This window comes from Schistocerca serialis, chromosome 6 (assembly GCF_023864345.2).
Source record: "Schistocerca serialis cubense isolate TAMUIC-IGC-003099 chromosome 6, iqSchSeri2.2, whole genome shotgun sequence".
Classification (NCBI taxonomy): Eukaryota; Metazoa; Arthropoda; class Insecta; order Orthoptera; family Acrididae; genus Schistocerca; species Schistocerca serialis.
In genome coordinates, this window is record NC_064643.1 from 338589017 (window position 1) to 338733195 (window position 144179).

The 144179-nt window shown below is 41.9% G+C and overlaps 1 protein-coding gene across 1 annotated transcript; it reads left to right on the forward strand.

The window, feature by feature from the left end:
* Window positions 1-17957: 17957 nt before the first annotated feature.
* Window positions 17958-116971, forward strand: LOC126484861 (ureidoglycolate dehydrogenase (NAD(+))-like). Its single transcript, XM_050108456.1, has 8 exons — window positions 17958-18204; window positions 29243-29431; window positions 38588-38649; window positions 38741-38794; window positions 60829-60927; window positions 82831-83020; window positions 104347-104633; window positions 116921-116971. The coding sequence occupies exons 1-8, from the start codon at window positions 17958-17960 to the stop codon at window positions 116969-116971; spliced, it is 1179 nt and encodes a 392-aa protein (XP_049964413.1).
* The last annotated feature ends 27208 nt before the right edge of the window (window positions 116972-144179 follow it).

Genomic DNA, 144179 nt, shown 5'->3' on the forward strand with positions numbered 1-144179 from the left:
TTTTCCTGACAGATGGTCACTATTCCAAGACGCCGACTTTTCCAGATGGATGGCCACTATTCCTGACAGTTCATTTTATCCCAATGAGATTTAGGTAATTCCATATGTTATGCATAGTAGAACAACTGAAATTAAAACATTACAAATTGATTTATACAAAAAAATATTATCCATTATTCTACTCTTCTGCAAGGGTTTGCAAGAGCTTCAAGATGCCAGGAAAATACACCTGGAAAACAGGGCAACAAACATGAGACCCTGTTGCGATACGAATGGCAATTGCAGCAATAACATATGGTAACATGCCTTTTTCAGCAGCAGCAAAATAATTCAATATTCCACATATCATACTAAAACAGAGAGTTCTAGTTGGAAAAAGAAAGAAAGTCCAATCACCTCTGTTTAGAGAAAACTAAAAATAACTTCTTAACACTTACAGCATTGTTCCTACAGTTTTGTGATCCATTACAAACTTGTAGGACTAGATTATCTGTACTCAGTGATGAGTCATTCCAGTGCATTCGATAAATATTTTTGAAGCTATCCTCTTTGGAAGTAAGTGGACATTCGTCCCTCTCCCAATAATAGATTCTCTTATGGGGAGTTTGGAAAGAATGTCACAGTAATATAGGTTTACACAGCTATTTATTTTTATTTATTTTACTAACCATTTGAAAACATTGATATTTATTAAGTAAAACATCATAAGAACAACAATATAGTGATACAATATAAAAATTAAGCCTGTATGTTTTGTGAAGCAAAAATACATTCCAAACAAACAATATATCCTGGATTCTGATGCTTATAGGTCAAATGCCGAAATTTAGAGAGTGAAAATCTTTCCTTGGCTTGACAATTTATGGCAGATGAAGATTTTTAAAGTGGTGTAGCCACCATTCCTTAAAGTCAATAATATCTTTATGTTCAATAATCTTGAATAGAAATAAATTCAGTGTTTTTCTTGAATTAACTATCATTTCAATGTACTGTTTGACGAAGTAGATTCTATCTTGTTGTCATACGACTCTCTTAACTATGGCAAAATTCCTGTCACGTTGGAGTAAGGAGTGACCTCAAACAGGAAAATAATGCTGAATTATTTGAAATTTCCCAGTCATTGCAAGATGCATCAGGTACCTGACAACAGTGTTGTTTTTATTTTGCCCACCACAAGAATCACTGAACACATGTAGTTCTTTCACTGAGCCACGTAGTCCACTTGTGTAGTCACTGAGAAATGTGCTCACTTTATTGGGACCTCGATTGCCTTGTCCTTTTGTCGTTCATGATAGCAGTAAAACTGTGCTGTATTGTCTTCCAGGTTATGGATTCCAAATACAAAAAGCCTCAGATTTCATAAGTAGAATATGTCCTGTACAGGAAGACAAGGAAGGGCAACATTTTGCATACAATCAAGCACTAGGCCGACTCCATCATTTCCTTTCAGCATACAGTTTTATTACCTCTTGTTGTTTTTTATAAAACTTAGATGCTCATAGCTTGTGAATCATCAATTCCGCGACAGCCACTCGTTTTGCAACTTCATTCAGGAACGGAGATTTAATTTTAGCTAGAAGCTCCTCACAGGCAGAACATACATCTACTTGTGGGCGACTGAATCTATAATGAAAATTTTAAGTGATGTATTTGAGATAATAGTCATACTTCACTGTTAATTGTGGGTTTTTATCGCAAAACATCTTTTTCACATTTAATTTAGAATCCAAATATACAATACTTTTGCCACTGTAGTGAGGCTGGTGGGTTGGGAAAGGTCGAATATGAGCATCAATCTTAGCAATGACATCAGATCCAACCGTATTCCCCCTGTTAATTTGCTTTCCTCTAGAGTCATTTGGGGACTCGCCACTAAGAGTGAGTGATGTTAAGCATACAACAGCGTTATCACTCACAGCAGTGAAACTGCAAAATGCTTCGTGACATACCTGCATCCTTTCGATCTGTTTCATAACAAAGAATCTGTATGTGCCTTTCTTCACAATTGTCAGATTTTCTTTTCTGCTCCTTCTCCTTTGTACTGGTGAACGCTCTATCAGTCCCATTAATTACAAATCTTTCTCCCTCTTAGTTTTACTATCGTACAATCCCCAAATTATTTCCATTTGAACCTCATCATGAAATGTTCAAAACACATTTTTGAACAACTGCAACAAAACAGAATGTTGGAGCATGATACATTATCCCTCACTTAAATATTTAGCAGTAAAGTGAATCAAATATCACATGAAAACATTTATATAGAACTTACTTGCATGGTGGACCAGACTGTTTTGCTCGAAAAATTAATCCTTTAGAGGTTATGTATTCCTGTCCTAGTGATGTAGCTCTCTTGAATCTTTCTTTGACATAGTCATCTACATTTCTTACAACTTTTCTTCTCCCATGCACTTTTTCAATTTCAGGGTCACTTCCACCCATTATGCTACGAGACTACAAAAAGCAACTTATGTAAACACATTGACAGTAATGTGGGACAGTAAAACTGAAACAATGTGTATAAATTCCACTTAGTAGCACTGTTGTTACATTCTTTACCTGACATCTGGTGATGCTGCCTACACTAGTGAGTGGAAAACAGAAGAATATCCGGACATTCTTCTCTATTCCACTAATTATAAACTTTAAAAGGCTGTACTTCCCGTATTATTTCTGATTTTTCTTCCCGTTTCCACTCATTGATTAGTGGACAGCTCCAAAATTAAAACTATATCTCAGCTAATTTCGAAAAAGATGGACTTTCTTCCTTTTTCCATCAGTGATTCAATAAGAACATGCCTTTTTCAGCAGCAACAAACCAATTCAATATTCCACATAATATACTAAAACGAAGAGTTCTAGGGGAAAATAGAGATGCAGTTGGCAGTAAAAAAGTTATGGCCAAGTTAAGGGCAGTGTTCAGTAAGGAACAAGAGCAAGAAATCCTTAATTACATTTTTGAAATGGGAAAGTAATATTATGGAATTACAGTGAATCCTGTGGCGTTCAGCATCCCCTTTGGCAGAGCGTAACAAAGCACCACATTGTTTCAACAAAGAATCTGAAATGGAAGGTAAAGACTGGATGGCGTGTTTTAGAGAATGGCATCTTAGTTACACTTAAGGTAGATTCAACTTGTTGGAACGTCACTGTCACGTAACCGTCACGTTTTTGAGCATCAATGGTCAGAGGAATTCCTGACAAGGGAACCTCCCCATCGCACCCCCTCAGATTTTGTTATAAGTTGGCACAGTGGATAGGCCTTGACCGCACCGCAAAATCGTGCGATAAGTAGACGAAAGGACGTGCCTCTTTAATGAGAACCAAAAAATTTGATCGCAAGATCATAGGTCAACCGATTTCTCTACAGGAAAACACGTCTGATATATCCTATACGGCACTGGTGACGGCATGTGAGTCACATGTCAGGAATATGTTGTCGACCCACCTAACTTGTACACTTGGCGAATGGGTAAAAAGATTCTTCCGCCTTGCCCGATTTAGGTTTTCTTGTGGATGTGCTAATCACTCCCAAAAAAGTGATGAAAACATAAGAGTTTGTCACGTAAACTGCAGCAAAAGAATGCAACAGTTTCACAGTCGCACAGTTTTCCCTGTGCTCTGTCAAAAGATATGTTTTTAATGTTTTCAAATTTTTACGTGTGTAGACCGTCAAATCCTGCATATGTCCAAGCAGATCTGAACATGTCCTGGAATTTTGGAGAGCGAAGTTGATTATGTGTGAGTGCCTGAACTTTTATAATTGACACACGATCACGAAAACAATACTGCTCTGTGTACCTTGCATGGGGGCTTAATTAAATATTATGCAAATATTTTCAAGTTTAGTAGCTGACTGTTCGGTTACGCTGTCTCGTAACCGGTTGGCCCTGACTAGTATTAGTACGCAATCTGACTGCATAGAATAACAACAAAGAATGAAAGGAAAATTTCCGTTACCACAATTAATTAATTAAGTCGCCAGCAACTATAAAAGCTATGAAACAAAAACTACGAACAACAAAGCACAAGTGTAACTGTTCTGTGTGTGGAAGTGTGATCCAACGTACACATCTGGCTCGTCCCACGCATCCCCCGATCGGACTACGACTGTGGTTGCCCGGGATACTGCCCGCATTGAGGCTGATCCCTCACCTGTGGTAGAGTGGGAGGTCGTCTCAAGGTGTGGCAGGGGGCGAAAGACATTCCGGAGGGCTGAACGGAAGGCCTCTCCAGTTTGTCTGGCGAACCGGTTTCAGGCTCTGTCTCAGGCTGATACTGATCTTCGGCCTGACATGGCTGCTTGTCCTGTTCCAGAGGTTGCCCCTCAGTCTGCAAGATCCGGGCGGTCGCAGAGGGCTGGTAGTTGGGACCTCCAACGTCAGGCGCGTAATGGGGCCCCTTAGGGAAATGGCAACAAGAGAGGGGAAGCACATCCTGAAAGGGGAAAAAAATGGTTCAAATGGCTCTGAGCACTATGCGACTTAACTTCTGAGGTCATCAGTCGCCTAGAACTTAGAACTAATTAAACCTAACTAACCTAAGGACATCACACACATCCATGCCCGAGGCAGTATTCGAACCTGCGACAATAGCGGTCGCTCTGCTCCAGACTGTAGCGCCTAGAACCGCACGGCCACTCCGGCCGGCCCCTCTGACAGGAAACCACGAATCCAATCACATAACTGAGACGATATTTCGCAAGCACGCAATTTCACTACAAGCCGCTTATGTGGTACAGTGTCAAATGCCTTCCAGAAGTCCAGAAATACTGAATCAATCTGAAATCACTCAACACTTCAAGCGAGCAAAGAGCTAGTTATGTGTCACAAGAACGATGCTTTCTAAATCCACAGTGGCGGATTAAAAAATTTTGCGTCCCTGGGCACGCCATATTACATCCGTCCCCCCTCCCCAAAAAACATGTTTTAAATAATAACTATTACACGATCACTTCACAATTGCCGTTTTAGGTGGGGGCGCTGTGAGCTGTTTCCGTACTCTGCTATTCGTTGTTCTGAAGGACGCATCAGCAGAGTCTAGTCGCGCCCAATCAAAATGTAATACAGTTCCTGAACTGTACCTGGTGTCCAGCAGAGGATAAAACAAACTTAAAACTGCATTGTGTTAACACAGTCTTCTGTCGAAATACAACAGAAACGAATACAAGGAAAATAACTTTTCTTTTATGACCTAAAAATTCAGCAGAACAACGGATATTTGTTATACATTCACGTTTAATATGTTCTTTTACACGAAACCGTTAAAAATGAAAATAAAGTTGTGTTACGTTCTAAAATTTAAGCGAACGTGTCATACATTAGAAATTAATACGTAATTTTACAGATATACGTTCAAAATTAAAATTAAACTGTCGTTTTACGATCTAACAACTTGAATGTGTAACAGAGAAAAAAACACGTTCGGTAATGATACGTGAATCTATAGGAAAGCATAAGAAATGAAAATGCAGTAGAGATTTCGGTGCACTAACTGGTAACTCCTCCCCCCATGAACCATGGACCTTGCAGTTGGTGGGGAGGCTTGCGTGCCTCTGCGATACAGATAGCCGTACCGTAGTTGCAACCACAACCGAGGGGTTTCTGTTGAGAGACCAGACAAACGTGTGGTTCCTGAAGAGGGGCAGCAGCCTTTTCAGTAGTTGCAGGGGCAACAGTCTGGATGATTGAATGAACTGGCCTTGTAACACTAACCAAAACGGCATTGCTGTGCTGGTACTGCGAACGGCTGAAAGCAAGGGGAAACTACGGCCGTAGTTTTTCCCGAGGGCATGCAGCTTTACTGTATGGTTAAATGATGATGGTATCCTCTTGGGTAAAATATTCCGGAGGTAAAATATTCCCCCATTCGGATCTCCGGGTGGGGACTACTCAGGAGGACGTTGTTATCAGGAAAAAGAAAACTGGCGTTTTACGGGTCGGAGCGTGGAGTGTCAGATCCCTTAATCGGGCATGTGGGTTAGAAAATTTAAAGAGGGAAATGGATAGGTTAAAGTTAGATATAGTGGGAATTAGTGAAGTTCGGTGGCAGGAGGAACAAGACTTCTGTTCAGGTGAATACAGGGTTGTAAATACAAAATCAAATAGGGGTAACGCAGGAGTAGGTTTAATAATGAATAGGAAAATTAGAATGCGGGTAAGCTACTACAAACAGCATAGTGAACGCATTATTGTCGCCAAGATAGATACGACGCCCACGCCTACCACAGTAGTACAAGTTTATATGCCAACTAGCTCCGTAAATGACGAAGAGATTGATGAAATGTATGATGAGGTAAAAGAAATTATTCAGGCAGTGAAGGGAGACGAAAATTTAATAGTCGTGGGTGACTGGAACTCGATAGTAGGAAAAGGAAGAGAAGGAAATGTAGTAGGTGAATATGGAATGGGAGTAAGAAATGAATGAGGAAGCCGCCTGGTAGAATTTTGCACAGAGCACAACTTAATCATAGCTAACACTTGGTCCAAGAATCATGAAAGGAGGTTGTATACATGGAAGAAGCCTGGAGATACTGGAAGGTCTCAGATAGATTATATAATGGTAAGACAGAGATTCAGGAACCAGGTTTTAAATTGTAAGACATTTCCAGTGGCAGATGTGGACTCTGATCACAATCTATTGGTTATGAACTATAGATTAAAACTGAAGAAACTGCAGAAAGGCGGGAATTTGAGGAGGTGGGACCTGGATAAACTGAAAGAACCAGAGGTTGTAGAGAGCTTCAGGGAAAGCATTAGAGAACGATTGACAAGAATGGAGGAAGAAATACAGTAGAAGAAGAATGGGTAGCTTTGAGAGATGAAATAATGAAGGTTGCAGAGGATCAAGTAGGTAAAAAGACGAGGGCTAATAGAAATCCTTGGGTAACAGAAGAGATATTGAATTTAATTGATGAAAGGAGAAAATATAAAATTGAAGTAAATGAAGCAGGCGAAAAGGATTACAAACGTCTCAAAAATGAGATCGACAGGAAGTGCAAAATGGCTAAGCGGGGATGGCTAGAGAGGACAAATGTAAGGACGTAGAGGCGCATATCACTAAGGGAAACATAGATATTGCCTACAGGAAAATTAAAGAGACCTTTGGAGAAAAGAGTACCACTTGCATGAATATCAAGAGCTCAGATGGAAACCCTGATCTAAGCAAAGAAGGCAAAGCAAAAAGATGGAAGGAATATATGAGGGTCTATACAAGGTCGATGTTCTTGAGAACAATACTATAGAAATGGAAGAGAATGTAGATGAAGATGAAATAGGAGATATGATACTGCGTGAAGAGATTGACAGAGCACTGAAAGACCTAAATCGCAACAAGGCCCCGGGAGTAGACAACATTCCATTAGAACTACTGATAGCCTTGGGAGAGCCAGGCCTAACAAAACTCTATCATCTAGTGAACAAGATGTGTGAGACAGGCGACATACCTTCAGACTTCAAGAAGAATATAATAATTCCAATCTCAAAGAAAACAGGTGTTGACAGATGTGAAAATTACCGAACTATCAGTTTAATAAGTCACAGCTGCAAAATGCTAACACGAATTCATTACAGACGAATGGAAAAACTGGTAGAAAGCGTTCTTGGGGAAGATCAGTTTGGACTCCGTAGAAATGTTGCAACACGTGAGGCAATACTGACCATACGAATTATCTTAGAAGACAGATTAAGGAAAGACGAACCTACGTTTGTAACATTTGCAGACTCGAAAGCTTTTGACAATGTTGACTGGAATATCCTCTTTCAAATTCTGATGGTGGCAGCGGTCAAATACAGGGAACATAAGGCTGTTTACAATTTGTACAGAAACGAGATGGGGCATGAAAGGGAAGCAGTGGCTGGGAAGGGAGTGAAACAATCCATGGAGAAGAAATTAAAAGTTTGAGGTTTGTCGATGATATTGTAATTCTGTCAGAGACAGCAAAGGACCTGGAAGAGCAATTGAACGGAATGGACAGTGTCTTGAAAGGCGTTTTTGAAGAAGAGAAATTTGTTAACATCGAGTATAGATTTTAGTGTCAAGAAGTCTTTTCTCAAAGTGTTTGTATGGAGTGTAGCCATGTATGGATGTGAAACGTGAACGATAAATAGTTTAGACAAGAAGAGTATAGAAGCTTTCGAAATGTGGTGCTACAGAATAATGCTGAAGATTAGATTGGTAGACCACATAACTAACGAGGAGGTACTGAACAGAACTGGGGAGAAGAGGAATTTGTGATACAACTTGTCTAGAAGAAGGGATCTGTTGGTAGGACATGTTCTGAGGCATGACGGGATCGCCAATTTAATACTGGAGAGCTGCGTGGAGGGTAAAAATCGCAGAGGGAGACCAAGAGATGAATACACTGAGCAGATTCAGAAGGATGTAGGGTACAGTAGTTATTTGGAAATGAAGAAGCTTGCACAGGATAGAGTACCATGGAGAGCTGCATCAGACCAGTCTCTGGACTAAAGACTACAACAACAACATTGTTACATTTAATAAAATATTCCCAACTATTATGCCTTTGTCGAAGGGATTTTACTGTAAGGCCTGACGTTTCGTCCTCATCAGCGGAGGACATTTTCAAGGGGGATCGTAGCTTTGTTGAATGTCCGAATCGCTACTGACTACAGCAAAATTCTGCTTCCACGAGCTTCCACGCAGTGACGTGACGTCGCATGTTTTGAATACACGAGCGCAATTGGCCACTATCGACTGCCGTCGTCCGCTGTTACTATTATCATATGGTGGAAGACAGGTACACGTCTTCTTCAGCATCGGAATCTAAATTTCATTCAATTTCACGCCCTTCTCCTTCCTATTGAAATTCCTGGCGTGTTTCACAATCTCTATAGCTTCTCTGTATGGCCTTTCGTGGCATCCGCTTGTGGCTGCCAGTACTTGAGTCATATCAACATTAATGTGGTGATCTCCTGGTTGTAAAGCATGTGCGTGCCAACAGCTTATGTGTCAATCTCCCCTCTCCTGCAGTTGCCCTCGTGCTCCTCGAGTCGTTTTTTGGCAGTTCTTTTTGTAGTACCCACTTACACCTCCACACAACTGCACGGAATCCTATAAATTCGTCCAAGGATGCTAGCCAACCGCTGGAAAATGCTGGAATTTATAGGCTTCCATGTAGTTGTGAGGAGGTGTACGTGAGTACGACAAAAAGAACTGTCAAAAAACGACTCGAGGAGCACAAGGGCAAATGCAGCGCTCTGACGCTAGTGGGCTCCGAATTATATCGTGTAACATGGCGGTGTGTAACGAAACTACGGTGGTGCGTGAGAAGCAGCGTGCTATGATCGAGTTTCGAATTCGAAGAGTTCATCCACAACATGGAGCACCCACTCCTTCGGTGTGGCTGAAATACAGGGTGATTCAAAAAGAATACCACAACTTTAAAAATGTGTATTTAATGAAAGACACATATGTGTTATACATCATTACAAAGAGTATTTAAAAAGGTTTTTTTTTTCACTCAAAAACAAGTTCAGAGATGTTCAATATGGCCCCCTCCAGACACTCGAGCAATATCAACCCGATACTCCAACTCGTTCCACACTCTCTGTAGCATATCAGGCGTAACAGTTTGGATAGCTGCTGTTATTTCTCGTTTCAAATCATCAATGGTGGCTGGGAGAGGTGGCCGAAACACCATATCCTTAACATACCCCCATAATAAAAAATCGCAGCTGGTAAGATCAGGGCTTCTTGGAGGCCAGTGATGAAGTGCGATGTCATGGGCTGCCTGGCGGCCGATCCATCGCCTCGGGTAGTTGACGTTTCATAACTAACTTTTTCGTAGGACTCTCCATACAGTTGATTGTGGAATTTGCCGCTCTCTGCTAGCACTGCGAGTCGATTTTCCTGGGCTGCGAACAAATGGATGCTGGATGCGTGCTACATTTTCATCACTCGTTCTCCGCCGTCCAGAACTTTTCCCTTTGCACAAACACCCATTCCCTGTAAACTGTTTATACCAACGTTTAATACACCACCTATCAGGAGGTTTAACACCATACTTCGTTCGAAATGCACGCTGAACAACTGTCGTCGATTCACTTTTGCCGTACTCAATAACACAAAAAGCTTTCTGTTAAGCGGTCGCCATCTTAGCATCAACTGACGCTGACGCCTAGTCAACAGCGCCTCAAGCGAACAAATGTACAACTAAATGAAACTTTATAGCTCCCTTAATTCGCCGACAGATAGTGCTTAGCTCTGCCTTTTGTCGTTGCAGAGTTTTAAATTCCTAAAGTTGTGGTATTCTTTTTGAATCACCCTGTACACTACTGGCCATTAAAATTGCTACTCCAAGAAAAAATTCAGATGATAAACGGGTATTCATTCGACAAATATATCATACTAGAACTGACATGTGATTACATTTTCACGCAATTTCGGTGCATAGATCCTGAGAAATCAGTACCCAGAGCAACCACCTCTGGCCGTAATAACGCCCTTGATACGCCTGTGCATTGAGTCAAACAGAGCTTGGATGACGTGTACAGGTACAGCTGTCCATGCAGCTACAACACAATACCACAGTTCATCAAGAGTAGTGACTGGTGTATTGTAACGAGCCAGTTGCTCGGCCTCCATTGACCAGACGTTTCCAATTGGTGAGAGATCTGGAAAATGTGCTGGCCAGGGCAGCAGTCGAACATTTTCTGTATCCAGAAAGGGCCGTACAGGACCTGCAACATGCGGTCGTGCATTATCCTGCTGGGATCGAATGAAGGGCAGAGCCACGGGTCGTAACACAACTGAAATGTAACGTCCACTGTTCAAAGTGCCGTTAATGCGAACAAGAGGTGACCGAGACGTGTAACCAATGGCACCCCATACCATCACGCCGGGTGACACGCCAGTATGGCGATGACGAATACATGCTTCTAATGTACGTTCACCGCGATGTCGCCAAACATGGATGCGACCATCGTGATGCTGTACACAGAACCTGGATTCATCCGAAAAACTGACGTTTTGCCATTCGTGCACCCAGGTTCGTCGTTGAGTACACCATCGCAGGCGCTCCTGTCTGTGATGCAGCGTCAAGGGTAACCGCAGCCAAGGTCTCCGAGCTGATAGTCCATGCTGCTGCAAACGTCGTCCAACTGTTCGTGCAGATGGTTGTTGTCTTGCAAACGTCCCCATCTGTTGACTCAGGGATGGAGACGTGGCTGCACGATCCTTTACAGCCATACGGATGAGATGCCTGTCATCCCGACTGCTAGTGATACGAGGCCGTTGGGATGCAGCGCGGCGTTCCGTATTACCCTTCTGAACGCACCGATTTCATATTCTGCTAACAGTCATTGGATCTCGACCAACGCGAGCAGCAATGTCGCGATACGATAAACCGCAATCGCGATAGGCTACAATCTGACCTTTATCAATGTCGGAAACGTGATGGCACGCATTTCTTCTCCTTATTTGAAGCATCACAACAACGTTTCACCAGGCAACGCCGGTCAACTGCTGTTGGTGTTTGAGAAATCGGTTGGAAACTTTTATCATGTCAGCACGTTGTAGGTGTCGCCACCGGCGCCAACCTTGTGTGAATGTTCTGAAAAGCTAATCATTTGCATATCACAGCACCTTCTTCCTGTCTGTTAAATTTCGCATCTGTAGCACGTCATCTTCGTGGTGTAGCAATTTTAATGGCCGGTAGTGTATGTAGATATGAAGAATAAAGATGTAGAATGCTAATAACGTTGTTTTATTTAAAAACCCTTAAGAATTTTCACATAAAAATTCGGAGGCAAAGGTTCTCAGCACGCCTCTGTACTTGTAGAGCCCAAAGGACTTGTTGATGACCACCACCTGTTAACTCTCCTTGTCGAGATGTAGTTGCAGATACACATCTATCACATAGACGCGGGTGAAGAATCGTCCGTGACTCAATTTGGACACGATTTCTTCCGCCCTCAGAATGGGATACGTATCTACGACGGATTAGGTGTTAACTGTCGACTTGATATCCTCGCATAGACGAAGATTCGGGATTGTTTTTCCCGACGATGATCAATGCTGTGACCCACAGGCTGTTCGGGACATACTCGATGATGCCCCTGGTCCTGTCTGACCTTGTCCCACAAAGCATTAGAAAAAAATTACAAAATTTGATGATTATGCGAAAGGTGATGTGCACTTCACTGTTCGTGATGCTACCATTGGAACATGAAAAAAGCTTTTTGTATTTCTTACTGAGTTGCCCACATGCAATCCCTTCATCTTGACAAGCATGTGATTTGCTGAATCCCGTGGCATGAAACCAAGCTGTTGAAGCAGATCGCGTCCCCATATGTTGGCCGCTATACATGACTGTTTCACTATAAGCGGAACCTGCATCTGTTTGTTTCTATACTTGACATTCACTCTATAAAGACCTCTGATTGAGCTTTCTAATCACCAAGCCTCGTTAGAGTCTCGTGAAATTTGAAAAAAAAAAAGGGTGGAGTCCCGATGTGCATATGTAGCGCTGTGTATGATAATTTTCGAGAAATCAGTACCAAGATGAAATTGAATTATTAGTCCATTGAACTCGACAGCCACTAACAAAGTTTTATCACTTTGTGAAAGAATACAGTACACACTATTTTCAAAATCGTCAACTTTAGAATCAAATCCATTCACCATGTTGTTGGCGTTTACCGGTGCACTTAGATTATTTGACGGAGCGATGTTTTTGTAAACAAATTTCTGCCTTATGACACTGTTTCCGACAGTGTAAGCACTTCAAGTGTTCGTAAGAACATGACTGTCTGTCATCAGGTACGAAGCACTAAATACAAGATATGATTTCAGAAGACTGACCAGTGAGATTTTATTTGTTCCTTTTCCGGGGTTTGGCATTATTCCTAGACGCCTGGAGACTTTTACCGCCCTGCTTACTCTTGTGAACATCACTACCCTGAACAACCGCAACAATCTCGGTCCGAACTGGCTATGAAGGCCCAATCGGTACCGACCGGCCGCCGTGTCATCTTCAGCCCACAGGCGTCACTGGATGCGGATATGAAGGGGCAGGTGGTCAGCACACCGCTCTTCCGACCGTATGTCAGTTTCCGACACCGGAGCCGCCACTTCTCAATCAAGTAGCTCCTCAGTTTGCCTCAGAAGGACTGAGTAAACCCCGCTTGCCAACAGCGCTCGGCAGACCGGATGGTCCACCCATCCATGTGCTAGCCCTGCATGAGAGCGCTTAACTTCGGTGATCTAACGGGAACTGGTGTTACCACTGCGGCAAGGCCGTTGGCCACCACTCTGAAAGTCTGTCTTAAAACTTCGGTTCCACTGGATTCGAGCGATTGCCCTGTTTGCTTTGAATAACCATAAACACTGGTCCAAAGCGTGATTATTCAAAACGGACAACGACATTACGCAGCCATGCGTCTGGAGCATGAACAATATGCATGTCTCTGACCGTTGCACAGCATAGGGAAAGCACAATCTTGATTTTCATACGCGAAACGACAATCGTGAGTGAGATCTCGTAATGTGTCAACCCATTATTTAAATGACTGACCAGGATTCTTATAAGCCCGATAAAGTTTATGGCGTGTCGCCGCAACTGGAATTTTACTCTGAAAATATTCAACTAACTTGTTCTTAACATCTGTGTACCCTCACATATAAGCTCCAGCGTTTGACAATAAGAAAGCACGTTTGGTTACATCATCTAAGGTTCCTTATGCTATAAACTGTTGTTCTAATCTGTGCATGTAGCTGGCCCACTTTTCCTGTGCCAGATAAAATGGGTGTAGAGCTGGCGGCGTTCCTTGGATGTCTGTATGTTGCTGTTCCCGGTCCTCCAGCCGGTGTAACAACCGGTCCCGAGTAACACTTAACGTTTCCCTAGAAGCATTAAAGGCCTGCAAAAGGTTCAAATCGGAAATGTAAGATCAGTTTGTTGCACCATTGCAATTACAAACAGGTTAGTGTTCTCAGTCGACGTGAAACGTAATGAGAACATGATCCAAGTTTCAACAAGAAATCTCCACTACACCAAATGTTAACCAAGAAAAATCTGAGCAATGCTCGAAATGAAGTGCATACAACAGAGATCGGAAGGAGAATGACCACTATGTCAACTCCGACCACTGAAGTGAGCACTGCAAACCAGCACAAACGTGGAAAGTGCACTGTACTTTATAGCCTCACAACTTCAGAATACGTTGTCAGCGTGATCCATCCATATGACTATCCTCTTGAAGACAGCCGTCATCATTACTAGTCACACATTAACAATTATGCCCCTGAAGGAGAGCTTCTGTAAAGTTTGGAAGGTAGGAGACGAGATACTGGGAGAAGTAAAGCTGTGAGTACCGGGCGTGAGTCGTGCTTCGGTAGCTCAGATGGTAGAGCACTTGCCCGCGAAAGGCAAAGGTCTCGAGTTCGAGTCTCGGTCGGCCACACAGTTTTAATCTGCGAGGAAGTTTCAATTACGCCCCTGCTGTACCAGACACGTTATTGGTCGCACCGTTGATGTGGTTGCGTTCCCAACGACTGCGCCATTGGAAGAGTTCTGTAACTGCTACACAAAATAACTTAGCCGAGGTACAAGAATACTTATTTACATAAACACACAAATACCTTAACATCCAACTCTGGGTGGTCGTTTATTCCGTAGAGACTGAGAACTTAGTTCCGTAACTGATAGTTTTTTCCAGTAGTAAATATCTGTCCAAAGACAAAGTCCGTACCCATGTTGCTGCTTTATCACCATGGTGGTTCCAGCATGGCAGGCTACTTCTGATAGCCGGAGTATTCCAGTACGGCAGTTGCTAAATCCATGCCTTGTTACACATCTTATCTCAAATCCGTAGGATGACAAATCAAAACTTTTGAAGTACTTCGCTGTTAGAAAAAATATAGTCAACAGAAAGCATGACATACACAACAACAAAGTTAACTGGTTGCAACCTCGTCCAATAAGAATAACCAAGGAGAAACCTTATTCATTGTTCATGAAACAGCATTATTGATACATTTATGGCCAAATGATAAAACAGTATCACTGCCAAAACTGTACGACATAAAATCGATAGTGCATCTCATTCCTATGGACGCCAGGCAGTTTTATGAAAACTTAACTTCGGACCCTGACATTGTGGATGATGTTGATGATATTGAAGGCACACTTGATTTCACTCCGAAGTAGTTTTCAAGTATGTCAGCGTGTAAAAGAACCATATGCGTATAATTCATGTATATATTTAACAGTAATAATAAGTGTTAAAAGTATCTGCTTTCATAAAATTGTATAAAAACAATAAAATGGTAGTGAATTTTATATAATGTTTCAACCATTTTTGTATTTACTTCTTCATTTTGGTAGTCTTACATCGACATTGTGAATAAAAAATTGTTGAAACGTGTCTTCTGGAATGTGCTTATTTCAGTTGCGTAAGTGTTAAATGCTGAGACCTACGGTACTAATCTGAAAGAGCATTAGAAAATGTTTTAGATGCGAGAATTGCTTTTGGCATAACGTCAAACTTGAATTTTATTTGTAAAGTTGTGCTGAAACAGTTCTAGCTCAAAATGTGGGTTTTGGAGCTGGTTCCATATTGCATAGCCAATTTTGACCTTACACGGCGATATCTTAGCAACCGATGTAGATTTTTCCTGCCTCAGGTGACTACTGATCTAGTATACGATTTTATGTCTTTCGAACCATATTGCTTATACGGTGGCGACGGATAAAGCATTCACAAAACAACAGGATAACAATTAATTACACGTATTTGTCTCCGTTCTTACAAAATTTGAGCCGTTTCGCACAGGTCTGAAACATGTAGGTGGCGTGCGTAAAAATATGCACTAAAAACGTGTTATTTGCACGTAATATCCCAATAAAGCTAGATTTTTGTCGTAACAATGCATTTTTTGTTTATTTGAATCACTTTAACCCGTTTCCGCGCATTCGGTTCGTATAAGAATTATTTTTACGTCCTATATTTACCTCGACATTAAACCGCCGTATCTCGGCAACGGATAAGTATTACTGGATGAAAAAATTTCGTTTCACTTTATCCATTTTTTTTTACTTCATGTTTGTAGCTCAAATAGGAACCAAGCACCAAGACCCTCTCCTCTCCCCCCCCCCCCCCTCCCGAACCATAATTCTGCACGCAGCCTTCTCAAACATATTTGTTAGTGAAAAGATCGAACCGATTCGCACAAGTTTAAAGTATGGAAGTGGCACGCTATTAAAAAAAAAAAAAAAAAAAAAAAAAAAAAAAAAAAAAAAAAAAAAAAAAACTGAAAAAAACGTGGTTTTGCACGTAAAACGCGAACGGTTTACACACAAATGGTACTCTTCACTAAACATTAATTTCAGCCCAATTAACACCTTTTGCAAAAGAATTAAGCGATTCACAATAGTTTACCTCCGCGCCAGCTCCGGTTCATCGTTGAAACCTTGCTTAATATACTACAACAATATACTACAACATGGCTACAGTAACACACATGTTCGGTTGACTACATAAATGACAACCGGTCCGAACTAAACCAAAAACTTTTTACTCAGTGTTCCTGGCTCAAATTGGAACCAGGTATCAAGGAAGACTCTGCACCTTCCCCCCCCCCCCCCCCCCCCCCCCGCGCCAAACACGATTCTGCACGCGTTCTAACTATAATGAGAACACTTAGCGACTTCCAAGAAACTTTAATTTGAAACCTTTTATAAACTAAGCAAGGGCAGGTGTTGTCTATAAGGGAAGCGACTGTTAAAACTAAGTTTTTGAAAACAGCCATTTAGTACTTATTATTTATCAGTTTCCTTCTTCAAATGAACAAGAGCGTCGTCAGAATATACACAGTACAAGAAACAAATTGAGACAATACTTACATTGACAGAAAATTTGCAGTGGCGTTACGTAAAGTGCATTTTCTATTTACGGTATGGTGACTTACGTTTAAATCTCGCTGACTGCACTAAAATTGCGTTTAATGTCTGCTGACTGTGCTGAAGATTACACCGGCTGTGCTGTAGTCTTAAACTTACGTTTAAGGTACGGTAGTAAATGACAACAGTGATAGCGCTGAAGATTAAACTAAATGTACAACAGTACTTGTAACGTCCGTGTTTAATCTTCACTGCTGTCAGCCAATTTTAAACGTAATCTTTAGTGCTTTCAACCAACTTCAAACGCAAGTCACCATGCTGGATATAGAAAATGTACTTTATGTAACGTCACTGAAATTTTAAGTCAAAATTATCTCAATGTGCATCTTTTACTATGTATATTCCGACGATGCTCTTGTTTATTTGAAGAGCGAAAATGGTAAATAAAAAATACTCAGAGCGACTGGTGCTTGTTTTTAAAATCTTGCTTCTAGAATTTTTTCTCGCTTACATGCTTAATGTCAAATATGTAAAACATTAATTCATTTGTAAACTAATTTCATTTATGAAACAGTTTTATACGTGGGAGTTCGATTCGTTAAATAAGTAGGGACTTACTGGTGATATATAATCGCTAACATTTTAGTATCTGGTTAGCTGGAACGCTGGTGTAACAACAGTCTAGTAATTTACTTAAGCTGGCACATTTTCATTATCTCTTTCATAAATTGCTATAAATAGCTTAGATAATAGGGGATAACTAATGTTTCATCTCTATTATTCTAATTGTAAATTTGAGGATGGCCTAATTCACCCGAACCCTCTCGGAAGAGTTACATAAAACATCATCTAGACTTCTTTGTATATAAACAAACATCATCTAGACTTCTTTGTGTATAAACAATTTAAAAAATTTCACTGGATTTTCGTGCGACAAAATGCCGCCTTTCTGTAAATCTGCAGAGGTAACTTCTCTGACATCGTTGTCGTAATATCGTTGACAACAGCAACACACTAGAGCGGGCGTAACCACGCAACACGTCACTGCTCTTTCTAAATTCATAGTGTTCGGGCGTCGTCCCAAGGTGCGGCCATCATGTGGCGTCTGGCGAAGCATCTCTCACGCCGGCCCACAGTGCTGCTGCCCGGATGGACGCCTCAGCGGACGATGGCGAAGAAGGGCAAAGGCGAGGAGTTCGTGGTGACTCCGTGCGAAGTTGTTCGCTTCTGCGAGGAGGTGCTGGTTAGTGCAGGCGCCTGCCAGAGCAATGCGAAGGAGGCGGCGCACGTCATAGCCGCAGCAGACTACTTTGGCCGCAGCACGCACGGCATCTTACGGCTGGGTAAGTAACTAAACCAGCGTACGCGCCATAATTTTTAAATTACAGTACGACATTTCGTGTGTATATTGTCGTAGTATATAACGGGCAAGTATCACGGCAAGTTGAGCAATGCAGACGTGAAGATAGGCTTCCAAACCACTAACAATTTAAATTCTCCTCTTCGAGGCGAAAGTGGGGTAATGATTGCCTATCGAGCACGCGGGGTCCAACGACATATTGAACGTGCGTCTCAGTGTCAACCTCTACGACCTGATTCCTTTCCCCCATCTGCTCCTATTCCTTAAACATATCCACATAATCTACACCTCCCACCGCCTTGATCCCCCTCATCCCCTGGCTGCTCCTCTCCTCTCCAACCACCGCCCTTTGCCATGCCTTCACCGTTGTGTTCCCCCCTATCCTCCACCTCTACACCCTTCATCTCCTTTCCCAACTCCCAACGTGGCTTCCGTCGACTCCCCCTCCCGGATGATGCCCTCCATTTATCCTTCCTATCAACTCTGATCTCTGATCCTCACCTCCCCCTTCCTTCCTCTGTCCTTTTCCTGGGCTCCCTCTCCCCCCCTTCCATCCTGTTTTTTTCCCACCTACCCTCTCGCTGCCTCCCTTCTCTCCTCCCCCTCCCCCCCAAGTCCTTTTGCATTTCCCTCCTCTACTGCCTTTCCCCATTCCCTCTCACGTCTGCCCTGCCCCCTCTCATGAGTCCTCTCCCTCCGTCGTTCCCCCCCCCCCTTTCCCTCGTTTTTCCTCTCCTCCCCCCTTTTTTTCCTCATCTGTCCAGGTCCCCCCCTCCGCAATCTGCCCTTGGATGAGGTGTGTCATCTTTGTGCCGACTTTTTAGTGCAGTGTTTCCAGTGAGTGTTAAGTCTTGTGCGTCTTTTCAAAAGTGTTGCGAACGGAAATCATACTGTCACTGGGTGTGATTTTTATATCTCTTGCGAACAGAAACCATACTGTCGCCATGTTTTTTCATTGTCTGTCTACTGTTTTACCTGTCTGCTTCCTGTGTATTTTATTAGCATCGCCAACCATTGTATGTTTTAACTTACCACAGTTTTCCGCCGTTTTACAATTTAAGTCACCTTTTTATCACTTGCTTTTATTGTTTCTTCTCTTCTTCTTATGTTTTAAAAAGCCTGTAGGCTGAAGAGCAGCGTATTAAGCAGCCCACCCCATTCTGGGGGAATCGAAATTCAATAAAGGAAAAAAAGCAGTGTCGACCACACGACCGTTGTGGTGTGAATTATGGTAGTAATGGTACATGTGAAGTGCATTTCAGATTTATTTTTTATTTTCACGTCACGTTCTGTAGGATCAAATTGAGGAGCCAATCTCCAAGGTCATGGAACATGTCAGTATATGAACTTACAACATAAAAGTAATAACAGGTAAAAATAAAATGTTTATGAACCAGAAAAAAGACAATCCATAAGTTTTAGTAAACGCAATCAACAATACAACAAGAAGCAGCTTAATTTTTAAAGGAAATCCTCGACAGAATAGAAGGAGTGACCCATGAGGAAACTCTTCAGTTTCGATTTGAAAGCGCTTGGATTATTGCTAAGATTTTTCAATTCGAGCGGTAACTTATTGAAAATCGACGCAGCAGTATACTGCACACCTTTCTGCACAAGAGTTAAGCAAGTCCGACCCCAAATCCGGGTCTGATTTCTGCTGAGTATTAACTGAGTGAAAGCTGCTTATTCTTGGGGATAAGCTAATACTGTTAACAATAAATGACAGTAAGGAATGTATATATTGAGAGGCCAGTGTCAAAATACCCAGATTCGTAAACATGGGTCGACAAGAGGTTCGTGAACCTATACCACTTATTGCCCGAACCGCCCGTTTCTGAGCAAAGAATATCCTTTTAGAAAAGGAAGAGTTACCCCAAAATATAATACCACATGGCATAAGCGAATGAAAATAAGAAAAAAGTAGACTAATTTTCGTGTCGAATGATCACTCACGTCAGATACCGTTCGGATAGTAAAAATGGCAGCATTAAGTCTTTGAATAAGATCCTGAACGTGAGCTTTCCACGACAGTTTACTATCTACCTGAACACCTAGAAATTTGAACTGTTCAGTTTCACAACTCATATGCTCATTCTGTGAAATTAAAACGTCAGGTTTTCTAGAACTGCGTGTTAGAAACTGCGAAAACTGAGTCTTACTGCGATTTAACGTTAGTTTATTTTCTAAAAGCCATGAACTTAGGTCATGAACTGCACTATTTGAAACCAGACCAATGTTGCACTACATCCTTTTCTACCAAGACAGTGTCATCAGCAAATAGAAATATTTTTAGAGTTACCTATAATACTACATCATTTATATAAATAAGGAACAGGAGTGCCCCAACACTGATCCCTCGGGCACCTCCCACTTGACTGTACCCCACTAAGACCCCACATCACAGCCATTATCAACATTGTGAGTAATGACATTTTTCTGTTTGTTGCTAAAGTAAGAGATGAACCAATTGTGAGCTATTCCCCGTATTCCATAATGGTCCAACTTCTGGAGCAATATTTTGTGATCAACACGATAAACGCCTTAGTGAAATCAAAAAAATATGCCTAGCGTTCGAAACCTTTTGTTTAACCCATCCAATACCTCACAGAGAAAAGAGAATATACCATTTTCAGTTGTTAAACGACTTCTAAAGCCGAGCTGTACATTTGATAACAAATCGTGTAATATAAAATGATCAATTATCCTTACATACACTGCCTTTTCAATAACTTTAGCAAGCACTGATGGCATAGGAATAGGTCCAAAATTGTCTACATTATCCTTTTCTCCTTTTTTGTAAAGCGGCTTTACTACTGAGTACTTTAATCGTTCAGGAAACTGACCAGTCCTAAAGGAAAAATTACAAATATCCATGAGAGTCCTTAATCTTCAATGATTTAATTATTGACTCAATCTCCCCCTTGTCTGTATCACAGAGGAGTGTTTCAGACATAAATCTCGGAAAGGCAGTTGCCAAGAAAGTTATAAGATACCCTGTAGAAACCAAATTTTTATTTAATTCACCAGCAATGCTCAGAAAATGATTGTTAAATACTGTACATATACCTGATTTATCAGTAACAGAAATATTTTTACTACGAACTGAGTATATATCGTCTACCTTGTGCTGCTGGCCAAACACTTCCTTCACAACTGACCATATTGTTTTAATTTTATCCTGTGAATTGGGTATTCTATTTGCATACCACACACTCTTAGGCTTCCTAATAACACCCTTACAATTCTGTTTGCAATGGGCTACTGTAGCTTGATAATTCCTACTTTGTTCTACATGGTATCCTTATCCCACTATTCAGCCACCCAGGCTGCCTATTACTGCTAGTGCTTCTTGTAGAACTTTCTAATGGAAAGCAACTCTCAAAGAGCATGAGAAATGTGTTAAGGAAAGCATTATATTTATCATCTACGTTACCAGCACTATAAACATTCTACCAATCTTGTTCCTTGACAAGGTTTAAAAAACTCTCTATTGCTGTTGGATTAGCTTTCCTCCATAGTTTGTAATTATATGTGACATCTGTTTGAGTACAAAAGCCTTTTAATGTTAAAATTTGTGCATCATGATCTGAAAGGCGAATTCACCCTTGTAATAACAGAATGCCCATCTAGTAGTGAAAAATGATTAAAAATATTGTCTATGGCCGTGCTACTGTTCCCCTGCACCCTAGTGGGAAAAAGCACAGTCTGCACGAGATCATATGAATTTAGAAGATCTACAAACATCCTTTTTCTTGCACCATCATATACAAAATTTATATTGAAGTCACCACATATAACTAATTTCTGGTACTTCCTACAAAGTGAATCAAGAACCCTCTCTAGTTTGAGCAGAAATGCTCTGAAGTCAGAGTAAGGAGACCTATAAACAACAACAATTAGAAGTTTAGTTTCACTAAATTTAACTTCCCCTGCACAACATTCAAATATCTGTTCAGTGCAGTCCCGTGCTACGTCTATTAATTCAAATGGAATACTGCTTTTTACTTACATAGCCACTCCCCCACCTGGCAAGGAACTCCTTGAAAAACAGGCAGCTGGTAAAGGAAGCCTCTGAATTGTCAAATTATTTAAGTGGTGCTCCGATATACCAATAATTTCAGAGTCAACATCTATAAGCATTTAACTAACTTAATCTCTAATACCTCTTATATTTTGAAGAAATATTCTAATTCCTTCTCTACTTGGAAACATGTCCTCTGATGGTGAGCCCTTAGATAGAGGGACTTCCTTTAAGCAACTATACCTATCAGCTGACTTCAATCTAAAAAATTTGCAGCTCTAACACCAACTACTACAGGAATTTTTCCATGGGTGATCCCACCACCACCCACTACACTGTCATCTATAAGCTTTGCCAGCCTCCCCTTCCAATACCTATTGAGATTCAGGCCATGACTAGTGAAACTAGATCTAGTGATAGACCCAACTGGCACCACTGAAATGTGATCGATGCCCTCTGCCATCAGCGTCCTCTACAGCCCCACGTTGACGCGCCTAACAGCCGCATTAAGATGAGTCCGATCATGACGAAATGCACATTAGTGCCACCAGATTGAGTAGATATCTTAACCAGGTTACCACCTACATCATATTACCCGTTCCTGCCAAGACTATTCCCTGCTCCACCAACTATCAGTACCTAATCCTCCTTTGTAAAATTCCTACATAACTCCCCTATGCTGTCAGTCACCTGAGCCAACCCTGCACTAGGCTTCGCAATGCTGGTGATCTGGTACTCACTCCCCAACGCTTCCTGAAACTGGTGGCCCACACCTCTACCATGCGAACTACCAACCAGCAGAACCTTCTTCTTTCCGTTAGACTTTGCAACTGACCTAGGCCTCCTAACTGCTGAGGACTGCTGCATGTTCCCTACATCTACAGCTACAAGAGGCTCCTCTGCACTCAACTCTGACAGTTGGTCAAATCTATTTCATATACACAAAGTATAACTGTCTGAATACCTCCTTCTCCCAGCTGTCTTCTTGCCAACTGCCAGTTCCCATTCCCCGCCACCAAACACCCTTCTAACTAGTTCCTCCTTTGCGCGTTGTATCTGCACCTGTAGGGCACAGATCATACGTTCCTGCTTCTCTATCAACTTATTTCTACTACAGATTCAGTATTCCCAGGAGAGGGCGACGGTTCAAACCCGCGTCCGTCCATCCTGATTTAGGTTTTCCGTGATTTCCCTAAATCGCTCCAGGCAAATGCCGGGAGGGTTCCTTTGAAAGGGCACTTTGAACAAATATCACACCGTAACCTACTACTCACAAACCTACGACAGAGCCTACACTTCTCACTCATGGTAAAATTGTACAGTTATTGAAAAAAAAACTATACGTCTACGTTACCTAAGTTCAGTTACACCAGTAGAACTAATTGTAGAACTAATAATAGCGGTCTCGAAATTCCCTGTCTACTAAGAAAGCAACTACCTGTATTAATATTACTACACCACAGGTAATACCAATAGCAACAAAACGTAACAATATTATTAACTCAAACCAAAAATTCAAGTGGCCCCTGGAACACTTAACGATGTTGAAACACTGAATGAAAATTTTACTGAAATAGTTCAGTAGAAACAATAAGAAACGACCGCTGAAAACTTAAGCACGAAATTTACTAAACGACTTCGACGCACATAAAACTCTAAAAAACACAGTGATCGAACGTTTCCAAAAGTTTATTAAATCGTTATTTCGCCACAAACAGCACGATACATCGCTGAAAACTATTAAATTTAGTAACTGTATAACAGTGGACAAATAACTTTGTCAATACTTAGCTTTATAACCGCTACAGCTGCAACTGCACGCCGCAAAATGTGAAAACACTACTCAATGTCAGTAGTAGTGAGTAATGACTGCAATTTCGAGTGCCGATGGTCTCACATAGCGAAATCTAATTCCTCAGTTACGTAGTGTGAAGAGATGATTGATATTATGTTGGGACTTCGGATTGCTTCCAATTGAGAATAAGCAGGAAATGGGTAGAATGTAATGGATTCATCTCTGTGAAACTTCGCAATAAAAGAGTGAATGCTGATTTTCTTTTGCAACTATATTGCACCCATTGTCACTGGAGAACATTTATAAGAAACAACACATGGTCTGATAGCTCCAAGTTATCCACCGAGAAGAACGTAGTTTTAGTTTCTTGTTGGATAGGAGATTAAATGCTACAAGCGACAATTTATGAAACACAGTTGTCCAAGAACACCGTGAGCGACGACTACGGTTACTGCCGAGAACTCGCTTATGTTACGAGAGTCTTCCAATTAGTGGACAAAGTTAGGTTGTCGAAATATACGTATTGCATATAGCTACTAGGAAATACCAGAATGTAGGAACGAACTCTAACTCTTCCAGTATCTATAGCCTACGTAAAGATAAACGTGACAAATTTCTTAGTTCTGGCGTATACGAAGTTAGCTACAATGACTGTGAACAGTTATTACACTGGACAGACGGACGCTCTTTTTAAACACGATTTAGGGAGAACACCTACTTCCATAATAAGACAGGTTTCTGTGCTCATATCAGTAAAGAAAAGCGTTCTGTTCAAGGTATTAACGATAGCATTTGCAAATATTAAATACGGGTTCAGCTGCGGGCAGGCGCCGCGAGACAGCTCAAAACATTTTTTTCTCGACTTAAACTGTCAACATAAAAATATCCAGTTCACAATGGAGTTTGACAGAAAACCCTTAAATATTACCATTACCATTACCATCAATACACAAACACATTGTTTCAAAACTTATAGAACAACTATAACCTTCTTGCTCACGACGTCCACTTACAGTCAAAAATGCAGCTTTCCACTCAGTGATGGCCCGTCTCATATCTGTTCCCATGCCCGAAGAAAAATTCAAAGGAGAGTTGGACTTACAAATAACATCCTCAACCAATAGGTGCAACTCTGTCCTGATTGACCACATATGGCAAAGGAAACAAAAATTGCAAATTATGCTCCTCCCCTATGCTCATTTGTTGCTTCTTCCAATGTCTGCACGAAATGGTGTGTAATCCTCTACTTAGGACAGGTATCACAGAGTGTAGCAAAAGCATTGAGATCCTGCAGCTATAGGTTCCCAGAGTGAAAATTTCACTCTGCAGCGGTGTGTGTGCTGATATGAAACTTCCTGGCAGATTAAAACTGTGTGCCGGACGATGACTCGAACTCGGGCCCTTTGGCTTTCTCAGGCAAGTGCTCTACCAACTGAGCTACCCAAGCTAGGTAGCACAGTTATTAGCCTACAGTGACGTATGCAAAATTACTTGTTTTGATTGTGAGCAGTTTACATTGTTTAGTCAGGCAGAGACACAGCAACTTTGTCGGCTGACAATGAATGCAGATGCAGGTGGCAGAATTATTACTCCGCGTCTGAGCCAACGAGATGTAAGGACCCTGTGACACAGGTCAATGCACGTGACACTACAGGTCTTGCGACTTGAAGCGACTATCACTAGCGGAGGGTGAGATCCTACTTGAGGCCGTTTTAACATATGATAAAGTTCAGGACTTTATTGGGTATCTTTTCGTTTACATAATGATTTCCTGCCGAGCGTTCGCGATATATGTCTGGCAATGCAACTAGTGTGACGTCAAAAGTTCGTTGCCGAGGCCCACGAGAAAGACAGGCCGTCGCGCGGTCGTCACAATACGTGACGCTGCAGGTCTTACGAGTTCTAGCAGTCGTTTTCGACGGGGAGCAAGTAATATTCCAGACGAGTTTAATCATTCTTGAGTGCGTGTTTTAACTGCATGCAAGTTGTCTGTAGCACACGCCTAAATTAAGGTCTCCAGTGGGTACTTTTTCAATTAAATATTGTTGTACTGTGAGCTTTGGAAGTAGCCGAGATTTCAAGAGGTGTGGCAGACATGCCGACAAGTGTGACGTCACAAGTTCGTTGCAGAGCCCATGTATCTCGTTGTTCCGTTCGTTGCAGTGCCCGTAATTCTTGTGGGAACAGCTCCACTTATGCTGAGCATGTACTGAGTGAAAGCCACAGCTACTAGCCAGTCCCATGTCCTCTACTTAGCAAACAAAGATCAAAAACTCACCTTGTTGGAAGGCCTGAAAACCAACAACATCTGGTCCACAGACCTGATTTAATATTAAAGGATCAAACACAGTTCAGTACTTCACATAATCTATACTTAACTTGATCTTCACAGTTTTCCAATGCTACCCAAACCGTCATTTCCTTTCTATTCGTCAACTACCCTGTATTTATTTGTTTTATTGTGACTGCCTAAGTCCTCCATATATTCTGTTGTTACGATTGCCAATTCTGTTACTGTGATTCTGTATCACTTTGAGCATATAATGCTTCTGTGAAACATTCTTTATAGTATTCTTCTCAAGTATTGATTTTATTTTACTGGGATTGTTAATTTCATGTAAATGCTATGTATGCATTTGTTTTCGAGTTTAGCACTAATATCTTTCCTGGTTTACTCCCTTCTTATTTATTTATTCTTCATCTTTTTACGCTGAAGAGCCAAAGAAACTGAAACACCCGCCTAATATCGTGTAGGGCCCCGCGAGCACACGAAGTACCACAACACGACGTGGCATGGACTCGACTAATGTCCGAAGTAGTACTGAACGGAACTGGCACCATGAATCCTGCAGGGCTGTCCATAAATCTGTAAGAGTACGAGGAGATGAAGATCTCGTCTGAACAGCACGTTGCAAGGCATCCCAGATATAATCAATAACGTTCATGCCTGAGGAGTTTGGTGGCCAGCGGAAGTGTTTAAACTCTGTAGAAATTCTGGACGTGTGGGGTGTAGCATTGTCCTGCTGGAATTGCCCAAGTCCGTCGGAATGCAAAAAGGACATGAATGGATACAGGTGGTCAGACAGGATGCTTGCGTGTGTGTCACCTGTCAGAGTCGTATCTACACGTTTCATGGGTCCCATCTCATTCCAACTGCACACGCCCACATCACTGCAGAGACTCCACCCGTTTGAACAGTCCCCTACTGACATGCAGGGTCCATGGATTCATGAGGTTGTCTCGATACCCGTACACGTCCATCCGCTCGATACGATTTGGAACGAGGCTCGTCCGACCAGACAACACATTTCCAGTCATCACCATTCCATTGTCGGTGTTGACGGGCACAGGAGAGACGTAAAGCTTTGTGTCGTGCAGTCATCAAGAGTTCACGACTGGCCCTTCGGTTCCGAAAGCCCATATCGATGATGTTTCGTTGAATGGTTCGAACGCTGGCCCAGCATTGAAATCTGCAGCAGTTTACTTAAATCTTGGTAACTTGCCATTGTAGCAGCAGTAGCCGATCTAACAACTGCGCCAGCCACTTGATGCCTTATTTAAGGCGTTGCCGACCGCAGCGCCATATTCTGCCTGTTTACGTATCTCTGTATTTGAATGCACATGCCTATACTAGTTTCTCTGGCGCTTCAGCGTATTTACGAGAATATTATTATATTTTCTTTTTCGGCAGAAAATTCTAAAACAGTTTTGTGGCTATCATCGCAAAGAGATTAATTTGCATCGCCATAGATGTTAAGACTTTCAGAATGTATAGCAAGTGCCAGACAGTTTGGTTAAACACTTTTGTTCTTTCCCCTGAGTAATACTGGTAAAATTTATGTTGCGATAATTTTTGATTCAAGAGTTTTAGTCTTCCTCCAAGCACAGTTGAACGGAATTTGGAGGCAAACCAACAGAGCTATGAGCATTGCACAACAGAGGATATGTGCTTTATAGCAGTGAAGGTGAACAAGTGCTCATAGCTGCTCAGGCATGCATTTTACGCCCTTGTTTATGGACATTTTTTTCTTATTTTCGTCCATAATACAGACTCTGAAGGGTGCCTACCACATAATCGTAATATCAGTGTCGGTACGTTTATTGCACTGTCAGAGGTATCACAACGATTTTAGTTTATAACTTTCGAATTGTTCGCTTCCGGACCAGGGTCCCTTACCCCAAACTGATACATTTATCTTTTTCCGTCATCCCTGAAAGGTTGACATTTATGTTTTTCCGTCATCCCTGAAAGGTTGTAACATTATCATGGAATCACCCTGTGTATACATACATTTACAGGCGCTAGCACCTATTACTTTGACACACTGTAGCGTCATTCCATGAAGTTTCTGGACTTGGGTTTCTATCCTCATTTTGTTTCTCAAGGCAGCTTCTACATCCCGTCGAAGTTTGTAGGTATATAATTTTGAAACGTCCTGCGCACACCATTTAATATAACAAATAATGTCAAACATCAATTAAAATTAATAAAGGAAATGAAACGTATTATTCCCTTTAAAGAATCAGGAACAGCAAAAGTATATGTAGCAAAATCTAACATCAAAACAAGAATGCAGATTAAAATGATTAAGTGGATTGATCACAAAATTACATCAAAAGAAGTCAGATTCATGTCTACTGCCGAGAAGCGAAGAGACTACGAGGATGACCGAGAACGAGATCTGTAGACGATCTGAAAAGGGACCTAAAATCTTTAAAGATTTCTAATTGAAGTTTGGTAAAATAGTGACAGATCATCAGCAATAGTCTGACATACTCTGTTTTGCTTAATATCATTATATTATTATTATTATTATTACTGATTTCATTGTCGTGGTGATTTTGTAGCTTTACCGCACTTCCCTAGGACTCAACAACTTGAGTAGTTTATCTGCTTGGTTCCATTCTTTTAATGCCTCAAAGAGTTTTAGCCCGCATTTTTTTCTTTATGTACGAATAAGTCCGCATAATCCTTCTTCTGTTTTATTTGGGTCCAATAAGTCTCGATTGCTTACCATTCAGTGACTTTAATTTCAACTATCTGTTTCCATTTGTTACTATTCTTGCTCAAAGACTCAAATAATACTCAGCATCTGTGATAAAGATTTCTTATCTCCATGGTGGACTCACCTGAATCTGGATCACAGTACAGAGCAGTCTACCGAGTCCTGAGTGCTCTAAGGGAGGGGTGTGTTTGTGTTACAGGCTTTTATGTGGACGAGCTGTGCAGCGGCAGAGTGAATGGGCAAGCTCGCCCGTGCCTCATACAGGAGACATCTGCCACAGCCAACGTGGATGGCTGCAACGCAATGGGCGCGGTCGTCGGCAACTTCTGCAACAACCTCGCCTTGAAGAAAGCCAGGGACTGCGGCGTTGGATACGTCTGCGCCAGGCGTAAGACGCACAGTGAATTACTTCATACAAAGCTCACTGCTAGCCATTAAAATTGCAACACTAGGAAGAACAGTACTGAACGAAACTTTATTGTGTGTAGAGTGTTGTAGGAAGATATAGCGCGTGGCGGATCCAAACTCAAACAATAGCTCGGGACTTCTCTTGATCATGGCAGCCATCTATGTCACATGTACAGACACACACATACAGAAAACAGAGCAAACCCACTGCAACTGTAGAATATGTGGTTGCAGGCGACTGGATACATTCGAGTACAGTGCTATACTATGCTGTCCGACCAGGAAAATAGTGCATCTACGTTGGTTGTTCACAACTGTACTACATGTACAAGCAATTTTAGAATACGTGGCGAGAAGTGATGTCATGATCGCATGGGCAGAAGTGACATAAAATCGATAAAATTACAAAAAATGACTGAAAATACGTATAAATTGGGGGGAAAATACGTCAAAATGTGGGAGAAATTGAGGCGAATGAGGGACTACTTGCATGTCATTTGCTTGATGCAGGAAAATTCTTGTTCATGGGAAAGAATATGCGACACTAAGAGGAATACAGGAAGAAGTAGACATGGAAGCACCAGGAAACAGGGAAACAAGTCATTTTTTGTCGAGAGCGATAAAACGGTTGGAACAGAATGTTTAACGTGGATACCACCGAATGTAGACTAATAAATTTTTGTGTGTCGGATCACAAGCCCCGGGGGACCCCAAAGATATCGGCAACCGCCTTATAAATTTTTATAAAGTATTCGTAGCTAAAGAGCGATGTATTACCAGCTGGGGTAACTGCAATATACATCTACAGAATGGACCGCGTGTTTGACCCTGCACAGGACTGTTTTAAACCCTAACAATCAGTATTTACAATGTGCCTCTCTGTACTCTCCACTAATCACAACCATGCGGCGTCAGCTAACAAATACCTCAAACAGCTTCTGTACGGTTTTTTAACAACATTCTACTATATGTATATTGAGGTAATAGTCATACATGCAAGTTGACTGCCATCTTTGATGCTTTCCTGGAAAAGAGAGCCATATGCCTATTAACTGAAATAGATCTGCGTTAAAGGGTAGTAGAAATTATGTGGAATGATTAGTTGAGAGGGATTATAATGAGGTATGATTTAATGTTGGATTGATGATACATTCTAGAGAGAAGGAGATGTTGTTGAAGGTCATTTATCACACATTTAACCATTCATTTTTGCCCGCATCTCGTGGTCGTGCGGTAGCGTTCTCGCTTCCCACGCCCGGGTTCCCGGGTTCGATTCCCGGCGGGGTCAGGGATTTTCTCTGCCTCGTGATGGCTGGGTGTTGTGTGCTGTCCTTAGGTTAGTTAGGTTTAAGTAGTTCTAAGTTCTAGGGGACTGATGACCTAAGATGTTAAGTCCCATAGTGCTCAGAGCCATTTGAACCATTTTTTGAACCATTCATTTTTTTCCATTGTTCTCTTGGGGTGTATCAGTTGTGTGGTATAACTTGCGGTCGACTCGTCGTATACAATTGTGTGTCCTGTGTGTGACTTAGAGCACTGTCTACCTGCGATCGTAACAGCAAACGTCTCCATACCACAGTCATCAGCGGACTTCCAACTCATGTGTGCTGAAACATGTCCATCGATGGAAAACCTGGTTTTTGTACCCTCCTCTAGACAAACGAAGATGAATGCAAAGTACTCCATTTCTCTGTCGCATCTTGGAGATAATTCGAGTCTTCAGTTTCGTATAGCTACGAAGCCACTGTTACTACACTTTTCATTTTCGTCCTACCCAAAATGCATGCATGTGGATCATTGGGGATAGGGCAGGTCTTAGGATTTTTTTAGTAGGTTGATGTATAAGATACGCTAATATTCTCGCAGACAATCAAACAGTACAAGGGGATTGTCAGCAATATGACCAAATACATATGGAAAACGGTGAAAAAATGAGAAAAATGACGTAAAATCGTTAAAATTCGAGGAAAAATTGACACAATTGCGAAGAATCGATGTGAGATAGATAAAAATATAGGGAGATTTTATGAAATGTCTACAATCGCGAAAACATAGTAAAAATACGGAAACTGACTGAGAATACATAAAATTGGAGAAAAATACCGTGAAATAAGAACTGAGCAAAATCAATAAAACTGTGTGTTTCGGAGAAGGAGAGTAGACTGAGGCTACATACACACAACTTAATAGCGGAGAGAGGAGGCTTTCTAGAGACTATTCGTCAGTGGGAATGACAATATTATCCTGCGCATAAGTAATACGACCTAACATCGGACCATGACTTCTGTGTGCAAGAGGAAGGTTACCAGGGGCGGTAGTAAACTGCGATAAGACTGTTACATCTCCTCTGGCTACTGATCGTGGTTTTTATTTCCTTGTAAGATGTCACCGTTTCTTCTTAGGCATTTATGTCTGCCGACGATCATTTTATATGACTGTTGTGATTGTATCATAATTTCTTAACCATAATCGGGCTTGTACTTCGTAAACAGTAGGCGTATTACATCTCTGGAAACATATGTAGTGTTTGTGTTACAAAGAATCGATTTTTTATTTGGTGTGCAAGGTAGTAGTTTTATCAATTCATAGTTTGTTACCATAGTTTACTATGGAGAAAGATCAGGGAGAACGTATGTCATGCCTTGGAAACGTATTTCTTACACTGGAATATTAACAGCGTTGCATTCAACAAGACCAATAGGTCAGACACCAGACAACTCTAGCACTATAGCGTGTTTAAATGCAGGACCCATAAATTGGCAATCGTCCAGTCTAGCCATTGGTCAGCGTTCAAATTACGGAAAAACTGGTAAATGTGATAAACCTAATCATGCTATCCACTGTGGTGTTTATTACAGTACACCGCCTCATATTGACGGTGTCCTTTCCATCTCATCTGTTCACTGGTAACGCTGATGATTACCACAAAATGGTTGACTGACATCCACTGTGGTGTTTATTACAGTACACCGCCTCATATTGACGGTGTCCTTTCCATCTCATCTGTTCACTGGTAACGCTGATGATTACCACAAAATGGTTGACTGACATCCACTGTGGTGTTTATTACAGTACACCGCCTCATATTGACGGTGTCCTTTCCATCTCATCTGTTCACTGGTAACGCTGATGATTACCACAAAATGGTTGACTGACATCCACTGTGGTGTTTATTACAGTACACCGCCTCATATTGACGGTGTCCTTTCCATCTCATCTGTTCACTGGTAACGCTGATGATTACCACAAAATGGTTGACTGACATCCACTGTGGTGTTTATTACAGTACACCGCCTCATATTGACGGTGTCCTTTCCATCTCATCTGTTCACTGGTAACGCTGATGATTACCACAAAATGGTTGACTGACATCCACTGTGGTGTTTATTACAGTACACCGCCTCATATTGACGGTGTCCTTTCCATCTCATCTGTTCACTGGTAACGCTGATGATTACCACAAAATGGTTGACTGACATCCACTGTGGTGTTTATTACAGTACACCGCCTCATATTGACGGTGTCCTTTCCATCTCATCTGTTCACTGGTAACGCTGATGATTACCACAAAATGGTTGACTGACATCCACTGTGGTGTTTATTACAGTACACCGCCTCATATTGACGGTGTCCTTTCCATCTCATCTGTTCACTGGTAACGCTGATGATTACCACAAAATGGTTGACTGACATCCACTGTGGTGTTTATTACAGTACACCGCCTCATATTGACGGTGTCCTTTCCATCTCATCTGTTCACTGGTAACGCTGATGATTACCACAAAATGGTTGACTGACATCCACTGTGGTGTTTATTACAGTACACCGCCTCATATTGACGGTGTCCTTTCCATCTCATCTGTTCACTGGTAACGCTGATGATTACCACAAAATGGTTGACTGACATCCACTGTGGTGTTTATTACAGTACACCGCCTCATATTGACGGTGTCCTTTCCATCTCATCTGTTCACTGGTAACGCTGATGATTACCACAAAATGGTTGACTGACATCCACTGTGGTGTTTATTACAGTACACCGCCTCATATTGACGGTGTCCTTTCCATCTCATCTGTTCACTGGTAACGCTGATGATTACCACAAAATGGTTGACTGACATCCACTGTGGTGTTTATTACAGTACACCGCCTCATATTGACGGTGTCCTTTCCATCTCATCTGTTCACTGGTAACGCTGATGATTACCACAAAATGGTTGACTGACATCCACTGTGGTGTTTATTACAGTACACCGCCTCATATTGACGGTGTCCTTTCCATCTCATCTGTTCACTGGTAACGCTGATGATTACCACAAAATGGTTGACTGACATCCACTGTGGTGTTTATTACAGTACACCGCCTCATATTGACGGTGTCCTTTCCATCTCATCTGTTCACTGGTAACGCTGATGATTACCACAAAATGGTTGACTGACATCCACTGTGGTGTTTATTACAGTACACCGCCTCATATTGACGGTGTCCTTTCCATCTCATCTGTTCACTGGTAACGCTGATGATTACCACAAAATGGTTGACTGACATCCACTGTGGTGTTTATTACAGTACACCGCCTCATATTGACGGTGTCCTTTCCATCTCATCTGTTCACTGGTAACGCTGATGATTACCACAAAATGGTTGACTGACATCCACTGTGGTGTTTATTACAGTACACCGCCTCATATTGACGGTGTCCTTTCCATCTCATCTGTTCACTGGTAACGCTGATGATTACCACAAAATGGTTGACTGACATCTCTTGTTTGAGATGGACAGAGAGTCTTGATGGGAACAGCACCTTCTGGAGATGCCCTGCACCCAAACAGTGATTGCAACATGAGGAATCAATTGAAAGGGAACACCTAGATATCTGATACCACGTCACTGTGGAAGATGAATTTATGTAGAGGTCATCAATCACGTTCGGACAGCTATTTGGAAACGCCGCACAATGCCGCAAACTTTTGCAGTTTCCATGTGTTGTGATGCCTCCCACAATTTTTTTGTCAATAAGAACCGACATCTCCCTATTTCATTCCAATAATCCTGTGTTGTGGGTGTAGCAGCATAGTTTACAAAGAACGATGTCCAGTTTTCTTTGAGAGCCAATGGATCGAGACGTGTTAATTATTTTAGCACCTCTTACAGACCTCGAAGTCATGGTGGAAAAACAAAATGTATGGCGGTATACAAAATCATAGACATATACCTGCTTCGATGTGCTACAGCAAAAAAAAAAAAAAAAAAAAAAAAAAAAAAAAAAAAAAAAAAAAAAAAAAAAAAAAAATCAATGCATCAGACTGCTAATGAAAGAACAACACAGGGGCCCTCTCTTGAAATTGATAGCCTGTGGTATATGATCCTCCTACAGTACAGATGACGAAACTTTACACTGGTCTGTGGAAGCGACTTCGATCACTGTCCACCTGACGTCAGTGGACCAGTACATGTATATTTAGTGGTATCACCACATATGGTCAATCCCAGCTCCCAGATGGTATTTATTTCCAGATATATCAGAAGACGTGTTGCGGTAATGTCTTATCGAGTTCTCAACCGGGTGACGTTAGCAGAGCTTTTATAGTTCGTAGTTTTTCTCTGTTGTATGGTACAAAATAACAAGGAGGGTGAGAGTGTTTGGGGCACAGTCATGTATGTACCCTGAGATACGCGTATCTCCATCAGACTGCAGAAGCTGTATGTAGTTTGGAGACACACCTCAATGCAGTAGCAAAATCCTCATTCTCTTTCCAGCTCCTGTATGATGTGGCGTCTTCCTAATTTTCCTGATAAGAAACACCATCGTAACTGCTCTTACTGTCTTTTCTACTACCTCATGTTACAGGAGAAAGCTTCGTTTGGCGCAGGCGTTACATACTGTACACGATTGGCTGAGCTATGACAACACATTCAGGATTTCCACCGAGTAGTCAACACACAGCCTTGTCACATTAACTCAGCTCACCTTGTTTCTCTATGGTATGCAGAATGTCTTAGATATGGTTCTCACTGAATCCACCTTAAATTGGAATGATCACATGGACAAAACTGCAGGAATGGCGGGGTAGAGAATGAGCAACAGTTACAAGATGCATAGGGACTGTCAAAAAAACCACACTGGAATTTTTCTGTATGGGATCCTTAGCATAATAAGTTCGAGAAAGGTGACTCGTTTTGAGACATGAGAGTGGCACTAATATGGTTCACCATTGGTTGTAATCATTAAAAGACGTCTCGATAGGATCCAAAGCAAGTGTGTGGCTGAATGAGTAGACTTCATTCCAGATCACAGACAGCATTTCTACCAGAAAGCGTAACCCCTTTCAGCGACTCTTGTGTGTGCCTGTAGAACCAAGACTGCTCTCGTGCAGATTGACATTAACACATTGGTTGTAATCATGTTTTAATAGCATGGTCCTTATGCGAAATGCCAGAGATAGAATTCTTCTGCACTCACCTTCAAGTGTCAGTTGTCAAAAGTGGATCTTGAAAGGAACATCATCTTACCTCCAGTTATTCCCATTTGAACTAATTGGTGAGGGTAATCTGACTGCTGAAAAAGAAAATCACTCATCATGCAAAGTGACTCTTATCATCAATTTAATTAATGAGCCTATCAATTCGATATTAATGGCGTGCCGCCTGACGGATGGAAGCGGTGGCTAGGTTACCATGGATATGATTCTTGACTTGGTGCGGCAATGAGGCGTTTGTTTTCGTCGTGGCAGTATGTTTTAACGAAATTTCAATCTCCCACCTACACATGGAGAGACGACCATAGTAATAAAATCAGTTGCTTTACCGAATTTATAAAGTGATACATAGCATTAACCTGATATTCATAACATCTCTGTGCTGTTACCTTAAGAGACTTAGTATATGGCAGGCATTTGGTTACTTTAAGGGAGTCCGAAAGTGAGGAGGCATCGCGTGACAGAGGTAGCGCTTAGCAATCCGTCCTGAGCCAAAAATGAGTTTAATATTCCAGTCCTGCGGCGCATGATGTAACAGATAATAAGCTGATTATAACAGACTTTGTTATACCTGATGAGAAAATATTTTGTAATTTTTCACAACAGATAATGATACTTTAGCCACGTGAAAAAGCATGTCTGCCCTGATTTCTTCTGTCTTCGAACATAACTCGTATAAAACGAAGAAATCTAGATTTCGTTTGAGAATTTCAGGGTGTATGGTTAACAAAATCGGTGACTCGGATAGGGTAAAATGGTTTTTTTAAACAGGGGTGTCTATGTCATGGTGGAAGTGATTAGCAGTACATTATACATCCAGGCAACAGCTGTTTGTTTCACAGTGCACCGTGGCTGGCTGCAAGGGTGGTCACGAGGAGTTGGCAACCAGAAGTAATGGATTAAGTCAACCTTAGATGGGTGGAGAGATACAAAGAATGCGCCAGCCTGTCTACTCTTGTGTGCAGTACCAGGTGATAGAGAATTGACCAGTGTGCTGGGTAGGCAGGGATGGAAATGAAAGCGTGTGCAGTGTGAGAGTAGATTCAAAATGACAGGTGTTTGCACTGGTCGTATTGATAACATCTGAATTCCTACCACTCCAATCATTACTTGATGCCCTCCATGGCTGGGGGTGGTCCACTCTGGCATACATGTGCATCCACGACTCTGGCTGTGGTCACAGCAGTAATTTTCACTATGGCACACGACAGGATATGACCACTTGAGAAAGAGAAAGAGAGAGAGAGAGAGCATGTGTTTCAACAGCACTTTCTCAGGTATCAATATCTGGCACTTTTATTCAGGGATTAGCACGACATCCACTCTGTCAGTCGCAGGATCCAAGTGGAAGTAGTGTGGTCTCTTGGACATTGGCGTGTGGTGCGGCCCAGCGAAGCGATCGGTTCAGTGCCGTGCAGTCGGTGCAAAAGATTTTTAACAGTGTAATTACATGCAGTGAATTTAGTTGATGGTATTCCTTGCATGATTAGGATTTAAAAAAGCACCACAATCGTTTAAATATTCCATACTGCCTTGTCCCCCTCAAAACATTTAAATAAACAATATACTACCCACTGCAACAGATTTCCCACCAAGTTTCTTAAATAAATAAATAAATAAACTATATTCCAAACACTACCTTGTGCCCTACAAATTGTTAAATAACCAATATTCCACACATTGCCTTGTCTACCAGAAATCAGTTGTGTCTTTTCCTCTCCAGTTCCCAGGTGGGGGAGCAGAGGAGGAGAGTTAGGGGTTTCCCAAAGGGGGAGGGATTAATTACTTGATCGATTTAATTAATTAGTTAATCAAGTTGATATCAAATGTGACTTGAATCAGCGAGGGTAGTTCCCAGAGGAGAGGGGGAAGAGGAGGGGAAGTGGGAGGAGGAGTGGAAAGTGGAGGGATGGGGGTTTCTCGGACAGATAGATTATCCCCAGGGGATCATTATCCTCTTAGCAGAACAATACTGGTAGTTTAAGGATGGATTATCTCCAGGGTGTCATAATCATTTTTGCAGAGCAATAGATTAAGGACCTGTCAGTCAAAAGAGAACAATAGGTTTGCCCCTGAATGTACACTTGTCCATGATGCAGGGGACCCACACTAACAAATGGTCCCCTTACCCCCTTTGCTCTACTACTGTCAACAGCAGCAGTCAACCTCGCTGGTGTAGTAATGGAAAGCCCTACAACAAGAAGGGAGCATGTTGCAGAGCAGACATTCCCCTCTGTCGTGATCATACAGACTATTAAGTACTATGCCCCGCCGTTTGTAATGTCCAGGGGAATATCACGAATCGCGGTGAGTTCAATGCAATTATTGTCTTTGAATAAAAGTGTCATTTCTGTTCGTCTCGCTGCATATTTCTCTCAATTACCTACTGCCCTATACTGTAGCAGTTCTTTCTATATATGCTCCAACTTTGATGGAGTTATGTTACTTGACAGTGACACATCATGTAGAAGTTACTTACGTCCTTCAGTTTTGCACACTAATATATGTTGGCAGCAACCAAAAACAAAATGAATACCGGCTGAAGACTTCTGAATTCTTCTGATACAGGTCTTGGGAGTTGATCAGCCAGCTTACAGTTGATGCATTGTATGGATTCTTGAACAACCTGCACACCTGACTCTTTTCTTGTTTCCAGATGCAAACCATTTTGGGATAGCATCGTACTACACCAGATTCATCGCGGACTGCGGTATGATTGTAAGTGATCCAATTCCAGGCTGCTGTATGGCAGAAGCGCCACCTGGTGGCCACATGTGAGCCCTCACTTTGTTCTGATCACCATTTGCAGGGAGTCGCGATGTCCGTGGCCGCCCCCTCAGTTGTTGCAGCAGGCTCGAAGCAGGTGAGACGAACTGATAAACGTAACACAAAACGTAACTTAACGCTGGGCTTGGGATGTTTCAAAATTAATATCGAGATATTAAGGCTTTGTGGTATTTATTACATTCAACTTACGATTATAAACAATACATCAAATGAAAGAGCAACTCAGATAGCTTTGTTTATACAGGGTGTTACAAAAAGGTACGGCCAAACTTTCAGGAAACATTCCTCACACACAAAGAAAGAAAATATGTTATGTGGGCCGGCCGCAGTGGTCTAGCGGTTCTGGCGCTGCAGTCCGGAACCGCGTGACTGCTACGGTCGCAGGTTCGAATCCTGCCTCGGGCATGGGTGTGTGTGATGTCCTTAGGTTATTTAGGTTTAAGTAGTTCTAAGTTCTAGGGGACTTATGACCTAAGATGCTGAGTCCCATAGTGCTCAGAGCCATTTTTTTATGTTATGTGGACATGTGTCCGGAAACGCTTACTTTCCATGTTAGAGCTCATTTTATTACTTCTCTTCAAATCACATTAATCATGAAATTGAAACACACGGCAACAGAACGTACCAGCGTAACTTCAAACACTTTGTTACAGAAAATGTTGAAAATGTCCTCCGTTAGCGAGGATACATGCATCCACCCTCCGTCGTATGGAATCCCTGATGCGCTGATGCAGCCCTGGAGAATGGCGTATTGTACCGCAGCCGTCCACAATACAAGCACGAAAAGTCTCTACATTTGGTACCGGGGTTGCGTAGACAAGAGCTTTCAAATTCCCCCATAAATGAAAGTCAAGAGGGTTGAGGTCAGGAGAGCGTGGAGGCCATGGAATTGGTCCGCCTCTACCAATCCATCGGTCACCGAATCTGTTGTTGAGAAGCGTACGAACACTTCGACTGAAATGTGCAGGAGCTCCATCGTGCATGAACCACATGTTGTGTTGTACTTGTAAAGGCACATGTTCTAGCAGCACAGGGAGAGTATCACGTATGAAATCATGATAACGTGCTCCATTGAGCGCAGGTGGAAGAACATGGGGCCCAAGCAAGACATCGCCAACAATGCCTGCCCAAACGTTCACAGAAAATCTGTGTTTATGACGTGATTGCACAATTGCGTGCGGATTTTCGTCAGCCCACACATGTTGATTGTGAAAATTTACAATTCGATCACTTTGGAATGAAGCCTCATCCGTAAAGAGAATATTTGCACTGAAACGAGGATTGACACATTATTGGATGAACCATTCGCAGTAGTGTACCCGTGGAGGCCACAGCTGCTGATAGTGCCTCCACACGCTGTACATGGTACGGAAACAACTGGTTCTCCCGTAGCACTCTCCATACAGTGAAGTGGTCAACGTTACCTTGTACAGCAGCAACTTCTCTGACGCTGACATCAGGGTTATCGTCAACTGCACGAAGAATTGCCCCGTCCATTGCAGGTGTCCTCGTCGTTCTAGGTCTTCCCCAGTCGCGAGTCATAGGCTGGAATGTTCCGTGCTCCCTAAGACACCGATCAATTGCTTCGAACATCTTCCCGTCGGGACACCTTCGTTCTGGAAATCCATCTCGATACAAACGTACCGCGCCACGGCTATTGCCCCGTGCTAATCCATACATCAAATGGGCATCTGCCAATTCTGCATTTGTAAACATTGCACTGACTGCAAAACCACGTTCGTGATGAACACTAACTTGTTGATGCTACGTACTGATGTGCTTGATAACAGTATTGTAGAGCAATGAGTCGCATATCAACACAAGCACCGAAGTCAACAATACCTTCCTTCAATTGGGCCAACTGGCGGTGAATCGAGGAAGTACAGTACATACTGACGAAACTAAAATGAGCTCTAACACGGAAATAAAGCGTTTCCGGACACATGTCCACATAACATCTTTTCTTTATTTGTGTGTTAGGAATGTTTCCTGAAAGTTTGGCCGTACCTTTTTGTAACACCCTGTATACCTGTGTGCATGTGCATGCACCATTTCCTGTGTTTGCCGATAGAAAGCGCTAGTAGCAAAGGTGGTGACTGGTGAGCAGAAAGCTTTTTGTGTTTTACCATTTGCAAGGACTGAGTCTGTTGTTACACTGCAACATGCGTTCCGTTTTTTTATTTATTTTGTTTATTTATTTATTTTACCTGATGTGATTAGGGCCATCAGGCCATCTGTTACATCAGAAGGAGGTTCCACACGTGGAGTACCTTTTGTACATCATAGTTACCTAAGAAATAACAATTTTAATATGACAAATAGTATTAAAATTATATGAGTGTCTACAGTGACGTTGTGAGTAAATAAAACTGACTATGAACTAATAATGTTAATACTGGCAGTACTTGTAGTACTGATGCTGCTCCCACTAATAGTGATAGTAGTAGTAGTAGTAATTACAATAATAACAATGATGATAGTAGCAGATATAAAAAAAATTATTGCTTCACGAAATAGGTGTTTTCTGATATAGCGAGTTCTAGGGAAGGAAATTTAAGGAGACTGCACCAATTAAGAATATTGGGAAATGAGAGACGTCTGGATGGAATGAAGGATGTGTAAGTGTAACAAGTCCACACAGGCAAAATGATAGTCATTACTCTTGCATTAGTAGAAAAGTCATTAACTGCCTTCTGAAGCTAAGGATGTTATTCAGTTCTCTAATATAATGCGGGAGGTTATTCCAGAACAGTGTTTGTACTATTGAGAAGGACTAAAGTGGCTGAACAATGGAGTGGGACAGAAAGGATTTTACTCTGACGTGAACAGATGTTTTTGTCTTGTTGTTCAAACAAGAGCGTAAAGGCCGAGGACAGATATGACGACTGTGTATGTTGCTAAGACGGTATAGAAGATGGAGGGTATGAAAATCTCTGTACTTGTATGCAAATACCCAGGATAGCTGTAGATACGATGGTGAACATCACAGACACAACGAACACAGGCACTCATAACCTGTTCCAAGGTAGTGTGATGCTTTATGAGAAAGATTTTGCATATTAATATTGCTGCAATGAATAACTGCAAGTATAAATGTTTGTAGAAGTTTCTTTTTCAGATCAAGAAGGAATAGCTTTTTATAGTTAGTTTTGTAGGGCATAGAGAGATGCTGATGCCTTCTTACACACTGCGGTTAAATGCTTCGTCAAATTTAAATTTTCACCTGTTATTACACCTAGAATCTCTGCTGGAGGACGAAGTTGATATTTGTTCCATTTATGATTAAATATGTTAGGGATTCCCAGTATTTCGGGCTAATGAGCCTGGAATGACCAACCGGTACCGACTGGATTTAGGATAGATCGAGCTATAACCTTATATTCTTCGCCCATTTTTATAGTACATACATGTCGGTATTGAGGTTCTCGGTAGCAGTCTTCATGTTTAGATACGACTAGAAGTCATCAGCGTACATGTGGCATTTGCAGTAGGACAAAACTGCTAACACATCACTGATATGCAATGAGGCTTATATTACGTGCCTCCAATTACGATTTTTTTTTTTTTTTTTTTTTTTTTTTTTTTTTTTTTTTTTTTTTTTTTTTTTTGTCATCAGTCTACTGACTGGTTTGATGCGGCCCGCCACGAATTCCTTTCCTGTGCTAACCTCTTCATCTCAGAGTAGCACTTGCAACCTACGTCCTCAATTATTTGCTTGACGTATTCCAATCTCTGTCTTCCTCTACAGTTTTTGCCCTCTACAGCTCCCTCTAGTACCATGGAAGTCATTCCCTCATGTCTTAGCAGATGTCCTATCATCCTGTCCCTTCTCCTTATCAGTGTTTTCCACATATTCCTTTCCTCTCCGATTCTGCGTAGAACCTCCTCATTCCTTACCTTATCAGTCCACCTAATTTTCAACATTCGCCTGTAGCACCACATCTCAAATGCTTCGATTCTCTTCTGTTCCGGTTTTTCCACAGTCCATGTTTCACTACCATACAATGCTGTACTCCAGACGTACATCCTCAGAAATTTCTTCCTCAAATTAAGGCCGGTATTTGATGTTAGTAGACTTCTCTTGGTCAGAAATGCCTTTTTTGCCATAGCGAGTCTGCTTTTAATGTCCTCCTTGCTCCGTCCGTCATTGGTTATTTTACTGCCTAGGTAGCAGAATTCCTTAACTTCATTGACTTCGTGACCATCAATCCTGATGTTAAGTTTCTCGCTGTTCTCATTTCTACTACTTCTCATTACCTTCGTCTTTCTCCGATTTACTCTCAAACCATACTGTGTACTCATTAGACTGTTCATTCCGTTCAGCAGATCATTTAATTCTTCTTCACTTCCACTCAGGATAGCAATGTCATCAGCTAATCGTATCATTGATATCTTTTCACCTTGTATTTTAATTCCACTCCTGAACCTTTCTTTTATTTCCATCATTGCTTCCTCGATGTACAGGTTGAAGAGTAGGGGTGAAAGGCTACAGCCTTGTCTTACACCCTTCTTAATACGAGCACTTCGTTCTTGATCGTCCACTCTTATTATTCCCTCTTGGTTGTTGTACATATTGTATATGACCCGTCTCTCCCTATAGCTTACCCCTACTTTTTTCAGAATCTCGAACAGCTTGCACCATTTTATATTGTCGAACGCTTTTTCCAGGTCGACAAATCCTATGAAAGTGTCTTGATTTTTCTTTAGCCTTGCTTCCATTATTAGCCGTAACGTCAGAATTGCCTCTCTCGTCCCTTTACTTTTCCTAAAGCCAAACTGATCGTCACCTAGCGCATTCTCAATTTTCTTTTCCATTCTTCTGAATATTATCCTTGTAAGCAGCTTCGATGGATGAGCTGTTAAGCTGATTGTGCGATAATTCTCGCACTTGTCAGCTCTTGCCGTCTTCGGAATTGTGTGGATGATGCTTTTCCGAAAGTCAGATGGTATGTCGCCAGACTCATATATTCTACACACCAACGTGAATAGTCGTTTTGTTGCCACTTCCCCCAATGATTTTAGAAATTCTGATGGAATGTTATCTATCCCTTCTGCCTTATTTGACCGTAAGTCCTCCAAAGCTCTTTTAAATTCCGATTCTAATACTGGATTCCCTATCTCTTCTAAATCGACTCCTGTTTCTTCTTCTATCACATCAGACAAATCTTCACCCTCATAGAGGCTTTCAATGTATTCTTTCCACCTATCTGCTCTCTCCTCTGCATTTAACAGTGGAATTCCCGTTGCACTCTTAATGTTATCACCGTTGCTTTTAATGTCACCAAAGGTTGTTTTGACTTTCCTGTATGCTGAGTCTGTCCTTCCGACAATCATATCTTTTTCGATGTCTTCACATTTTTCCTGCAGCCATTTCGTCTTAGCTTCCCTGCACTTCCTATTTATTTCATTCCTCAGCGACTTGTATTTCTGTATTCCTGATTTTCCCGGAACATGTTTGTACTTCCTCCTTTCATCAATCAACTGAAGTATTTCTTCTGTTACCCATGGCTTCTTCGCAGCTACCTTCTTTGTACCTATGTTTTCCTTCCCAACTTCTGTGATGGCCCTTTTTAGAGATGTCCATTCCTCTTCAACTGTACTGCCTACTGCGCTATTCCATATTGCTGTATCTATAGCGTTAGAGAATTTCAAACGTATCTCGTCATTCCTTAGTACTTACGACTTTATGGTACTGGAAATGACGCACTACTGGCGAGACATTAGATATAAGCGAAAGCATTGAACTGCACTTTTCGAGAAATTTAGACTGGTAAGTCTGGCAAGCAAAATGTCGAAGTCGACAGTGTCAAAGGCTTTACTGATGTCTAAAAAGCACATGATAGTCGCCTCTTATGCATCCACGGCAAGTTTCCGGTCATCTGTAACCTTTGTTAATGCAGATGTCATGTTGCAGTGTTTACGGAAACCTGATTGGTATTCGTCTAGTAGGTTATTTGTTGTTAGGTAGTTTGTTATCTGGTCATGGAATAAATGTTCTAAGAACTTGGACAATGTAGGAAGAATGCAGATATGTCGGTAATCAGAGGGTCCTGTGGCAACGTGCTTTCTTGATAGTGGCTTAAGTGGCCCCTGTCCGCAGCTCGTGGTCGTGCAGTAGCGTTCTCGCTTCCCACGCCCGGGTTCCCGGGCTCGATTCCCGGCGGGGTCAGGGATTTTCTCTGCCTCGTGATGACTGGGTGTTGTGTGATGTCCTTAGGTTAGTTAGGTTTAAGTAGTTCTAAGTTCTAGGGGACTGATGACCATAGCTGTTAAGTCCCATAGTGCTCAGAGCCATTTGAACCATTTAACTGGCCCCTGTTTCCAGGCCTCAGGGAAAACACTTTTCGTTAAGGAGTGGTTAAAGATATCTATTATAATGGGCAGTAGTGGTTCAATAATAAGCTTAGCATTTGAATTGTGATGCCATTACGTCCAGTAGATGCAGATCTGATTCGCATGATGGCTGTTTTAATGGTATTTGCAAGTAACATGCTTTAGACTGAATCTTTCATGGCTACAGTCGTTTTCTCCCTTGAAGTAATCAATGAGTCTCTGTTCCGTTTCTGTTTCAGTTGTGGCTGTAGATAACATGAAGTTCCAGTTCAGATCTTTGGCTGGGCAATGGCGTCAGCTGCAGCTTTTACATTGCCTATACCAAAACCAGGCAGATTTCCCACAGGAGAGATGGCCTATTTCTGTTGTCGGTTGATGTATGGGCATGTCTGAGCTTTGCAGTTCTCACAGCTTGTAAGCAAAATGATTTTCAAACATGGGGCACAGTTTGTATGCCTGATGTGCAGTGTCTCTGAGATTCATGAGCTGTTTTAGTTCTTCGTTTAGCCAAGGTGCAGGTTTACTTCTTACTTTTCTGACTTTAGGGAAGCATATTTGTTAGTGTCACCAGTTGTAATTATATGCTCATGTATTGACTCGGGACTTAAAGAACAGTTTACAAGCAGATAAATCCTCCTATTTTCGGCGGTTTGGAGAGGACTCACATCAGGTACTTTCTGTTAAAGGATTTGATCACTGTGAACATATACTTGCTCCATTAAGTTTTTGTCATGCAGTCTCATAAATTCCAAGTCGTCTTCTGATATTTCGGCAGTGTATCGTTCGGCCACCTTCAAAGTGAGCTGAATGACTGATGCTCCAATTCTTTTCTCTTTATTGTTATTTCATTCCCCAGCGCCCCATATGGACTGCGATGTGGGTTGTCAGCGGTACAGGCAACCCGCTCTTCACAATGAGATATACAGTGGATGACTTTTTTCACGATGACTTTTTGCACTGTTAGTTAAAACAGTAATAATGAAAGGTAAAATGAAACACAATAAGCGCACATTTAAAACATATTGCCGAAACACTTATGTGTAAATGTAGCACTTGCCTGTCACTAGAAATTGGAAAAACCTTCCAGGGGTAGGCGGTCAGTTGTTGAAGGACGAAAGGGTGGTGGGTGAAGAGGGTAGGAATAAGTGAGTATAAAGATGGAGGACTGCAGCAATGGGGTAGTAGGCTGTTGGGACAGAAGAAGGTATCTGTTGGGAAAAGTGGGTGCGGAAAGAAAGGCAGGAGGGAAGAAAAGCGGATTGAGGATATGGGGGAGAGAGAAGAAGCCCTGTAAAATGAATGGGTGGGGTGGACCTATAGCCGGTAGGAAGGGTAAGTGCCAAGGCAGAGCTCCTGATCAGGGAGGTGGATATGCTTGGAGTTCCTTTGGGAGAGCATGTGGAGGGTGTGAAAGTGGAGGGTTTGTGGAATGTGTTGGTAAAGGCACAGCAGCGTAAGATGACTGGTAAATAGAGGAGAAACGATAGGATTATTGTTTATGGATGGAATTCAGATGGCTTAAAAATCCTTGTAATTCGTCTTCACCATAGGGGGATACAATAAATGTGTCATCAACATACCTCTAAAATACTGTGGACCTCATGCTATCAGATTCCAGCGGCTTCTCCTCGAAGCCCTCCAAAAACAAGTTGGCCATCAATGGCGATAAGGGACTACTAATGGCGACACTGTCAGTCTGTTCAAAAAATTTGTTGTTAAATAAAAGATATGTCGATGTCATGACATGTTTAAAGAAAGATTAAATCTCTGTATCAAAGGTTTCGTTAATTAGAGATAATGATCCTGAACGACGCTAAGTGTTTGGTACAGCCATAGGGTGGAGAGCCAATGTCACTCACTATCGAACACACAGGAATATCTTTCTTATGGATCTTTGGAAGTCCATAAAGAAACAATACACTTATATGTATTATATGTAACATCAAAAGTGGCAGGTGACACGAGCTCTGTGGTCCACAGGTGGCCCAAACGAGTTAAGAAAACACTTGTGTGTGGTCAATTTGGTATCAAACAGGTTGATCATAGTAAAGTACTTAAGAGTGGCATTATGTGTACTGGCTGTTGTAATGTAATTAAAGCACATCCCAGTTGATTTCATTTCCAGACAGCTAAACTGATGGCAGTTACCCTTTAAAAAATACTTAATAACTTATTATGGGGTCTCTAAAGGGAACAGAGCTAATATTTTACCACCACTCTCTATCATTTGTAATAATATGCTCATTATACACTCCTGGAAATTGAAATAAGAACACCGTGAATTCATTGTCCCAGGAAGGGGAAACTTTATTGACACATTCCTGGGGTCAGATACATCACATGATCACACTGACAGAACCACAGGCACATAGACACAGGCAACAGAGCATGCACAATGTCGGCACTAGTACAGTGTATATCCACCTTTCGCAGCAATGCAGGCTGCTATTCTCCCATGGAGACGATCATAGAGATGCTGGATGTAGTCCTGTGGAACGGCTTGCCATGCCATTTCCACCTGGCGCCTCAGTTGGACCAGCGTTCGTGCTGGACGTGCAGACCGCGTGAGACGATGCTTCATCCAGTCCCAAACATGCTCAATGGGGGACAGATCCGGAGATCTTGCTGGCCAGGGTAGTTGACTTACACCTTCTAGAGCACGTTGGGTGGCACGGGATACGTGCGGACGTGCATTGTCCTGTTGGAACAGCAAGTTCCCTTGCCGGTCTAGGAATGGTAGAACGATGGGTTCGATGACGGTTTGGATGTACCGTGCACTATTCAGTGTCCCCTCGACGATCATCAGTGGTGTACGGCCAGTGTAGGAGATCGCTCCCCACACCATGATGCCGGGTGTTGGCCCTGTGTGCCTCGGTCGTATGCAGTCCTGATTGTGGCGCTCACCTGCACGGCGCCAAACACGCATACGACCATCATTGGCACCAAGGCAGAAGCGACTCTCATCGCTGAAGACGACACGTCTCCATTCGTCCCTCCATTCACGCCTGTCGCGACACCACTGGAGGCGGGCTGCACGATGTTGGGGCGTGAGCGGAAGACGGCCTAACGGTGTGCGCGACCATAGCCCAGCTTCATGGAGACGGTTGCGAATGGTCCTCGCCGATACTCCAGGAGCAACAGTGTCCCTAATTTGCTGGGAAGTGGCGGTGCGGTCCCCTACGGCACTGCATAGGATCCTACGGTCTTGGCGTGCATCCGTGTGTCGCTGCGGTCCGGTCCCAGGTCGACGGGCACGTGCACCTTCCGCCGACCACTGGCGACAACATCGATGTACTGTGGAGACCTCACGCCCCACGTGTTGAGCAATTCGGCGGTACGTCCACCCGGCCTCCCGCATGCCCACTATACGCCCTCGCTCAAAGTCCGTCAACAGCACATACGGTTCACGTCCACGCTGTCGCGGCATGCTACCAGTGTTAAAGACTGTGATGGAGCTCCGTACGCCACGGCAAACTGGCTGACACTGACGGCGGCGGTGCACAAATGCTGCGCAGCTAGCGCCATTCGACGGCCAACACCGCGGTTCCTGGTGTGTCCGCTGTGCCGTGCGTGTGATCATTGCTTGTACAGCCCTCTCGCAGTGTCCGGAGCAAGTATGGTGGGTCTGACACACCGGTGTCAATGTGTTCTTTTTTCCATTTCCAGGAGTGTATTAATGATAATCTTAAGGTTGTTTTCCTGAGTATTAGCTATTAATGAATGGATTGCTGGTGGGATGCTTCAGTTAACAGGTGATGTGTGACCAGCCTGTTGTGTCGAGCAACCAATGACGGAAGACAATATCTGCTGTGTGCAAAGCCACAGCCTGGCCAGACTCATCCAGGTACTTCGCAGCAATGGCTCTGATCGTCATCACTTACACTCATGTTCAATGTTTTTTGAGTGACCTTCTAGCAGCTCACGAAGTGTCTCATATTGGCTGTAACAAGCGACCTCGGGTAGTTGTTAGCACATTAGACTCGCATTCCCGAGACTGCCAGTTAAAATCCGCGTTGGGCCATCCAGATTTTGGTTTTCTGTGATTTCCCTAAATGTCTTCAGGCAAATACCATGATGATTCATTAGAAGAGAGCATGACCGATTTCCTTTCCCATCGTTGAAACAATCAGAGTTTGTACTCCGCATCTAATGACCTCGATTTCGGCGGGATGTTAAACTCTAATCTTCCTTCATTTTCCGTTTCAAATGGTTCAAATGGCTCTGAGCATATGGGACTTAACAATTATGGTCATCAGTCCCCTAGAACTTAGAACTACTTAAACCTAACTAACCTAAGGACATCACGCAACACCCAGCCATCACGAGGCAGAGAAAATCCCTGACCCCGCCGGGAATCGAACCCGGGAAGCCGGGCGTTGGAAGCGAGAACGCTACCGCACGACCACGAGATGCGGGCTTTTCCGTTTCATTTCACATGTAGCAGCAAAGGTTCCAAAGTGCGAATTGACGAGGGCATCCCAGCTCTTTTCTTCAAGCGTTATTTTGAAAATGGTTTGTCTGGTACTTCGTCCAGTCAAATTACTTAACAGTAAGGACACACTTTTATCGGAAATGTTACCACTAAAAGGATTCCAGAGGAACACTTAGTTTGCCAACAAAATCCATATTCAAGTAGGTCGTTAGTTTACTGTTCTTTAGGCAGAGCTCAGACTTATCAGTTACGAACTATCGGTGACCGTGCAGACGAAACAAATGAGAGGCGCACCCCCCCCCCCCCCCTTCTCGCTCCGAACTCCAACGGCGTGCAGACATTCTCCTCTGGATCGTCATTGCCTTCTAAGATGAATTCTCTCTTGTGTATTCAGTCCTGCCCAATTATGGAGACACTATAATATGGGGACAGAAGCTGTCAACAGCATTAAATTATTGGGGTTACAGTTTGATAATAAACACAAATGGGCAGTATATGACAGGATAACTAACAATTTATTTTCAGTATGAATGTTGTCGTTGGTGGAATGATGATCTAGCATACTGTAATTGCATTCATTCCATAAAATTAAGCACATTGGACAAACAAATCGCCATCCCCAGAAGGAATCATGGTAATACCATGCAAAACCGCCTCAAATCTTGAGAAGCGACTTAATTCGGTAAGGAAAAGACCCCTCGATAGTCGACTAAAACCACTCACCGATGATTAGATTTCGTCGAGTTACGAATTGCAGGGCTCTTATTGCTGTATTTCACGCACTGTTCTAAATAGGTTTAGACGTTTTGTATGAAAGCATTAGATTGGTGTAGTAGTTCGTAGCGTTTCTATTTTGCATGTTGGTACTCCGGTTGCGTTGCGTTTATTTATCGATTGTCATTTTTTTTATTTCTAGTTCACTGTTGCTATTTGAGTCTACATATTGCCATTTTCTCATTTGGACATTGTGAATGGAGCTGTGGACGGTAGAAAATGGAGAACCAAGGGGAGAAATCCGATGATTTCTGACATATTCTTCTATTTGAGTTCAATGGAGGGGTGACAACAGTGGAGATAGCCAGAAACATATGCGCCGTGTAGTGGATAATGTCGTTGGACAGAACACAGCAAGAAGATGGTTTCCCGTTTTAAGGAAGATCGTTTTGACATTGGTTACCGTCCACGTTCAGGAATACCTTCCGGTATTTATGAAGATGACTTAAACTCATTAATCCACAACGATCCACGTCAGTGTGCTCGCGAGCTGCCAAACGTTGTGAACTGTGATTATTTCACCATCGTGTGACTTTGCATGCACTGGAGAATGTTCAAAAATCGGGTGTGTGGTTATCATTGGCTCTTAGCCAAAATCACAAAAATCAGCCCTATGTCCATCTCTATTTGTTCGTCATCCATGGCTCGTGAACAGCAGCACCAACCATTCCTATCGTGTGCCGTTACTGGTGACGAGAAATGGTGTCTTTATGCTGACATAAGGAAAAAAGCAGCAACACCCAGTACAAAAGACTGTGTGCCTGCACAAAAGATAACATGATGCATCGGTTCCACGCCCACACCAACGTGATGGTCAATACACAAAAGGTCAAAGGTCTACTGTCATCTCTGCATATTTGTTAGTTTTCACTAAGTGAGGTCTCTCAGGATGCGATGTTTGCGTACGTCTGGTTACGATTAACCATTAATATATATATATATATATATATATATATATATATATATATATATATATATATATATGCGTTCATCGTGAGATGGATTTGGTCGAAAGTTGAACGAAGGTTATAAGGAAAAACGTGCCAAGGCAAGAGCCAAGGGGAAAAATTTGCGATAGTTAGGTCTGGTTGTAAGAGCCGTAGCGGTTTTCTTGCTGACTGCAACATATCATGCAAGGGTAGATTTTGTTAGTAGTGTGTGTCATGCAGGCGGATACTTTTGACGTTGCGGAGCGATGTTTCTCGGCGGATGAAGTTGGGTACCGGTGTTCGCTTCTCGGTCAACACCAGCATATCTGTAGCAGTTGGGTTCATCATCGGGTAGTGTTCGATAGGTCATATAGCGGATCACAGCGTAGGCTCTGAGCACTATGGGACTCAACTTCTGAGGTCATCAGTCACCTAGAACTTAGAACTACTTAAACCTAACTAACCTAAGGACATCACACACATCCATGCCCGAGGCAGGATTCGAACCTGCGACCGTAGCGGTCGCGCGGTTCCAGACTGTAGCGCCTAGAACCGCTCGGCCACACCGGCCGGCCACAGTGTAGGGTAGCGTTGGCGGATTGTTTGTGCGTTATTGTGCGAGCTTGTCGGCTTCCCTGCTGTAGCAAGTTGGCCGACTGTGATAGTAGCTGGAATATCCAGTCAGTGTTGCTGATGTGGATGGGCTTATCGACGTTGTCGCTTGTGAATGTATGTTATCTCGCCATAGGTGGTTACGCCCCAGCTATCAGTGTCTTTGGCCGCTTATGCTTCCACCTATGGTTGTGATCATAGCTTCCCAGAGTAGGGATGAAAGGATTGATCGGGTGTCTAGAGTTCCTGTGCAGTCGTGTGGCGAGTTTTTTGAACGCTTCCTTGAGGGTTTCAAGGCGGTATTCATTGCGAAGATACACGGTCCAGGTGTAGCGTGGAGCGTTGCTGATGATGCGTAGCACTTTGTTCTGTATGATCTGCAGGCGGCGCAGGCGTGTAGTCGCTGTATTTCCCTAGACGGGAGCTGCTTACATCATAAGAGGTCAATGACTGGTGGAACAGCGACGGTGTGATGTACTACGAATTGTTTGCTCAAGGTGTAACCATCATTAGTCCGGCGCCTCGTGGCTTCTACGGTCGCAGGTTCGAATCCTTCCTCGGGCACGGACGTATGTGATGTGCTTAGGTTAGTTAGGTTTAAGTAGTTCTAAGTCTAGGGGACTGATGACCTCAGATGTTAAGTCCCATAACCATCACTGCTGGCATTTGTCGTCAACAACTGAGACGTCTTATAGACGCAGTCCTAGAACATCGACCAGGAAGACTGCGTGAAGCTATACTACTCCACGATAACGCCCACACGCAGCCTGCTAGATTGAAAAAAAAGAGCGTTGTACAGGTGTTTTGGGAAGTCATTCCACGCCCACTTTATTAACCTGACCTTGAACCCTCGGATTTTCATGTTTTCCTGCCTCTTTCGTACAACAATGAAGTTGCTTTCCGGATGAAAATGCGCTCCGAACTTGGTTCGAAGACGTCTTCACCTCAAAACTATGTGATTTGTACAGTCACGAATGGAAAAGTTGCCCCAGCGTTAGCAGGCTGTTGTAAGTAGTGAAAGAGAATATATTATAGATGACTAAACCCTCTGTTGTGTGTATGTGTTGTGTTTATTGAATTTACGGAAAAACGCTACGAACTCATGCACCAACTCAATAAGATCGGGTGATTTAGCCGGTCAGTCTCGGTGAAAACCAGGAACATACGCGTTCAGCCCTGGGAACACGGCTGTTGTCATTTTGATGGATGGCAGTGTTCACACCATACTCATCGTCGAGGTGCAGAGGAAAGGACAATACTTGATCACTCAGAATGTTGTAGAGTTCACGGCTGAATGGGTGCGCACAAGTCACTGTACAAAAAACTCCACCACAACATCACAGAATCACCTCCGGACTCAACCACAACCTACACACACTGCGGATTAAACGCCTCATTGGCTGTATGTACACTTAGAGACTTTGCAGCATTAGGAAAGAGAAAAAATCGCGACTGGTCGAGCCACACAGCGCGCTACTGCTTCGTTTCTGTGTTGTTTGCCGTTCTGTGAAATGAGCTTTCGCTAAGTACCCTACTTCCAAATGTCCCTTGCATGCAGATCCTGCAGGCGCCACGAGCAGCGCTTTGAAAATCTCCACCAATGAAGAACCTCCAGGCCGCCGACTTACGAAGATCGCCAGGATGATGCTAAGAGCGGCGGGCACCTGGGCACCAATCTTCAAGATAACTTCTAGTCGTTAGTTGGTGCCAAACATTTCGCTGAATTGTTGATAGTTAGCTCTACCGGCAAACATTCAGTGTAAAGTCCGTGCATAATACAGTGAGCGGCGATCAGTGACCAATGTTCTGCCAAAGCGCTGGGCGAGATCGTTCGTTTGTTCGGAAGGGGAAACCAACATCGTTTGTTCGCTTTCGGTAGGTTGGCGACACACTGCGATGACACAATCGAGGAGCACGCCCAGTGATCTTTCTCAAACGATTTTACAGAAACCACTCGGAAAAAAATCATGTTTGAATTACTTATAGCTTCATATGTCAGCTTCGTCATGAGACCCTCATTTCCTTAAGGGTTGTGGTTATCATGATATTTGCATTTAAGTAAGACACTATGCAAAATTCCAAAACGTTTGAAATGAAAAATACGGGTCGCTACGATTTTGCTTTTAATGCGTATTACAGAATATGTTGCTGCGTATGAAATTTAGCTAAGGTATGGTATTTTTCCTTACATTTGGTTGCAGGTTCCTATCTGTCACCAATTCGAGAAGACTTATTGTATGTGGCATGCTCATATACTATCGCGCGCGGCAACTGTAAAGACAGGATGAAATGTCCACAACATTTCTTATAATTCACAAACGGTTTGAGATATCGAAATGAGATTTTGGTAAATGATAGCACGCACAGAGGAGAGAATTTAGCCATGTGGTTATTACGCGAGACTTCATTATCTACCACGTTATTCCAGTAACTGCAGACTTTTTTGATGAAAAAATGAAATTTTAAGGGCCATCGATAGCTGGTGAAACGAGGAAAGCTGTGGGTTTTGAAACAACTTAAGTGAAGACATTGCGAACAATTTTAATAAACATTTTTGGAACAGCAAAAGAAAAATGTTTAAAAAATTTTTCTTTTTAAAATTCAGTCTTGATCGCACCACGTATGCTACAAGAACATAGGTAACCGGTTTCGGTCATATCACATGACCATCGTCAGACCTGTAATTTAATTTAGAAAGTGATAGAAACCTTACTAGATTGACAATAAAATATGAAAAATGCTTATAAGGATAAAATACAATAAGACTTGTTATACCCATGGCATCTTTCGAAGATGGTAGGTGGAGCACTCTTCTCAGCTGCTGTGATGTCAACCAGTTGACATCACAGCAGCTGAGAAGAGTGCTCCACCTACCATCTTCGAAGGATGATGATGGTCATGTGATATGACCGAAACCGGTCACTTATGTTCTTGTAGCATACGTGGTGCGATCAAGACTCAATTTTAAAAAGAAAAATTTTTTGAAGACGTTACGATTTCATTTTTGTACCGAAGATGCGCTTTTTCATAAGCTATCGGCGTTACTTGTCCTCAGTTCCTCACTTAATAATCTTAATAAAGCAGTGTTTCAGCATTCTCTCGTAACTGCATCCACACAATTTGTTAGTAACGTGACATTGTGTAAAGTCAGCTTTATTTTGTCAAAAGGAGCTACATTTTTAACATTGGAACAAAGAGAATGAAGCTTTTAAACCAAATTCGCCACTGATGACGCTTCTATGATTGTTGCAAATGGTTAACAAGTCAGGCGAAAATAAATAGCTACTTTCGTTGTATTTTCAGCGTAGTTTCTTTAAGATAATAACCAAAGCAGAGATGGCAGTAGATCTCTTTGGATAGTCACCATGTAAGTGTGGGCATGGAGGGGTCCAATTAATAATTATGAAAAATACGAGTGTAGGCTTCAGTTTAGAACTGCACTTCCCCTCCAGCCCTCAGCATTTCCCCTACACCATGTTGACCACCTGTTGGCAGTCCTCACCACTATCACTCTCTCCACACTTTCCCTTCCAGTTGTGCATCTACTGGCTACATTATTCTGCATACACTCTATGTGGATGCACGCCCATGTCAGGCCACTACTTATTGCTGGCCACAGCTGCCACAGATTGTCAATACAAGTTGAGTGAATTATATTTATTTAAAGTACACTTGTGTCAACTAATCTTATGCTGGCCTGCTCATATTCCTACGTCATCACGTCCTTTGGCCACCTTCCGGGCATTTATCATTAGCAACGAGGACATAACATTTGTCTCCCCAAACATATAGGCTGCTGACTCACAAGATAATAAACTGTTTGAGATAAACTTACATTCACTGACAGTGGCATTCCTGTTGGATTTCAGACCCACTGTAATTGTCAAGATATGACTCTCTTCCTTACACTCTGTCTTCAGGCCACAAGTGGCCCATCGGGACCATTCGACCGCCGTGTCATCCTCAGCGGAGGATCTGGATAGGAGGGGTATGTGGTCAGCACACCGCTCTCCCGGTCGTTATTATGGTTTTGATGGCCGGAGACGCTACTATTCGATCGAGTAGCTCCTCAATTGGCATCACGAGGCAGAGTGCTCCCCGAAAAATGGCAACAGCGCATGGCGGCCACGCCAGACAGCACTTAACTTTGGTGATCTGACAGAAACTGGTGTATCCACTGTGTCAAGGCCGTTGCCACTCTCTTTTGTGGATCCTTTTATGACCATTGTTCTTTCACCCTGTTCCATGACTTCGAGAGGTACACCATTCCTCGTAGTCACACACAGTCTTTGCTGTTACACCCTTTACTCTGTAACTTCATTACAGTGTAGTCATGGGGACATCATTCTCTCACTTCTCCATGTTTAGCCATCTAACAACGCTGATCCCATACAACCAACTGGCACATACACTCCACTTCATTTTTATGGCTTACATCAACAGTGGAAGATAATGTGACCATGCGGTACCACAAATACAACATCACAGAACCGCAAACCAACCGTTGTGCTCATTTAAGGGATTGGTTTTATTTTTGTCCAGTGATCGGACAGATCAGATACTGAAGTGACTTCTTCACTCAAGATCATAAGAATACAATGTGAATTTTCTTCATATGAATTAAAGGTCTTTGTGTTGATGCCAGTTCAATGACATCTATTTGTTAACTGCTGCTTCTCAGTACATACTGAAGTGACAAAAGTTATGGGATACATCCTAATACCATGTCGGACATCCTTTTGCCCAGTGAAGCGTAGCAACTCGATTTCACGTGGACCCAAAAAGCCACGTGGACCCAAAAAGCCATTGGAAGTCTTGTGCAGAAATACTGAGCCATGCTGTCCCTATAGTCGTTTATAATTGCAAAATTGTTACCTAAGCAGGATTTTGTGATGAACTGACCGGTTGATCACGTCCCATAAATGTTCGATGGGATTTATGTCGGGGGATTTGGGTGGCCAAGTCGTTTGCTCGAATGATCTTCAAATCAGTCGTGAGCATTTGGGGGCCACTTACATGTTCTGGATCATTATGTCCATGAATGGCTGCAAATGTTCTCTAAGTTGCCAAACTAACCATTTCCAGTCAATGATCGATTCAGGTGGAGCAGAGGACACAGCCTACAACCTTTATGGATCCAGCCTTGTTGAAAACTTGGTTGCATGGCTTCATGGGGTTTGCACTGCACTTGAACCGTACCATCAGCTCCTACCAACTGAAATCGGGACACACATACCAGACCACGGTTTTCCAGTCGTCTAGAGTCCAACCGATATGGTCACCAGCCCAGGAGAGGCGCAGCAGGCGATGTCGTGCTGTTAGCAAAGTCAGTCGGGTCGGTCGTCTTCTGCCATAGCCCATTAACGCCAAATTTCGCAGCACTGTCTTAACGGATACGTTCATCACATATCCCACATTGATTTCTGCGGTTCTTTCACGCAGTTTTGCATGTCTATTAGCCATGAGAACTCAAGGCAAATGCTACTGCTCTCGGTCGTTAAATGAAGGCCGTCAGTTTCTGCGTTGTCCGTAGTGAGAGGTATTGTCCGAAATGTGGTATTCTCGACACACTCGTGACACTATGGAACTCAGAATACTGAATTGCCTACCGATTTCCAAAATGGAATATCCCATGCGTCTAGCTCCAACTGCCATTCCGCGTTCAGTCTTTTAATTCCCGCCGTGCGGCCGTAATCACGCCGGAAACTTTTTCACATGAATCACCTGAGCACATATGACGGCCCCAGCATTGCACTGCCCTTCTGTGCCTTGTATAAACTATACTACCGCCATCTATAAATGTGTTTATCGCTATCACATGACTTTGTCACCTCAATGTGTTATTCAGAAACGGATATTCTACGTTTTAAGCAAGGAGTGCGCCATGGTTGCAGCCTGTCAATAATATTGTTTAGTCTGATCTTTGTACGAGGAGTAAAAAGAAACTAAGGAGATATTTTGAAAGCGAATGAAAATTCAGGGAGAAGAAATAAAAACTTTACGGTTTGCTGACGTCTTTTTTATTCTACCAGAAGTGGCAAAGAACTTTGAATAATCCATTGAATGAAATTCATAGTGCATTAAAAAAGAGGTTATTAGATGAATATAAATAAAGAAGAGTTTGTCTGAAACAGAGAAATATGGCAACAAAGAGTATAAATTTAAGGGTTGAGAAGCATTTTATGGAAGTATTTGTTTGGAGTGCAGCCTTGTATTCAAATGGGATGTCGACGATGTCAGGAAAACTTTTAAAAACATTGGGGACATACTCTTCACGTAAAAACTAGCAACTTGCTGTTGTAGTAATCAGTGTAAAGACTGGTTGATGCAGCTTTCCACGGTATTCCTTACAGTAGAGCTGCATGTCCGCGAGAAAGTCAGTGGTTGTAGTACCTCTTACTAAAGCCATGCCATAGTACCAAACAGCCAAGGATTGTTGGCTAATCTTACAAGACCAGATCAGCTTGTTACCCAGACTGTGGCCGCTGCAACTACCGACAAGGTTGCTGTCGCTCTTCGGTAACCAGACATTCGTCTGACCAAACCTCAGATAGCCCTCCTGTATGGTTCATCTACAGTACGGTGAATATTGCCATTAGGCATGGAAGCCAATTGACCGCAGCAAAGTTCATGGTTCCTGAGTTGGGAAATAAGCTCTATCTAGTCAAAAGTATCTGGGCACTCCTATGTACGTAGGAACTGACCACTAAATGTCACGAGACGCAACCCATCAGTATGAAGGAGTCGTGCAGTGCTGTGCTGTCAGTAGAAAAACAGTGACACCAGAATGGATCGGTCAGGGGAACACAGTGTCCGCGGCTCGCGGTAGCGTTCTCGCTTCCCGTGCACGGGGTCCCGGGTTCGATTCCCGGTGGGGTCGGGGATTTTCTCTGCCTCGAGATGACTGGGTGTTGTGTGTCTCTCATCATCATTTCATCTTCATTCACTCGCAAGTCGCCGTAGTGTCGTTAAAGAACTTGTGGAGCGGTGGTCAAACCGCCCTGTTAGGAGTCTCCCAGCCACCAATGAAATACGCTTATTATTAGGGGAACACAGTGCATTCGAACGTAGTCCAGCCATTGGATGTCAACCCTTCCAGAGTTGTCCAAATCGACTGTTGGTAATGTAATTGTGAAATGGGAACCCAAAGGAACAACCGGAGGTAAACCAATACCAGGTAGATCTCATTTACTGGCAGGCAGTACCTCATTGTTGAGGTTAGGCGAAATCAGCGGAAGGAATCATTCGTGAGTTCCAAAATGCTACCAGCAGTCCATCTAGCACAATGCCTGTGTGTAAGGAGTTAAAAAGCTCCTCAACCTACAGGTCACTGGTAGGCGACACTTGAGGTGGTGTAACGTGGGACGACACTATACGATGCGTAACTGAAAACGACCGATTTGGAGTATTAATCACGCTGTATCCAGTGGCAAATCGATGTGAGGGTTTGGGTTTGGGGAACGCTTGGAGAACGTTACCTGCTATCAGTGAAGTGCCAACATCGAAGTACAGGGGAGATAGCGTAACAGGACGTGGTCCATTACTGCAGTTTAGAAAACGCTAAATGCAGGAGGATGTGAACTTATTTTACAGCATTGCGAACTCCTCACAGTATAGGAACAATTCGGGGAAGACACCTGTTTGTTTCTGCATCGTAATGCTACCTATGATAAAACAGCATCTCTGGAGCAGTGGCTTGTGGACAATAACATTTCCTGTAGTGGACAGGTCTGCCCGCGATCCCAGCCATTACCCAACAGAACACCTTTGGAGCGAGTTAGAAGGTTGACCTCACTCCACATCCTACCCCCTGGTTTTAGCTCTTGAGGAAGAATGGGCTACCATTCATCCACAGACATTCATACACCTCATTTAAAGTGTCGCTAGCAGAGTTCAAGCTGCCATAATGGCGAAGGGCGACTCATACCACGTTAAACGTCGACTGATAGGTATCCAGATTTTTTTATGAAATAGTGTAGTGAGTTTAAACTTGCTGCCTCAAATCCTGTGCCGGCCCTGGTGACCGAACGGTTCTAGGTGCCTCAGTCCGGAACCGCGAAACTGCTACGGTCGCAGGTTCGAATCCTGTCTCGGGCATGGATGTGTGTGATGTCCTTAGGTTAGTTAGGTTTAAGTAGTTCTAGGTTCTTGGCGACTAATGACCTCCGATATTAAGTCCCATAGTGCTCAGAGCCATTTGAATCATTTAAATCCTGTGTTCTGAAGTCAATATGGAAACAATACGTTAGAAAGTTCTCAGGTGATAAAGTATTACCATAAGTGCGAAATGTCCTCTGATTGCTCCTAATCACATACGATCGCATTGGATCATGGATTATCACACTTTTTCAAACAGCCCGGTATGGTCTCAAATTTTTCGCAAACTTCCATGAAACATTGATAAAGTACTGGGATATTAGGAATGTATGCTGCAGATATCAGTTATGCTTTAAAGAATAGACCCTTAGGCGTTAAGAAAACCGCAATATTAAGATGGCTCTTGGTGTAACAACTGCGTAAGTTCTTGCATCAGCCATTGAGCTCTCTTGTGATTGTCTTCAACCATCCATCAACACTGTATTCTAAGTATTACGCGAACTCTTTAGTTGGGTGGGGGGTAAGGGAGGGGGAGGGTCGTTTTTAACTATGGTTGCAGAAGATACCGGTATACATCGGGCCTAAACTCCCTCGTTCGCGACTCCCTAAGCAAGCAATTGCGCTGGAGTCGGTATAAATGCTTAGTGTACTCCATCGTGCTTTGGATTACGCTTTGCTTGTTGTTTTCTTTTCTTATTCTGAAATGGGTGGAGAGACTAAAGGGGGTTGGGGTACGATTTTCACAACAGCAGAAGGACTTGGTGATCCCTACGACCGCGTGTCAGGTCTGCTTTAGCAGAAGCAGGGAACACGTTTGTAGGCTACCAGCCCTGCTGGGTGGTGACGGGGCTTGTTCCCCTGTACCGCTCCTCATCCCTCGGGCTGTCAAAGTTCTCATTTGCTTACACTCGCGACCGTCTGCACTTGTTTCAGGCAATGTTTGGCACCAACCCATTGTCAGTGGCTGCACCAGGATGCGACGGGGACAACTTCGTCTTCGACATCGCCACATCTAACACCTCTGTCGGCAGGGTGAGTACGAGTATTCGGGACGTACAGTTCTATGTGAAGGCTATTGAGTATCTTAACGCAACTTATCTCTCAATGTCTTAGTGCCTGGTGCTTCACTTGTGTATACTGTATGGTCTGTACAGATTATTGTTTGTTTTTCTTTAATTGAATTTTTATGTTGTTCACAAATTGCAACATCATCTAAACTTTGCTCACTAATTAAGGCCACAGATACGTGGCCTTTTCCTAATGTACTTCTGACCAAAAAGCGAATCTGGTTGCTAGAGTCGGAGGTCTTGGTTAATCCTGGCTTTTGATTTCTTGTGGTGATATTGATATAGAAATTGTCATCCCTATTTCTTTAGAAGTCAAATACAAACTTTCATGCATTTATCTTTAAAAATGTTTTAATAATACGAAATACTTAGATAACAGTTTTCATCCCCTTGAAAGTATCTAACCAAAATTGTTTCCTTTTTAATTAGTGAAAGTATCAATGATAAAATTGTTTCAAATTAATTATTCAACAAACCTGCATCTGACTGTGTCTGCAAACTTGTTTCTTGCACTCCTCCATTTTGCCAGTAATGAAACATGTATTTGACCCAGCAATCAAGTTTAAGAGAATATTGCTGTTTGTGCAATAGCATTAAGATCGTGCTTAAAAATTAACTTTTCTCCCTGATGTTTACTTAATGAAATTATATCTTGACTTGAATAATGCCAGTTGTGCAAAGGCATAAAATTAGTTATTTGAAATAACTTTGCTCTGATAACTTTAGTTATACCAAAATCGATTTCAAACGATGAGCTGCACATATATATTGCATAGAGGCCTCATTTTCTTTACGTTCTTTCATTGGTGGGTAACTTTACTTTACTACTCATTTTCATATTCAGTACAAGCAAAGGATGTGGATTATGGTTCAGGCTGTTAGATTTAAACACAATGTTGATCTCAATATATATATTGTTAAAATTTTAAGTCATACACAAGACCTACCATTTCCAACATTTTTGTAGCATGAATCACTCTTACAAAAAATTTTACAAAATGCTTACTGTGTCAAACCTTGGACATACAAATCCTAACTCTGAACATTATCTGACAAAAACCATTTTTGAAATCATTATATATCATGTCTCATTTTTGTGCTAAAATTTGCTCATTGTAACTGCACAGCGAGTGTGCGTCCTACCTTAAAACTGTCACCACATGTCTACTTCCTCTGGGCATCTAGCTGTGACTCGTGCACCTGGCTCTCTTAACCATCAAAGATCCTCCTACTCAAAGATATTATACTCATTCCACCTTGCAGTTGGCAACTACCGACTTTATTTTCTGGATCTACCCTGATCAGACCTTAGCATGTACCTTTCACCCTACTTTACCCCCTTACGGGCCGAATTTCCAAAAAACACTGAAAAACGCATTTCTTATTGTTAACAGAGAAGCCAAATGCAAATTTTCAGAGATTTAGTTTCATTTTTTTTTGTAATGAAATATAAACTTTCATCCCCTATTTTATGGCCCTAGGGGTCGAATTTCCAAAAACATTGTAACATGTCTTTTTTTCATTTGTATCGTGAAGCCAGATATAAACTTTCTTAGATTTAGCTGTGGAAATGCTTTAATAATGAAATAATTTCATAAAAATTTTCATTCTCTTTAGGAGTTGAATTTCCAAAAAAATTGAAACATGTAATTTCACATCTCTAACCAAGAAACCAAATACCAGTTTTCATGGACTTAGCTTTAAAAATCCTTTCACAATGAAATATTTTCCTAAAAAATTATTATTTTTTATTTCTAACAAAGAAATCAAATACAAATTTTCATAGGTTTAGTTTCAAATTTCCATTAAAAATTTCATCCCACATTTCTCCTGCTTAGACCTTGAATTTCCTAAAACACTGAAAAACACATATTTCTTTATTTCTGATCGAGAAACCGAATACCAATTTTCGTAGGTCTAGCTTCAAAATTGGCTTAACAGCGACATATTTTCAAAAAACTTTTCACTCCATATTTCAACCCCTCAGGAGTGAAATTTCGAAAAATCTATTCTTAGACGACGCCTAGAGTATACTAAACTACTACTAAACTCCGTGCGAACAGGCCTTGGAAGGCCCAACGTTACCGACCGGCCGCCGTGTCATCCTCAGCCTACAGGTGTCGCTGTATGCGGATATGGAGCGGCATGTGGTCAGCACATCGCTTTCCTGGCCGTATGTCAGTTTCCGAGACCGGAACCGCTATTTCTCAGTCAAGTAGCTCCTCAGTTTGCCTCAAAAGGGCTGAGTGCAACCTGCTTGCCAACTGCGCTCGGCAGACCGGATGGTCACCCATCCAAGTGCCATCCGTTGCCGTATAATACCAACGCCCTCTCCAAATTTCAATTTTCTGTACTTCGCGGTTAGTGCTCGGCAATTATGAATCAATCAGTTACGGTAGTGTCTTTTATACAAGGTGTTCAAAAAAAAGTGTCGAATACTTTGATAGGTGGTAGTTCTCATTGAAACAAAACAAGTCCAATAAACATGAGTCCGGAAACACATACTTTTCGAGATAAACACATGTTTTTAGGAGGGATATGTGCCACTTGGATGTGGATATTAGAGCAGTCCTTGCACTGGCGCTCTGTCTAATGTGTTACAGGGTATTATAATGTCTTATTCATAGTACACCAGATTTTACATTCCAATCACAGTTTTTTAACATTATAGATGCGCATCACGGTTTTACCGTCGTTTACTCTGATGGCTCCAAACAGGAGAATTTCCATGGCTGTTCTATAGTGTTCCCTGATCATGTTTCCAGGATTCGCCTGCCTGATGAATATACCGTTTTCGCAGCGGAGCTCCACGCGATCCTGAAGGCACTGGAGCGGATGAACCATGTTCGGGGCAATCGATTTCTCCTCTGCTCTGATTCTCTTAGTGCCTTACAATCATTTCAGAATCTGTACCCAACTGAGGGGATGGTCCAGCTGATATATGACCAACTATACTTGCTCCATAGGCGGGGTAAGGAGGTGTCCTTCTGCTGGGTGCCTGGTCATGTAGGAATATGGGACAATGAACAGGCCGATCGGGCTGCCAAAAAGGCCTGCAGAGAGCAGGATGTGGTCCAGTGTCCTATTCCCTTGCAGTCTGTCATTTCTGCACTCCACAAGAAGTGCATGGAGTTGTGGGAGGAAGAGTGGCTTGCGGTGACAGCCAATAAACTGCAGTTGGTAAAGTCAACCACTCGGCCGTGGCGTACCTCCTGCCGGGTGCTCAGGCGGGAAGAAGTGACCCTCACGCGTCTTCGGATCGGGCACTGTCCTCTCACACATAGCTTTCTATTACTTCGGGAGGATCCCCCGTTTTGTGATGCTTGTGGTGTGCACATCTCTGTCCAGCACATTTTAACAGACTGCATTTTATACCATGATGCAAGGGCAGAAGCACAAGTTGATGGAGGTCTGCCCTGTGTTTTAGCTAATGATGAGACGTGAGTGTCTAGGGTTTTAAAGTTTTGTGACGTGTCTGGACTCTGTCCTAAACTTTTAGGATGGTGGTTTTAGTGTATTGCAGAGTGGCTGGCTCCTCACTTTTTTCCTTGCAGTCAGCCAGCCACTTCCATCTGCTATATTGTTTTAGCTCCCTCTACCACTTTCTTCTTGGGTTGTTCATGTTTTACTGCTGGTGGCATGCTTCGTCCCACGCTTCGATGTTGGTAGGCACATATTTTTCCAAGCTTGTTTCCTGTGTCTTACGTTCTGTTTTATCTTATTGTGCTGAGTCTTTTCTTGACACCCGTCTCAATCTGTTACTGAGCGGGTGCTGAAGACCTTGCCGTCGCGCGCCCATACAACCCTCTCCATCCATCCATCCATCTATCTGCCATTAGATGGTCCGCAGTTGTGTAGTTCGAGTCGTGTTGTAGACTACGTTGGTTTTCGTAGTGTTTTGTGTGCCCTATTGCATAGTGCTGTAACCCTGGATACATATCCTTCCAAACTTGTATTCACTTTTGTGTTTGCTGTTATTGCGCTGTTTGTATTTTCAAATGGCGCGGTACATTTCCATTTTCTCTGTCCCACCACTTGTTAGCAATGGAAACCTACTAGTCGACAAGTGAAATGGCGGATATAATATTCTGCTATGGTTTAATAAATGGACGTAGCCTGCCAGCCCGTGTCCTCTACGCTGAAAAATATCTGCAGCGCAAAGTGCCCTCTGATAAGCTGTTCGGCAGACTTTCCCAGCTTGTGAGGGACACAGATATTGTATTGTATGTATGTTAACAGGGGAACTAGAAACGACGGAGAGGCTCCGTCCCCACCGCAGCCGCAGTGGTCCACAACCCCACGACGACTATCGCAGTCCACTTCACCCCTCCGCCGCCCCACACCGAACCCAGGGTTATTGTGCGGTTCGGCCCCTGGTGGACTCCCAGGGAACGTCTCACACCAGACGAGTGTAACCCCTATGTTTGCGTGGTAGAGTAATGGTGGTGAACGCATACGTGGAACTTGTTTGCGCAGCAATCGCCGACATAGTGTTACAGAGGCGGAATAAGGGGAACCAGCCCGCATTCGACGAGGCAGATGGAAAACCGCCTAAAAACCATCCACAGACTGGCCGGTTCACCGGACCTCGACAAATATCCGCCGGGCGCTCCTTCCCGCCCGGAAAGCCGTGCGTTAGACCGCACGGCCAACCGAGCGGGCCTAGGGACACAGGTACTCAAGCACCTCGGTGGACTGACAACGGAGAGCCTCTTACAGTCCACACGCCTGTCATTGAGGAGTGTTACGTTCGGGAGGAGAAACTCCTGGGACCAGCGCGGGACGAATAGCAACAGCAGAAGGCGATAGCGACCTGTTAGCAAATTCACAGGCATCGGTCGTCTGCTGCCGTTGCCCATTAACGCCAGATTTCGCCGCACTGTTGTAACGGATACGTTCGTCGTATGTAGCACAATTATTTCTGCGATTATTTCAAGCAGGTTTGATAGTCTGTTAGCACTGGCAATTCTATCATAACGCCGCTGTTCTCGGTCGTTAAATGAAGGCCGTCGGCCACTGCTTTGTACGTGGTGAGAGGTAGCGCCTGAAATTTGGTATTCTCGACACACTCTCGACACTGTGGATCTCGGAATATTGAATTCTCCAACGATTTCTGAAATGAAATGTCCATTACGTCTAGCTCCAACTACCATTCCGCGGTAAAAGTCTTTTAATTCTCGTCATGCGGTCATAATCACGTCGGAAACTTTTTCACATGAATCACCTGATGCGCGCTTTTCAGTTCTGAAACTAGGAGGCATAAAATGTATGGAGTGAAAGACTACTGCCACCTCTAAATAAACCAGACTGCATTTATAAAAGCTGAAGGACACGAAAAGCAAACAGTAATTGAGAAGGGAATGATTCCCCGTGGTTGTTCAATCAGTTCGTTGAGCATGGAGTGAAGGATACTACGGAGAATTTGGAAAGAGAGTTAAAGTTCATGGAGGAGAAGTAAAGAGTTTCTAGTTTGCCGGTGATATTGATATTGTACAGACTGAAAAGGTCTTGGAAGAATGGTTGAAAGAAATGGATAGTATCTTGAAAAATGATCATAAAATGTACATCAATAAAAGTAGACTCGTGCTAAACTGTTGTAGCTGAATTAAATCAACTGGTGCTCATGGGACTGGATTAGGAAATGAGGCACTGAAAATAGCCTACGAGTTTCGTTACATGGTAAGTGTGATGTCCTTGTTCGTTGTTTTCAAAGTTTTTATTTTACATCGGATAATGAAAGTTAAATATTATTGTGCTCACCTTTAGTCGACAACGGAAGTGTCAATTTGTGGACTTCTTCGCCGAATCAATGGTAATGTTGCTGGAAGACGAATATATAGCAAAAAATTTGTGTTTGGTTTAAATGAATAAGACGACGCTTATCATGAAGATATGTGCTGCATCCTTTCAAGTGTAATACAATAATCTCCTCATGATAACCAGTTGATTCTGCGAGCATATTGATAGAAATATAGTAACTCGGAATGCAATGTGCATGTTAGCTTGTCAGTTCTGACTGACAGCTCTGAATGCTAAATACAATGCAATCTTCCTTCGTCTTGAAAAATCGATCCCACCATAATTCGGTTTTCGCTTTTGTTTTTTCTGCCGAAGCGCTAGAGCAATCCAGGCCGGCGACACACCGACCGTACACAAACGTCCGTGCAGCTTCTTATCTCGCACATTTACTACACTCATCGTCCCAAATCAATGTATCAAGCAAAGCGTTTCTGAAAAAGAGAAACATACATGAAGCGCCAAAGAAACTGGTATAGGCATGCGTATTCAAATACAGATATATACAAACAGACAAAATACAGCGCTGCGGTCGGCAATGCCTCTATAAAAGACAAGTGACGGGCGCAGTTGTAAAATCGGTTACTGCTGCTGCAATGGTAGGTTATCAAGATTTAAGGTAGTTTGAACGTAGTGTTATAGTCGACGCACGAGCAATGGGACACAGTATCTCCGAGGTAGCGATGAAGTGTGGATTTTCCTGTACGACCATTTCACGAGTGTACCGTGAATATCAGGAATCGGGTAAAATATCAAATCTCCGATATCGCTGCGGACGGAAAAAGATCCTGCAAGAACGGGACCAACGACGACTGACGAGAATCGTTGAACGTAATAGAAGTGAAACCCTTCCGGAAATTGCTTCAGATTTCAATGCTGGACCATCACCAAGTGTCAGCGTGGGAACCATTCAACGAAAAATCATCGATACTGGCTTCCGGAGCCGAAGGTCCACTCGTGTAGCCTTTATGACTGCACGACACAAAGCTTTACGCCACGCCTGTTGATGACTGGAATCATGTTGTCCGGTCGAACGAGTCTCGTTTCAAGTTCCATCGAAGGGATGGACGTGTACAGGTATGGAGACAACCTCACGAATCCATGGACCCTGCATGTCAGATGGGGAGAGTTCAAACTAGTGGAGTCTCTGTAGTGATGTAGGGCGTGTGCAGTTGGAGTGATATGGGACCCCTGATACGTCTAGATACGACTCTTGACAGGTGACACGTACGTAAGCATCCTGTCTGATCACCAGCATCCATTCATATCCATTGTGCATATCGACGGACTTGGGCAATTTCAGCACGACACCGTGACACCCCATACGTCCAGAATTGATGCAGAGTGGCTCCAGGTTGAAACACTTCCGCTGGCCACCAAACTCCCCAGACTTGAACATTATTGAGTATATCTGGGATGCCTTGCAACGTGCTGTTCAGAAGAGATCTCCACCCCCCTCGTACTCTTATGGATTTATGGACAGCCCTGGAAGGCTATTCGGAAAGTAAAGCCAGATTGGTCACGAAATGGAAACCACAGTAAAAATCCGATGAAGCTTTGCACAGATGTGTTATGCAGTATCTCTAGTATTTCCGTCGTTCGCGTCACGTCGCTCATTCGAGTTGTGAGCAAACAGCGAGCACGTAAAGATGCCTATACAATAGTGTCTCCCACCAAGTATAAGGAACTGGTGAGAGGTTTCTCCTGATCCAGCCCACAGAACATAACAGTTATGCATTTTATTCTTCATGACAATATTCTCGACCACATTCTGTAGGGGTAATGAAGATGTTCCTGCAGTGTTTTGATGGGAAGTATTGGATCACCCACACACAACACAAACCATAATTGGCACCCCATGAGTTTCATCTCTTCCACATGAACCGATGGCTATGAGGACAACTTTTGGCGTGGACAGTGAGCTTTAGACCAGCATAGAGAATTGACGGAAAGCACAGGAGGCTGCCTTCTACGACGAGGGCATAAGAAAGTTGGTAAAAAGCTACGACAAATGTCCAAGTCGGAGCAGTGAATATGTAGAGAAGTAGCTGGAAAATGTAGCTGGATGTTTAAAATAAAACTTTTTGGTTTTCTCGCGAGTGATCGATCATACTTTCCGAATATCCATCATAATCTACGTATGCATATTTACTACGCAAGCCATCTATGATATGTCATGGAGGGTGCCTTGTCGACCAGAGTCGCTTTCTATTTTCTTGTTCCAGTCGCGAATGGTGCATGTGAAGAACACTTTCTCGTAATCTCTATAATTTTATCTTTATGCTCTTTAAATCTATGTGCTTGGTAATCTTTTTCTCCTTCGCCTCCATAGCTGAATGTTCAGTGTAAAAGGCTATTTTGTGGAAGGTCCCAATTCGATTCGCGTTATTACCAAGGATTTTTTCTTGCTGGAAGGACTGGTACAGTATACACTTACTCTCATGATGCCAATTGTGGAGCTACTTGAATGATAAGTAAGGGCTTCAAGGTCTCGTAAAAGGGCGAAACGTCCAGGTGAGTGGTGTGCCAACCACATACCTGTCCATATAGCATCTGCCTGACGCTGAAAGGCAGAGGATCGTACGGCGGCTAGTAGACATTCCTTGGGACTTCATGGCCTCGACACGGAGCTCCAAGTCTTTTCTTAAAGTACGAGGTGCGACAGTAATGTAGTTAGACAGATTTTCTTTGCAAGATGTGGCAACCCTGCAGGGTTGCGTAGACACAATATCTTTGACCTTGGTCTATAAGCTGCTTCTAGTACAAGCGGCACATCGATGCAACTGCTCAGTCGTGAGTTTTTCTTTAATAAATTAACAGGTGTTTGTGTCTCTCATCACGGAAATGGAACTGCATAATATTGCACAATGGTGTGCCATTTCTTTATGCGTTAAATTCGGTGAGAACGCGACGTCAACTTACGGTAAGCTTCAGAAGACTTTTGGAGAGGAGGTTATGTCAGAAGCTCAAGTTTTTCGTTGGCAGAAAATGTTTAGTGAAGGGAGAACGAATTTTGAAGATGAAGACCACAGTGGACGACTGTCAACCTCACAGACGGATGTCAACTTGGCCAGGGTGTGTGAACTCGTATGATCTGATCGAAGATTATCCGTGAAAATGATTGCAGAAGAACTGTACATAAATTGAGAAATGGTTCGTCTAATAATAACTGAAGATCTTCGTATGAGAAAGATTTGTGCAAAAATAGTCCCCAAAAATCTCACACCACAACAGCGAGAAACACAGAAAAATGTGGCAGCCGATCGGTTAGAACAAACGGAAATCAGTCCAGAATTATTGACCCATGTTATCAATGGTGATGAAAGTTGTTTTTTTCAGTGCTATCCAGATACAAAACGCCAAAGTTTGCAATGGTGCTCAAAGGGATCACCCGGACCAAAAAAAGCTCACATGTCAAAGTCAAAAGTGAAATGCATGCTTGTGTGCTTCTTTCATTCCAAGGGAATTGTTCATAAAGAGTGGGTGTCTCCTGGACAAACAGTTAACCAATATTACTACAAAGAAATTTTAGAAAGACTTAGTAAAAGAGTTCTTCGTATCTGTGCCAACATTGTTGAAATTGGATTCTGCATCACGATAATGCGCCATCCCATACTGCTCTGTCAGTATAGCAATTTTTACCCTCAAAACAAATTTCAGTACTACCACAGCCACCTTATTCACCAGATATCGCTCCGTGCGACTTTTTCTATTTCCAAGAGTCAAAGCGGCGCTCATGGGGCACCATTTTCAAACAACACAAGATGTCCAAAAAGCTGTGACGAGGATATTACAGAAGATGAGTTCCAGAAATGTTACCATCAATGGCAGAAGCGCTGGAGAAAGTGTGTGCAATCAGAAGGGAACTACTTTGAAGGAGACAACACTAAATTTGACTAAAACGGTAAGCAAAATTGTTTTCACATCACTCATTACTTTATTGTCGCATCTCGTAGTTGTAGCCTTATATGAAATTTGCTGCCTAGGAAACAAAATAATCCATAATGGACGAAGCAAGAGAACATAGAAGGCAGACTAGCACTGGCAAAAAGGGCATTCCCGGCCAAGAGCAGCGTGCTAGTATCAAAGTTCGTTTGTTTACTTACTGCTGCTTACGCCTAATTTTTCGAGTGTGCATATTTAGCGTTATCCCGCAATTGGAAGTGCATTTGCTGTAGTTTAACTGATTAAATACGTTCATTAGGGTGCCTTTCAGGCTCACCATTAAAGGTTTTTCTTTTATTTGGGTATTGTTCCAGTAATCGCGTAAAGTTCGTTTTGTTTATACTTCGCGGCTTTGCCTTACTTTCCGAGTGTGCATACTTAGCGTTATACCGCAATCTTAAGTACATTTGGTACAGATTAACTAATTAAATACGTTCATTAGTGTGCTCTTCAAGCTTGCCATTAAAGTTTTTCTTTTATTTACGTATTCTTCTACTTATCGCAAAAAGGTCGTTTTGGTTACATTCGGCTGTTTAGGCTTAATTTTTGATCGTGCATTTTTAGCGCTATACCACAAATTTAAGTGCATTTGGTTATAGTTTACTTACATATTAGTTTCCAAAACATATTTAGTGTCCCATTGCATCTGTATTTAATATATTATCGTTATCACTTAGTAAATCCCTTCACTAATTTCCAAACTACCATGGATACTATGTGTGTGAGCTGCAGTAGGAAAGTTCGTTCAGGGGTTTTGTGCAGCTGTTGTGACAGGTAGTTTCATTGGGGAAATTGTAGTGGCGTGGGAACTGGGGAACCAAACGAGACTCTTCAATTCTTTTGCAGGGTTTGCTGAAGAGATAGGATTATAGTTGAACAGGAGGAGAAAATTAGAGCCCTTCAGGCTGATTTGGACGGAGCGAGGGAGGAACTGAAGAGGTTAAGGGGGGAGGAGGGTAATCAACGGTGGGAAGTGGTAGCTGGGAACAGGGCCCACAGAAAGAGGACAGTGTCTGACAGTTTCCCAATTGGCACAACCAATAGATTTGCCTTGCTACCACAGTTAAGTAAGGAAGAGGCTCCAGTAGAAGTAGATGTAGTTAAGATGCAACAGAATCTCACTAGGAAACCAACTGTTTCAAAAACAGTAGAAAGTAAGAGGAAAGTTCTGTTGCTAGGTAGCAGCCATGGAAGAGGTGTGGGTCAGATTTTGCAGGAAAAATTACGTGACAGGCACCAGGTCACAAACTTTTTCAAGACAAGCGCAAGTCTTAGCCAGGTGGTAGAGGATATAGGTTCCTTGTGCAAGGATTTCACAAAGCAGGATCATTTGATGATAGTGGGTGGAGTGGGAAACAGTATTTATAGGGATCAGGGCTACAGTATTGAGTGTGACCTGGTGAAAATAGCCTCAGCAATTACCCATACCAATGCTGGGCTGGTACCTGCTTTTGTGCTGCATGGTCAGCCCCAGTTGAACCGCTCTGTCAGGAGGGTAAATATGGAGTTGGATCAGTTGCGTACGGCGGTCACTCTGTCAGACATTGGATTGGTTCCTGTCGAGGCTATTGATAGGGGGGATTTCACAAGGCATGACCTACGCCTCAATAGGATAGTGAAGGGTAAATTGGCAGGGTTGTCAGCGAAATCCGTAAGGGGGGACACTAGTACTCATGGATGTACCTCTTTTTTAGACTAATGTCAGCGTCCAGTGAGAAGTTCAGGCAGGCAGGTGCTAAAGAGGTCCAAAACTCACAAAATTCTCACAACAGGAAAGTAAATAATGATGTTACCATATTTAACCAGAATATTGGTGGATTAAAGAAAAAAGTGGATTCTCACAAAAGTAAAGTAAAAAATAATGTTACCATTTTTTACCAAAATATTCTGGGATTGAAGGATAAAGTAGATGAGCTCCTGGTTTGTTTAGATGACATTGAATCTGATAATGTAATAGATATACTATGCCTGTCTGAGCATCACATTGTGTCTGATATGGAAAAGGTAAATATCAGTGGTTATAAACTAGCTGCACATATGAGTAGAGAGAATATGGTGAGAGGAGGAGTTGCCATATATGTCAAAAGTTATCACTGTGTAGAAAGCTTAGATACAAACAAGTTTTGTCTAGGGCAACATATAGAAGCATGTGCTGGTCAATTTAAACTGAAGGAGGGCTCTTTTATAATTGTAACAGGGAACTTTAATTTATTCCTGGAAAACTTGGATGCCTTCTTGTGCTATCTGTCAGGTAGGGGAAAGCAATTTATTATTTGTGAGGACTTCAATGTTGATTCACTGAAAGAGTGTAATAGGAAGAATGACCTGGAAGTCTTGCTCGGTTCTTTCAATTTGACATCTGTCATTAATTTTCCTACTCGGGTAATAAAGGACAGCAGCACGTTGATAGATAACACTTTTATAGACCAAGACATGTTTAAAAACATAAATTCTTGTCCTGTTGAGAATGGGCTTTCTGATCATAATGCTCACCTAGTTACAGCTCACATAGAATTGATGGCATTTCCAGCAGGATAATAAAAGCTTGTTCTCAAGAAATAAGTGGGATTCTTAGCCACATATGTAATAGCTCTCTGAAGCAGGGTATTTTCCCAGATAGACTGAAGTATGCCATTGTTAAACCACTGCATAAAAAAGGGGATACATCTGATGTCAACAACTACCACCCAATCTCTCTTCTGATTGCCTTATCCAAAATTCTTGAAAAAGTAATGTACTGTAGAGTATCTTCACACATTTGCAAAAATAAAGTTTTAGCAAAATGTCAGTTTGGTTTCCAAAAGGGTTTTTCAATGGAAAATGCTATATATACTTTCACTAAAGAAATATTAAATGCTTTGAGTAACCGGAAGTCACCCGTTGGGATTTTTTGTGATCTATCAAAGGCTTTTGATTGTGTAAATCATGGAATAATACTAGATAAGCTCAAGTACTGTGGTATGAATGGGACTGTGCTCCAATGGTTTAAATCATACCTAACTGGAAGAGTGCAGAAAGTTGAAATAAGCAGTTCACATAATATGCAAAAAACTGGTGATTTCTCAAACTGGGGAGCAATCAAGAATGGGGTGCCACAAGGTTCGGTCTTGGCTCCTCTGCTGTTCTTAATATATGTTAATGACTTGCCATTCTATATTCATGAAGATGCCAAGCTGGTACTTTTTTCCGATGACACAAGTATAGCTATCACACCCAACAGACAAGAATTAACTGGTGAAATTGTAAACTATGTTTTTCAGAAAATCATTAAATGGTTCTGTGCAAATGGGCTCTCATTAAACTTTGACAAAACAGAGTATATACAGTTCCACACAGTAAATGGAATGACACCAATGATAAATATAGACTTCGATCAGAAGTCGGTAGCTAAGGTAGAATATTCAAAATTTCTTGGTGTATGAATTTATGAGGGGTTGAACTGGAAAAAACACACTGAGGATCTGCTGAAACGTTTGAGTTCAGCTACTTATGCTATTAGGGTCATTGCAAATTTTGGCGATATACATCTTACCATGCCTATTTTCACTCTCTGCTTTCGTATGGCATCATATTCTGGGGTAACTCATCATTGAGTAAAAGAGTGTTCATTGTACAAAAGCGTGAAATCAGAATAATTGCTGGAGCTCATTCTAGATCATCCTGCAGACACTTATTTAAAGAGCTAGAGATCTTCACTGTAGCCTCACAATATATATATTCACTTATGAAATTTGTTATTAACAATCTGAACGAATTCAAAAGTAATAGCAGTGTACATGGCTACAACACTAGGAGAAAGGATGATCTTCACTACTCAAGGTTAAATCTAACTTTGACTCAGAAGGGGGTAAACTATGCTGCCACGAAAGTCTTTGGTCACTTACCTAATAGCATCAAAAGTCTGACAGATAGCCATATAGCATTTAAAAAGGAAATTAAAAGAATTTCTTAATGGCAACTCCTTCTACTCATTAGATGAATTTTTCGATATAATAAGTGGGTAATTTCCCCAACTGCCACCAAAAAAAAATAATTAAAAATATTAAGTGTCAAAAATGGTTCAAATGGCTCTGAGCACTATGGGACTTAACTTCTAAGGTCATCAGTCCCCTGGAACTTGGAACTACTTAAACCTAACTAACCTAAGGACATCACACACATCCATGCCTGAGGCAGGATTCGAACCTGCGATCGTAGCGGTCACGCGGTTCCAGACTGTAGCGCCTAGAACTGCTCAGCCACCCCGGCCGGCTTATTAAGTGTCACGTAATTATTTTGTGTAATGTAATATCTTGTATAGACACCTTTTATTAACCTGACATGTTCCACATCATTACGAAGTGTCGTATTCATGATCTATGGAACAAGTACTAATCTAATCTAATCTAATCTAATCCAAACATCGGTCTTAATTTCAAGAAGAAATTTCTGAGAATGTACGTTTGGAGCACAGCATTGCATGGTAGTGAAACATGGACTGTGAAAAAACTGGAACAGTAGAGAATCGAAACCTTTGAAAAGTGGTGCTACAGAAGGATGCTGAAAATAAGGTGGACTAATAAGGTAAGGAATGAGGAGTTTCTCTGCAGAATCGATGAGGAAAAGAACGTATGGAAAACACTGACAAGAAGAAGGGACAGGGTTATGGGACATCTGTTAAGAGGTCAGTGAACAACTCCCATGACGCTACAGAGAGCTGTCGAGGGTAAAAACTGTACAGGGAGACAGAGATTGGGATACAGTCAGTAAATAATTGAGAACATAAGTTGCAAATTTTCTGAAAAAATGGATGTGAGACATGGAATATTACAAACAATACAGATAAGATCTGAATAGAAGCTTTTGAGTTGTGGTGTTATAGAGGAGTTCCATATACTTCAGTTTATAGCAACAGAATACAGACTGCTGGACATAAGTAAGTTCAGTAGTTAAAGGGGAAGAGGGCAGCTTTGAGGAAATTTCACCTTTCTTCGTACATTCAATAGAGTATACAGGTTATTGCTGACACCAATTCTGCTGCGTATTTTAGTTCAGGAATGGAACACTGTTGGTTAAAACACCTGTTCTCAACAAGCAACAAACCTCTAGGCAACTAGATGTGTCGGGAAATGTATCATCAAAATAGAGCTACATAACAACTTGAACTACAGAAAAGTGGCACTGTAGCATGCAGGGGTATTATGGCTATTCCTAAAGAAGAACTGAAAGATGTTTAGAAAGTGTGATTGATGTGCAAACTGTGATCAAAAGGGTAGATAGAGAACTGATGGAATCAGAATCGTTCATTCGTACATTCAGTGGCACAATGGTTCCTGAGCTTATTAAGGTACGTTTCGTTCACTTAAACGTGAGACCTTACGTGCTCAACCCTATGCGCTGGTTTAAACGCCAGTGTTTTGGGCACACCAGTTGGCATGTAAGAGAGAAGTTACATGTGGAAAATGTGGTAAGGCCGCCCACGATGGAGTCGTTTGTTTATCTCCTCCATAGTGTATTAACTGTTCTGGGATCAACATGTCTCGAGTAGAGACTGTAATGTCTACCTTGATAAAAGGAACGGACAGGTGCTAACAGCAACAAAACGTATTCCATGTGATGAGGCAAAAAAGAAATATAGAGCAATGCAACCTCCTGGTTTTACTTCTTCGTTTGGTTCTTCTCTAAAGAAGCCTATTCAGAGAGCCGGTGCCTCTACGCAAACAGAATGTAATCTGTCACCTGCGTTTTTAAGTGCAGTTACAACGGTATTGCTATTAGAAAGCCTATAGCTCTCCCAGAACATCAAGAAAGGCCACAGTTGAAGATACTGTAGAGCACCTGGCACCTCAACAGCCAGATTCCAGTAAACCAGCCAGCCCTCCTACTGTCATTTTCATGAACGTGTTCCAAAGTCTCTTCTAGCAAACAAACCAAACTGGAAGCTTGAACGACAGAAGGCAGTTTGTAAATCGTCAGACCATATACATCTCATTCTGTGACGTTTCTAATGACTCGGATTCAGGGATACCGGCTGGAATGCGAAGTCTGTCTGAAGCAATCATCTAGCCTCCACAATAAGCCTCCAACCATCGCAGGATCCCCACTGCAGCAGAGAGACAGGGTAAAAGAAAAACCTCACCGATAAAATGGCTCCTATACTAAACTTGAATATCGATGGGTTCGGGACACTGGCCGAGGAACTGAAACTAGCAGTGCAGGAGAGCACCCTGTGCTTGTGTTTACAAAAAACACATTTTAAACTTACTGACGCCCCTGTGCTACGAGGCTGTACCCTCTACTGCAAGAATGACCTGACTGTGGATAGGGTCGAAGGAGGGGTAGCTGTGTTTGTAAATAACACACACCACTCCTTTTGTCCGTCCCTGGTTATTGCGCACCAAGCGCCTGCTGTTTAAGTGCCACTCAGTGAGAGCCAAATCTCGAATCATAAGTAAGGAGAGTAAGAAAATGTCATGGCGAGTGTCCCTTGACTCTTATCATCGCTCTATTTTTTTACGATAGTGTGGGAAGCCATTAGGATGATTTCCAGTAAATACAGTCGGATGCCTATAGCAGTGGTGTTGAAGTAGGGGTGTCTCCAAAACATGATCAGAGACATTGCCCAGACAAGGGCGGAACATTTTGCGATGACTATTGCAACAACTAGCCAGTACCGGTGTTCAACTGCTACTGTGCGAATCATGGAGAGGCTTGAACTGATCTTCACCTCCAACCATTCCGTCATACAGCTGCCCTTTCTCCATCTGAGAGCTGGATTCGGCATTGTGTGAGGCTCGTGATTCTACGCCCGTTTACGATCAAATCCAATCAGGCATGCTGCGAAACTTGCAGACAGCATCAAAGAGAATCCTCCTAGAATGTTTTAATTGTATATGGTAGACAGAACATTTTCCCGGCTCATGGAGGGAGGCAACTTTATTACCTCTCCTTAAACCAGGAAAGGACTGAATGCGTCCCAGTAGTTACAGTAGCATCGCCTGAATGAACTGTATAGTAAAGACATAAGCGCAATGGTCAACCGTCGACTCGTCTGGCTATTAGAGACCAGACAGCGCCTTAGCTGATCTCACATCAATGTTGACGCATGAGATGTCGATCCACAGTAAACCATCTGATCCTGCTAGAGGTAGCTATTCAGCAGGCTTTCCTATGTGAACAGCTTTGATAGAAAGTTGTTTCTCGGATAGCTAGACAACATTCAAGCAATCTTATTGATGGAGTTTATTACAATAAATTAAATTGGCAATACTTAACTTTGCGTTTTCACAAACAGGTGTCTCAAGCAATTGGCGACATGCAAATAGTCAATGTCCTTTGGTATATACAATTTCCATGCAAGCAAGACATAAGTCATGAGTAAAGAGTTAGGATGACGGCTCATCTTATAGTGTGGCACTTCGAGTGTGGTGGAGGCTATTCTTTTTCCCTTTATTGAATTTCGATTCCCCCCAAAGGGGGCGATCTGGCAGCAGCTTAGTACGCTGCTCCCCAGCCTACAAAAGTTTTAAACTAGACAAAGAAGGCAATAAACAGTAAAAGCAGGCGATAAAAACGGTGACTTAAATTGTGAAATGGCGGAAAATTGTGGAAGATAAAACATAAAACAAATGGGCGATGCTAATAAAATACACAGGAAGCAGACAGGTAAAATAGTAGACAAACAATTAAAAAAACATTGCGACAGTCTGGTTTCTGTTCGCAAGAGATATATAAATCACACCCAAAGACAGTATGATTTCTGTTCACAACACTTCAGAAAAGATACACAACACTGAACACTCACTTAAAACACTGCACTAAAAAGTTGGCACAAAGATGTAACACCACAGCCAAGGGCAGATGGGGAGGGGGGGGGGACCTGGACAAATGAAGGGAAAAAAGGGGGAACGAGAGGAAAAACGAAGTGGGGGGGGGGGGGGGGAAAGAGCTGACGGAGGGAGTGGACTCATAAGGGGGAGGGGACAAGGAAGAAGCGAGAGGGGACAGGTTGAGGAGGGGAGTGCAAAAGGACTCAGGGGAGAGAAGGGAGGCAGAGAGAGGGTAGGTGGGGAGAGGGAGTCTGGGAAAAGGACAGAGGAAGGGAGGGGGAGGTGAGGATCAGAGTTGATAGGAGGGATAAATGGAGGGAGAGAGGGCATCATCTGGGAGGGGAAGTCGATAGAAGCCACCTTGGGAAAGGAGATGAAGGATGTAGAGTTGGTGGGTAAGGGGGGGGGGGACACAACGGTAGAGGCACGGCAGAAGGCATGTGTTGGAGAGGAGAGAAGCAACCAGGGGATGAGAGGGATCAAGGCGGCAGGAGGTGTAGAGGATGCAGATATGTTCGAGGAAAGTCGAGGCTATGCGGAGCGTCGCTTATATTCTCTTCGTGTAGAGGCCGCTCCTGTCGTGGTGTGGTCCTAGTCAGCGTACCACTGGCTGACACCTTCTCACAGCCTTCTCTGCTGCATCGTTCAGGCCGACGTGCAGGAGCTTGATGTTAGCCGGAACAGCTTTAGTGGCTACCTACCCATGTTCACAGGTCTTTCTTATCTAAACACCTGTTTAGATACCGAGTTGGTGGTGTGTTGACAAATAATTCTGGACAGGAGAATGTCGACAATTCGCAGTGTTTTGTTCCTCCTCCAACACTGCAGCAGCGACTCGTCAGTTACAACTTACAGTAAACAAGTTAGAGGAGTGGAAATCCGGTTTGTATTTTATTTTATTTTGCAGACAAGTGTGTGTGTGTTAAATTAAATCTTTTTCGTCGTATTTTTCAAAATCAAATGCTTCTGAGCCCTATGGGACTTAACTTCTGAGGTCATCAGTCCCCTAGAACTTAGAACTACTTAAACCTAACTAACCTAAGGACATCACACACATCCATGTCCGAGGCAGGATTTGAACCTGCGACTGTAGCGGTTACGTGGTTCCAGACTGTAGCGCCTAGAACTGCTCGGCCACTCAGGCCGGCGTCGTATTTTTAATTTACTTCACTTGCATATGAAGGATACCAGTCCACATTTTAAAATTGCAATAAGGTTTCTGGACCTCACTTTATATTCTATCTGGCAACAACACACAAAGGATCGAAGGCTAGAACCCAGAAAGCACTAAATATCTAAGAGCACCTTAGCCACTGGTCTTGAGGAGTTGGCAGCGTGCATATGCACCAATTTTAAAAGGCTTTCATGCGATCGAAACTAGACTATAGATGCACAGTGTACGAACCAGCGAAACCTTCTTACCAGAAGATCACTGACATCGTCCACGATGAGGAGATCAGGATGCCACAGGCGCTTACACGATCAGCCCCATTCCAAGTCTCTGTGCTGCTGCTGCTGCTGGGGAGCCGCCATCCATCATCCATTGGCAACTCGTCTTGTTGCGTCAAGCGTATAAGAGCCTCACTGTTGCCAATTCACCAGGAAACCATTGTGGGGACTGAGGCTCGGTGGCAAGGATTTTGTTTCCTTATTTTTTTATTTTTGTACAATACTAGGAGAGAGTCTAGTGAATGTGGCGGAGAACTTAACGTTTTGACTACATAATCATGTAGGACCGATTAATTAAATACGTATTTAGGTAAACCAAAAAAAGATGTTTCCTCAAACCTTGCAACTATGCCAACTAATCCCATGTGTGGGGGTAAAAATTGTAGAGGGTGAGAAATGCTTGACTACAACAACCCTGTTAAAGTGGATGCAGGTCACAAGAAGCATGTTGAAGTGGATGCAGGTAACATTAATTATGAAGACCTGGCGAAGCCTGCACAGGTCAGAGAAGCGTGGAGAGCTGCATCGCACCAGTCTTTGGAAAGAAGATCGCAACAACGCCGACAGCAAAATTTTCGAAGTATTTGCAGTCTGGCATAGCCTTTTAGTTGGTCTTCAATTTTGTGAGACTATTTCCTTCTTCGACGGTGCTGGAAGAAATTCGGTAAGGCGGGGAGCAGCGTGTCCTGTTGGGTGTGTGCAGTTTGGTTTGAGTCCAAACAGCGAACAAAGAAATGTACATCCGACACTTGATAAAACAACTAGCGATATAATGTTAATTTCGTTTAAAGAAGAAAGAAGTTACAACTCAACGGCAATCCCAAGAACTAACCGTCAATTTCTCCATGAAAAACGGAAAAAAAGTTTTTATTTTTATTTATTTTTTCTCTGAGGAGGCTAAAGCCTGTGTCACACAGAGCAAGTTCCGTCGTGCATTTGTTTCATGGTGCACATGTCTCTTGGCTAGCAGGCAGCAAATATGGCTGGCCCTCCGTTCCAAAAGTTTCCTTGGAATTTGGTGTGCTGCAAGTTTTTGGGTCGCAAAATGTTTCACGTGCAGATGTTCGTTAGAATAACTAGCAGTTCTCTCAATTCATAAGAATTACTCTTCCCTGTCTGCATCAGCAACAGCAATAATGCTTTCTTCCCTTCAGTGTGGAGACATCTGCTGTAACTGAAACGCACCTTGAGGTTATGTCCAGCCGAGCACCTCCCTAACATGGCTGAGTTTAAGACGAGGCTCTATCTCCCAGGCTGTGGCATCAGGCATCGTCAAGGCTACTGACTGGCCAGTGCACGTAACATTCAAGAGAACGCTACAAGGTATATGGCACCGGGGCTATCACGGAAAACATGCGAAGCTCCCTGCAGGCAAGCAGGCTAGCAGTCATTCTCGGGAGCCATTATACGATGAAACAAGTAAATTTACAACAGGTCTTATTCCATATGATATGTGATTAATAAACTTATACTAGAACTGATATGTGATTACATTTTCACGCAATTTTGGGGCGTAGATCCTGAGAAATCATTACCCAGAACAACCATCTCTGGCCATAATAACGGCCTTGATACGCCTGGGCATTGAGTCAAACAGAGCTTGGATGGCGTGTACAGGTACAGCTGCCCATGCAGCTTCAACACGATACCACAGTTCATCACGAGTAGTGACTGGCGTATTGTGACGAGCCAGTGGCTCGGCCACCGTTGACCAGACGTTTTCAATTGGTGAGAGATCTGAAGAGTGTGCTGGCCAGGGCAGCAGTCGAACATTTTCTGTATTCAGACAGGCCTGTACAGGACCTTCAACTTGCGGTCGTGTATTATCCTGTCGAAATGTAGGGTTTCGCAGGGATCAAATGAAGGATAGAGCCACATCTGAATTGTAACGTCCACTGTTCAAAGTGCCGTCAATGAGAACAAGATGTGACCGAGACGTGTAACCAATGGCACCCCATACCACCACGCTGGGTGATACGCCAGTATGGCGATGACGAATACGCGGTTCCAATGTGCGTTCACCGCAATGTCGCCAAACACGGATGCGACCATCATGATGCTGTAAACAGAACCTGGATTCATCCGAAAAAATGACGTTTTGCCATTTGTGTACCCAGGTTCGTCGTTGAGTACACCATCGCAGGCGCTCCTGCCTGTGATGCAGCGTTAAGGGTAACCGCAATCATGGTCTCCGAGCTGATAGTCCATGCTGCTGCAAACGTCGTCGACTGTTCGTGCAGATGGTCGTTGTCTTGCAAACGTCCCCATCTGTTGACTCAGGGATCGAGACGTGGCTGCACGATACGTTACAGCCATGCGGATAAGATGTCTGTCATCTCGACTGCTAGTGATACGAGGCCGTTGGGATCCAGCACGGCGTTCCGTATTACCCTCCTGAACCCAACGATTCCATATTCTGGTAACAGTCATTGGATCTCGACCCACGCGACCAGCAATGTCGCTATATTATAAACCGCAATCGCGATAGGCTACAATCCGACCTTTATCAAAGTCGGAAACGTAATGGTACGCATTTCCCCTGTTTACACGAGGCATCACCACAACGTTTCACCAGGCAACGCCGGCCAACTGCTGTTTGTGTATGAGAAATCGGTTGGAAACTTTCCTCATGTCAGCACGTTGTAGGTGTCGCCACCGGCGCCAACCTTGTGTGAATGCTCTGAAAAGCTAATCATTTGTATATCACAGCATCTTCTTCCTGTCGGATAACTTTCGCGTCTGTAGCACGTCATCTTCGTGGTGTAGCAATTTTAATGGCCAGTTGTGTATTGTATTGGTAGGTTGCCGATTAGTCCCCGTCGAGCGCCGCAAAGCCAAAATTACTATTCAATGGTGTTTTCTCGCTGCAGATCCAAGAGTATGCCCTGCAGAAGAAGAAGCTGCCAACTGACTGGGCGCTGGGTAAGAAGGGCACCCCGACCACAGACGCAAATGACGCTCTGGCGACCAGGAAGCTGCTGCCCCTCGGGGGCTTGACAACGGGCTACAAGGGCTACGGGCTCGCCGCAGCCGTCGATATACTTACTTCTGTGCTTGCAGGTAAAGTGTTTCCTCTTCTGCTGCAGCCCTGACTAGTGCCTGTGTGTGGAAACATTTGAGAAAGTATCGCCGCAGTGGCAGAATTTACGTTGCTGAGTTTTCAGTCATCAGGCCTAAAGCTTGCTTTGGTGCAGTACTCTGGCCGTGCCTTTTGCGAGCCGTGTTCTTCATTTCAGCAAACGCTCTGTATCCTACATCATTAATGAAATGCCTTATGCACTCACATACTCATGTACTACTCCCAAGTTTCTGTCCTTCCACCATCTTTTAACTTCAGTTTTCAGTAAAGATGGAATCATAATATGTGCATATCCATTCACTCTGATTCTTTGTGTTCTTTTACTAGGCATTTTTTCATTGGTTTGTCACAGTACATTGTTATTCCTAACTCGATCAATTCATCCGATTTCAAGCAGTCCCCTGTGACTCCAAAATTCCAAACTCTTGCAATTGTTTCATTTCTCCGGAATGGACACAGCAGAGTGTGTACTGATTTTAAACATCCTGGCAGATTAAAACTTTGTGCCGCGACTCGAACCTCGGACCTTTGCCTTTCGGAGGTGGCTATTGTATCAGTTATCCAACTAAGCAAGATTCATACACCACCTTCACAGCCTTACTTCCACCAGGCCATCTTCTACTCTCTAAGCTTCACAATTCTCCTCCTTACCTTGTGGGACTAGCACTCCTGGAACAAGTGATACTTTGAAGATATGGCTTAGTCACAGCTTTTCTTAGAGATGTGTTAGTCCTGCAAGACTTTCAGTGAAGTTTGGAAGCTAGGAGATGAGGTAACTGCGGAAACAAAACTGCGATGGCGGGTCGTTAGTCGAGCTTGGAGAAGTCACTTGGTAGGTACCTGAACGGCAAAGGTCCCAGGTTCGAGTACCGATCCGTCACTCCCAACTATTCACGCTTGACACTCGCACAGACCTGTGCTCCAACCATGACTTTCAATAAATTAGGGTTTAATCTTTCATGATGAGTTTTGCGCCACCTTTAATGCTCTGTTTCGAATGAAAAGATATCGACATAAAGTTCGTCGTAGCTGAAATTCTCTTAGTACCCTTTAGACTCCAGCGAACAGCAGACTATCCAGCTTAACCTCCTGCTTTTGGATCGAAAAGGAAACAGATGTCCAAGGCGCTAGGGAATCAATAGGAACGAGCAAGCTGACAATACAACAAGCAACGCCTGTGAAGGACGGGTTATACGCGAGCGTGCTATTCCATTATAAGAAAAGAAAACTCATGCTCATGTGAGAGAACGCTTGGTTCATGGGAGTAGACAACAAGCTACGACAGATTTTACTACAAGGTAATGGTACTTTTCATTTCAGCCACACAGATGGAAAGAAGTGGCTGAGGGTATGGCGCTGCTCTATGTCGCATATCATCTCGTACGGGGAGAAGAGGAACCGGTTTGTTGATAAGAGACAGCTACGGCGAGTTGTTTTACTATCTTAAGTAATGTTGATAACGTTACTCGAATAACGGTTAACAATCAAGGAGCACTGCTTCAATTAATGAAATAAAATTTTATTAGACTTTAACTTTAAGTATTACACGCCAAGTAAAATACTACATTTAAAGTAACATGTATACCTACGACAAGCACACGGACATTTTTAGATAATCAAAGAAGGATTAGTTTCATGAACTTTTTCGAAAATGTATGTTAAACAGACATTTGTAAACCAATTGCCAGTAACTGTACGTCCATCACGCAATGGTGTAATAACAATAGGCCCATTTTAGAAAAACAGCACTGAAAATTCCACGGAGTTTTTTAGGCTTAGGTTATGTTCGAAAGACCCATTGAGCTGGTTTACTGTTCTTTTCAGGATCATAACACTGAACTCAAGATTCATCACCAGTAACGATACTCCAGGCCAAATTTGAAGTGCCACCTTGGAATTGTTCCAGAGGTTTTCTGCACCAATCAGACCGTTGTTGCTTCTGATTGAGACATAGTACACGTGGATTCCGTCGACGACAAAGTTTTCTCGGATACAACTATTGATGTAAAATGTTTTGGATTTGACTCATACCAGTGCCCAATGTCGCCTGCATAAATTCGTATGACGTCCGTCGATATCCTTCAAGCGGCAATATTTTCATCAGTACGAGCAGTTTCTGGGCGTCCTTAACGGAAATCATCACTAAACAAGTCGATTTCTTTTGAATTCGCTGTGTAAATTACAATTTGTTGCTTTAGATGGGGCTTCTTCGCCAAATGTATTTCTAAGCCGATCTTCACACAGTTTAGGTGTTACTGACGATTTAAAATCATAGAAAATCATCTTCTGTACATTACATCTGCATATTTTCATTTAATAATGTCATATGGAATAATGTTCTGGCGTAACTCTTCTTTAAGAAAGTAAAATCTTCATTTCTCAAAAACTTTCTGTAAGAATAATACACTGAAGGGCCAAAGAAACTGGTGCACCTGCCTAATATCGCGTAGGGTCCCCGCGAGCACGTAAAAGTGCGCAACACGACGTGGTATGGACTCGACTAATTTCTGAAGAAGTGCCGTAAGAAACTGACACCATGAATCTTGCGGGGTGTCCATAAATCCGAAAGAGCTCGATGGGATGGAGGTCTCTTCTGAAGAGCACGTTGCAAGGCAGCCCAGATACGAATAATATTCATGTCTGGGGAGTTTGGTGGCTAATGGAAGTGTTTAACCTCAGAAGAGTGTTCCTGGAGCCACTCTGTAGCAATTCTTGACGTGTGGGGTGTCGCATTTTCCTGCTAGAATTGTGCAAGTCCGTCGGAATGCACAATAGACATGAATAGATGTAGATGATCAGACAGGCTGCTTACGTACGTGTCACCTGTCATAGCCGTATCTAGACGCATCGGGGGTCCCATGTAACTCCAACTGCACACGACCCACACCGTTACAGAACCTCCACCAGCTTGAGCAGTCCCCTGCTGTCATGCAGAGTCATGGATTCATCAGGTTGTCTCCTTAGCCGTACATGTCCATCCCCCCTATAGAATTTGATACGAGACTCGTTCGACCAGGCAACATGTTTCAGTCATCAACAGACGTGGCGTAAAGCTTTGTGTCGTACAGTCATCATGGGTACACGAGTGGGCCTTCTGCTCCGAAAGCTTATATCGATGATGATGTTTTGTTGAATGGTTCGCACGCTGAGACTTGCTGATGGCCCAGAACTGAAATCTGCAACAATTTGTGGAAGGGTTGCACTTCTGTCACGTTGAACGATTCTCCTCAGTCGTTGTTCGTCCCGTTCTTGCAGGATCTGGTACAGACGTGAAATAGTCGTACGGGAAAATCCCCACTTCATCGCTACCCCGGATATGCTGTGTCCCATCGCTTGTGCACCGACTATAAAACCACGTTCAAACTCACTTTAATTTTGATAACCTGTCATTGTAGCAGCAGTAACCGATCTAACAACTGCGCCAGACACTTTCTGTCTAATATAGGCGCTGTCGCAGCGTCGAATGTTGTCTGTTTATATATGTCTGTATTTGAATTCGCATGCCGTTACCAGTTTCTTTGGCGCTTCAGTGTATATGGTGCTGACCCACAGTCTTCTTGTAGACTTTAGTTTAAGACGCTGGGTATTCTGACTACCGCTTCACAGAACATTTATCTCATGAAGTTTGTTGTAAATAACCCATTGCAGTTCAAAGGGAACAATGATATTCGTAATAAATAAGCGTAAATGACGTGTGAGTAGGGCCTCCCGTCGGGTAGACGGTTCGCCGTGTGAAAGTCTTTCGGTTTGGAGCCACTTTGGTGACTCGCACGTCGATGGGGATGAAATGATGATTAGAACAACACAACACCCACTCCCTGAGCGTTGAAAATCACCGACCCAGCCGGGAATCGAACCAGGGCCCTTAGGATTGACGTTCCGTCTCGCTGACCACTCAGCTATGGGGGCGGACACATTCGTAATTATAATAGAGAAGGAAAAATGTCATTTATTGCTGCACACTAAGTTTGTCTTTAGCACAAAAATGGATGTACAACGTTGCAAGTAAACTTTTTGATAACTCTACCCAGTGATATAAAATGTCTGACAGACAGCAAGATAAAATTTGAAGACAGACTGAAAATGTCTCCCCTTGACAACTTACTCCGCAGAACAATTTCTGTTATTCCAATGTGTGAAAGGTGGTGCGTATGAATTACTCACTCACAGCTATACATTTCAAAAAATTTATCTTATAAATATTCAGCATATAACTTTATTTGCAATCTAATTTGCGATGTGAATGTAGAATGAGTTGTTCCATATCATTACGATTTATCGTACAAATGAACCATGAAACTCGAAACTAACCAACCATCTAACTAACTATGCGACTATCGCTGAACCCGGAATCCAGGATCGACTGCAGGTTGCCAACCTAACAGCATCCAGTAACCTGAGGATAGTACACTGCTAAAAATAAAAAATAAAAATGAAATGACTTTGGGCGTCTGCCATACTCCATTGCGCAATAATTAAAGACTGGATAGCTTTCACAAATTAAGTACACAACTAAATAACATTACATCCTCTATCGTTTGCCGGCCGCTGTGGTCGAGCGGTTCTAGGCGCTTCAGTCCGGAACCGCGCTGCTGCTACGGTCTCAGGTTCGAATCCTACCTTGGGCACGGATGTGTGTGATGTCCTTAGGTTAGATAGGTTTAAGTAGTTCTAAGTCTAGGGGACTGATGACCTCAGATGTTAAGTCCCATAGTGCTTATAGCCATTTGAATCTCTATCATTTAAGTAAAAAAAAAAAAACTGAAATGTCCGACATGTGTTAGAAACAAAGTGGAAACAATCATTCATCCCGTCATCTTGAGTGCATTTCACTGGAATTTGAGAGATTCAATAACGTGCACGCCCTCTGCGAGCGTTTATCGCTGCCTCACATCTACGTGACATGCTCCGTATGAGCCTATGGGCCGGCCAGAGTGGTCGAGCGGTTCTAGGCGCTTCAGTCTGGAACCGCGCGACCGCTACGGTCGCAGATTCGAATCCTGCCTGTGGAATGGATGTGTGTGATGTCCTTAGGTTAGTTAGGTTTAAGTAGTTCTAAGTTGTAGGGGACTGATGACCTCAGAAGTTAAGTCCCATAGTGCTCAGAGCCATTTGAACCATTTGAGCCTATGGAGGTCACCCTGTAGCATCCGTTCTCATTCTTCAATGAGAGCCCGTGAGAGTTACTGGAGAAATAGGACGACCACGAACAAGTCTGTCAAGCGTGTCCCACATACGCACGATGGGGCTTAGTTCGGGACTATTCGCAGGCCAATCCGTTCCTTCTATTTCCACGCTGTGTCAACACATCCATGCTGACTCCCGTCGCATTGGCCCTAGCACTAGATGGGATTCTGGACCACCACCGCATGCAGTAGTCACAACATGGTCTAACAGGATCCGTTCGATGTACTGCCTGGCGTTATGGCGACTATGGACAACGATAAGATCCGTATGGCTGTCAACACTGGTGCCTCCCGACGATATCACAAAGCCTTGGAAATCTGTCGATCTGTTGGACAACTTTTGGCAGGTGCCGCTCACCACGATATCCGCAAACAAACACAACCATCACCTGGCCTCAGAGGGGACTCGTTTCGCCAGAGACGAAGTTTCCAGTTGACGAGGGAACGTCAGAACTGAGGCGAGCTATAAGATGTTGTTGTGCCAAGAGGGGTACCCAGTCAGAAAGTCTGGGTCGTAAGAACCTGTTCATTACAGTCTGATCGGACACAGCGGTTCCAGTGGCCCGTCTGAGATTGTCTTGCAGTGCTCTGACGGTATTAGTACGACGCTGCAATGCAGAGATGGCCTGATATCGATCTTCACGTGGGGTTGTAATACGTCGGTGACCTTGACCAACTCGCCTTGTGTACTGACCTGTCTCCCTGCAGCGTGCCCACAACGTATTGACAACACGTGAAGAGGCATTGGTATTTGCAGCAACACGACCGGAAGTCCATTCTTTAATGGTCAAACAGACCGCTCTTGCAACTTGCACTGCATTAAAAGGTCGCATTACATGTGCTTTGTTGAATACAACGTCCACAAATGACAACTACCATCTGTGGACCCCACTGGAAAACACTGCGGACACCAGTTCTCACTTCCTTCTGAGGGGTCACCTGACTAGAGATGGGTCGTTCGCGAACTAACGGGTCCAAAGGAACGGTTCATCAGGATTAGAGGAACGAGCGATGAGCGAATTCTAAGGAACGGTCGTTCATAGTTCACTTCGGTCCCGGCTTTCTACGTATAGTTCCCGGGAACGGGAAACGATCGGTCTCTTTCCGCAACGGCACGTCGGCTGGTCTCGTTCCAGCCTCGGTCCCGTTCCCATCTGTCACGGTCTCGCTCGGCCGGACTCGTCCTTCTTCGCGTGGCCACTCGTCGCAGTTCTGCCGACTGCTCATAGTTCAGTATGGAGTTGTTATTCGTTTCGTTCACTGCGCACGCCCATTCTAGATCTGTTTCGTACCTTTTTTGAACTCTGAACTTCTGTTTCTTTTCGTATTCTATTCAGTGTCCATGACTGGCAATTAAAATGTATATATAATTACGCAAAATTGTATAAAATTACGTGATATGTACTATAATACATCTTTTCAGGTAACTAAACGGCGTATCAGCTTACTTCACTATTTCGATAAACAGCAAAAGAAATACGTGTAAAAAGGCAAGATATTTTTTATTACACATGCAAAGGAAGTCGGCACGGCACACATGATTGGCCATTTTCCGACTTTGTTTGATCCAAGGTAAAAGAGCATGTTAATTGGTATAGAGGGTAGACCGACTTAACAACCGAATGGAACCGGTGTTCCATAATCGAGTGTCTGGAGTCACATTTTGTAAAGAAAATATGATAACTTCTACAATATAAGTTCAGTGGTACAGGATGGCGCACGAATAATCGGCCCTGAATACTAGACTGCTCATTGTCGCCTACCAATCGTCATCTATTATTTCGAAGTTCTTGTTGGCATTCGCTTACTTGTTATTTCTTCACTGCCTAATTATTACATATTTTTCTGCTCGTAGCGGTCAACAAATCCTGCGTAATTGGCTAGCAGTCTGCACTCGGGACCGGTTTTTCGTGCGCCACCTTATATTATTTCACTGCGATCAGCCACATAACGCTACAGTTGGCTAAACGATAGGTTTTGCAGAAACACGAAAATTACAAGTGTGTGAGAATTCCGTTATGGATAAAAACTCTGTACTCCAGGACGGAGGCAAGTGTTCCCTCTTGGCGCCTTCCATCTTCACCTATGCTACGAATTTTCAATTTTTCATACGAATGAACGAGTTTGCCCATTTCTACACCTGTCAGTGCAATGCACAACATAGCCAACAGATGCTGAATAATTTTAATTCTTGCCTACACTGAAAGCGAGGATCTCAGGCCATGCAATGAGGCCGTAGGTACCGCTTGTATCAAAATAGGTTTAACATACCGGACGTTACTATACGTGTTCACATAATTGTTTTGAACAGTGTATTATTGTATAACACACTTCAGAAGATATGGAGTCATAAACTTCGAGGTGCGTTAAAAATCTAGCTTTTGCTTAAAATGGAGCGTGAATTACCCAGACTACATTCATCCTGTGTTACCCAGGGAGGTGGCGCAGTGGTTATCACACGGGATGACGACGGTTCTAATCCCCGTCCGGCAATCCTCATTTAATTCTCCGTGATTTCCCTAAATCGCTTCAAGTAAATGCCGAGATGGTTCCTGTGAAAGGGCACGGCCGACTTCCTTCCCCATTCTTCCCCAGTCCGATGGGACCGATGACGTCGCTGTTTGGTCCCCTCTCTCCGATCAACCAACCAACCAACCATCCTGTGTTTCATAATTTGAGCACTTTCAAACATCTTTAAGCATATTTCGAACCTTTTTTACGCTTTTTCTCGCTTGCATACTTCATGTTAAATATTTATCACATTAACCCACTTGTAAATCAATCAGACGATCGAAGCTCTCTTAGACATGAGAGTTCGATACTTCAACTAACTAGGGGCTTAGTGATACCTCAGAAACGTCCTCTAAAGAAGTTAATTTTTCGGGTCATACAAAATGATAATTGACGGAGTATTAGAGCAAATTGAACAAACTACACCGCAGTCAAGTCGCAAAACATTATTAGAAAGCTGTTGTCAAATATAAATAAATTTCTTTTGTTTTTTGAACCATGCCACTCTAAAAATTTTGAATGTCTTCCTCGTACTAGTAAATATTCTACAGGCCCCGCACAACCTTAAGGTAACTTGCTTGAGAATTTGCTTCAAAAAATCAATTTTTTGTTTTTCGTCTAAAAAAATGGCTCTAACAAGGGAACCTCCCGAAGAAGTTGTGTGGAACTATGAAAAAATAAGCAAAATATACAAACTGAGTAGTCCATGCGGAAGATAGGCAACATCAAGCATAGTCAAAGCTCAAGAGCGCCGTGGTCCCGTGGTTAGCGTGAGCAACTGCGGAACGAGAGGTCCTTGGTTTAAGTCTTCTCTCGAGTGACAGTTTAATTTTTCATTTTCAGACAATTATCAAAGTTCAAGCACTCACGCGTAATCAACTTCGCTCTCCAAAATTCCAGGACATGTTCAGATCTGCTTGAACATATGTAGGATTTGACGGTCTACACACGGAAAAATTTGAAAACGTTAAAAACATATGTTTTGAAGAGCACAGGAAAAACTTTGAAACTGTTGCATTCATTTGTTGCAGTTTATGTGACAAACTCTCACGTCTTCATCACTTTTTTGGGAGTGATTATAACATTCACAAGAAAACCTAAATCGGGCAAGGTAGAAGAAACTTCCTACCCATTCGCCAAGTGTACAAGTTAGGTGGGTCCACAACATATTCCTGTCATGTGAAGCACATGCCGTCACCAGTGTCGTATAGAATATATCAGACGTGTTTTCCTGTGGAGGAATCGGTTGACCTATGACCTTGCGATCAAATGTTTTCGGTTCTCATTGGAGAGGCACGTCCTTTCGTCTACTAATCGCTCGGTTTTGCCGTGCGGTCGCAAAACACAGACGCTAAACTTATTACAGTGAACAGAGACGTCAATGAACGAGCGGACAGATCATAACTTTGCGAAAATAAAAAAAAGTTAACTTTTAACTCGAGGGAAGACTTGAACCAACGACCTCTCGTTCCGCAGCTGCTCACGCTAACCACGGGACCACGGCGCTCCTCACTTCTCACTTTCCTTGACGTTGCCTATCTTGCGCATGGACTATTCAGTTTGTATATTTTGCTTATTTTTTTCATAGTTCCACACAACTTCTTCCTGTTTTCTCGATTGGTCTGTGTTCAGTTTCTCAAGGCCTGTCCACTGTGCCAACTTATAACTAAATCTGAGGGGGGTACGATGGGGAGGTTCCCTTGTAAGCACTATGAGACTTAACATCTGAGATCATCAGTCCCCTAGAACTTAGAACTACTTAAACCTATGCTACAGTCACACGTTAGAATCCTGCCTCGGGCATGGATGTGTGTGATGTCCTTAGGTTAGTTAGGTTTAATTAGTTCTAAGTTCTAGGGGACTGATGACCACAGGTGTTAAGTCCCATAGTGCTCAGAGCCATTTGAACTTAAACCTAACTAACCTAAGGACATTACACACATCCCTGCCCGAGGCAGGAATCGAACCTGCGTCCGTAGCAGCAGCGCGGTCCCGGACTGAAGCTCCTAGAAACGCTCGTCCACAGCGGACGGCCGTCTTAAATCGATATTTAGAGTTTTTTGAACAAAATGGTGGTTAAAAGACCTGAAATGGACATCAGGAAGGTGTTTAAAAATGAACTTAAATATCTTTCAGTGTGCGTCGACACCCATGTTACCGCTGCTTTAGCATGTCAGTGTTGTCATTAGACTTCTGTTTGAGAAACACATACTGTACAACAGATTATTAAGTTGACAGCCCTTTTACAAGATACGCTTTGCGATGCTCTTACGTTACCTCGTATACATTTGGTTTTCGAGCATTGTTTTTCTTAAAACTTTTCTGTAGATTGAGTTGGTGCTATTTTGTTGTTACCCTAAGTTGTGTGTATTGTGTGTTGTGTATTGAACCGGGGACCCAGAAACGACGGAGAGGCTTCGTCCCGCCGTAGCCCTCAGTGGTTCACAACCCCAAAACAGGCCTTAGCAGTCCACCCGCCTCACCGCTGCCCCACACCGAACCCAGGGTTATCGTACCAACGGTAGTATGCATGTAATCTGTTTTGCTGTGGAGCGGTTAGCAGAAGTGAGTTCTAGAGTTGCTAAGAGTATACAAGACATTCACTGTTGACAGTGGATTTCATGAGAGCTGCCGAAGTTGAAAAGTGGGTCCTTGAAGCAAATATAGACGCCAGAATAACAAGAAGAAAAGAAAAAAAAGGAAGAGAGATGATGAGGAACATGTAAACCAGGAAGATTATGCAGCTGGAGTGTATTAGGAACAACAAGGATGAGTTACAGGTCGAATTTAACTACGAATTGAGCTTCTCGAAAGTTAGATTTTCTGATATTTTTATTTTATGTACCAATATTTGGACAGAAAAAAACATGGTTCAAATGGTTCTCAGCACTATTGGACTTAACATGTGAAGTCATCAGTCTCCTACTTAAACCTAACTAACCTAAGGACATCACACATATCCATGCCCAAGACAGGATTCGAACCTGTGACCGTAGCGGTCGTGCGGTTCCAGACTGTAGCGCGTAGAACCGCTCGGCCACAGAAGCCGGCATTTGGTCAAAAAGAGAACTCGATCTGTGAAGTTATGTATCAACTTAATTATATATATAAATAGTTCACCCATCCTGGAAATAGAAAAGTCGACGATTATTGCCTGTTGACGACACTGATACTGGCAAGAAATCGGTCTTGGTAATTCAAAGGCAGTCGAGAATATTTCAATGTTAAGTCTGAAGTCGGATAAAAAATGACATAAGCAATATTTTTGTGTGTAACGTAATTAAAAACTAACAATTTTTCTATTTCTTTCCCTTTGCTTGTACTGTGAAACCCTGCTTCCTCCAAATTTCGTGATTCTGCACTACTGGCCATTAAAATGGCTACACTAAGAAGAAACGCAGATGATAAACGGGTATTCATTCGACAAATATATTATACTAGTAATAACATGTGAGTACATTTTCACGCAATTTGGGTGCATAGATCCTGAGAAATCAGTACCCAGAACAACCACCTTTGGCCGTAATAACGGCCTTGATACGCCTGGGCATTGAGTCAGACAGAGCTTGGATGGCGTGTACAAGTACAGCTGCCCATGCATCTTCAGCACGATACCACAGTTCATCAAGAGTAGTGACTGGTGTGTTGTGACGAGCCAGTTGCTCGGCCACCATTGACCAGACGTTTTCAATTGGTGAGAGATCTGGAGAACGTGCTGGCCAGGGTAACTGTCGAACATTTTCTGTATCCAGAAAGGCCCGTACAGGACCTGCAACATGGGGTCGTGCATTATCCTGCTGAAATGTAACGTCCACTGTTCAAAGTGCCGGCAATGCGAACATGAGGTGACCGAGACGTGTAACCAATGGCATCCCATACCATCAAGGTGGGTGATAGGCCAGTATGGCGACGACGAATACACGCTTCCAATGTGTGTTCACCGCGATGTGGCCAAACACAGATGCGACCATCATGATGCTTTAAACAGAACCCGGATTCATCGGAAAAAATGGCGCTTTGCCATTCGTCGTTGAGTACACCATCGCAGGCGCTCCTGTCTGTGATGCAGCGGCAAGGGTAACCGCAGCCATGGTCTCCGAGCTGATAGTCCATGCTGCCGGAAACGTCATCGAACTGTTCGTGCAGATGGTTGTTGTCTTGCAAACGTCCCCATCTGTTGACTCAGGGATCGAGATGTGGCCGCACGATCCGTTACAGCCATCTGGATAAGATGCCTGTCATCTCGACTGCTAGTGATATGAGGCCGTGTGGATCCAGCACGGCGTTCCGTATTACCCTCCTGAACCGAACGATTCCATATTCTGGTAATAGTCATTGGATCTCGACCAACGCGAGCAGCAATGTCATGATACGATAAACTGCAGTCGCGATAGGCTACAATCCGACCTTTATCAAAGTCGGAAACGTGATGGTACGCATTTCTCCTCCTTCCACGAGGCATCACAACAACGTTCCACCAGGATACGCCGGTCAACTGCTGTTTGTGTATGAGAAATCGGTTGGAAACTTTCCTCATGTCAGCACGTTGTAGGTGTCGCCACCGGCGCCAACCTTGTGTGAATGCTCTGAAAAGCTAATCATTTGCATATCACAGCATATTCTTCCTGTCGGTGAAATTTCGCGTCTGTAGCACATAATCTTCGTGGTGTAGCAATTTTAATGGCCAGTGGTGTAGGTCAACGGGTAGTACTTCACAGGTTTTGATGAATGAGTTTGCGGAGTGTCAAAATATGTGACATAAATGCCCTTTGTTTAAATTTACAAACTTATATTTATTACCCCGCCAAGGGAGCATAGACCTTACCACTTGAAATAAATTTCTACTTGATACTTCTATCAGCTATAAAAAAAAAAGTCCTAACAGACGGATGAGCAGCCAGACAATCGGAGAAAAAACAATTTATATAACTACAAAATAAAAGTTTTCAGATTTTTTATTTATTTGTACTATGAAACCTTACCATTTGCCAGATTTCATGATCCTCAGCCTATGGGGAATACAGTACAGATTTAAACGGGTGAGTTTGTGAGTATCAAAGTATTTCTCATAAATTGCCGTATCTTTTGACTGCATTGATTCAGATACTTCAATTTTTGACACCGCCAAGGGACTGTAGATCCTAGTTTGCGACGGAAATTTCGCCTTGTTACGTCTATCTGTTCATGAGAAAAAGGGTTTTTAACAGGGGGGCAGACAGATGGCCAACAAAGTGATCCTAAAAGGGTTCCGTATTTACCGACTGAGGTGCGTAACCCAAAAAATCTATTTGAGATAGAGCTCTGACTATTTTTGACATGTTTCAGGGTACTATTTGGAGGAAAGTAGACTACAGACACTAATGTACTATTAACTGCAATGGAAATACACATGTATTAATTATAAAAAAGTAATGTTAATTTCAATTATCAGATATACATATTTCTAGAATAAAATCTTACAGCTGATATGATTGTAGTCTACTTTGTAGATAGTCGTGTTGCTGATGTGGCTTAAATTTTCAAGCGCATAAGTAAGGTAGTCAGTCAGTGCATAGATTTCAAGTATGGACCGCCATATAAGAATGTAGTTTACTGATTTTCCCAAAAAATTGTAATAAAGTCAAAGTGAGAAATAATATGATTATAATATTATTATGTTAGGCTGGTGCAAAAGTTCATAGCGTTTTTTTTTTTCAGGGTGGTATTCCTCTTTCTATGGCTTTCTTTATCGATTGTCATTTTTAATTGTAGTTCACTGTTGGTATTTCTGGTACCGCGCACTGCGGAATTTGAATCCCCGCCAGTCATCATGGACGTCGAAGACCCATAGAGGCCTCTGCACCATCGCGCCGTAAGCTGTGGCGGCGCGCGCCTCCTGACCCTCATTTAGTACGAGGGCGCCACAGTGGAACACGTGGTTCCAGCGTCCAATAGCGGCGCCCCCGATAGCGTATTTAAGCGCCTGCCTCTCCCTCAGCTAGCTCTCCCCCCCCTTCCATCCTCTATTTTCCCCACCTCCCCTCTCTCTGCCCCCTCTCTCCCCCGAGTCCTTTTGCATTTCCCTCCTCTGCCTCTTCTCATTCCCTCTCGCATCTGCCCTGCCCCTCTCCCCCCTTATGAGTCCTCTCCCTCATTGGTTCCCCCCCCCCTTTCGTTTTTTCCTCTCCTACCTCTTTGTTTTTCCCCATCCTCCAGGTACCCCCCCCCCCCCATCTGCTTTTGGCTCGGGAGTGTTATCTTTGTGTCGCCATTTTCGTGCAGTGTTTTACAGTGAGTGTTTTACAGTGAGTGTTCCATGTTGTGTCTTTTGGGAAGTGTTGCGAACGGCCATCATACTGTCGCTGGGTGTGATATTTTTATGTCTTTCGAACAGAAACTAGACTGTCGCCATGGTTTTTTTTAATTGTGCGTCTACTATGTTACTTGTCTGATTCCTGTGTATTTTATTAACATTGCCAACCCCTTTGCTTTCTGCTTTAACTTTCCGCATTTTTCCGCCATTTTACACTTTAAGTCACCATTTTATTGCCTGTTTTTCTTGTTTCTTTTCTTCTTCCGTTTTTACAAAATTCTGTAGGCTGTAGAGCAGCGTACTAAGCTGCTGCCAGCCCGCCCCCTTCGGGGTGAATTGAAAATAAAAAAAAATAAAAAAAAAGCTCAGTTAGCCAGTCTAATCTTGCATACACCTCTGGACACATCGCCTTGCCTTAGACAGCTTATTTACTTTCTTGCTCTGTGTACGAGTTGACGTGGTTGTTAGGTTTTCTTGTGACTCCGTTGTTTCAGTGTTGTTGTTGTTCGTTCTTTCCTTCGTTGGTTGTGTCCGCCCTCTCGTCTTCTCCTGTTGGGTTGTTCGCGGGCGGCTCCGCGGGCCCCGCCGTGCTTTCCGTCACTTCAACCCCGTGCCCGCTCCGGTCGCAGTTACAACAGTATTTGAGTTTACATATGTATTATTATTTTGTCATTTGGAGTGGCGCTGTGAACGCTATAAAATGGACAGCCAAGTGGAGAAATCGTAACATACTAGAAATATTATTCAGTCTCCGTTCAGTAGATTGGTGACAGCAGCGGGGGCAGACAGAAACGTTACCATATAAGGGGATAATGCCATTGCACAGAGCCGGCAACGAAATGGTTTTTTCGGTTTAAGGAGGGTAGTTCTGACATTAGTGACTCTCCATTCTTAGGAAGACCTCCACAGTTTGATGAAGATCATTTAAACGCATTAATCCACAATGATTCACGTCAGTGTTCTGGAAAATTGGCAAGCAATGAAAAGTGATCATTCCACCTTCGTGCAACATTAGCATGCAGTGATGAAGGTTCACAAATCAGGTGCACGGGTAGCGCAAGCTCTAAGCCAAAATTAAAAAGACCAGCGGCTGACCATATGTCCACCTCTGCTTGCTCGTTATCAATTGGCTCGTGAACAACACAGAGCACTCCTATCCTGTGTCTTTACTGGTGTCAAGAAATGGTGACTTTATGTTAATGTAAGGTTCAAAACGACTCCAAGCACTATGGGACTTAACATCTGAGGTCATCAGTCCCCTAGTCTTATTACTACTTAAACCTAACTAATCTAAAGACATCAGACACATCCATGCCCGAGGGAGGATTCGAACCTGTGACCGTAGCAGCAGCCCAGTTCCGGACTGAAGCGCCTAGAACCGCTCGGCCACAGCAGCCGGCTTAATGTAAGGAAAAGAAAGGAATGGTTGATTCCAAATAAAGGCGTAACTCCTCACATAAAGACCAGAAAAGACAATGTTAAGCATGTGGTCGAACAGTGAAGATGTGGTGTACTACGAATTGCTTCCCCGAGTCGTAACCATCGCTGTTGACATTTATTGTGAACGGTTGAGACATCTTGGGTACACAGTCCAAGAACAGAGACGAGGAGAACCGCGTGAAGTGATGGTACTCCACGACAACGGCTGTCCACATTCTGCTAGACTAACAAACAACACTGTACAGGAGTTTGGTTGGGAAGTCATTCCGAATATACCTTATTCACATGGTCTTACACATTCAGATTTTCACATTTTCCGCTCTTTATCGAACAGCCTTTAAGGAACTTCCTTTCCGGATGAAAATGCGCTTCGAACATGGCTCAACGACTTCTTCCCCTGAAAACCCTTTATTTGTACAGTGGTGGAATCGAAAAGATATCCCAGCGTTGGCAGATTGTTGTAAATAGTGGAGGAGGATATATTATTGACGACTAAAGTCTCAGTTATGTGTTGAGTTTATTGAACTTAAGGAAAAACGCTACGAACTTATGCACCAACGCACTATGTCGATGTGTTCATCAAGAAACACTCCTATTGTCCTACAATTTTCGTTCTACTGAGAGTGCAAGATTTTTAGTCAGAGGCATGTAAACTTTATGAAAATTGTTAGTATTTTCTAGGCGTTCACAGAGAACTTACCTTTAACCCTGCACAACTAGGGCTGTTGATATTTTAAAAAATACCGGCAATTCGATATGTCGATATTTAAAAATATTTCATTATCGGCCATCGATACATCGAAGACGTATCGTTATATCGATATACCGACAGTAAAGTCATCGAAGTACCAGCGTATAAAAGTATCGGTTGCACACTGTAAATACACAGCGGATTTTAGATCTGTGTGTTTAAGTATTGATTTATTATTAGAAATTCAGTACATCAACAAGCTAACTACCTGCTTATCCACCTTAGAGCACGAACTGAAAGGGAAACGATGCACGTTCACGCTTGCCGATAACTACTGTACTTTGCTAACAATGGTAACCGCATGTAAGCGGTACAATAGAGGGTAGAGTTCGGCAAACTGAAACACGTAACTGTTTCGAAACAAATGAAACAGTACAATGTAATGTTTCGATACGCTGTTATGAAACAGTGAAACAGTTTGTGTTTTGTAATCTAATAAACCTACACATTTTATCATCTTGAATGTCTACTGTATAAGTATGTCCATATAAACACAAATGAGGCGCGAGAGCGCTACTCTTGGGCGTCTTGGCAGTTTTGTATTTCCTGCAGCAAATGCGCTGCTTTCGTGTCGTGTGACTTTCATACTTTTCAATTGGCTGAGGACAGCCATAGCTGAAGACAGAACAACCACCACGAACGGAACTGGAGGTGGGAGCAAACTGCAGAAACAACGGATATGCTACTGGGATTCCCACATTCCGTTAGTATGGGTAATATACCCATCCTCCTAATTTACATGCACACAAAGGGAATCATTGTGGATAATAGGCACAGTGGCTATAGACTCACAAAGAACGCCAAATAATTCGAATAAATAACAAAATATAACAGAAAAAAATTTTGTCTTTCAAGGTGTTTCGAAGCGTTACTATAAATTCACCATGCTTCCCAGCCCTTCCCGTTCACCATTACACTATCAGTGATATGACAAACAGATTGCTTGCAATTATACCTACATCAAATTTATGTATATGTCTAATAACTGTCACTCTGAGCCTTTTTTTATTCAAAATGTTGTAGGCTTACTTGCGTTTCTTAGTATGATTACTGTACATGAAAAGAGAAGCGTATGTTATAAAAAAGTGTAATTTAATCGAATGATTTTCACATATTTATTATTTTGAATCTGAATAGTATGCGTTGCTTTATTGTTTGGTTAATGTTTGTAAAGCAGATGTTACGCCATTTCGTAATAGGACAGTCAGCTAGACACGAAGCTTTATTTTCGGATATATTAGGCTTTATGCTATTGCTTTTCAAAACGATTTCGACACTCTTGATCATGAAATTCTATGTTGTGTTTCAGTATCTGTGCCGAGCCCGAATCTCGTACGACACAGAGCGGAATGAAACATCACTGTTTCGATACAATTAGTCCGTTCCAAGCACAGGTGCACTGAAACAGCCTTATTTTGGAACAACGATACAGTTTCTGTGTATGGCTCGAGATCGAATCTGGTGCGGTTATCCGAGACAGGGGCGGAATGAAACACCACTGTTTCGAAACAGTGAACCACAGCCGTTCCGAAACACTGAAACAGTTCCACGTATCGATACACTGTATCGAAACATAGAAACAGTGGCCAAGTCTAATAGAGGGTATCCGTCGTTCGGTCTGTTCAGAACACTTCACGTCAAACTTTCCTCTTTTTTAATTTCTGCCAACGCCAGCGACCCAGCAGTTGTAGTATCAAAACTAAGCGGTGAAGTTCCAGTTTCTGTTGGTTGCGCCGAGCGTCGATTGCGTCAATATTTCCCCTCACACGTCTCCGTCCACCGCAAAGACCAATATTGTCATTTAAATTTTTTTCACCATTTTCAGCAACTGTTTTCGGAGATCGCCGATGTCAAGGGATAGCACACTAGTTGCGTTAAAAACTGTTTTTCAACGCCACTCGTGTGCCATATCTTCACATCGGAAATCTTGTTATTCCATTCATCCTCCCCCCCCCCGCCCCCACCTCCCTCCCCCATCGCCCCCCTCCCCTCCCCCCCCCCCCCAGTGCAATCGGATTTCTTCTTTTGTGACACACATACTTGCTCCACACTGACAAAGTGAAAGGCCCGTTTCACACTGGTGACGGTCACCAGCGACGGTCACCTGTAATTGTGATGAACACTCCTCGATCACTGGTGCCCGACACCGCAGGTATTGCCAACTGATCAGAGAAATGGGCTCGAGCGAGGGAGAACTTTTGTTAGTACTTCTAAGCAGGAGGAGGACGAGAGAGAGAATGAGGACAAAACGTTCGTTACACTTACATCCACTGCTACGTGATTGGCTGGAGAAAATATTGTTTTGTACTCTTTATGTCGATCTGAGACAAGATGAGAAGACATTTTTCAGTATTTTCGAATGTCGAAAACTTCATTTGATGAACTGCTAAGAGAAGTGAAAGAAGAAATCACAGGGATGGAGAATAATATTTTAACTGTATTTTCCGCACCATAATGGGGAGCGCCTTAAGACGCAGATAAGACGCACACTTAATTTTGCTATGAAAATTTTGAAATAGAAGTATTTTTTTAGATTTCTTCATTCGCCCTGTAGGGGTGAGTTCATGGTTTCCACGCTCATCCATTTTGGCCCTTCTTGTCGCATTAATACTGCGTAAAGGTACACTTAATACTGATAAATGCAAAAGAATAGGTGTGAGGGATGCAAATGTGCTTGAAGGTTACTATCCTCCTAGCCTTTACAGACGTAGCATCTAAATTTCGCTACTCTTTGACGGCCCGAAAAATAAGGTATTAAATTTGAAAAAAGAACATACAACTTAGCAATTTTGTTTTTTGATCCATGCTCTTCTCATTGAAATCAGGCACAAACTTCGTTATAATTTCTTGCCAAGCATTCGTTTACATCACTTTCTTGTTATAGTCATCGCTTTTGACATCCCATACAGCAGGATGACACTCTACTTCACCTATAAAGTCTTCCGTGTTAATCAAATCTAAACTCATGGCTACAATGTGTACAGCATAATGTAGAACGAATGTTTCGCATCTCTGTCTCAAAAGTGACTACCGTCTGTTGGCAAATCTGCAGCGGTGGTCTGTGATCTGTGTCCCAGTGCAAACACTCCAATTCAAACTAATGCATGTCCGGCGGTGACTGCCGCGAACACAGTGATCTTGTTCGTCACAAGTGGCGAAAGTGAGTCACTAATGCCTCATAGTGTCTCGGTGAGGCAGTGTAGCGTCCCGGTGTGAAAGCTCCAGTTCAAACGAATGTCGGTGACCATCGCTGATGACCGTCACCAGTGTGAAACGAGCCAAAGATTGTACATGTTGAAAGCTCAAAAAGCAGAAAGACTCCTTCACGCAGCGAAATTAAAATATAATATAAAATACAAATTTCGGCACTCGATATTGCCATTGTCATATCGATATACAGGGTGTTACAGAAAAGTATGGCCAAACTTTCAGAAAACATTCTTTACACACAAAGAAAGAAAATATGTTATGTGGACATGTGTCCCGAAACGCTTACTTTCCATGTTAGAGCTCATTTTATTATTTCTCTTCAAATCACATTAATCATGGAATGGAAACACACAGCAACAGAACGTACCAGCGTGACTTCAAACACTTTGTTACAGGAAATGTTCAAAACGTCCTCCGTTAGCGAGGATACATGCATCCACCCTCCATGGCATGGAATCCCTGATGCGCTGATGCAGCCCTGGAGAATGGCGTATTGTATCACAGCCGTCCACAATACGAGCACGAAGAGTCTCTACATTTCGTACCGGGGTTGCGTAGAAAAGAGCTTTCAAATGCCCCCATAAATCAGTCAAGAGGGTTGAGGTCAGGAGAGCGTGGAGGCCATGGAATTGGTCCGCCTCTACCAATCCATCGGTCACCGAATCTGTTGTTGAGAAGCGTACAAACACTTCACTGAAATGTGCAGGAGCTCCATCGTGCATGAACCACATGTTGTGTCGTACTTGCAAAGGCACATGTTCTAGCAGCACAGGTAGAGTATCCCGTATGAAATCATGATAACGTGCTCCATTGAGCGTAGGTGGAAGAACATGGGGCCCAATCGAGACATCACCAACAATGCCTGCCCAAACGCTCACAGAAAATCTGTGTTGATGACGTGATTGCACAATTGCGTGCGGATTCTCGTCAGCCCACACATGTTGATTGTGAAAATTTACAATTTGATCACTTTGGAATGAAGCCTCATCCGTAAAGAGAACATTTGCACTGAAATGAGGATTGACACATTGTTGGATGAACTATTCGCAGAAGTGTACCCGTGGACGCCAATCAGCTGCTGATAGTGCCTGCACACGCTGTACATGGTGCGGAAACAACTGGTTCTCCCGTAGCACTCTCCATACAGTGACGTGGTCAACGTTACCTTGTACAGCAGCAACTTCTCTGACGCTGACATTAGGGTTATCGTCAACTGCACGAAGAATTGCCTCGTCCATTGCAGGTGCCCTCGTCGTTCTAGGTCCTCCGCAGTCGCGAGTCATAGGCTGGAATGTTCCGTGCTCCCTAAGACGCCGATCAATTGCTTCGAACGTCTGCCTGTCGGGACACTTTCGTTCTGGAAATCTGTCTCGATAGAAACGTACCGCGCCACGGCTATTGCCCCGTGCTAATCCATACATCAAATGGGCATCTGCCAACTCCGCATTTGTAAACATTGCACTGACTGCAAAACCACGTTCGTGATGAACATAACCTGTTGATGCTACGTACTGATGTGCTTGATGCTAGTACTGTAGAGCAATGAGTCGCATGTCAACACAAGCACCGAAGTCAACATTACCTTCCTTCAATTGGGCCAACTGGTGGTGAATCGAGGAAGTACAGTAGATACTGACGATACTAAAATGAGCTCTAACATGGAAATTAAGCGTTTCCGGACACATGTCCACATAACATCTTTTCTTTGTTTGTGTGTAAGGAATGTTTCCTGAAAGTTTGGCCGTACCTTTTTGTAATACCCTGTATTGGGAAATATTATCGCATGTGCTTATCGGTAGTTTTTGGAAAGAATAACGATATATCGATATTTTATCAAAAGGCCTATGTACAACAAACAATTTTGTAAGAAGTGAGCGTGTCGCAAGTAGTTGTGACGATGACGTGTGCTGTTGGTAGGAGCGCAGTCGGGCCCAAACATCCCCGTGCACGGCAGCGCCGGTAAAGACTGCAAGGACCCGCCAAAGCACGCTTGTCTGGGCATGAGCTTCCTGGTGCTGGACCCGGACGCCTTCGGCGAAGGCTTCCGCCAGCGGCTGTCGGTCTTGCTGAGCGCCCTGCGATGCGCGGAACCGGCCGACGCTGCGCACCCCGTCCGCGCCCCCGGCGACTTCTCCAAGAAATCCGCCGAGCAGTGCGACTGCCGCGGCGGCATCGCCTACGCCAAGCACCAGCGCGCCGCCATGGTAAGTGCACAACTCACTCTCTAGTAAAGTAAACGAATGCCACATCAGAATGAATGTTTCTTCAAATGGTTCAAATGGCTCTAAGCACTAAGGGATTTAACATCTGAGGTCATCAGTCCCCTAGAGTTAGAACTACACTACTGGCCATTAATATTGATGCACCAAGAAGAAATGCAGATGATAAACGGGTATTCATTGGACAAATATATTATACTAGAACTGACACGTCATTACATTTTCACGCAATTTGGGTGCATAGATCCTGAGAATTCAGTACCCAGAGCAACCACCTCTGGCCGTATTAACGGCCTTGATAGCCTGGACATCAAACAGAGCTTGGATGGCGTGCACAGGTACAGCTGCCCATGCAGCTTCAACACTGTACCACAGTTCATCAAGAGTAGTGACTGGCGACGCCAGTTGCTCGGCCACCACTGACCAGACGTTTTCAGTTGCTGAGAGATCTGGAGAATGTGCTGGCCAGGGCAGCAGTCCAACATTTTCTGTGTCCAAAAAGGCCCGTACAGGACCTGCAACATGTGGTCTTGCATTGCCCTGCTGAAATGTAGGGTTTCGCAGGGATCAAATGAAGGGTAGAGCCACGGGTCATAACACATCTGTTCAAAGTGCCGTCAATGCGAGCAAGACGTGACCTAGACGTGTAACCAATGGCACCACATACCATCACGCCGGGTGATACGCCAGTATAGCAATGACGAATACACGCTTCCAATGTGCGTTCACCGCGATGTCGACACACACGGATGCGACCATCATGATGCTGTAAACAGAACCTGGATTCATCCGAGAAAATGAGGTTTGGCCATTCGTGCACCCAGGTTCGTCGTTGAGTACACCATCGCAGGCGCTCCTGTGTGTGATGCAGCGTCAAGGGTAACCGCAGTCACGGTCTCCGAGCTGATAGTCCACGCTGCTGCAAACGTCGTCGAACTGTTAGTGCAGATGGTTGTTGTCTTGCAAACGTCCCCATCTGTTGACTCGGGTATCGAGACGTGGCTGCACTATCCGTTACCGTCACGCGGATAAGATGCCTGTCATCTCGACTGCTAGTGATACGAGGCCGTAGGGATCCAGCACGGCGTTCCGTATTACCCTCCTGAACCCACCGATTCCATAATCCGCCAACAGTCATTGGATCTCGACCAATGCGAGCAACAATGTCGCGATACGATAAACCGCAATCGCGATAGGCTACAATCTGACCGTTATCAAAGTCGGAAACGTGATGGTACACATTTCTCCTCGTTAGACGAGGCCTCACAACAACGTTTCACCAGGCAACGCCGGTCAACTACTGTTGGTGTATGAGAAATCGGTTGGAAACTTTCCTCATGTCAGCACGTTGTAGGTGTCACCACCGGCGCCAATCTTGTGTGAATGCTCTGAAAAGCTAATCATTTGCATATCAACCATCTTCTTCTTGTCGGTTAATTTTCGCGTCTGTAGCACGTCATTTTCGTGGTGCAGCAATTTTAATGGCCAGTAGTGTACTTAAACCTAACTAACCTAAGGACATCACACACAAGCATGCCCGAGGAAGTATTCGAACCTGCAACCTTTGCAGCAGCGTGGTTCCTGACTGAAGCGCCTAGAACCGCTCGGCCACAGCGGCCGACTATGAACGTTTCTCTCTGCAGTGGAGTGGCCACTGACTGCAGTTACCTGGCAGCTTAAAACTGTGTACCGAACAGGAACTCCAACTCGCAACCTTTGCCATTCAGGACCAATGCTCTTACCGAGCTCTTCAGGCTCAACTCACGAGCTGCTGTTACCACTCTGCTTCCGCCAGTACCTCCCTCCTGCTTCTGAAACTCGGTGGAAGTACTTCTTGTAAAACGTAAACTTTCACGTCCAGAAATGCCACAATTAATAAAATGTTCCCGGGTGTTATGTCGTGGTCGAACGGATTTCATACTTAAACCTAACTTTTCGCCCCCTGCTGTGGACGACATTTTCACGGGGGATCGTAGCTGCTTTGAGTGTCCGATTCAGACCCTGGCTTGCTACTGAATGCAGCAAAATTTCGTTTACGCCTGCTCCCACGCAGTGGCTTGACCTCACATGCTTTGAATACACGAACATAATTGGCCTCTAGTTGCCGTCGTCCGCTGTTGCTATCAACCCACAGCGGTAGACTGGCACACATCATCTTCAGCACTAGATTCCAGATGTCTTTCAATTTGACGCTCTTCTCCTTCCTGCTGAAATTACTGCGGTGTTTTACAATCTCTAAGGTCTCTCTGTGTAGCCTTTCATGGTATCCGGTTGTGGCTGCCTGATGCTTTAACAATAAAAAAAGAAACGAATATTTGGTTCCACTAAGCGCATAATACGTTTGTTTTGTGAAGGCATGGCACAGAGAAACTAGGCCGTTTTCACAAGCATCTGAACGGGATTAACCAGAAGATTCCGTTTACCATGGAGGAGGAGGCAGGCGGAAGATTAAATTTTTGTGATGTGCTAGTTTTCAAAAAGAAGATTGTAGCTTGGGACATACAGCTTATCGAAACACACACAGACTGACCATTACCTACGCCAGGATTCGAACCACCACCCACAACAAAGTGAGGCATCATAAAAACATTGGCGAATAGAGCAAGAAACTTGTGCGAACCAGAGCTGTTTGATGCAGAATTGAAACACTCACCAATGCATTGCTCATGAATGAGAGCGTTAAGACCGCCACGCAAAAATCATAGCGATGCACGAGCGCTTGTGAAATCGAAAGTTTTCCGGGTTTTCATTAAGGACGTTACTGACTGCATAGGAAAAATCTTGAAAAAGCGGAACATAGCCGTAATCCACGAACCCACTCACAAGACACAAGATCACCTAAGACTGGCCAAGGATACTAGAAAACTGTTGTAAAAAGCAGGAGTTTATGGTATTCCGTGTAGTTGTGGGGAGGTGTACGTGGGTACTACTAAAAGAACGGTCAGAAAGAGACGAGGAGAGAAGAAGAGAAATTGTAGAAAGGGAGAGATTGACAGATAACCTGTTGCATACTTTGCAGCCAGGAGACAACCACATTTATTCTGAAGGACTCAAGTGCTGGCTGCCACAAGCGGGTACCATAAAATGCTAGGCGACCAAGAATTCGGCTTGTGGGCCGTGCCTTGGCATGAGTGCCATAGCGCTCAGCCTGGCTGGCACATTTCCCCCACCACCACACCACCATGTTGGAGTGCAGGGAAGGTAACGAGGGTAGTACCGTGACCGCTTCACATTTAAATTGCAAGGCAGTCGCAGTTTGTACAACCTGGTTTTATATTCCACATTTCTCAAAAAAAAAAAAAAAAAAATGTTCAAATGTGTGTGAAATCTTATGGGACTTAACTGCTAAGGTCATCAGTCCCTAAGCTTACACACTACTTAACCTAAATTATCCTAAGGACAAACACACACACACATGCCAAAGGGAGGACTCGAACCTCCAGCGGGATCAGCCGCACAGTCCATGATTGCAGCGCCCTAGACCGCTCTGCTAATCCTGCGCGGCCCACATTTCTCAATGGCACAGAACCAAAAACAAATTTAATTGTTTTTGGCATGCTGAATACGTAATAAATTTTCTATCCGGTTCGAACTGTCGGCATATGGTCAGATGCAGACAATTTCACATATTTTCAGATTCCGGTTGCTGCCTAATCGTGCCTTGTTTAGTTTCATAATCGAAAAAGACGTCTTTTCCACACACATGTAGCTCTAAATATTGTACTACTTTTCAACCTCTTTACAGAGAGGTGGAAACTCTACCTGAGGAAAGCAATGTGCATGTCTTAGACATGTGGTCAGCGCGACAGACTGTCAATCCTAAGGGCCCGGGTTGGATTCCCGGCTGGGTCTAAGATTTTCTCCGCTCAGGGACTGGGTGTTGTGTTGTCCTAATCATCATCATTTCATCCCCATCGACGCGCAAGTCACCGAAGTGGCGTCAAATCGAAAGACTTGCACCAGGCGAGCGGTCTACCCGGCGGGAGGCCCTCGTCACACGACATCATCATCAGTTTTAAAGGGATTTCTATTTAAAATGGGAATTATCTTGAAGATCAATCAGTTACATCTAAACATGCACAGGGGCACTTGCAATTGAAATGGCAAACAGTCTCGTAAACAGATATAAGACTGGCAGTCTTCTCAAAATGTTTACCAAACAGTCCTTATAACTTGCGATACTGTTTCAAGGCCACAATGAATTCTTCAAATCTCACTTTTGTCTGACGCCATTGAGCTAAGGGAAGTGGATTGTGTTTGTCAGAATGTGTCCCTTCTACAACGCGATTTCCTTTTTCAGTGCATCCCCAAGAAATCAGGAATAAGTTGTTTTTCAGTTTTCAATGTCTTACTGTGGGCAGTGTGCAGTCAAATCAACTTAAAAGGTAAGGTCTTTCAATCCATTCTGGATGTTCTAATTCTCGTTCCTTCACTGCTTTTTCCTTCATAACTCAAACAATTGCAAGTTTTAAATAAAAAAATCAATCCAGGTTGACCTTTGACTTAAGCAGCATACTTTGCAATAATATACAATGTCTCCTTACTGCCGGCCGGTGTGGCCGAGCGGTTCTAGGCGCTACAGTCTGGAACCGCGCGACCGCTATGGTCGCAGGTTCGAATCCTGCCTCGGGCATGGATGTGTGTGCTGTCCTTAGGTTAGTTAGGTTCAAGTAGTTCTAAGTTCTAGGGGACTGATGACCTCAGCAGTTAAGTCCCATAGTGCTCAGAGCCATTTTTTTCTCCTTACTCTTCACTCAGTTCCATTGAAAGTTGTTCCAACTGCTGGTGGAACAATGCGTGCGACTCCAGAAATACTCGTACCACCAATTTCTTCAAGTGCTCCATGCCTGCAAATTTAGCACAAAGTGCTTCTTGAGGTACAGAACAATGAATCTCTTCTGTCATCCTCGTAATTTTTTGCTTTTGTCAACTAAACCTTTAAATTCTCTCTACATGTTACTGTCAAGTCGTTTCATAGCAGATATACAATATCCATTGCTTATGAACCAAGGACCTTGCCGTTGGTGCGGAGGCTTGCATGCCTCAATGATACAGATAGCCATACCATAGGTGCAACCACAACAGAGGGGTATTTGTTAAGAGGCCAGACAAACGTGTGGTTCCTGAAGAGGGGCAGCAGTCTTTTCAGTAGTTGCAGGGGCAACAGTCTGGATGATTGACTGATCTGGCCTTGTAACATTAACCAAAACGGCCTTTCTGTTGTGGTACTGCGAACGGCTGAAAGCAAGGGGAAACTACAGCCGTAATTTTTCCCGAGGGCTTGCAGCTTTACTGTATGGTTAAATGATGATGGCGTCCTCTTGGGTAAAATATTCCGGAGGTAAAATAGTCCCCCATTCGGATCTCCGGGCGGGGACTACTCAAGAAGACGTCGTTATCAGGAGAAAGAAAACTAGCATTCTACGGATCGGAGCGTGGAATGTCAGATCCCTTAATCGGGCAGGTAGGTTAGAAAATTTAAAAAGGGAAATGGATAGGTTAAAGTTAGATGTAGTGGCAATTAGTGAAGTTCGGTGGCAGGAGGAACAAGACTTCTGGTCAGATGGATACAGGGTTATAAATACAAAATCAAATAGGGGTAATGCGGGAGTAGGTTTAATAATGAATAGAAAATAGGAGTGCGGGTAAACTACTACAAACAGCATAGTGAACGTATTATAGTGGCCACGATAGACACGAAGCCGATGCCTACTACAGTAGTACAAGTTTATATGCCAACTAGCTCTGCAGATGACGAAGAAATTGAAGAAATGTATGATGAGATAAAAGAAATTATTCAGGTAGTGAAGGGAGAAGAAAATTTAATAATCATGGGTGGCTGGAATTCGACAGTAGGAAAAGGGAGAGAAGGAAACGTAGTAGGTGAATATGGATTGGGGGTAAGAAATAAAAGAGGAAGCCATCTGTTAGAATTTTGCACAGAGCGTAACTTAATCATAGCTAACAGTTGGTTCAAGAATCATAAAAGAAGGTTGTATACATGGAAAAATCCTGGAGATACTAAAAGGTATCAGATAGATTATATAATGGTAAGACAGAGATTTACGAACCAGGTCTTAAATTGTAGGACATTTCCAGGGGCAGATGTGGACTGATCACAATCTATTGGTTATGAACTGTAGATTAAAACCGAAGAAATTGCAAAAAGGTGGGAATTTAAGGAGATGGGACCTGGATAAACTGACTAAACCAGAGGTTGTACAGAGTTTCAGGGCCAGCATAAGGGAACAATTGACAGGAATGGGGGAAAGAAATACAGCAGAAGAAGAATGGATAACTCTGAGGGATGAAGTAGTGAAGGCAGCAGAGGATCAAGTAGGTAAAAAGACGAGGGCTAGTAGAAATCCTTGGGTAACAGAAGAAATATTGAATTTAATTGATGAAAGGAGAAAATATAAAAATGCAGTAAATGAAGCAGGCAAAAAGGAATACAAACGTCTCAAAAATGTGATCGACCGGAAGTGCAAAATGGCTAAGCAGGCATGACTGGAGGACAAATGTAAGGATGTAGAGGCTTATCTCACTAGGGGTAAGATAGATACAGCCTACAGGAAAATTAAAGGGACCTTTGGGGAAAAGAGAGCCACTTGTATGAATATCAAGAGCTCAGATGGAAACCCAGTTCTAAGCAAAGAGCGGTAAGCAGGAAGGTGGAAGGAGTATGTAGAGGGTCTATACAAGGGCGATGTACTTGATCACAATATATTGGAAATGGAAGAGGATGTAGATGAAGATGAAATGGGAGATACGATACTGCATGAAGAATTTGACAGAGCACTGAAAGATCTGAGTCGAAACAAGGCCCCGGGTGTAGACAGCATTCCATTAGAACTACTGACAGCCTTGGCCAGTCCTGACAAAACTCTACCACCTGGTGAGCAAGATGTATGAGACAGGCGAAGTACCCTCAGACTTCAAGAAGAATATAATAATTCCAATCCCAAAGAAAGCAGGTGTTGACAGATGTGAAAATTACCAAACTATCAGTTTAATACGTGACAGCTGCAAAATACTAACACGAATTCTTTACAGACGAATGAAAAAACTGGTAGAAGCCGACCTCGGGGAAGATCAGTTTGGATTCCATAGAGATATTGGAACACGTGAGGCAATACTGACCCTAAAACTTATCTTAGAAGAAAGATTAAGGAAAGGCAAACCTGCATTTCTAGCATTTGTAGACTTAGAGAAAGCTTTTAACAATGTTGACTGGAATACTCTCTTTCAAATTCTAAAGGTGGCAGGGGTAAAATACAGGGAGCGAAAGGCTGTTTACAATTTGTACAGAAACCAGATGGCTGTTATAAGAGTCGAGGGGCATGAAAGGGAAGCAGTGGTTGGGAAGGGAGTGACGCTGGGTTGTAGCCTATCCTCGATGTTATTCAATCTGTATATTGAGCAAGCAGTAAAGGAAACAAAAGAAAAATTCGGAGTAGTTATTAAAGACCATGGAGAAGAAATAAAAACTTTGAGGTTCGCCGATGACATTGTAATTCTGTCAGAGACAGCAAAGGACTTGGAAGAGCAGCTGAATGAAATGGACAGTGTCTTGAAAGGAGGATATAAGATGAACATCAACAAAAGCAAAACGAGGATAATGGAATGTAGTCGAATTAAGTCGGGTGATGCTGATGGAATTAGATTTGGAAATGAGACATTTAAAGTAGTAAAGGAGTTTTGCTATTTGGGGAGCAAAATAACTGATGATGGTCGAAGTAGAGAGGATATAAAATGTAGACTGGCAATGGCAAGGAAAGCGTTTCTGAAGAAGAGAAATTTGTTAACATCGAGTATACATTTAAGTGTCAGGAAGTCGTTTCTGAAAGTATTTGTATGGAGTGTAGCCATGTATGGAAGTGAAACATGGACGATAAATAGTTTAGACAAGAAGAGAATAGAAGCTTTCGAAGTGTGGTGCTACAGAAGAATGCTGAAGATTAGATGAGTAGATCACATAACTAATGAGGAGGTATTGAATGGGATTGGGGAGAAGAGAAGTTTGTGGCACAACTTGACTAGAAGAAGGGATCGGTTGGTAGGACATGTCCTAAGGCATCAAGGGATCACAAATTTAGGATTGGAGGGCAGCGTGGAGGGTAAAAATCGTAGGGGGAGACCAAGAGATGAATACACTAAGCAGATTCAAAAGGATGTAGGGTGCAGTAGGTACTGGGAGATGAAGGAGCTTGCACAGGACAGATTAGCATGGAGAGCTGCATCAAACCAGTCTCAGGACTGAAGACCACAACAACAACAATGGGTAATATATAGCGAAAATTCTCATCCCTCTCTTGTGTCGCGACAGTGCTGAACTTCAGACAGTTGTGCTGATCGAAAAATAACAGACCACGGTGTTAAATGAAATGTCATGCTGCTCTGAGTACCATGCAAGTGTGGGTGTCGAGGGGCCTCAGTTAATATTCGCAAAAAATGTGAGCTAGGTTTCAGTTCTGAATGGCACTTCCCCTCTAGCGCTTGGCATTTCCCCTACAGCGCTCTGAGCCACCCGCACCACTGCATCTCACCCATGCTTCCCCAGCCGACTGCGCATGTAGAGGCCACAGCATTTTGCGTGCACTATACACTCCTGCAGCGTGTGCAGGCCGTGGGCGGACCAGGGCCCGGCCTGTCTCGGCTCTGCTCGGCCCTGCTGTTTAAATAAAACAAACTTTATTAAAATTCTACACCTTTATTCTTCATGTCTATATATTTATTTCTCAATATAGTCACCCTGGCGACGTACACATTTCTGCCAACAAGACCAGTTTGTTCATACCGTCACTGCAGAATGTCTGCACCGCTTCATCACTATCGAAATGACGTCCTCGGAGGTGTTCTTTAAGTTTTGGAAACAGATGGAAATCGGATGGGGCCAAGTCGTGGCTGCATGGAAAATGACAGTGAACCCTAGGAGTCGGATTGTTGCAGATATCATACATTACGTATATCGATGCAGTCATCACCATAGACAGGTTTCACTTTTCTATGTATTTCAATTTGAGGCATGTTCTCTGCGGCTAGGAACTCGATTATCTCACGCTATTGATCACGCACCGACGTAGTTATGTTCGGAGCCCTATAATGGCAGAGGTTTGCAACTTGTATCAGTGAAGTAGAAAGTCGACAGAGTAATATGCATGATACGTACTATCTCAAGCCACATTGAGAACAGAATAAAAAAATTCGTAGGCATTACTTTTCAGCATGCCCTCGTGTAAGTAGAAGGCAAGAAGAACGAATATAGCTTCTCTACAAAACAGGTTATGCTAGAGGGAACATAATGAAAGCGCATGAACTCCACTATGATTTAAGGAATGATTAGCACAGGAACTGAACAGAGCCTTTAGACTGACTTCTCGAATTTTTGGTTGTACTTCTCCATGTACACTTTGCACTGATGCATACTGGTGATACCTCGTAACCTTGAGCCCTGCGCAACGCAATATCCAGCATATCTTGTTCCAGTTGCTGTTGAAAATCTCTTGACATACTCTCTGCAGTCTTTCCCGACATGAATAAAAACTAAGAAGGATTTTTGAACTTCCACAACGTCCTCTTCTGTACAGGCGTATTTCATTATTTGACTCACTTTGTCAGTTCTGCTTTCCTCGGGAGTACCGTCAAAAATTATTCTGTAATATTTACCGTTCGTTATATCTGCAATAATTTTTTACTTTACATGTTCACCCAGAATAAAACTAAACATATTCTGAATCCCTTTGGGCACTCTCTACAACCCACCATCGGATCCTTCAAGTATTAAGCAATGCTCTTCCAATACTGGAACATATTTCGCCATCAATTGTGCCAATTGTAAGAAATTTACTCCGTTTTCCATGAAACGTCTTCATGATGAGGTGACGGAAAGCAAGGGTTTGTTGGGCTAAAAACAGTGTAACATCTAAAAGGCGATGTTTCTCCGTTTCCTAGGCACATCATTAACAACGTTCTGATTATCTTTGCCAATGGTTTTATTAAGTTCCATAAAGAGTGTTTTCAATTTTTATAAATTTGGTAGACATTCAGGCGATGATTTATGATTTGATATCTTTGGATTCAATTTCTGCCGTTGTCAGGAGCCAGAAATAAATTTATTTTCGTTGGTTCGCCTTCAGGGACAAAAACCCAGCAGCAAAAACACTAGTTTCTATGTTGATGATCCATTTCCTTAGACATTTAGTCTCGTTGAAACGTGAGTAAAACCGTACCAAAGTTAGACAACGATGTGTTCAAGTGATCTTTCTATGTATTCAAAAGGTCCTTCCATGTTTTGATATACTCCACTACTCTTCTCAATAATCACAGCGCTCTTACTGGATCAAGAAGAGTCGAAGTTAGATGTATCAAAAATATGTAATTTTTGAGAACTTTCCTCATCGAAAAATCATCACTCTAGCAAAAATACTTTAGAATGGATTGAAAACAGCCATAACCTCAATAAAATGTTTATTTACAATGGCAACCGGTTTCGGTCAGAATGTGACCATCTTAAGACCATTTATACCATTGTGGTAGGAGGTGACAGTGAATGGAACAGGTGCTGTGACTCCACAAACGCCAACTCCTAAACAATGAAGCAATGAAGCCATGACACCGGGCCCGTTCACCGACCCACCTATCATCATGGTATAAAAGCTCTGAAGATGGTCACATTCTGACCGAAACCGATTACATCTGTTACTATAGCCAGTAAATATTTTATTGCGGTCAAAGCTATTTTCAATCCATTTTCAAAGCATAAAAAATATGTCCATTCTCAGTAACTTTCCCATCATCACTATCTTTATCATCATTTCTTCAGTGCATTTTGTATCGAAGTCTTCATGAAAATTACATACCTTACGCTTTTCAACTGTATTTGTATTCTCAACATCAATAATTTTCTATACGCCAGAGACAGATTCAACAATTTGATTAATCTTCCCTTCGCCATTTTTATTTTCTCCGTGGGCAGACCTTCCACCATGACCAATAGCAAATTTTGATCTGCACAACATACATTCTACAGTTTCTCCACTAACAGTGATAAAAGGAAACTCGCTTTTTATATTGCTGTTGAAATTACACTTTTGTTTTGGCATAATGGAACGGTGACTGCACAGTGCAAACACTAATAGTGTGCTGACGAAAGCCAGAGAGTAAGCATCAGTGGTGTAGAGCATCTCTGGACCGAAAGAACGGATTCAGTGAATCGATTTAGAAGAGAAGAATCTTCGTTGTTACTCGTAACCTATAGTGCGTTTCAAATTACTTGCGATTTTTGACAGTTCGGTACATGTTTGGGGTATGCTGAAAGTCATCACACGCTTCCTAGCGTAAATAATTGCGCAGTTAATAGCAAGTCAAACAACCAGTAGCGTAAAACACTCTAGCCAAGCGGAATCATAAAAACCGGGACATTTGAGCGTCCCCCAAAAAACTTTCGGGACAGCGGGACATTTTGGTAAAAAACGGGACTGTCCCGGGAAAAACGGAACGAAGGGACACCCTATGTTACATACATGATCACTGGTTAAACTCGGTTAACTTTTCACAACAAAAACAAAGAAAAAATTACGTTGATTACTTAGTAATCCCTATTTTTAATCGAGCCTTATGAAGAATGAAATGAAATGAGGTTAACACAAAACAGGTATTCTAGAGCACTGTTTGGATTTTGCCCGTTCTGACGTGTATTCGCGTCCAAGAGAAGTCCCACAGCAGCTACTATCTTCATTTGGTCTCCTAACAAGTTACAAGTTATAATGTAATTTTACGACATTAAGATACAAATTTGATTGCCCTCGTTGCTATTCTTGAATAGGTATGTTCTTCCTTTTTACGAAAGAAATCATCACATAATTTCTATGTTCGGATTTGTTAATGCTTCGCATCAAAGCCGCCATAAAGCGAGCAGAGCTCCCTTTAAGGCGCTTCCTACAAATAGACAAAAATTTATGCAATACTGGCTGTGTTCGGCTAAAAAAAATCGTTTTTCTACGATTAGTTCAGGCCTATAAAGTCAAGATGACTTCAGTGTTAGTAAAAATCGTTGCTTAAATCTATATGACTCTACTCTAGTTTATCTAGTTGGATTTTCATACTCATAGAATAGTTATGCATAACCTTTGAAAAAGCAATTTTTTGAATGTGATACTTTACTTAAAAAATAAATAAATCACTGGTAAGCTGTTCACTGCACTTGTGCACGTATTTTTGAACTGTAGGCCTATGAAGCAATTTGTCTCTTCTATGTATTTTCTTTCTTTCAGGAAGACATTGCGAAACGCAGTAAGATCAAGCCAATGCAGCCAAATAAGTGATATAAGAGTGCTTGGATGAGTTCTTCAGGTACTGTACATCGTCTGTGTTTGCTTATAAGAACGTATTTCAAGAAAGCATGTCTACCATTTGTTGGATATCCAATAAAACTACGTCTGCATAGTGTTTTTCTGTTAACTTTGCATACGCTTTTGGCACTTTCGCAAGGATAGTGCGTTTCGCACATGGATGTCTTTTCGGAAATGGAACTCTCCTTCCCGTCCTGGGAATTTATGCGTTATTATAGAGCGACGACAGCAATTCTATGCGTGCAGAGACTAAACAGTATATTGTATATTTCTCTTCGTAATTTCTATCGACTATAAACAAAGCTCGCTGAAGTTCATATGCGAGGGCTATTCGGAAGGTAAGGAACGATAGGTCGCGAAATGGACACCATAGTGAGAATGAAAACTATTTTATTTGCAAGAGTTGGCTACACCTTCCAGCTACTCCTCTACACAGTTGCCGCTCAGACTTATATATCTGTCGTAGCGTTGTAGCAACTTTTCAATTCTCTCTTTATAGAAGACAGCCGCTAGTGCTTTTCGACAATTTTCTGCTCTGGACTGCAGCTCGTTGTCTGTGTCAGAATATTGTCTTCATAGCCAGCGGTTCATTCGAGCAGAGATGAACCTCACGGATAGCCATTTATGAGGGTGATCAAGCACTTCCCATCGAAAACGCTGCAAGAGCATCTTCATTACACCTGCAGTGTGCGGCCGAGAATTGTCGTGTAGAATGAACCGCATGACAATTACGTCATGTGAATTGCATAGCTTCAGGAGAAATCTTTCGCCAGGCTCTCATACTTGGCGGGAGACGCTAATTTCTAGCCATCTTTACGTTCTCACTGTGAGCTCAGAACTGAAAAGAGCGACACGAGGCGACCGACGGGCGTACTAGACACAGTTCCCAACACATCTGTGCAAAGCTTCATCAGATTTTCACTGTATTTTCCATTTCGTGACAGATCGTTCCTTACTTTCTGAGTAACCCTCATACCATGTCACTCCTTTCTGAAAGTCCAATTCAGAAGATTATATCTAGTAAAGCTGAGAAAGCTTCTTAGAGTGGAATTTTAAATAAAGTCTGGCAGTCGATCTTCTAAAATAATTTTTAGATTTTTTACATTCACATTAAGAATTATTTGACGATTATGAGAGGAAGCCAAAGGAGAAAACAGACACCCAATACAGTGATGAGAATGAGCATGTGCGAAGAAGGAAAAGGCATTATGATGAATCTGCAGGAGATGTTGTGCACAGAGTAAATGAGAAGTTAAAAACTGAAACTCGTTTGCCTGAACTAGATATGCTGTGTACAGAATCGTCGCAGTGACCAGAGGCTTACTAGGAAATTATTCTCTGTTTGGATTTTCAACAGATTCCTCGACAAACTCCAATCGTGAAATTAGAGAAGCTTGTACGAAGTTTATGAAACATTACTCCAAGGACATTGAGCCTGAGTTCATAGACAAGGTGGTGCATTTCAAGTACTTTATCTTACATTTAGAGGATGATGGAAAAGATAAAAATGTACCTGTCAAGAAATCGTATAAACTGATTCTTGGTAGTATTGCATAATCAGCTTTCCTGAATGAATGACAGCATTGCAAGTATATAGAAGTCAGCTAATTACAAACTCCATGGATGAATGTAACTTCCCAAAATTAAAACTAAGCAAAAACTGTGTTTGTTCATTAATGTCACAGAACAGTTTAAATTAATTGGTGATTCAAAATGATGCATTGGAAAAGGTCAACTTTCAAGATATTTTAAACGATTTTATACCTAAGAAACTTTTAGAGGACTTAATATCTATGCATATTGTGCTTTAGGAAACGATTCAATAAAATATACACATTTTTCCTTTCATTTGTTTCAGTTTTTTTACTGAGTAGGGTGTTGAAATAGCTTCATAATGTAGTAGAAAAACGAGCACAGTTTCATTGTGGCAGAAAAAAATATTTTAGGAAGTTAGAAAATGGTAAAGTGAACATGAGACATGCATTGCCTGAGCCGCAATATGATTAATCTGGCGCTAACCATACGTAACAGCACTCCCTCCATCTCGTCAGATGAGACAAAAGTGTTCCTCACTTGGTTTGGAGATGGAGTCAGACCTCCGATGCATTGATTCCTTCTTCAGTGTACAGCGTCCTTTGTAATTGGAATCAGTGTGTCTAACCCTTATTAAAATTTGTCTTTCTTTCCAGATTATTCCAGTGGTATGCTCCTTAAAATGCCACTAAACCCAAATTTTAAATTATTTCATTTTCTAACTATATGTTTCTCAGTACCTTTTCGTGTTTCTACCTTTTTTAAAAATATTTTTTTTATATATGAAGAGGACAGCAGCCTTTTCAGTAGTTGCAGGGGCAACAGTCTGGATGATTGTAGCACAAACCAAAACAGCCTTGCTGTGCTGGTACTGCAAACGGCTGAAAGCAAGGGGAAACTACAGCCGTAATTTTTCCCGAGGGCATGCGGCTTTACTGTATGGTTAAATGATGATGGCGTCCTCTTGGGTAAAATATTCCGAGGGTAAAATAGTCCCCCAATCGGATCTCCAGGCAGGAACTACTCAAGAGGACGTCGTTATCAGGAGAAAGAAAACTAGCGTGGAATGTCAGATCCCTTAATCGGGCAGGAATTAGTGAAGTTCGGTGGCAGGAGGAACAAGACTTCTGGTCAAGTGAATACAGGGTTACAAATACAAAATCAAATAGGGGTAATGCAGGAGTAGGTTTAATAATGAATAAAAAAATAGGAGTGCGGGTAAACTACTACAAACAGCAGAGTGAACGCATTATTGTGGCCAAGATAGACATGAAGCCCACGCCTACTACAGTAGTACAAGTTTATATGCCAACTAGCTCTGCAGATGATGAAGAAATTGAGAAATGTATGATGAGATAAAAGAAATTATTCGGGTAGTGAAGGGAGACGAAAATTTAATAGTCATGGGTGGCTGGAAATCAAGAGTAGGAAAAGGGAGAGAAGGAAACATAGTAGGTTGTAAGACGTATGCTTTGACGGCGATGGGCGAGGCATGACAGAATCTCTGACCAGAGAGCAGTTTATCGATAGTTGTTGCTTGTCGCTAGTCTGCGCTTGACTGCGCGAGTCGACAGTAGCGAGTCTGGTGTATAATAGTCTGCGTGAGTCGGCGGGAGTCGGCATGCGTCGGCTGTGTGCTCTGGTCGCGGCTCTGGTCAGGATTCTGGAGGATGAGTATTGTTGTAGAAGGTAAAGAAGCAGCATTGCGCATATTTAATAATGTATGTTAATTGTAATTTAATTTGTTCAAAAAATGCCCCAATAATAATTTTTTAATATAAAGCAACTCTTTTAAAGAAAAGCATTCATTTCAATTTAAAGAATTTCCAATGCATCATCATTGCATCAAAAAATTAAAAAAAAAATATATATACGCCAGCATTGCACGAAGCTGTGTCGAAAAATGACTAATTAAGAGCAGATAAAATTGCAGTTTTATTGAGGTAAGAATTTTTGCTTTTTTATTCAGAGTACAGGGCTGAAGGTCAGCACCGCTGTCCTCATAAAATTCATCAGGTTACAAAACTTTTTTATTATTTTGGCGTTTAGGAATTTTTTTTCTGTTTCGAACTTGACATTAAATGAGAAAAGAATTTTGTGGGAATATTAAGTGTGAATGCATTTCTGCACACAGACAATAAATGGGAGCCAATTTTGTTCAGAGGTTATAATATTAAGTAAAATTCATTTAATTATTATTTTTTGTGGTGAGGTTACGCTTGGCACATTTCCATTTAACAATATTTTGTGGGGAGTTTACATTTGGCCCATTTTCATTTACATTTTCCTGTGGGGAGGTTACACTTGGCTCATTCCCATGTAACAACATAATTTTTGTGGGGAGGTTACACTTGGCGACATCCGGCCAGGATCGTGTTTCTTTGTGAATCTTCTGAGAATTAGTCATATATCTGCTCTTATTTACTTAAATGTAGTTTTCATCTGGCGCAACGCATTTACTAATTTGTCACTCTTTCTTTCACAGATCATCGGCAATTTGTTGCTCTTTGTTATTTGTGTTTGTTGCATTTTTCATTGTCTTTGTTTCATTTGTGCTTAATTGTGATTTGTGAAAAATGCCGCGAAAAACTGTTAACAGTACATCGCGATGTACAATGAGTGAAATAGCCGATTCGAATAATTTGACCGATAATACTTGCGACACGCAGTGTAATGATGACAATCCTCCATTTACAGACAATCAGTGCGTACTGACCACTTGTAACGATTTTGATCTTAATGATGAACAAATAAATTCAATTGCGTCCTCTGTTAATTTGAAGACAATTGATGACGTGGCATGTTCTGTTACAATGAACGCTGCCCAGCTTGACACACCCGATTTGCAAAATTTACGTAATGAACAGACAAATTTTCCTAACGAAAATGAACAGTGTAATCAGAGTACGACAGATTTATTTAATTCCGGTGTAGTGACCAACAGTGCACATCCGATTGGAAAACATTTTCAAGAATCACAGAAGGACTAAATGGTTACACAAAACGTGACAATTGCAGGTACACCATCAAACAGCACAGAGAATAGAGTAGGTAATACTGGCTTGGATCAAGTTTTGGCATTAATACTACAAATCATTGAAAAACTAGACAACAATTCCAAACAACTTGATGAAAGTCTCAAAAAGCGGAATGAAATACTAGATAACCATTTCAAACAACCTACTGAATCGCGCAAACAACTTAATGAAAGTTTCAAACCGTCGAAAGAAAAACACGACAACCTTAACGAACAGAACGAACAACTTAGTGAACAGGTTACAGCCGTTTCCGTGCAACGTTATGACACTAAGGAACAATTACGTGACGAAACTGAGGCTTGTGTTAAGAACAGTAGAGGAGAAGTTAGATCTGTTGCGCAAGAATTAAATAATACACGTGTAGCCACAACAGAATCATTTAGAGATGAAATTAATGCAGTCACTGAACAATGTTCAGAAAATGCAACACAGATACGCGATGAGTTTACTTTAAAGTTACCAGAAGTTTCACACACTCTGAATACAGAAGTCGATAAGAAATTTGAACAACAGATCAGCCACATTGACGAACGTATTAAAGTAACAGAAATGAAAAATGTTTTTGCCTTAGCGACAACAGAATCACTTAGAGATGAAATTAATGCAGTCACTGAACAATGTTCAGAAAACGCAACACAGTTACACGACGAGTTTAATTTAAAGTCACCAGAACTTTCACACACCCTGGATACGGAAGTCGATAAGAAATGTGAACAACAGAACAGCCACATTGACGAACGTGTTAAAGTAACAGAAATGAAAATTGTTTCACTCACTAATACGTCACAGCATACGCCACGTTGCGAGTATCGGTCACACTCACACAGCCAGTGTAATTTAGGTAATTTACAGAGACTACGTGACTTAAAATCCGAAAAGACACAGACAAACAGATTCTTATGTAACCGTGAACCTGTTCACACATTCAGAGACGATAACGTTGATTACGAGCAGTTTTTGTCCGTAAGAAAATCTAAGGTATTTGAAAATGACAGAGCACAGGTACACGCATTGAACTGGATACGTCGATTTATTTTTGTACTTTCACCACCATTACCTGTAATGCAGAAACTAGAATTAGCATGGATACAACAACTTGCTTTTGAATTTTCACCGGCATTGCCTGTAATGCAGAAGCTTAAGTTTATTTGCAGCGCGTAATTGACCTCAGGGGATTCATTACGCTTTAATGAATATGTGCCGTAGCGTGCACAGGGCCCCGAGCCATAGTAGTGCTGTTTCATCTTTAGTTTTCTGCACCGCTGCCTTCTCTTCTACTATCCTTTATATCTATTAAAACAGCTCTTCAACTAGTGCTCTACCTAGTATTAAGAATGAGTAAAGAAAACCCGATATGGCAAATTTTACCGAAAGTGACAATTCTCTTTAGACACTCCCGAAATGGCAACTATCGCCGTAACTTTAATAACAGATAAAATTGTAATCATCAGTATCGACAAAATTATCAGCAACAGGAACCACATTTTTAGTAATAATAGAGGTTTTTCTCCGCAACAGCAGCAAAACCAACCGGTTAGCATACCTAACCAACAATGCAGTCTACAAGGTCAACCAAGCTTTAATGTCTCGCCGCGTACGCATATAGCATCAGCTACAACAAATAGTAACGCACAGTAACAAGGAAATCAGCACATACAGAAAACACACTATTTCAATTCCTATCGCAATCCGCCGTATAGAAATGACTATCATGACAGACGTAAAAATAATGAGCACAATTTTCAGCGTATATTTAATAACAGTCGATCTCATCAGCAGCAAGAACATCAGCAACAACATATTATCCTGAATGAACCAGACAGTAGGTGTCATCCAGAACATAATACGTCAGGAAGAAATAACAGAACAGTACAAATAGTGGAAATGCCACAGCATCCTCCCGAAAATAATGACATGTCAGATGGAATTTGACTAGATACAGTACAGGTTGCATATTCCAGTAATGCAAGCAATATTTTTGACACGCAGAATCTTGTTCACGAGAATGTTATTTGAAACATGCTTTGTTGAATGCTCCACTTTTATCACACCGAGATCTTACTAGAAATTCTTCCATTGCCACCAACAGTTCCAACACCGCTTTAGGCATACACATTTATCAGGAAATTGAAGAAGATGGTTGTACAGTAATTAAAAACATCGCTTTTGCAAGTCGCATTCTGTCACCTGCTGAACGAAATTATTCTGTTACAGAACTTGAAACATTATGTGTTGTATGGGCTTTTACCAGATTTAGGCATTTTCATTATGGAAGGCACACTACCATTTACACAGATCATAGAGCAATACAATTTTTACTTTCGGCTAAATTTACACATGACAGATTAAGTAGATGGAAACTTTATTTGCAGGAATTTAATTTTACAATTGTTCACATTCCCGGCAGACAAAATATTGTAGCAGACGCACTATCCCGTTCTCTTAACAACAATCAGCAAGACTTCGCAATCAACTTCTGCAAAGCAAATTTCAGCGTCATGTACATTCAACAAGTTGCATTTGAAAATTTCATTTCATCGTCATTACAAGACATAGTACAAGAGCAGAGTAAAGACAATGCTTTTTTATTCAGAATACAGCACCGAATGTCAGCGCCGCTGTCCTCATAAAATTCATCAGGTTACAAAACTTTTTTATTATTTTGGTGTTAGGAATTTTTTTTCTGTTTTGAACTTGACATTAAATGAGAATAGAATTTTTGTGGTAACATTAAATGTGAATGCAAATTTTTGTGGGGAGGTTACAAGGTGAATATGGATTGGGGGCAAGAAATGAAAGAGGAAGCCATCTGGTAGAATTTTGCACAGAGCATAACTTAATCATAGTTAACACTTTGTTTAAGAATCATAAAAGAAGGCTGTATGCATGGAAGAATCATGGAGATACTAGAAGGTATCAGATAAATTATATAATGCTAAGACAGAGATTTAGGAACCGGGTTTTAAATTGTAAGACATTTCCAGGGGCAGATGTGGACTCTGACAACAATCTGTTGGTTTTGAACTGTAGATTAAAACTGAAGCAACTGCAAAAAGGTGGGAATTTAAGGAGATGGGGCCTGGATAAACTGACTAAACCAGAGGTTGTACAGAGTTTCAGGGCCAGCATAAGGGAACAATTGACAGGAATGGGGGAAAGAAATACAGTAGAAGAAGAATGGGTAGCTCTGGGGGATAATGTAGTGAAGGCAGCAGAGCATCAAGTAGGTAAAAAGATGAGGGTTAGTAGAAATCCTTGGGTAACAGAAGAAATATTGAATTTAATTGATGAAAGGAGAAAATATAAAAATGCAATAAATGAAGCAGGCAAGAAGGAATACAAACGTCTCAAAAATGAGATCGACAGGAAGTGCAAAATGGCTAAGCAGGCATGGCTAGAGGACAAATGTAAGGATGTAGAGGCTTATCTCACTAGGGGTAAGATAGATACTCCCTACAGGAAAATTAAAGAGACCTTTGGAGAAAAGAGAACCACTTGCATGAATATCAAGAGCTCAGATGGAAACCCAGTTCTAAGCAAAGAGGGGAAAGCAGAAAGGTGGAAGGAGTATATAGAGGGTCTATACAAGGGCGATGTACTTGAGGACAATATTATGGAAATGGAAGAGGATGTAGATGAAGATGAAATGGGAGACACAATACAGTGTGAAGAGTTTAACAGAGAACTCACTGAAAGACCTGAGTCTAAACAAGCCCCAGGAGTAGACAACATTCCATTAGAACTACTGACGTCCTTTGGAGAGCCAGTCTTGACAAAACTCTACCACCTGGTGAGCAAGATGTATGAGACAGGCGAAATACCCTCAGACTTCAAGAAGAATATATTAATTCCAACCCCAAAGAAAGCAGGTGTTGACAGATGTTAAAATTACTGAACTATTAGTTTAATAAGCCACAGCTGCAAAGTACTAACGCGAATTATTTACAGACTAATGGAAAAAGTGGTAGAAGCTGACCTTGGGGAAGATCAGTTTGGATTTTGTACAAATGTTGGAACATGTGTGGCAATACTGACCCTCCGACTTACCTTTGAAGATAGATTAAAGAAAGGCTAACCTAAATTTCTAGCATTTGTAGAATTAGAGAAAGCTTTTGACAATGTTGACTGGAATACTCTCTTTCAAATTCTAAAGGTGACAGGGGTAAAATACAGAGAGCAAAAGGCTATTTACAATTTGTACAGAAACCAGATGGCAGTTATGAGAGTCCAGGTGCATGAAAGGGAAGCAATGGTTGGGAAGAGAGTGAGACAGGGTAGCCTCTCCCCGATGTTATTCAATCTGTATATTGAGCAAGCAGTAAAGGAAACAAAAGAACAATTTGAAATTGGTATTAAAATCCATGGAGTAGAAATAAAAACTTTGAGGTTTCCCGATGACATTGTAATTCTGTCAGAGACAGCAAAGGACTTGGAAGAGCAGTTGAATGGAATGGACAGTGTCTTGGAAGGAGGATATAAGATGAACATCAACAAAAGCAAAACGAGGATAATGGAATGTAGTCAAATTAAGTCGGGTGATGCTGGCGGAATTAGATTAGGAAATATGACACTTAAAGTAGTAAAGGAGTTTTGCTATTTGGGGAGTAAAATAACTGATGATGGTCAAAGTAGAGAGGATGTAAAATGTAGACTGGCAATGGCAAGGAAAGCGTTTCTGAAGAAGAGGAATTTGTTAACATCGAATATAGATTTGAGTATCAGGAAGTCGCTTCTGAAAGTATTTGTATGGAGTGTAGCCATGTATGGAAGTGAAACATGGACAATAATTAGTTTGGACAAGAAGAGAACAGAAACTTTCAAAATGTGGTGCTACAGAAGAATGCTGAAGATTAGATGGGTAGATCACATAACTAATGAGGAGGTATTGAATAGGATTGGGGAGAAGAGGAAATTGTGGCACAACTTGACAAGAAGAAGGGAACTGTTAGTAGGACATGTTCTGAGGCATCAAGGGATCACAAATTTAGCACTGGAGGGCAGCGTGGGGGGTAAAAATCGTAGAGGGAGTCAAGAGATGAATACACTAAGCAGATTCAGAAGAACATAGGCTGCAGCAAGAACTGGGAGATGAAGAAGCTTGCACAGGATAGAGTAGCATGGAGAGCAGCATAAAACCGGTCTCAGGACTGAAGATCACAACAACAACAACATGATATCATTATTTTGTTGTTATTATTTTTATTTTCAATTTAAATGTTTGGAATCATATGTAAAATATTAGATTCTGGTACTAATTATGTCAATGACACGTATCATTATCCTAAAAAACAACAGCATCAACTGTTGCTTTAATCAAATAGGAACCCTAAATCTGTCTTGATAGTCTTCTGCAACTGGAAGCATTGTTGAATAGGGGGCATGGCCATGCCATTTGGTAACAGGAAAAGAACAGAATGGCAAACCACCATGATGTTCCATAGAAATGTTTTACAGAAATTATTAACATATAATTTCAAGTTTGTAACAACAAAATTTGGATTCCTTATCTAATTAAGCTGATAGCCCTTGAAGAGAATGAATTTAATCTAAATGAGAAACTGTAAGGATACCTGAGGAGTAAGCCTATGCCAGGAATGTTGTTGATTCATATGTTATAAAGCCTACGGATTTAGCTTTGTGGGTATCATCACCATCTGGTTGTCCCAAGGGAGTATGTGCCGAATTATGTACTTTGATTTTAACTTTCATCCACAGACCGAGGGGAAAAAACAGTATTAGCAATTCATATTCTGCTAATAAATGCATATGTAACCAGCGCAATGAATTTCTGAATAACCATTGCACTTCAAAAGAGGCAAATTTTTCATATTATGCATTATCTGAGCTGCCAGAGCTAATGTTACTTGACAGATTTAAATAAAATACCATTCATTAATGTCATTCACACAACTGCAAGGTGGTAGGTAGTATATATGCAGAACTGTCAGCTGTTACTGAGCTTCAAAAATAATTGATGAGCAGGTCACACCGTCACTTAAAATTGATATGAATAGTGAGATGCTGCAACATATATTGCATCAACAGGTGTAAGAGTGTTGTTCAGCAACTGTTGTTACTGTTTGATTCTGACCTGCTAAGTAGGCACATGTCTATTATGACAGACATCTATTTTGTGAAGCTAGTATTGCTGTTGTGTTGTTTCTTACTAATATCAGGCACTTTCAGTGCACCCTCAATAGGTCAGACTTAAGAATGAGCCAGATAGTTCGAAACTAGTTGCCAAATAGACATACCACAACTTAACAGATTTGTTAATAAACTGGAAAAAAATGTTACCACATCCTTTTACAGCTTTGTATCAACCAAATATTTTGACGAGACATATCATGACTGTGAGAGCAAAAGAACAACCCCCTCATCTGTGTATGGGTGTTTTAAAGGCACATTTGGAGGATGGGTGTGGATATATTGCAAAACAAGTAGACATAAGTTCAGAATATAAATAAAAAATTACTTAAAATATTAATGATACAGGGTACTTTTCCAGCTCAATATTATGTATAAATCAACACATAATTCTTTCAGGCACAGTTTATAATATATATGTTCTACAGATTTTTTGTTGATATCAGGTAATCTAAACAAATCAGAAGTATTTTGAACATTTTTGAACCTGGTTAGGGTTATTAAGAAAATTACCAAGAAATTGGTGCATTTTTTTTTTTTCCAAATTGAGGTACCTTTTCATCCAATGTTATACATTTGAAGGAGACCAAATTTTTACCAGATATGCATGACATGATGGCTGAGGTACTAGACCTACTTAATTCCAGCTATTATGTATATTACAAGGATAAAAAAATCACATCTTACAATTTAATTTTTATAACTTTTTTCCTAATAAAAATGTTATTTTTCCTATAATTTAGTTGATTCTGCAATAAAGCTAAGTTCTGATACGTAAGTATGGACTATTGCAAGTTACAGAAAAAAATTAGAGTGATGTTTTATAAGCTTTACAAAATATTTGTACCTGAATTCTGAAAAAAACTCGGGAAATTGTGAATGAAGATAAGAGTCCAATAAAACTGTGCCTCGGAACATTCCTGAAGCATAGTCTTCATCCTGCAGCATTTCTTCATCTTCAAGCTTCCTCTTGGCATTCTTTTTAGCACTTGTTGCTTCTTTGGTAACTTGAAGAGTGAATCTTTCAGCTTCGTGCACCTGTTGCCTGTCACACGAAAACAATAGATCTTCCATATTAGAGCCAGATTTTATGCCTAAATTTCTCAGGACTTCCAACCTTCCTATCGCTCCATCACTGAAACATATCACTGCATCTAGTACACCAACTTTTAATGTATTTAGTCCTACAAAAACATTCTTGGGTAATCTTTCGCATATGCAATGGTTGAAACTTTCATTTGTATTCTGAGTGCCCCCGTGAAGACATTTACTAAGCAAAACAGGGTCACTCAGGTCTCTAAAAATTGGTTTTATTTCATTCATAACAGGCTCAGGAAGAGAATGCTTATGATGGTATATTTGACCGCTTTCATTTGCTTTTTGATAACCACACCACAAATCTGCTCCTTTAGGGCAAAGTTCTTGAACAGGGTGGTCATCCGTGGACAACTTATCAAAGTAGGTCGCCCATACAGCTTTTCTCATTGCTGTAACATCATTTGCAGGCGCAGTTCATCTAATGTCCAGTACATAATAACTCTGAAGAAGGTTTATTTCAGTTGCTGTCAATCTGCCACAGCCAGACAGAGATTTTCCATCAGATAGCAACTTTCCTTTCATTTCTCTTCATAGCTCCCTCAATGTAGCACCCATCCTCTTTTGTACATGTCCACAACACCCCAGTTTTGTTACCAAGGTATCACCATAAATGTATGTTTGTGTGTCTATCAACCTGCCAGTGCTTTCGTTTGGTAAGTCACATCTTCTTTGTTTTTAGATATATTTTTCCCATGTGGAATGTTTCCCTCTATTATATTGAACTCATTAATTTTGTTGAAAGTTTTAGAATCCCCATCACCTAGGTACTTCGTGTATCTAATGTTATAAATGGGCACCGATCTCTGAAATACTTTTAGAGCTCCATCACACTTCATACCTCCACTGTAACCTTCATAATTCTTAGACCACTGATGTTCAATATGTCCTTCAGTGTTACCGTGGCAGGTGTGACAGTACTTAGATAACATCACAACTTTTCCATTCTGCAGAGAAGCAGCACTTACATCATTCAAGGAACAATGTCTTCAATGTTGCCATGTCCCATCAAGTGTAACAGCAATGTCCCTAATTCCACTAATATTTACAGTTTCTTCTACTGCATGTTTCATAGATGATTTAGACACAATCGTCAAGGCACCTAAATTTATTTTTATGTACTTGCTGAACATACTGGGAGGAGGAGTAAGGTCCATCAAACCACAAAGCGTTTGGGCAGCCTTTTTTCCTTTTCCTATTGCACACATTGCATACACTAACTTCAAATTCAGATCATATGAATTGTGCACAATGTTTGAAGTCATTTTCGAGGTAGATTTATTGCAGGATCTACACACAACAACTAATTTTGACGCTAAACCCTTCCAGCTACTTTGTTGTTCAGTTATTTCCAGACAACCTACACCAGCACATTGTTTGCATTTTGCCACTTCCTTTATCAAAGAAGATAAGATGACCACATCAACAACAACAAATCCATTACAAACAGTGTCATTGTTAACACAAAAATTTGAATCACCAGGAGGCATGCCATGTGGGGGTGGGTTTCTTCCCTGTAGAACTGATATATAGGTTACTTTCAACAGTGTGGTTTGCTTTGTTTGTGAACTGGTTACCATGGAATTTCCTTTCATTGAATTTCTTGATGCGTGGCATAGTTCGTATTTATTGACACTAAAGGATACGTTCTTCCACATATATATGTAGCACTTGGGCAACAAACATTCAGTGAAACAAAAGTAAATACTAGCAAAGATAATCATTTACAGACACTAAAAACCTACACTGTTACCAACACAATGTATCATATGTATAATTGCTATAAATAGAAAGTACACAGTCCTTTTAGAAATAATACTGGTTTCTGTAACAGAAATAAAGAGGGTGTGGCAGCACACATGACCGTAACTTTAAAATTTGATAGATATAGGTCATTTTTCATTTGAAACCATATAATGTATATATTAATGTAATCAGGAAAGACTATAGAATTGAACAAAGTTATAAAAGAATATCTCAATATTTCCACCATTTGTAAGTATCCTGTATCCTTAATTATAGTTCAATTCTTTTATCTTGGCGGCTCGCGCATGCCCGCCCAGACGCGGGAGATAGCTGCGTTGCCAGTTGCACACGACGCACTCGCCAATAGAAGCAGTGCCATAGTATAGCATAGTTCGCAAATTTACGTTTAGGGGCGAGTGCGCAGTTCATGAAGTAAAGCCACCATGGCCGCATTAACCCTTTCGCTGCTACAAAGACGTGCTCCCTGCCTTCCGCGCCGTGCGCGATTTTGTCACTGCACTGCTCGCCTGTGCAGACACATAGTGTTCCGACTGCTTTGACACTCTTATCAATCGATTCCACAAAAACTATTTGGCCCAAAAATTAGATTTTTACACATCTTCTTGACTGATACCTTCCCCACATGTTGTTGTTGTTGTTGTGGTCTTCAGTCCTGAGACTGGTTTGATGCAGCTCTCAATGCTACTCTATCCTGTGCAAGCTTTTTCATCTCCCAGTACCTACTGCAACCTACATCCTTCTGAATCTGCTTAGTGTATTCATCTCTTGGTCTCCCTCTACGATTTTTACCCTCCACGCTGCCCTCCAATACTAAATTGGTAATCCCTTGATGCCTCAGAACATGGCCTACCAACCGATCCCTTCTTCTGGTCAAGTTGTGCCACAAACTTCTCTTCTCCCCAATCCTATTCAATACTTCCTCATTACCCCCATAAATGACTTAATTTTGTTTCGATGTTCAACGCAGTTATTATGCAGCATCAAATATAGTAAACCATTGCACGAAATTTTGAAGAGTTTGCAGAGGTAAAAGTCCATAGAGTATACTTTCCGTATGGTCGATTTTAGTTGCCACAATGTTGAGAATGAAATGTGGACAAGATACCTAAATTTCATATAAAATTTACTGTGTGACAATAGCTCTTTTAAGTACCACATAGGTGTCGTATGTAATATTGAGAAATATTCCATCTTTCGCGACTGTAATAAAAGTTTTATTTACACTGAGCACGTTTGGCTTTATTTTAAAGCACTTCAATCAATCAAAAGGAAGTAGACAAAATACATTAAACAAAACTGTGGACTTACAAAAACATTAGGACTTGAATATACCGTCTATCAGTGAAGTGCTCTGAGCTATGTCAAATATAATTTTTGTGTGTGGCACACACAAACATCATTTATTTGCTAAAACACTGATCTGCCAACACAAACGTTGAATATTGTGTTACCGCAGCACAAAACTACGAAAGGTGACTTGGCAATGGAGGAGACAAAATACTGTCCACTGAAGATGCTTCAAAAGAGAGAAACGCGTCTGGTCTAAATAAGCCCTTTATTACAGTTGCAGAAGAGGAATATATTTCAGTACCATTGGTAAAACTGCGACTGTGGAACAAAAACAAGAAAGAAAACATGAGTACCATTGTGTATGTGCCATACCTTTCCTTGATTGAAGTGCTTTAAAATAAAGCCAAACGCGTCCGGTGGAAATAATACTTTTATTACAGTCGCGAAAGACGGAATATTTCTCAATATTACATACGACACCTATGTCGTACTTCAATTAAATGAGATATTGTTATACAGTAAATTTTATATGAAATTTAGGTATCTTGTCCACATTTTATTCTCAACATTGTGGCAACTAAAATCGACCATACGGAAAGTATACGCTATGGACTTTTACCTCTGCAAACTCTTCAAAATTTCGTGCAATGGTTTACTACATTTAATGCTGCATAATAACTGCGTTGAACATCGAAACAAAATTAAGTCATCTATGGGGGGAAGGTATCAGTCAAGAAGACGTGTAAAAATCAAATTTTTGGGCCAAATAGTTTTTGTGAAATCGAATGATAAGTGTGTCTAAGCCGTGGGAACACTATGTGTCTGCACAGACGAGCAGTGCAGTGATGACAAAATCGCTCACAGCGCGGAATGCGGCGAGCACGTGTCTGCAGCAGCGAAAGGGTTAATGAAGAGACAAAGCACTAGAAACTTCAAAAAATTGCATTCAAACGAATATAATTCGTGAAGTTATGCACTTCGATATTGTTTTTAAATAATGAAAATATCAAGCAGTGCACCAGGTTTGAACTCTTAACCTTTCACATAGCAGCCCAACACCTTAACCATTACGCTAACACACCTCGTGTAACTATATAGCGCCATGAGGATTATAACGCATCACGCAAAATACTGACAAACACTTTTGGTATGACTATGAATTACTCATGCTTCGTCGAAGTACAATAGGAAATAAACAATTATCGCTGTTATTTATTGCGAAAAAGCGATTCGTGAGAGTGATACAAACACCTTTCCTTGCTATCGCCTGAATTAGGAGTCTTATGGCTTGTTTGGTTTAATTAATTAATAGAATATGAAGCAATTGGTATAAAGAATGCTTTTTCCAAACTTTCTGTAAAAGAATGTCTGCTATCAAGACATTGCTTTTGTTCTATTACTTTATTTATGACTGAACGTTTCTAAAACTGAAGACACTCGTCGATGCTCTGCATTGCAGTCGAGATGTGGCAACGTCGTTCTCTGTTCATTGGCTGACTGTGTTTTGTGACGTCAGATGCGCAGAACGAACCTAAACTCGGCCGCCAAGATAAATGATGCGCACTTTAGTATAAGCAGTTGTATCGATTGTGGCATGTAACCACTGAAACATTAGAATAATTACGCAGTTCAGCTGTCTTTCCAAGAAGACAGCACCTTTTTGTTCTGGACGCCGTCCTGATCAGACGCATATCTGCCATTGCTGCAGATAATTATTTGGCCCACCACCATTATTCTATGAGATCCAATCTCATTAGGCATACTCATAGTTGCACACAGCAACAGAATTAGTGTGTCTATGTAATTTAATTTAGTATATTTTGTGAATACAGTGACATTATTTAATCTTGTGTTTCATTTATGTTGCAAGTTATTGTCCCAATTAAACTGCATCTTGGCATGGCTGAAGGTACCATGTTACAAATATTGTCAGTGGTCCAGCATGAACCAGATCTTTGGAATTATTCAATCTACAAAGTCTGATAAAGAAATATTTTCATAAAAATCACTCATGGTCAAATTTAACAATGAATGGACCTTATGCAAAAAGCCATTGCCGAGTGCTCAAAGTTTGTATGCTCTGATCACATACTACTATCATTACCTATTATTATTTGTCTGTTCTTTGATATTCTAAAACCAGACTGGAATAGCCACAATAAATTAAAATGTGCAAGCATGCCCACCCACTTACAAAGTGCACATGCATGAGGGGGGGGGGGGGGGGGGGGAGAGAGAGAGAGAGAGAGAGGTGGTTTCAATTTGTGCTTATATAATGTCTAATATTTGTTTAAACTGTGTACTGTAGTAGCCAGCATGTGGGGAAATTTTCTGGAATGTGAAAGCTGTCATGAGATGCCCTACCTACAACACTCATTATTATCCTGCAATGTTTTTTTGTTTAATTTACTGTTACCATCACAAAATGTTCTTCAATCATTATGTTATGTAGTTTGATGAACAACTGTAAGCTTTAAAACGGTACTACTTTTGGATTATGCCATGTCAAGTGGCCTGAATATTTTGTTATATAATTTGATGAACAAATTGTAAGCTTTAAAAGGGTATTGCTTTTGGCTCATACCATACCAAGTGGCCTGAATATAACTAAGGTCGTCACTCAACCTTGTTCAACTTTGATGAATTTTTTTACAGGTTGTATGTACAAGCCATACCAAATCACAGTTTGATAAATAGTGTGCTGGGATCTTAGCCAAGCTTTTGTAAATGCCAGCTTTTCCATATCATGACAGATGCAATAAAAAAAAATTCCCAAGTTTGCTTTCCTTTTGCTCATAATCTAAGGGAACTCTCCTACTGAGACTTGTTAATTTAACTCAACTTTTTAAGTACAACAATCTTGTTGCTGAACATCAGCTCAGTGCACAGCAAAATTATCACAATTTGCTGTCAAAGTAGATCATAAATTTTGTCATGACAAATTTTGATAATGTTTCATCCACTCGTATCTTATAATAAAATAACTTTCTGATGGGGATTTATCATTTACAGCCAGCCAGAATGTTATAATGTTGTGCAAGTGACATCCTGATTACTGAACTATTTATTGAGTTATCTAAGATTAAAGTCCTCTCAAAAAATTTATTCATCAGATATTCAAAAGACTATATTTCAGAAAGGTCATCTTAGATTTGATTTTTCTTTCCACAGTTGAAAAGAGCTCATTCTGTTTGATCAGGAAAAGTTTGCTTCAGTGGCTCATGGGCATTACATCAGACAACTCTGTGAAAGCTCCACAGTATTTCAATGAGACAGCTGCTTGTCACCTTAATGTTCTTACTGGTCTCTCTCTGTTCACATGAGTACCTCTGGTGGATGCACTAAAACTTATAAGAGCTAAGCTGGAGGAGGGGATATTGAATATTTTTGAACATGTACTTACCTTGACATACTTTTCATTTAATGAATAATATTTTGAGCAAACTGATGGTGTTGATATGGGTAGCTCTTTGTCTCCCACAGTAGCTAACATTTTTGTGCAAGACTTTGATGCAAAAGCATTTCGGTTAGCGGTTTTTAAACTTAAATGTTTCTGGAGATATGTAGATGACACCTTTGAAGTATGGCCACATAGGGCAGCAAGGCTTCCTGCATTTCTTGGCCATCTTAACTCTCTCCATCTGCACATTTGCTTTGCCATGGAAGTGGCAAAAAAAGGAGGCCTCCCATTTTTAGATATCTTGGTCTGCAGAAAAGATGTTTCTTTGGGTCACAGTGTGTTCTGTAAACCAACTCACACTGACCTATATCTACATGCTATGAACTGCTATAACCCATCTCAATGCAGCAGTGCATTATAGATCTCATTCATAGAGCTAGAGTTACCACAGATCCAGGGACCTCATCAGCAGAGCTTGGCCCTCTTCACTCTGTGTTTGTATCTGATAAGCAGATTTGAAATACATTTCAACCTGCATGCCAGAAGTCAGAAGAAATTGAGAACTCCACAAGGGTAGTTTTTCTACCCTATTTTGGTTACATTCAAGAAATATCAAATAAAAAGTGTCTTCTGCCCTTCAGTGTGAGTGCAAATAACACTAGACTCTGTTAAAGACAACCTATGTCTAAGGGGAGCAGGGATATATAAAGTCCCATGCCAGCATGGGAAATTATACATTAGTCACACTGTTTAAAGATAGATGTACTGACCATATATGTCACACTTGGTTGGGTAGCCACTGTCTTGGTATGGGGCATAACATGAACTATGGAGAGACAAAGATAATTTCATCTGCCTCCACTTACTGGGACTCTATCATTAAAGAAGCAGTCAAAATATGTTTAAGAAATGATCTGATTAATAGACACACAGGATTTCATTGTAGCAACGCCTGTGAACCAGTACTCACAGTATGAAGTACAAGTCAACACAGCTGTGGATTCAGAGTCCAGACACTTAAATTGTGCAGCAGCACACTACCTGTGCATGTACTGGGCCCCCCAATTTTTGGCGACACATTTCCTGCCTCATGCATATGAAGACAGTGGCACTTTTTTTGGCAGGGGTCATTGGATGTTGACATTCTCTATGATTCATATACGATGACCTTATGGCCCCACCCCTTGGTACCTGCACTTTTCTGGAGGGCCAGCGCATGTACTGGGGCATGGCCGATTTCCTTCGCAATCCTTCCCTAACCCGAGCATGAGCTCCGTCTCTAATGACCTCGTTGTCGACGGGATGTTAAACACTAACCACCACCACCACCACATGTACTCGCAAGCCACTGCAGTAACACATCAGTAAGCACCTGAAAATGATGAGCAGCTGTCTCACTGAATTATTGTGCAGCTTCCACAACATTATCTCATGTGATGCCCATGAGCCACTGAAGCAGTTATTACATCGGACAAGTCTCAAACAACATGTGAGGAACAGTTCGTTTCAACCGTGATTTCAAAAACATGATTTGACTGCTATTACAGGTGAAGAATGTGTGGACTGAATATACACATTATCAAATATTGTAAAACCTATTAAAGCTGATACTAGTTGTCTATGTTTTTTCTTAAAATAAAAATTAATTTGTTGAGCCTTGACTTTTAGAAATGTTTTATATATTCATTTATATTGTTTCTGTGCTAATTTGAAATTCACCAAACTGGTTTTCACCAACAATGAATATGCATTTAATTTTTGTGAAACCATCCTGTAATTTTACATTTAATAGTTTAAAACAAAATCAAATGGAAATTAGAATCAAACTTTAGTTTGATAGATGTTCAAGACAATTTTTCAGTACAGTGTAGCATTGATTTTGCAGTTAATTCTACATGTCATGTGACAGCATTTGCAACTCAGAAAGGTGCCAAAGAAAGAAAAGAATTTTCAGCAGAAGAGCTTAATTGAGGAAGTGAGCTATGTTCTACTGGAAATGTTTGTTCCTATACACAGACTCTTCCCCTCTCCTTCTCCACCTTCCCCTAGAACCTGAAGTAGCATTTTTGTTCATTTCAAAATCATCATACAGTTCTAGAGATAACTTCCTGTGATTCTGCTAAACTTACTTAGTCAAATGTAGCACTACATGGCTAATAGAAGGGAGACAGTGCTATGGCTTTAGCTGTTGCTGTGTAACTTATATCCGATTTTTGGTTTTAAGCAACAAAGTAATCTACCTTTAAAAATATTGATGTTGTAAGAAAGTTCTGGTAGAATGTAAATACTTTTGGATTATGCACGTGCATGCTGTGAGTATTTTACTATAGCTCACAAAAGGATTAGCAGTACTCCAAAGACAGCAAGTTTTCTTTCTTTTCTGTATGTGCCTATCAATGACTCAATGCTTCCGCTTTTTGGCAAATGGCTGTCTTTAATCCGAAAGTATAGCAAATACTGAGTGAGAACCATCAATTCTCGGAATGTAATAAGTTTTTTGTGTCACATATAAAATTTAGTTCTTGTGGCATGACATGTCTCAAAACTGACCAACTCATTTACATCAAAAGTCATGATTTTACATCCTTCTCTCCCCCCCCCCCCCCTCCCCTTCCTTCTGCCACCCTCCATCTGTCTAGTAGATTTCTGTGGACACCCATACCTGCATGATGAAAAAAAGAAAACCCTACAATGAAAGCTACAGATCCAACAAGTTAGAATATGGGACACAAAAAAGCTACACATTTACATTGCTAACACAGTGTATGCAAAGCTGGTGTATTTGTTTGGATGCAGGCTCTTTGCAGCAATACTCCACCATTCTCACCTCAGCCTTCACTGGACATAATTATGCCACCTGCGTAGTTGAAAAGCAGATTTTCTGGAACATCATATCCAATCCTGGTACTGCTGATCTTTCCAAAAAAAACAGCTCCAGAGCACATCACTTGTCACTCAGTATTATACTGGTCTTGAGAATGTATTAATCAGCTACTTCAGCAAGGCCACAACCTTTAAAAGTTCTCTAAAATGAGCTCCACTGTGTCTGAGATTTTGCCCACCAAACCTAGAATAGCTTTTCATCGCCCTCCCAATCTCAGTAATATCCTTCTTAGTTCCTACGCTCCTTCTGCACCCATTTCCCGACCTTACGGCTCCTATCTCTGTGACCAACCCCACTGCAAAGCTGTCCTATGCACCCTCATTCCACCACCTATACAAGCCCTGTAACTGGCAAAACATATAGTATCAGAGGGAGGGCCATCTTTGAAACAACATATCACATACCAGCTCTTATGTAAACACTGTTTGGCCTTTTACACTGGCATGACTACCACCAAGTAATCTGTTAGGATGAAACGAAATAGCCAGGGGGTGTATACCAGTGAGACACCATATCCCTTTGCAGAGACAAAAGACAGTCATGATCTCAGTACCCCTTTCATGACACGTGGCATCTGGATTCTTCCCCCAGACGCCAGTTTCTCAGAACTCCGCAGGTGGTAACTAGCGCTATAACATGTCCTTGGTTCTCGCCTCCCACCTGGCCTTAATTTACATTAATTTCTTCCACCTCAGCACTTCTTCACAGTAACTGCTTCTTTCTTCTCTCCATTTTAGTTTTCTATATCTTTCATTTTCTGTCCTGTCTAGTTTTCACCATCACCCTCCCACCTCTGTTACATACAATGCACTTAGCTTTTCACTCTTATTAAGTGATGCATTATGTTTTAGCAGTAATCTCTGTCTTGCACATTACCCTGACTTCCACCTTTAAGCTCTCAGGTTTTAAAATCTCATCCAGTACAGTGCTCAACAATCAGCTTTCCTTTCTCACCCATCTGGTAACTCTCCGCTGACTTGGGGTTGTGGATGACTTTTCCAACTCTACCCCTTTTCCTAAACCTCTGCAGTCCTTTTCCTTGACCCCTCTTCCTTCCCCTTCAACCCTTCTGCCTAAAGAATAAGCCAATGGCTCTGAAAGCTTGCACACATAAAACATTTCTCTCTCTCTCTCTCTCTCTCTCTCTCTCTCTCTGTGTGTGTGTGTGTGTGTGTGTGTGTGTGTTCTCCTGCCACCACTTGATGAGTAGATTTTTTTATCTAACCAATTCTGTTATATTGTCAAAAATTGATTATTTTCTTTTACAAAAAGTGTTTGAGTTGTACTTTAAGTTGGCAAAATTCTTTAATTTTATTTATTGTAACAGGCAATGCTCTAAAAATATTTTGGGTTGATTAAGTAAAGCAAAGGACTTCTGTGTGGGTGTCTGTGAAAATCTTTTCTGTTTCTTGTTTTGTAGCTATGAACCTGGTTGGTCAGCACTGAAAATTCTTGGGGAGATTTCAGAAAGCTCATACTTTCATTAAAATCTATAAGCCAGGAAACTTCATTATAATTCTTTAAAGCTGTCCTTGTATGGCTCTCTGTGAGAAACTCCTTTTAATTCTAATTGCCCTTTTTTGAAGTTCAATTTTTTCTCCACACTTAATTTTCCCCAGAAGAACACACCATATTTAAGCAATCTCTTCATGCATAAATAATAGGGACACAACAGCAAATCATTGCTGCTATAGTCTGAAATCATTCTTTGCACATAACAACATTCACTTAGTTTTTAATTCAAACATTCTGGATAGTTTTACCATCTCCAGTGTCTACCCATCCATATGCACAGAAATTTTGTGTATGTGGCTTGTGCAATAGTGTAGTTACCTAATTCATCCCTTATGTTGCGTTTAACTTTACTTCCGATGTTACTGAAATTCATCCCTAGGGTACTTTGTTTTCATATTTACAACCAAAGCATCATCCCTAAATCATTTCCTTGCCCTATTTGTTTTCTTAGAGACTCTCTGCTGTAGATCATCTGTAGTGCATCACACTATAAAAATGCTTTTATCATTGGGAAACATTACTGTATCTGCTGTCATGAAATTATTTGCCAAATAATTTACACATATATCAGGATCTGGCAGGTATTACTCATCTTTGTGACATTGTTTATGCTAAGTTGTCTATCAGAGAGATATATCTTGATCAAATTGTAGGCCACTCCATGGTGTAACTGCTCATTTTTATGATGCTATAAATGGAAGCAGAATCAGTGACATGCAGAGAATGACAAGGAAGTTATCATTTGAAATTCAGAATCGTTAGACCCAGGTATATAAATTGTATGTAACTAATATTTGTATTAGATACCACAGTTCCTCACTTTGCCCAGATATAAACACATGATAGGCAGTTACAAACAAACTTTGTTTAAAGTATTACATAAAAACAGCAGCTCAGTAGTAGAGGAGGAGGAGGAGGATGAGCAACGACATTTTGAAGTGCTGTAGTTGCATTTCTCTTAACATACATAAAGTAATCTAGAATGAAAAAATACCAGAGAAGGAAAATTGCTACTCACCATATAGCGGAGATGCTGAGTCGCGATAGGCACAATAAAAAGATTCACACACTCACTATTGTGTAGTTTCAGCTCTCTGAGACTGCAGATGCGTGTCCAAGTTGTGTTTGCATGAGTGTGTGTGCGCGCGCGCGTGTGTGTGTGTATGTGTGTCTACTGCTGACAAAGGCCTTAATGGCCAAAAGCTATGATTATGTGAATCTTTTTATTGCGACTCAGCATCTCCGCTATATGGTGAGTAGCAACTTTCCTTCTCTGGTATTGTTACACTCCATCCTGGATTTTCCATTGTTTGATTTTAGCCTAAAGTAATCTAGAAGTAGTTATGATATTATCAATTACAGTAGATTAGAACCAGTCACAATTTGTTGTTAGTATACTTTACAGGAACTGCTGGTTGTGGTTTCTTCTGCTGTTAATGTATAACATGACTTGTTCCACATGTCTGATAACTCTCATTCATGAAGGAATTTATGGAACATTATGTGTCAATGAATGAATCAATTAAACCTACAAGAGTTCTCAGTTTTTCATGGCATTGTGGGAACAAGTGGTGTGTGCTGTTCCATAAATTGAAATGCTGCTACAACTTTTCTATCCCAGGAGACAGTGATTATAATCAAAGCCAGCTCTAGGTATTTCACATCCTTAGGTGATTAATTGCATTTGCTGCCTCCCCATCCCTCTACCTTGCCCCCCCTCCCCCACATCACAGTGTCTTATTCCAGTCACTCAAAAGGAACAACTCTAAATAGCACTGATTCCGTGTGTAAATGGGTAACTACAATTATAATCTTTCGATAATGGCTTTAGTAAGAATTTGTAAGATCCACAGGTAAGTTTGACTGGAGAAGCTTCACAGTAGTAGCAAATTAACAAGGTTTCAGAATTATGAGCACTAAAGAAAAAAAATAATTGATTGCTTTCTGCTTTGATGTGAGAGCACAGCAGTTACATTCCCAACACATCTAATTCTGTACCTATGCCACTAATGTCAATTTGTGTGTCAATTCTGGTGATTGATTTTGACAAGAGTGATCTAATACTACTACATGATTCTTTTAGAGTCTGTATCTCTATGTGATTTGGCATGTGGTGAGTTTCTGTATGAATTCCAAAGTAAAACACATGGATATGTAATCCCATAGATTCAGATGAAAGTTTTGTTTGCAACCTTACCATGAATTTCTGCTTTCTTCACATGTAGGCTACCTGCATGCATGTTCTAACCACATGTATAAAATGCAGTGCATTCTCTTTATTAATGTTTATTGTCCTAATAATTTTTCATTCATTTCAAAGTGACTAGAAAATATTGAATTTGAGCTGATTTTATGAATAGCTTATATCTGCGTAGAAAACAGAAGACTGGCTGTAATAATAATAATTTACTATATGAAATGTGAAGTACCCTTGCAGCCAAAATTTTAAGCCTTCTTAATGTCTATTGTTGGACTTTTGTTTGATGATCAGCACTTCTTCAAACGTAAGTATTCCTGCTATGTACACAAATAACTGGATTTTATTTCTGCATATACTTAAAGGCAATTCATATCACTCTGTTAAAATGGTAAGAGAGAAATCTGTGAAAATACCTAAATACTGATGTACTTTAGTAGACTGCAGAAATTTGCCGGCATTGCTATCATAAATCACACATCTGGATCTTTATATTTGCAATAGAATCACAGAAAGTTAAATCTGTGCATTTCGCATTTTTCTCTTGAACAATAAATGGCGAGATAGGTATGGCACAAAGGAAGAGAACAGTTTGTCTTCTTACATTCCATTAACACACTGTTATTTTCTTTATGTGAATATAAGTGTTGCATTATATATATGGCACAGAAAATAAGTTTATTAATTGTTATATCAGTGAGCCAATGTTGCTACACTGGATCCTATTGTAAGAAACTGTTGACTGTTATACATCATAGCAAAGTGGGCACCACATGTGGTTGGTGCCTGTGTAGCTACAGGGGTAATGCTTTTACTTTGTTCTGTTCAAGAGGCACACTTATAAAATATAAATGGACAGGAAACCTAATTTGTTCTGGTTTTTGTCCAGAATTAATAACCCACACCAAATTTCAGAGCCTTAGATGACTGTGTAATTTGCCTATAAAGTAGAGGTGCCTGTGACATCATCCTTTGAAGCATTTCTCGTGTTTTCGTGGTAATGTGGTGTGAGTTCCCTCAATGGATTGCTATTTTCTCTCTCCATTCATTTATGGAGTTCATATTTCGTAAAGTGCAACAAAGAACTTGAGATGATGATTACTTTCTTCTGTGTGCCATAGCCTATGAGAGGTGAAGCCATTCGTTAGATCACATGGTCATCAGAAAGAAATTTGGGTACCCGACAACCTCAAGACATCCTGTAGCCCAACCAGACAATGACCTCAGTTTTTCCATATTAGTGAGAAACAATTTTGTGGAAGTTTGTCTGTGACTAACAATGGTGATTCACCACTTACATTACCATACACATCATGCTGTCTATCAAACACATTGAATTATTGCTCACAACACTGTCATTCCTAATGTTTCATCAATAAATTGTACAAATTTCATGTTGGGTGTTTGCAAGTTTGATTGCTTATTCCAAAAATGGTGACTGAATCACAATGCATGTTCATTGTTTGGTGAAATTTCTAATTGCAGCATTCTTTCTAAAATAGTGTACACAAGCTACAATGTTGCACCTATCTGCTCTTTCAAGCTGCCAGGTGCATACTGTTCTTAGTTGTTGGCATATAGTAAATAGTATAGCAACACATTCTATTTCCTATGCATGATGCAATTGGAATTAATATAGTAAATTATAGTCTGCTGAATTATATTATTATAATAATGTTCAGTGACGAGACAAACATACTCATCAAAAGTTGAAATGCAACCATTCTGGGCACTGTCCAAATTATTTCAGAGGAAGCCTACAATTGATTCACAGGAAACAGTTGAAGTCTTGCTCTCACAAAGGCTCACATATGCAATTCCAAAGAAGCAAAATTAGTCTTCAAGTATCACAAATACAAGTTAATAGACATACACTAATTAAAAGACTGTGTTTTATGGTGTATAGTAATCAAGCTGAATAACATGTTAGATTAGAGCTAGTGTATAGATAAGCTAATGAGAAAGCTCTTTTCAATGCAATTTGTAATTGGAAGCACCTCCCACTGTGTTGATTTGACGGAAAGTCTACTATCTTATTTTGCTCACTCCACATCTTATTGCCTTATTGGATTATCTTCTGGGACAATGCTGCTAAAGTAAATAAAAAGTTTAATCAGAAAAACTGAGGAGTAAGAATATTATCTAAATGAGATAACTGCACATCTTTCAGAAGCTAATTTGATAAAGATGATTTGAACAGTTACGCTCAATTCCCTTTATATTTACTAATTAACAGTATTTGTTGCAAATAATAAAAATCACTTTCAGAGGAACTGGAATTTACATAACCACAATAAGACATAAAAGTAATATCC

Excerpts from the sequence above, each read along its gene's own strand:
- LOC126484861 (XM_050108456.1), top strand. The coding sequence starts at position 17,958 with ATGTGGCGTCTGGCGAAGCATCTCTCACGCCGGCCCACAGTGCTGCTG. Across the intron at positions 18,205-29,242 it reads GCACGGCATCTTACGGCTGG|GCTTTTATGTGGACGAGCTG; the intron begins GTAAGTAACTAA and ends TTTGTGTTACAG. Across the intron at positions 83,021-104,346 it reads ACTTACTTCTGTGCTTGCAG|GAGCGCAGTCGGGCCCAAAC; the intron begins GTAAAGTGTTTC and ends TGCTGTTGGTAG.